The sequence below is a fragment of the Colletotrichum godetiae genome (assembly GCF_030913485.1).
Source record: "Colletotrichum godetiae strain CBS 193.32 chromosome Unknown BDP55scaffold_12, whole genome shotgun sequence".
In the NCBI taxonomy this organism is placed as follows: Eukaryota; Fungi; Ascomycota; class Sordariomycetes; order Glomerellales; family Glomerellaceae; genus Colletotrichum; species Colletotrichum godetiae.
In genome coordinates, this window is record NW_026851260.1 from 16358 (window position 1) to 138797 (window position 122440).

General features: G+C 45.1%; 28 protein-coding genes and 1 non-coding gene across 29 annotated transcripts; 13 read left to right on the plus strand and 16 right to left on the minus strand.

Moving 5' to 3' along the window:
• Window positions 1-31118: 31118 nt before the first annotated feature.
• On the plus strand, window positions 31119-33518 carry BDP55DRAFT_548350 (ATPase; the record flags this gene model as incomplete). Its single annotated transcript, XM_060568829.1, has 4 exons — window positions 31119-31535; window positions 31590-32029; window positions 32092-32723; window positions 32779-33518. 4 exons carry the CDS (start codon window positions 31119-31121, stop codon window positions 33516-33518), a joined length of 2229 nt encoding a protein of 742 aa, XP_060431831.1.
• Window positions 33519-33642: 124 nt separating this feature from the next.
• Window positions 33643-35097, minus strand: BDP55DRAFT_692297 (pre-mRNA-splicing factor prp46; the record flags this gene model as incomplete). The annotated part of the gene is made up of 1 exon (XM_060577097.1): window positions 33643-35097. The coding sequence occupies one exon, from the start codon at window positions 35095-35097 to the stop codon at window positions 33643-33645; it is 1455 nt and encodes a 484-aa protein (XP_060431832.1).
• Window positions 35098-36278: 1181 nt separating this feature from the next.
• Window positions 36279-37578, plus strand: BDP55DRAFT_656797 (ankyrin repeat-containing domain protein). The gene is made up of 6 exons (XM_060574388.1): window positions 36279-36413; window positions 36471-36599; window positions 36697-36799; window positions 36873-36886; window positions 36954-37345; window positions 37420-37578. Exons 1-5 carry the CDS (start codon window positions 36366-36368, stop codon window positions 37272-37274), a joined length of 615 nt encoding a protein of 204 aa, XP_060431833.1. The 5' UTR covers window positions 36279-36365; the 3' UTR covers window positions 37275-37345; window positions 37420-37578.
• Window positions 37579-37617: 39 nt separating this feature from the next.
• On the minus strand, window positions 37618-40351 carry BDP55DRAFT_692299 (M protein repeat protein; the record flags this gene model as incomplete). The annotated part of the gene is made up of 3 exons (XM_060577098.1): window positions 37618-38574; window positions 38652-40096; window positions 40177-40351. 3 exons carry the CDS (start codon window positions 40349-40351, stop codon window positions 37618-37620), a joined length of 2577 nt encoding a protein of 858 aa, XP_060431834.1.
• A 2137-nt stretch (window positions 40352-42488) lies between these two features.
• On the plus strand, window positions 42489-43934 carry BDP55DRAFT_548144 (alkaline phytoceramidase; the record flags this gene model as incomplete). The annotated part of the gene is made up of 8 exons (XM_060568814.1): window positions 42489-42593; window positions 42676-42714; window positions 42781-42928; window positions 43014-43153; window positions 43231-43296; window positions 43360-43474; window positions 43536-43682; window positions 43798-43934. 8 exons carry the CDS (start codon window positions 42489-42491, stop codon window positions 43932-43934), a joined length of 897 nt encoding a protein of 298 aa, XP_060431835.1.
• Window positions 43935-44686: 752 nt separating this feature from the next.
• On the plus strand, window positions 44687-45244 carry BDP55DRAFT_692301 (prefoldin subunit; the record flags this gene model as incomplete). Its single annotated transcript, XM_060577100.1, has 3 exons — window positions 44687-44716; window positions 44803-44969; window positions 45082-45244. 3 exons carry the CDS (start codon window positions 44687-44689, stop codon window positions 45242-45244), a joined length of 360 nt encoding a protein of 119 aa, XP_060431836.1.
• A 1612-nt stretch (window positions 45245-46856) lies between these two features.
• Window positions 46857-48202, plus strand: BDP55DRAFT_57551 (uncharacterized protein). Its single transcript, XM_060570774.1, has 6 exons — window positions 46857-46961; window positions 47042-47333; window positions 47516-47734; window positions 47880-47961; window positions 48043-48136; window positions 48199-48202. Exons 1-5 carry the CDS (start codon window positions 46922-46924, stop codon window positions 48055-48057), a joined length of 648 nt encoding a protein of 215 aa, XP_060431837.1. The 5' UTR covers window positions 46857-46921; the 3' UTR covers window positions 48058-48136; window positions 48199-48202.
• Window positions 48203-48291: 89 nt separating this feature from the next.
• BDP55DRAFT_529263 (uncharacterized protein) lies at window positions 48292-49653 on the plus strand (the record flags this gene model as incomplete). Its single annotated transcript, XM_060567829.1, has 2 exons — window positions 48292-49365; window positions 49420-49653. Coding segments are annotated over 2 exons (1308 nt in total), but the record flags the coding sequence as incomplete, so codon positions are not given.
• Window positions 49654-49800: 147 nt separating this feature from the next.
• BDP55DRAFT_57481 (mitochondrial carrier domain-containing protein) lies at window positions 49801-51222 on the minus strand. The gene is made up of 2 exons (XM_060570762.1): window positions 51031-51222; window positions 49801-50889 (listed from the first exon to the last, which is right to left on the minus strand). Exons 1-2 carry the CDS (start codon window positions 51065-51067, stop codon window positions 49949-49951), a joined length of 978 nt encoding a protein of 325 aa, XP_060431839.1. The 5' UTR covers window positions 51068-51222; the 3' UTR covers window positions 49801-49948.
• Window positions 51223-51878: 656 nt separating this feature from the next.
• BDP55DRAFT_548313 (Dor1-like family protein) lies at window positions 51879-53213 on the minus strand (the record flags this gene model as incomplete). Its single annotated transcript, XM_060568824.1, has 1 exon — window positions 51879-53213. One exon carries the CDS (start codon window positions 53211-53213, stop codon window positions 51879-51881), a length of 1335 nt encoding a protein of 444 aa, XP_060431840.1.
• Window positions 53214-54441: 1228 nt separating this feature from the next.
• BDP55DRAFT_548306 (TLC domain-containing protein) lies at window positions 54442-55508 on the plus strand (the record flags this gene model as incomplete). The annotated part of the gene is made up of 2 exons (XM_060568823.1): window positions 54442-54924; window positions 54990-55508. 2 exons carry the CDS (start codon window positions 54442-54444, stop codon window positions 55506-55508), a joined length of 1002 nt encoding a protein of 333 aa, XP_060431841.1.
• A 554-nt stretch (window positions 55509-56062) lies between these two features.
• Window positions 56063-59656, minus strand: BDP55DRAFT_692305 (uncharacterized protein; the record flags this gene model as incomplete). Its single annotated transcript, XM_060577101.1, has 4 exons — window positions 56063-56088; window positions 56150-57955; window positions 58018-59386; window positions 59459-59656. 4 exons carry the CDS (start codon window positions 59654-59656, stop codon window positions 56063-56065), a joined length of 3399 nt encoding a protein of 1132 aa, XP_060431842.1.
• Window positions 59657-61527: 1871 nt separating this feature from the next.
• Window positions 61528-64466, minus strand: BDP55DRAFT_548088 (AMP deaminase; the record flags this gene model as incomplete). The annotated part of the gene is made up of 3 exons (XM_060568808.1): window positions 61528-61858; window positions 61918-63038; window positions 63108-64466. The coding sequence occupies 3 exons, from the start codon at window positions 64464-64466 to the stop codon at window positions 61528-61530; spliced, it is 2811 nt and encodes a 936-aa protein (XP_060431843.1).
• Window positions 64467-64999: 533 nt separating this feature from the next.
• On the minus strand, window positions 65000-66428 carry BDP55DRAFT_57688 (UAA transporter). Its single transcript, XM_060570788.1, has 2 exons — window positions 66156-66428; window positions 65000-66095 (listed from the first exon to the last, which is right to left on the minus strand). Exons 1-2 carry the CDS (start codon window positions 66264-66266, stop codon window positions 65499-65501), a joined length of 708 nt encoding a protein of 235 aa, XP_060431844.1. The 5' UTR covers window positions 66267-66428; the 3' UTR covers window positions 65000-65498.
• A 3674-nt stretch (window positions 66429-70102) lies between these two features.
• Window positions 70103-72289, minus strand: BDP55DRAFT_57816 (protein phosphatase PP2A regulatory subunit B). The gene is made up of 5 exons (XM_060570797.1): window positions 72019-72289; window positions 71883-71923; window positions 71707-71804; window positions 70981-71635; window positions 70103-70909 (listed from the first exon to the last, which is right to left on the minus strand). Exons 1-5 carry the CDS (start codon window positions 72060-72062, stop codon window positions 70242-70244), a joined length of 1506 nt encoding a protein of 501 aa, XP_060431845.1. The 5' UTR covers window positions 72063-72289; the 3' UTR covers window positions 70103-70241.
• A 1132-nt stretch (window positions 72290-73421) lies between these two features.
• On the minus strand, window positions 73422-73520 carry BDP55DRAFT_t116. Its single transcript has one exon. It is a non-coding gene; the product is annotated as a tRNA-Ser (tRNA).
• A 629-nt stretch (window positions 73521-74149) lies between these two features.
• BDP55DRAFT_547921 (uncharacterized protein) lies at window positions 74150-75184 on the plus strand (the record flags this gene model as incomplete). The annotated part of the gene is made up of 1 exon (XM_060568793.1): window positions 74150-75184. One exon carries the CDS (start codon window positions 74150-74152, stop codon window positions 75182-75184), a length of 1035 nt encoding a protein of 344 aa, XP_060431846.1.
• A 675-nt stretch (window positions 75185-75859) lies between these two features.
• BDP55DRAFT_629769 (uncharacterized protein) lies at window positions 75860-76656 on the plus strand (the record flags this gene model as incomplete). The annotated part of the gene is made up of 2 exons (XM_060572061.1): window positions 75860-76143; window positions 76215-76656. 2 exons carry the CDS (start codon window positions 75860-75862, stop codon window positions 76654-76656), a joined length of 726 nt encoding a protein of 241 aa, XP_060431847.1.
• Window positions 76657-76865: 209 nt separating this feature from the next.
• On the minus strand, window positions 76866-78805 carry BDP55DRAFT_547985 (uncharacterized protein; the record flags this gene model as incomplete). Its single annotated transcript, XM_060568798.1, has 6 exons — window positions 76866-77201; window positions 77269-77411; window positions 77655-78020; window positions 78076-78122; window positions 78249-78523; window positions 78575-78805. The coding sequence occupies 6 exons, from the start codon at window positions 78803-78805 to the stop codon at window positions 76866-76868; spliced, it is 1398 nt and encodes a 465-aa protein (XP_060431848.1).
• Window positions 78806-79647: 842 nt separating this feature from the next.
• Window positions 79648-82334, minus strand: BDP55DRAFT_726553 (muts domain V; the record flags this gene model as incomplete). Its single annotated transcript, XM_060579162.1, has 5 exons — window positions 79648-80753; window positions 80807-81233; window positions 81288-81887; window positions 81943-82172; window positions 82232-82334. The coding sequence occupies 5 exons, from the start codon at window positions 82332-82334 to the stop codon at window positions 79648-79650; spliced, it is 2466 nt and encodes an 821-aa protein (XP_060431849.1).
• Window positions 82335-83593: 1259 nt separating this feature from the next.
• On the minus strand, window positions 83594-84703 carry BDP55DRAFT_656876 (transmembrane protein 32). Its single transcript, XM_060574389.1, has 3 exons — window positions 84492-84703; window positions 84301-84413; window positions 83594-84226 (listed from the first exon to the last, which is right to left on the minus strand). The coding sequence occupies exons 2-3, from the start codon at window positions 84354-84356 to the stop codon at window positions 83839-83841; spliced, it is 444 nt and encodes a 147-aa protein (XP_060431850.1). The 5' UTR covers window positions 84357-84413; window positions 84492-84703; the 3' UTR covers window positions 83594-83838.
• A 593-nt stretch (window positions 84704-85296) lies between these two features.
• On the minus strand, window positions 85297-86793 carry BDP55DRAFT_692314 (HMG box protein; the record flags this gene model as incomplete). The annotated part of the gene is made up of 3 exons (XM_060577102.1): window positions 85297-86541; window positions 86600-86671; window positions 86740-86793. 3 exons carry the CDS (start codon window positions 86791-86793, stop codon window positions 85297-85299), a joined length of 1371 nt encoding a protein of 456 aa, XP_060431851.1.
• A 6947-nt stretch (window positions 86794-93740) lies between these two features.
• On the minus strand, window positions 93741-96206 carry BDP55DRAFT_726556 (uncharacterized protein; the record flags this gene model as incomplete). The annotated part of the gene is made up of 5 exons (XM_060579163.1): window positions 93741-95486; window positions 95542-95640; window positions 95694-95811; window positions 95878-95972; window positions 96042-96206. 5 exons carry the CDS (start codon window positions 96204-96206, stop codon window positions 93741-93743), a joined length of 2223 nt encoding a protein of 740 aa, XP_060431852.1.
• Window positions 96207-98680: 2474 nt separating this feature from the next.
• BDP55DRAFT_58181 (ion transporter) lies at window positions 98681-104660 on the plus strand. The gene is made up of 3 exons (XM_060570829.1): window positions 98681-100308; window positions 100361-102745; window positions 102798-104660. Exons 1-3 carry the CDS (start codon window positions 98773-98775, stop codon window positions 104571-104573), a joined length of 5697 nt encoding a protein of 1898 aa, XP_060431853.1. The 5' UTR covers window positions 98681-98772; the 3' UTR covers window positions 104574-104660.
• BDP55DRAFT_656893 (uncharacterized protein) lies at window positions 104547-105555 on the plus strand. The gene has a single exon (XM_060574390.1). It carries the CDS (start codon window positions 104806-104808, stop codon window positions 105268-105270), a length of 465 nt encoding a protein of 154 aa, XP_060431854.1. The 5' UTR covers window positions 104547-104805; the 3' UTR covers window positions 105271-105555.
• Window positions 105556-110446: 4891 nt separating this feature from the next.
• BDP55DRAFT_713484 (uncharacterized protein) lies at window positions 110447-111400 on the plus strand. The gene has a single exon (XM_060578241.1). It carries the CDS (start codon window positions 110924-110926, stop codon window positions 111302-111304), a length of 381 nt encoding a protein of 126 aa, XP_060431855.1. The 5' UTR covers window positions 110447-110923; the 3' UTR covers window positions 111305-111400.
• Window position 111401: 1 nt separating this feature from the next.
• On the minus strand, window positions 111402-113196 carry BDP55DRAFT_656898 (ribosomal protein L2). The gene is made up of 3 exons (XM_060574391.1): window positions 111910-113196; window positions 111780-111853; window positions 111402-111720 (listed from the first exon to the last, which is right to left on the minus strand). Exons 1-3 carry the CDS (start codon window positions 112889-112891, stop codon window positions 111619-111621), a joined length of 1158 nt encoding a protein of 385 aa, XP_060431856.1. The 5' UTR covers window positions 112892-113196; the 3' UTR covers window positions 111402-111618.
• A 1617-nt stretch (window positions 113197-114813) lies between these two features.
• Window positions 114814-116490, plus strand: BDP55DRAFT_726560 (cyclin domain-containing protein; the record flags this gene model as incomplete). The annotated part of the gene is made up of 4 exons (XM_060579164.1): window positions 114814-114819; window positions 114904-116106; window positions 116160-116298; window positions 116351-116490. 4 exons carry the CDS (start codon window positions 114814-114816, stop codon window positions 116488-116490), a joined length of 1488 nt encoding a protein of 495 aa, XP_060431857.1.
• A 1064-nt stretch (window positions 116491-117554) lies between these two features.
• BDP55DRAFT_629779 (uncharacterized protein) lies at window positions 117555-119360 on the minus strand (the record flags this gene model as incomplete). The annotated part of the gene is made up of 6 exons (XM_060572062.1): window positions 117555-117900; window positions 117973-118064; window positions 118128-118185; window positions 118253-118568; window positions 118626-118645; window positions 118699-119360. 6 exons carry the CDS (start codon window positions 119358-119360, stop codon window positions 117555-117557), a joined length of 1494 nt encoding a protein of 497 aa, XP_060431858.1.
• Window positions 119361-122440: the final 3080 nt, after the last annotated feature.

The window sequence follows — 122440 nt, forward strand, 5'->3', positions numbered from 1 at the left end:
AAAATAATAATTAATAATAATAACGAGGCCGTCACTTAATAAATATAATTATTAAAATAAAGCTTTAATAAGATCTATTATTTATCTCTACTTACTTATTTATAAATATCTATATTATAATAAAAGAACATAGAAATAAAACAAATAATATAAAATAAAGTTAATTATATAGAATATATTTAAAATAGACTTTATAAAGGATATAAAGGCTTAAAAACCTGTTTGATTAAAACTTAAATATAGAATACCGTACTATTAAAATACTAGCTAATAGTTTCTTAATAAAGAGTTTTAAATACAGTAGGGGTTTTTATATAAGAAATAGAAATTAAAAATAGGTATAATATAATCTAATAAAAGAATTTTTATATAAGTTTATTAAAATAATAATATATTAATAAGAGAGCATTTACCGCTTTTTAGATAAAGTATTTATAATTTATATATATTTTTAGGCCAATAATAGTACATAGCTATTATATTTATATAAGAGTTATGCCTGTATATTAATTCTTTATGCCCGTGTATTGATTCCTTCCTTAATATGTATAATAAATAATATAAATAAGTAATATATTTAGGATAAGGACTTATATATAACATAAACTTAAGCTAGGCTTAAAAATGTACTTTCTATAGCTTATTTAATTCTTGACTTTATATTAGATCTTATAATTAGTTTCAACTATTTTTTATTAAGAACCTTTTAATAAAAACTTTAATTAATTACTCAAACTTTACTTTATAATTTATAATTATAGCTTCTTTTAATCCCTTGGTAAAGGCATCCACCGGGGCATTAATATATACGATATATTATATAACAGGAAAACTAGGTATATTACATTATATATATTACATTCTATACCTAATTACTAATAGTTAACTAAATTTTAACTATTACTCCTTTTCATCAACTTCCGCCCGACCTTCCGCCGTATAATTCTAGCCCTATACTTAAATAATTAACTTTATTTATTTTAATATATGTTATAGGATTTTGCATTGCTTCTACGTACTGTCTCTTCTACTTATCTCATCGCGCATGCGCTTACATAATACTAGTGGATTTCTAGAATTACAGGTCCCTAATTAACCTAATATATAGTTCTTTTTTTATTATATAATTACCTTATATTTATATCCAGGTAAAATTATTTAAAATAACCGGTTCGGCCTACCTATTTATCTAATTATAATAACTAATTATATTATTAATCTGGTTATATATATTTTATATAGCCTAATAATAGGTCATATAATATACCTATAAAGCTAGTATATAATATAGAATTTATAATATATATATATAATAATAATAAATTAATATTATTTAATTAGCCGTATATAGCCGCCCCTTATTAAGGGGTTATAGGGTATATATTTCCATATTTACATAATCGCTAATTACATAAGCGTAAAAAAAGTTGGCTGCGGGCGGATTTAAATTGCCTCCTTTAGAATTATATTAAAAATTAGCTAAGACGCTCGGGTACTTTTAGGTTTATATTACTAAGCTACGATGCTATTTATTTTAATATATATAAAACCTTTTAATACTGGTTTATATAAATATTTAAATAAGTTTTATTAAGGGGGCTATAGTAGTTAACTAGGGGGGCTGTGTCTTACTTTTATTAGATTAATATAACTAATAAAAGGCCAGGGATAATTCTAACTGATTTTTACTATTATTAATTACTTTTTCTACTTCTATTTTTATTTACTTATTTTAACTTTATTATTATTATTTATAAAATAAAGTTATTATAATTTTTTAATAAAGTACCGGTAAATAAGTTTAAAGTTTAATATCGTAATTAAGTAGGTAGAGTATATACCGTAATTATTTAGCGTTTAAATATAAGATAATATTAAATTAGCTTTATAAAGTATATAATTAATAGTAATAATAAACGAAAATTAAATAGTAAAAATAGAAAAAGCTTAATAACCAATAATAAAAAATTAATAAAAAATTTAAATTCTTTTTATTTTGACGGGATTAATAGAACTATAATTTTAGTAGTTTAATGCGTTAATCATAGGCTATAATTAAGGAAATTTATTTAAAATTAATAAAATTCGAGATTCGTTAATATTGTTTAGTTATTATAGTAAATTATATAAATTTATATAAACTTAGTAATAATAAAAGACTAGAATTAATTATTTACCGTAATTAACTAAGAAAATTACGATTATCCTATTGGTTAGAAAAGGTGGGATATAGCCCTCCTAGCTAACTAATATAGCCCCTCTAATAGAACCTAATTAAATTCAATATAATAGGTTTTTTTATATAAATTAAAACCCGTTTTTAATAACGCCCCTTAATTTATAATAAAATACTTTTTTATATTAAAAGCTCTTTTAAATATAATTTTAAACCCGGTATTAACTTACTAGACATTTTTATTTATATTAGCCCGGTTATTTATTATATTAATAGTTTTATTTAGGTGGATTTTATATTATTAAAAGGCTCTATAGGAGTCCTTAGGCTTATTTTTACTAATTACGATTACTTTAGTATTAAACTGGCCGAAAAGGGCGCCTAGCCCGAGAGGGGCCGACTTATTAATAAACGTTATTAAATAAGAGTATTTTAACCTACTGAGTATTAACTATATATTACTTAAGTAGGTACATATCGAAATAGTTATCTAATTAGTCTATTATTAAACTGGTTATTTGATAATTTATTTAGCTAGTATATACTATAATGTTTATTTAATAATATTTATTTATAAATAATAAAGTTTTTATATTTATATATAGTATAAAATATAATAAAGATAGAAAGAATTATTACGAGCTTTAATATAATAGAAAAAGTAGTAAAATACTAGCTATATTAGCTTTTATTTTAAGAGCCTTTATAAATTTTGAATATCTTTAGTTATTCTTAACTTTTATAGCCGACCTTAATCATCAATCTCTATTATCGGCCTTAATAGCTTATATTACTATATTTTAAATAACCTATTTATCTATATTATATTATATTTTTTATTTTAAATTGTTATATTAAATTAAATATATATAGGGTATATTATAGCGACGTAGCTTAATAGTATAAGCCTGGAAGTGCCCGAGCATCTTGGCTAATTTCTAACGTAATTCTAAAGGAGGCGGATTAAATCCGCTTATAGCTAACGTTTTTCTATATTTATATAATTAATAATTATAAAAATATAAAAATATATACCTTATAATCCTTTAATATAGGGCGGCTATATAGCTAATTAAATAACGTTAATTTATTACTTTATATATATATATATATATATATCGTAAATTTTATATTATATACCGGCCTTATAGGTAGGTTATATAGCCTACTATATAATATATACATAACCGGATTAATAATATAATTAATTATTATAGTTAGATAAATAGGTCAGCTAAATCGGTTATTTTAAATAATATTACCCGGACGTAGGTATAAAGTAATTATATAATAAAAAAAAGAATTAAATATTAGGTTAACTAAAGACCTATGATTCCGGAAATCCACTAGTATTATATAAACGTATACGTAATTAAATAAATAAATGAGATAGTATATAAAAGTGATATAAAATCCTATAATATATAGGGTATATTATATATATTAAATAACTACGTTATATATTATATTATATAATTTCCCTTAAAAGCTAACTCCATTAAGGTTAATTTCTTATACCTATAAAGTTAAAAAAAAGCATTATATATTAAGATATTAAAATCTTTAAATATAAATTATATAGATAATTGTAACTATGATCATTATTTATTTATTTATCTGAAAAATTTAATTTACATTTCGTTATTAAATCACTATTAAATACCCGGGATGATGAGATAGAATATAAAAATATCTTACCTCTCGGTAGAAGTATCCGCTAGGGCACTAATATATATAATACATTATATAATAGGAAAGCTAAGTATATTATATTATATACTTAACTATTAATAATTAAGTGAATTTTAATTATTACCCCCATTTATTAACTTCTACCCGACCTCTTACCGCCTTGATATTTAAATAGCTAATTTTACCTTATTTAATATATATATAAGACTTTATAATACTAACTTTTATAAATAATTAGATTTAATACAATAACTTTTTTTCTATGTGAATTAACAAACCTTTTCGTAATCTTTTTTAATTTATAACCAAATGTCCTTTTATATTAAAAACTCTTTTAAATATAATTTAAACTTAATATTAATTTATCATATCTTTTAATCTATAGTTATTGACATAAGTATTTTATTATTAATAATATTAATTAATGAGATTTTATATTATTTAAAAGCTTTATATTAGTCCTTAGGTTTATTTTTATTAATTATAATTATTTTAATATTAAGCTAGCTAAAGGCATCTAGCTCGAGAAGGACCGACTTATTTATTAATATAATTAAGTATATAGAGTAATATATTTTATAGGAGTTTTATTAAGGGGGCTATGTCCTACCTTTACTAAACTAATTTGACGAATAAGAAGCTAGGGATTATTCTAACTAATTTCTCATACTACTAACTACTTATTTCTACTTTTATTTTCAGTTCATTTTATTTCCTTTATTCATTTTACCGTTATTATCTATAAAAAGTAAAGTTATAATACTTTTTTAATAAAACGTTTATCACTTAATTTAATTACTTCTATATAACTAAAAAAAATATAATATATTTAACCTACCGTATTTATATTAAATATATTAATTAAAAAGCTTTCAAAGTATTTATCAACTTATACATACGAATATGGCTTTATTATAACTTAATATTATTAATATTATCAATAACAATTAATAAAATCGAGATTTATTGAAATCTTTTAATTAATATAATAAAAATAAAAATAGTTTTTTAATTTTATTTAATTATATAAACCGGGTTAAGAACAAAGCTAAGAGTTTTATTATTAGGGTAGTACTATTTAGCTGTTAAGGCAGTAACTTACTTTTCGAGCTAATTAGTGCTTGCTGCCCTAACTTTGAATTTCGAAGCCCTACCGTACCTACTTATAGGTTACTTAATATATTTATTTCCCGGTTAGTACTATATTTATAATCGTAATTACCTATAGTTATAATTACCTGCGGTCGCGATTCTTTATTTCCGATCGTAATTACTTATTTTTCATTATTTAATCATTTATTATTATATCAATTTAAATAATAGTTATAATAATAAGTTATTATAATAGTAAAAGACTATAATCAATTATTTATTAGCTGAAGAATCGCCCATATTTTATTAATTAAAAAGTGGGACATATCCCCCCTAAGCAACTAATATAGCCCCTCTAATCGAACTCTATTATAATATTTACTTAGTAGTATTTATTTAATAGTTTTATTTATAGATTATAAAGTAATATCAATATTTATATATAATATAAAATATAATAAAAATAAAAAGAATCCTTATAAGCTCTAATTAAAATAGTAAAATATTAGCTATATTAGCCCTTTTTTTTAAGGGAATTAATATATAGGTATAAAGAATTGATATACGGGCATGACTTTTATACGGGTATAATAGCTATATATTATTATTAGCCTAAAATATATATAGATTATGAATATTTTATTTTAAAGGTGGTAAAAGCCCTTTTATTAATATATTCTTATTTTAATATATTCACGTAAACTAGATTTTTATTCAATTATATTATATTTATTTTTAGTTTTTATTTTCTATATAAAAACCCCTATTTTTATTTAAAGCTCTTTATTAATAACCTATTAATGAATATCTTAATAATATAGTATTCTATATTTAGGTTTTAACTACAAATTTCTTTTTAAGCCTTTATATCTCTTATTAAGCCTATTTTAAATATATTTATATATAATTAACTTTATTTATATATTATTTACTTTATTTTTTATATCTTTTTGTTATAGTATAGATATTTATAAACAAATAAGTAGTAAATAAATAATAAATCTTACTAAAGCCCTATTTAAATAATTATGTCCGTTAAGGGACGGCCTTGTTATTATTATTAATTAATATCTTTTATTTATATATATTTTTAAAATGCTTATTTATAATACTTATTTATTAGTTTATATTTTTATAAATCTTTTTATACCGAATTTATTAGATTAAGTTTTAATATATAGATATAATAAGGCTATAAATTAATTTCTTTTATTACTTTCTCTTTTATATAAGCTTTATAATAATCACTTCATTATAACTTCTTAATAAATAGCCTTATTAAATTATCTTTAAAGCTATGAATAGTATTTTCTTATATTAATCCCCTAGATTATTATCCTTTTATATAATAAATTAAGTAAGGATAGGCTATGTTATATTCTTCGGTCTATTATTAAAAAAGGTAATAATTTTAAGGTCTAAAATCCGATAATACGGATCTTTAAAAAATATTTCCTTTAATTTTTAATAAGAATAGACGTCCTATTTCGTAAAAAACGTCCTAATTATAAGCCTTATATAAATAATATAATAATAAAAAATACTTAATTTTATTAAAATAAAATAATTATTTATATAATTTCTAATAAGAAGGGGCCGTAGATAATTATCGGTCGGTAATACTATCCTTACTATTTAATATTATTTTATAATTAACTTTAAGTATTTTAAAGAAAATATACCTTAAAGTTAATCTAAATATTTTAAGTTAACTTTAATATATTAACGGGTAATTAATATCTTATCTTTTATATAAGACTATATAGTGGTTTTTTCCTAGCTTTATAGGCGCAAAAGATCAACCTCAACGGGATCAACTTTCAAGGGAAATCATATTATACAGTACATAACATAATTATATAATATATACAATATGCCCCATATACGCGCTCAACTCAATATAGTGATTTTAATTTAAAAAATATAATATAATACGGGTAGTTAGGTTACTTACCGTACGGCGGTACGGGCCGTTAAGGTCGATAGTAGAGGTCGATCGTCAAGGTCGGCCATAAAGGTCGAAGGCGGAACTCACCGGAGATGTTCTGAACTTTAACGTCGACGTAGAGGCTTCTAGAGAAAGGGCCAATATGGCCAGTATCTTGCTGCTCGTACCAGAGCTCGTAAGGATTCATATAAGACTATATAAACCGTAATTTTTAATTTCGAATTATATTTTATATAATAATAACGAATCAATATAAGTAGCTTAGGTTATTAAAAAGATAGCCTTCAATATTATTATTATTAAACTCGGTCTTTAAAGTAATATAAATATTAAGATTTTGATATTTTTTAAAATATAATAACGAACTTATTAAGCTTTAATAGGAAAGTATATCTTATAAAAATAATATAATATTAGCCGTTAATTACTAAACTCCTTATAAAGACTATCCTATATTTTCTTATATATTACCTTGGTTTTTATAAAAATAATAAGCTTTTATATTATCAATAGTCCGTAATATATTTAAAGGATTAATTACTAATAGATATATAGATATATACCTAGTCCTCGTCGCTTAATTCCGTTCTTAATATTCTTAAGGGCTTATTATAGTTTTTATAGTCTAAGTTATTACCGGTACTTTCTACCTATTTTCCCTTTATTTATTTCTATTTAACTTTAAATATAACGTTAAAGTTAATATAATAAATATAAAGCCATTACTATATATTAATAAACTTATAAATTAAGGCGGCCTTTATTTATTTATTAAAATTAGTAATAATAATATTTAATAAATAGATCGAATATTAATTAAGTAGTTAACGGATACTCTTTATAAAAAATTAGAACCTTTTTAATTCTTCGTTATTAACAAGACCAAATATTATATTAAAAATAGATATAATATACATTTAGTTAATAGCTTAAAATGATAGAAATTTAAAGCGATTTATATTATATATGTTATGAAAGTTAATTATCTCTAGGAAATGCCTTTATATTAAGAAATAAAATAGGAATATTTATATTAAGCCGATAAGCCGGTCCGGCTTATTATTAGCTTATTTTATAATATAGGGTACTTTTTACTTTTTCAAGAGCTTTATTCAAGCGATTATTAATAAATAGCCGTCTAATTTCTCCCTATTTATAAAGGCTTTAGTATTATAAATATTTTATTAAATAAATATAGAATCTAGGAACTATTTTTAAACGATAAAATGAATATTACGGGCCTTAATATTAACCTAGCGGCTAGTAGCTTTAATAGTATTCTTAATTAATAATATAAGCCCCTAATATAAAGGATATATTAAAGAACTAAAGCTTAGCCAATAATTATATTAGGTATATTTAGTTTTAATATAATACTATAAAAGTTAAGCGCCCCCTTTCTTTATTTTAATAATAATTATCTATTTATAACTATATTTTTACAATTTTTATTAATATAACTCTATATTTTTAATAAACTATAGTTTATTAAAATAGTTATATTAAAATATATATCTTATCCTTTTACTTTTATATATATATCTATATTAACATATAATATTAAACCCGTTTTTTTTTTTAATAAATACGTTAATTTAGTCGAATAGAGCGTTAATTATAAGTTCCGAGTTATTAAGAATTTATAGGTCTAGGATTAGGTTAGGTAGAGGTAAAGATAAATATTAATTTAAAAAATAAGAACTTCATAAAAATAAACTTAATAAGTTTATTTAAGAATTAATAAAAAGATACTCTATATAGTTAAAAAGGAAATATAGCGGTAGGGATAATAATATAAATATATTAAATAAATATAATAAATAACTATATCTTTATTATTATTATCGAACTTATTTAAAAGAATTAAATAGTTTTACAATTAATTATCGGCCTTCTTTTATTATTTCTTTTATTAAATATAATATAAATATAAATTTTATAAAGAGGCTATTTATATAGGCCGATATTTTTTGTTTCATAAAATGAATTTATAAGTAGAATATGATAAAAGTAAGCTATATCTTAGGTTAGATATTGGCATAATTACTTGATAACTTTAATTAATATTTATTAAAAACGATTAATATAAAAAGATTTTATAATTATTTTATATTTTTATAGATATTATATTATTCTTATATAAGTTATAAGGGTAAATAACTTAATAAAACCGGTCTAGATAAAAAATAAAGATATTTTTAAAAGTATTATCGTTATTAAGGCTATAATAATTACTAATATTAATATCCGGATTATTAATAATAAAAGGTTATAAAATAAAAAAAACCCCGTTATATTATTATTTTAAATCGGGCTCGTTATTTAAGGTCGAGCTTTTAATTTAACGTTATAGATTATACCTTAATAGCGATAAAATAAACTTAAATATAATAAATATTAATATAAATAATATAGTAATAGCGGCTTAACCGGATAGATACGTTATAATAATAAATTCCGAAAATTAATTTCTAGATATTTTAAGTAGAACCGCTAAAATTAAAACGAGTTAATAATAGTTTTTAGGCTAATAATAATATATAGCTGTTATGCCCATATATCAATTCTTTATGCCTATATATTAATTCTTTATGCCTATATATTAGTTCCCTTTTTTAGAGGCCTTTATATTAATATTAGAATTTAAAATATCTCTATTTACTTTTAACTTTTATAGCCGACCTTAATAATTAACCTTTATTATCGACCTTAATAGGTTATATTACTATATAATAGATAACCTATTCATTTCTATATAGTGGTTTCTTTCTAGCCTTATAAGTATAAAAGATTAAATTGAACGGGATTAACTTTTAAGAGAAATTATATAATATAATATGTAATTTAATTACATAATATACGTAATATACTCTACATATATGCCTAATTTAATATAGTGCTTTTGATTTGAAAAATACGATATAATATAGGTAGGTAAGTTATTAAAGATATATAAAACAATATATTCTTATAGCGGTATATACTATTAAGGCTAATAGTAAAGGTTAACTATCAAAGTCGGCTATAAAGGTTAAAGACCGCTAGAGATATTCTAAACGTTAATATTGAAATAAAGGCTCCTAGAGGAAGGACTAATATAGTTAATATCTTACTATTTAGAGCTCGTTAGGATTCTTTTAGATATAACTATTAAATAAACCTACTAAATAATAATATCTATTACCATAAACATATCTACCCCTCTTAGGCTTATTAATTTAGCCTATTCGATATTTTAATTATTATAGCCTATAAAGATATATTAATAAAATTATATAATATTCTTTAAAAATATAATTATTAATAAAAAAATTATAAGTATGATGAATAACTATATCGAGTATAATATTAAGTCTAATCATTTAATACTACTTTTAAAATTATACTTTTTGAAGTTAATTTTATAAAGATATTATATATTATGAAAAAGAGAGATTATTTAAAAGATCTATAGACTTTAATAAGAAAAACCATTATATTAAATTTAGTTAATCATATAGGCTAGTATTTAAAGGCCTTATATATAATAAAATAGGTAAAGTAAGCTATTTAGATATAGGGCTAGAAGCGATAAAAGGTCGGGTAAAAGTTATTAATAAAGGGGGGCAATAATCGGAGTTCGACTAACTATTTATAATAAATTTTACTATCTAGGTAATATTATCTAGCTATCCGGGTAATAACCTACTTTTTTAACTTATTAAAGCTTACCACCCTAAGTTTAAATTTCTGAACCCTATTATACTTACTTATAAATTACCTAGCGCACCTACCTCCTACTTGATACCGTACTTATATAAAGTAGCTATATATAATAATTACTTTTAATTATAATTACCTATAGTCATAATTACTTAACTATTTATTACTATATTAACTCGAATTCTAATTAATAACTATACTAATAAGTAATTACGACCGTAGGTAATTATAACTATAGATAATTACGATTATAGGTCATTACTATATATAGCTACTTTATATAAATATACCATTCAAGTATAGATATAGGGTATAATTTAAGTTTCTATATAGAAGGCTTTAATTAGCTAAAAAAGTAGGTTACTATACGGATAGCCAAATAATACTACCCGGATAGTAAAACTCTTTATAATTAAGTATATAGTACAATATACCTACTTTTCCCGTTATATAATATATTATATATATTAGTACCCCGGCGGATACCTCCGCTAAGGGGTTATTATTTATTTATATTATATTATATTTTTTTAAATTAAAATTACTAAATTAAGTTAAATATATAAATCGGGTAATGTATATGATAAGCGAGTGGGCCAGACAAGCGAGTGGGCCACCTAACTACGACTATATGATATGAAGGTGCAAATATTAATAACCGCCTTATTTATTTAATTTAAACTATTTAGAGTCCTCTTTTTTAGATATTTCCTTATTAAATTGATATGTTTGTGTATTATGACTAGTGTTTTTATAGACGTTATATCGTCATTAGCCCGTCTTAGTCCTTAATTAGCGATTATTATTCCGGTATATTTCCTTTTTTACCTAGGCTATAGCCTTTTTCTATAATTAAAGGTCCTTTTTTTTAGTTATAGTAAGATTTTCTTTTTATTAAAGACGGTTTTTTTTAGCTCTTTAATATCGATTAAATAGGTTATTTTCCTTTTAAAGGATCTAGTTTTTAGATCTTAATAAGGCGATCTAATATATAAACCTATAAGCCCCTTTAAATAGATATTTTATAGCTTTAATAATTAAAGTTAAGGAGCTATTTTGATAATAAGCGATTTTATTTTTGATAAGTTATAATTATAAAGACGCTTTAATTAGGTTATTTAGTATTTAAGAAGTTTATATTAAGGGTATTATTAGGAGGGATTATAGAGGCGTCGGAATATATAACTTTACGTTAAGCTTTAAAAGTATACTTTTTATATTTAAAGGTATACGCTCTACCTTTTTGAATTTTTTTTAGATATTTTTTTTTATAATTGCTTATATAAAAGCCCTATAAAATGCTAAGAAGAAGTCCTTTTTAATAATATATATATTATCCTAATATATCTTATCCTCGATTTCTCGATTATATACCGTTTATAAAGGCCTAAAATATCTAATATTTAAAGGCTAAAGTAGATAAAACGAACAAGCCGGTATATATAAGGTAATAATATTGTTTTTTTTATAAAAAAGCTTAAAATCTATAAAGTAATAATTTTTATATTTATCGATAATAAGGAGGCGATATTAACCTTTTTTATACGGTCTTATATACTATTTAAAATACCGAGCCTAATTTAGGCCTTTTTTATTTATTGTTTATTTATTTTTAAACGTTATAATAATTTAATCGTATAAGAGACTAGATTTTATATATTAGATAGAGAGGTAATATTAGCCTGTAACGATAATATATAGCGGAATATTATAACCTAATAAGTTAATAGCCTGAATAACTATAACCTATTTATAATTATTAGGCTATATTATTTTTATATTTAAATACCTTTTAGTATTAGTTATAATTATATTAATTAAGATCTGGTTTATTATAAAGTTAATTTTATTAAAGTTATAGATGTTTAAGTTTACGATATTATATTTTATAATTATATTTATTATAAATAAGAACTATATATTTATTATATTTAGATCTTTATATTAGGCCCTTTTATAATCATATTTATAAAAACGATACGTTTATAATTATAGTTATTGCTTTATAAAGTTAAAAGCTTATTATTTTTTAATATAGGGCGCGTTATAATTAGTAAATAATTAATTTATTATTTTTTTAATATTATAAAGATAGGGAGGAAAAGATCTAGTATTTAGGTTAAGAATATATTTAATTTTTTTTTTTTTTTTAGTAATGTTAAATTCCGTAAATTAGGTATATTATTATGTTATAATAATGTTCCTTTTAATCTACGGCTTAAGGTAACGTAACTGATATTATAGATCTTTACTACGGCCTAAATATTAAGGTTTCGGTCTTTTTAAATAGCCTGAACTACTAAGTTTAATTGAGTATTTTTGATATATATTGTTATCGTTTTTAATGGAGAAATGCGTGTTATGATGATGTAGGTGGCATTATGGCGGTTAGGTGGCCTATTTGCTTGTCTGGCTTACTCGCTTATTATGTACGTTATATAATATATATTATATAGTTATATTATATACCGTACTATATAATTTCCTTTAAAATTTATCCCGTTAAGGTTAATCTTTTATACCTATAAAGCTATAAAAAAACCACTATAAAATAGTATTTTAATTATTATTTATAAAATAACGAAGTTTATTTTATATTAAAGATCTTTATATAGTAGTTTTTTTCCAGCTTTATAGGCATAAAAGATCAACCTTAACGGGATTAGCTTTTAAAGGAAATCATATAGTTAATATAATTTTCAATTTAACTATATAATATATATAATATACCTTATATATATACCTAACTTAATATAGTAATTTTAATTTAAAAAAATAATATAATATAAATAAGTAGGTTATTTATACGGCGGTATAGGCCGTTAAGGTTAATAATAGAGGTTAATTATTAAGATCGGCCTTAAAAGTTAAAGGCCGCATATAAAGATATTCTTGACTTTAACGTTAAAGTAGAGGCTTTTAAAAAAAGGGCTAATATATCCAATATTTTCCCCTCAACGGAGGCATCCGCTAGGGCACTAATGTATACGATATATTATATGACGGGAAAACTAGGTATATTATACTACATTCCTAACTACTAACTAACCGAACTCCGATTATTACCCCCCTTTATCGACAGCTTCCGCCCGACCTTCCGCCACTTCTAGCCCTACGCCCAAACGGCCAACTTTACCCACTCTAATATATATAAGACCTCTTAATACTAGCCTATATAGGTAGCTAGATCTAGTATAATAACTTCCTTCTCTACTAGGGTCTATAGACCTTTTAAGTAGTCTTTTTTTTTTATAATATAGAACGTCTTTATAAAATTAACTTTATAAAATATAATTTCGAGGCTAGTATTAAATTACTGGATTTTAATATCGTACTTAATATAACTATTTATAATATTCGTAATCTTATTTAATTAAATACCGTACTTTTAAAAGATATTATATTATTTTACCGATGTACCCTTATAGGCTATAATAACTAGGGCATTAAATAGGCCAATTTAATTAAGCCCGAGAGGAGTAGACGTATCTAGAGCGATAAACATTATTAAAATCTCAGCCCGCTAAGTAACGACTATATATTACGTAACTAATAAATATTATTATTTAGGGAATTGATATACGGGCATGAAGAATTAATATACGGGCATGACTCTTATACGGGTATGATAGCTATACACTATTATTGGCCTAAAAATATACATAGATTATAAATACTTCGTCTTAAAGGCGGTAAAGGCTCCCTTATTAATATGTTCTTATCTTAACGAATTTACGTAAAATAGATTTTTATTAGATTATATTATGCTTATCTTTAGCTTTTATTTTTTATATAAAAAACCCTATTTTTATTTAAAGCTCTTTATTAATAAGCTATTAACTAGTATTTTAATAGTATGGTATTTTATATCTAGGTTTTAGTTAGATATTTCTTCCCGAGCCCTTGTATTTTTTATTAAGCCTATTTTAAATATATCTCTATATAATTAACTTTATTTATATATTATTTACTTTGCTTTTTATATCCTTTTATTATAATATAGATATTTGTAAATAAATAAATAGCGGATAAATAATAGATCCTATTAAAGCCTTATTTGGATAATTGCGTCCGTTAAGGGACGGCCTCGTTATTATTATTAATTAATATCTCCTATTCGTACCTTTTTTTTTAAATACTTATTTATAATACCCGTCTATTAGCTCGTACTTTTATAAATCTCCCTATACCGAGTTTGCTAGATTAACTTCTAGTATATAGGTATAATAAAGTTATAAATTAGCTACTTTTTTATTACCCTCCTTTTTATATAAGCTTTATAATAATCGCTTTATTATAACTTCTTAATAGACGGCCTTATTAAGTTATTTTTAAGGCTATTAGTAGCGTTTTCCTATATTAGTCCCCTAGACTATTATCCTTTTATATAATAAATTAAGTAGGGATAGGTTATATTATATTTTTTAGCTTATTATAGAAGGAGGTAATAATTTTAAAGTCTAGAATCCGATAGTACGGATCTTTAGAGGATATTTCTTTTAGTTTTTAATAAAGATAGACGTCCTATTTTATAAAAAACGTCCTAGCTATAAGCCTTATATAGATTATATAATAGTAAAGAATATTTAACTTTATTGAGGTAGAATAGTCGTTTATATAATCTTTAATAGGAGGGGGCCGTAGATAATTACTGGTCGGTAATATTATCTTTATTATCCGGTATTGTTTTATAATTAACCTTAAATACTTTAAAAAAAAAATATTTCGAAGTTTATTTAGATATTCCGAATTAGTTTTAGTATATTAGTAAGTAATTAGTATTTTATCCTCTATATAGGACTGTATAAACCGTAACTTTTAGTCTCGAATTATATCCTATATAATATTAATAAGTTAGTATAAATGATTTAGGTTATTAAGAAGATAGCTTTTAATATTATTATTATTAAATTCGGTCCTTAAAGTAATATAAATATTAAAATTCTAATATTTTTGGATATAGTACCGAGCCTATTAAGCTCTAATGGGAAGGTATATTTTATAAAAATAATGTAATATTGGCTATTAGTTATTAAACTTTTTATAAAGATTAGCCTATATTTTTTTATAAGTTACCTCGGTTTCCGTAAAGATAATAAGCTTCTATATTGTAAATAGTCCGTAATATATATGAGGGATTAAATTGCTAGTGGGCGTATAGATATATACCTGGTCCTCGTCGTTTAATTCCGTTTTTAATATTTTCAAGGGTTTATTATTGTCTTTATGGTTTAAGTTATTACCGGTACCCTTTACCCGTTTTCTTTTTATTTATTTCTATTTAGCCTTAAATATAACGTTAAAGTTAATATAGTAGATATAGAGCTATTATTATATATTAGTAAATTTGTAAATTAAAGCGGCCTTTATCTGCTTATTAAAGTCGGTAATAATAATATTTAACAAGCAAATTAAATATTAATTAAGTAATTAACGGATATTCTCCGTAAGGAACTAGAACTTTTTTAATTTTTTATTATTAATAAAGCCGAATGCTATATTAAAGATAGATCTAATATATATTTAGTTAATAGTTTAAAATAGCGAAAACTTAAAGCGATTTATATTATATATATTATTAAAGCTAATTACCTCCGGGAAGCGCCTCTATATTAAGAGATAAAATAGGAATATCTATATTAAGTTAATAAGCCGGTCCGGCTTATTATTAGCCTATTTTATAATATAGGGTACTTCTTGCTCGTTAAAGAGCTTTATTAGAACGGCTATTAACGAGTAGCCGTCTAGTTTTTTTCTATTTATAAGGGTTTTAGTATTATAAATATCCTATTAAATAAATATAGAATCTAGGAATTATTTTTAAACGATAGTACGAACGTTGTAGGCCTTAATATTAACCCGGTAGTTAGTAGTTTTAATAGTATTTTTGGTTAGTAGTATAAGCCCCCGATATAAAGGATATATTAAAGAATTAAGGCTTGGCCCGTAGTTATATTAGGTATACTCGGCTTTAATATAGTATCGTAAAAGTTAAGCGCCCCCTTCCTTCGTCTTAATAATAATTATCTATTTATATTTATATTTTTGTAATTTTTATTAATATAACCCTGTACCCTTAGTAGGCCGTAGTTTATTAAAACGGTTGTATTAAAATATATATTTTATTTTTTTACTTTTATATATATATCTATGTCGATGTATGATATTAAACCCGTTTTTTTTAGTAAATATGTTAATTTGGTCGAATAGGGTATTGATTATAGGTTCTGGGTTATTAGGAATTTATAAATCTAGGATTAGGTCGAGTAAAGGTAAAGATAAGCGTTAATTTAGGGAGTAAGAACCTTGTAATAATAAAATTAATAAGTTTATTTGAGAATCGATAGAAGGATGCCTTATATAGTAAGGAAGGGAATATAGCGGTAAGGGTAGTAATGTAGATATATTAGATAGGTATAGTAAATAACCCTATCTTTATCGTTATTGTTAAATTTGTTTAAAAAAATTAAGTAGTTTTATAGTTAATTATCGGCCTTCTTTTATTATTTCTTTTATTAAGTATAATATAGATATAAAATCTTATATAGAGGTTATTTATTTAGGTCGATACTCTTTGTTTTATAAAGTAGATTTGTAAGTAAGATATAATAAGAGTAAGCCGTATTTTAGGTTAAGTATTAGTATAATTATTTGATAATTTTAAATAATATTTATTAAGAACGACCGATATAAAAAGATTTTATAATTATTTTATATTTTTATAGGTACTATATTATTCTTACGCGAGCTATAAGGGTAAATAATTTAATAAAACTGGTTTAAGTAAGAAGTAAAAATATTCTTAAAAATATTATTGTTGTTAAGGTTATAATAATTACCGATATTAATATCCGGATTATTAATAGTAAAAGATTGCGAGATAAAAAAAGACCCGTTATGTTATTGCTTTAAGTCGGGCTTGTTATTTAAGATCGAGCTTTTAGTTCGATATTATAGGTTGTACTTTAATAGTAGTAAAGCGGACTCGGATATAATAAATATTAATATAAATAATATAATAATAGTAGCTTAACTAGATAAATACGTCGTAATAGTAAATTCTGAAAATTAGTTCCCGGATACTTTAGGTAGAACTAGTAGAATTAGGATAAGTTAATAGTAGTTTTTAGGCTAATAATAGTGTGTAGCTGTTATGCCCGTGTAAGAGTTATGCCCGTATATTAATTCTTTATGCCCGTGTATTAATTCCCATTATTTAATAGGTTTATTTAGTAGTTATATTTATAAATAATAAAGTAGTATCTATATTTATATATATAATATAGAATATAATAAAAATAAAAAGAATCCTTACGAGTTTTAAGTAGTAAAATATTAGCTATATTGGCCCTTTCTCTAGAAGCCTCTACTTCAATATTAGAGTTTAGAATATCTCTATAGGCGGCCTTTAACCTTTAAGGCCGACCTTAACGGTCGACCTTTACTATCGACCTTAACAGCCTATACCGCCGTAAAACCCGAGAGGAGTAGACGTATTTAAGGCGATAAACATTATTAACTAGTGGATATTATTATTTAGTGGGTTTATTTAGTAGTTATATTTTAGTATTTATACTTATATATATAACATAAAATATAATAAGAATGAAAAGAATCTTTACGAGCTTTAAGCAGTAAAATATTAGCTATATTAGCCCTTTCTTTAAAAGCCTCTACTTTAATATTAAAGTTTAAAATATTTCTAGCGGCCTTTAACCTTTAAGGTCGACCTTAATAGTCGACCTTTATTATTAACCTTAATAGCCTATACTACTATATAACCTACTTACTTATATTATATTATATTTTCAAAATTAAAATTATTATATTAAGTTAAGTATATATATAGGGCATATTGCGTATATTATATAGTTAAATTACGTACTATATTATATAATTTCCCTTAAAAGCTAATCCCGTTAAAGTTAATCTTTTATACTTATAAAGCTAGAAAAAAACCACTATATAAAGTATATTATATATATTATATAGTTAAATTATATATTATTTAATGGGTTTTTTCTAACTTTATAAGCATAAAAAGTCAACCTTAATAAAATTAGCTTTTAAAGGATATTTATATAATATAATTAATATATAATATAATATAAATAATTAAATTATTTATTATGTATATAATAGTATAAGCTATTAAGGTTAATAATGAAGGTCGATCCTTAAGGTTAGTTATAAAGGTTAAAGGCGGATAGAGGTATTTTAAACTTTAACAATAATAGAAAAGCTTTTCAAAAAAAAGGGCTAATATAGCTAGTTTTCTACTACTTTTTTTTCTAGAGCTTATAAAAATTCTTTTTATTTTTATTATATTCTATATTATATATGAATATAAATAAAATACAACTATTAAGTAAATATTACTAAATAAATATTATAATATACCTTACTTAAATAAATTATTAAACAACTAGTTAAATAGTAGGCCAGTTAAATAACTATTTTAATATATACTTATTTTATTACTAATATTAATTAATAAGTTAGCCCTTTTTAAACTAGGCGCTTATAAAAGGTATAGCTAAGTGCTATAGCTAGGAAAGATATAAAAGGTAGGTCTAGTATATTATATAAACTTAAGCTTAATATTCTTATAAAGCTATTATAAAAATTAGCTTTTCTCCTTAAGCTAGGCTTTATTAAAGATTTATTAAGCCTTAATTATAACCTTATAGTTAGGCTATATCGAGCCTTTGCTATAACTTTATAGCTAAGTTAGGCCTAGTTAGGTACCTGTATATTAAGTACCTCTATAATTACCTCTTTTTTCCTAAATTTTAGCCTTTAAAATAGCCATTTATTATATAACCCGTTATTAATAAGTAGCCTTACTTTATTAATAAGCCTAGTATTATAAATCTAATAGCTATTAATAAGTCTTTATAATCTTTTTATTTTTAAAGTTAGCCCTTTTTATTTATAATAAAAATAATAGCTTTATATATTATTTTTAGCGGTTCTAGCAACGTAGGCTTTATTATATTAATTTAACTTTTTTATATTCCCTTTTTATTACTAATTTATTATAGTAATTACTTTATTATTACTTATTACCAATATTTAGCAACCGACCGCCGTTATATAAGGGTCGTTAATAACCGTTCTAATATTATATATTTCTCTAGGCAATACCGTTACCCTAGCGTTCTTATTTTCTTATCTTTTTAACTTTTTATCTCTTTACTATTCGATTATTATATTAGATTTTCCTTTATTAATAACGTACTTTTATGCCTTTTTATAATAATTTCTTTTTTCTATCGTATTCCCTTTATTTAATTAGTCGCTACTTATTTGTTATAAATATTATTTTTTAAATGGCGTCGTTTATTAATTATAAATATTTACTAGAGAAAGGCTTTATCGGCCTTACTAAAAGCGCCCCCTACTTAAGCTATTTTACTTAAATTTATTATAATATTACTAAATTCGTTTATTATACGGGCGAGTATATTAATATCTATATTATATACTCGACTTTAAAAAAGAAATATATTACTATAAGTTTTATAATAGCTTACTAAATTATCTCTTATTAATTTATATTTATAGATTCCTATCAAGCTTTATAGTACCGCTTAGGTATATTAAAATACCTTTATTATTTTTTACTAAATTATTATCTATAATAACTATATTCTATATTCTCGAAGTATTATCCTTAATACCTTTAGCTATATTAATATTATTTAGGTAGATATAAATAAATTTATTATTAATTTTTAATAGGCTAAGGGTATAAAAAGTACCCTTGACTAGATCTAAATATAGAAATTTACTATAATCTATAAATACTTTTATTTTTAGATTCTAGTTTTTATATATTCGCTCTTTCTTTTTTATATATTTTTCTATTAATTTTTTCCTTTTAAGTTCGTTTTATTATAGATTCTTTTAATATTACCGATTATTTAATTAACTTCGAGCCTCTATATTTCTATAACGATAGTCCTTTTATCTATTTTTATAATATTAATAATTAATTATTCCGTAATAATATAGCAAGTTAGGTCCCTAAATTAAAAAAAGGTAAAATTATTAACTTTTAAATATTCCTTAAATAAGTAGTTTTTTACTATAACGTTACTAAGTATTTTAATAATCCCGTCCTTTAATATATAATTAATTTTACTAGCTCCGCACTTATTAAATAGTCGGCCCTATTATCGACCCTTATTAAGCAGAACTTTAAAGCCTTAGCTAACCGTAATATTAAGGGTAATATAAAGAATAAGGAGGAGGGTAGCTTTATTATATTTAATAAAGAAAATAGTATTACCGAGGGCTTAATAATTAAGGGGTCTAATAATAACGAGCTTACTAACGATAATAACGAACCTATTAACGATAATAACGAACCCGTTAGCAATAATAATAACCCTATTAACAATAATGACGAACCTATTAGCGATAATAATAACCCTATTAGTAACGAGTCCGTTTTTAAAGTTTTTATTACTATATAGTCGGTTATTATATTTAAAGCTATTATTATTAATTTTAAGGATATTAACAATAATAGCGAGCGTCCTATAAAACGTCGCTATCTTACCTCCCTTATTTAAAATTCTATTACCGATTTAAGTACGATAATTACTATATTACCTATTTTAGGTTCCTTAGCGACTAGTTTTTTATAAGTAATTTCTAATAATATTATTACCGACCGGCTATATATTATTTTAAAGGATATTTATAATCTACTTATTCCCGGTTTATCGGTTACTAATCTTCTCCTTTAGTTTTTTATCTTTTATAGTTCTCTAATTATATTTAATACGAGTTTTAGTATTTTTAGCTCCTAAAGTGACCTAAAGTATATTTACTAATCTATTATTTAGCCCCTTAATACTAGTTCCTTCGATCCCTTAAATAGCCTTATTATTAAATTACTAAGCGTTTTTCTTATTAATATTCCTAGCTTAATTATTATTTTTATCCTTTTTTTCTATAACGGTTTACTAATTAACTAGTAGCTATTTCTTTTAGTTTTTAATCCCTTTTTTTTATAAAAGGAAATTAAAAAAGAAAGGCGTAAAAGAAAAAAAGAAAGATATAAAAATTAAGAAGAAAGAAGTAAGTCTAGTAAGGGTAACTTATAAAAATATTACTATTATTATAAAAATAAGCTATAATTCGGAGCTAATAGCGAAGTTATATAAAAGGCCTTTATAATTTTTAGCCCTATTATTAATATTTTAGTAACCCTTTATTCTATTAATCTTATCTTTTTTTTTATTAGATACCGTTTATTTACTAAACCGAACTTTTTAAAGACATCCCTAATAAAACTTATATTTAAATTATTTATAATATTATTTACTAAGTCGTTACTTTAATTTTTTATAATAATATAACTACGTTCTTTATTTATCCTATTTCTAGCTGTATTATAAAAAATTTCTATAATCTTCCTATATATATTCTTTTTATTTATTATTATATTTATAACAAGGTTAATAGCCGTTTTTTTATTAAAAATTAGGATAGTAAATATACCTCTATCTTAATTACGTCTTTTATTATTAAGCTCTTATTAACCGATTTTTATTTAATTACTCTTTATTTTTTAATATTTAACGATATATTTATCTAGGCCTATAAAGAGGATCTTAATTTTTTAAAGGTCGTAAATTATTAAAATAAGGTATTTATATAGATAAAATAATAATTATTTTTTATTTCCGCTTTATAGTAGCCGGCCTTTTTTTAATTAATTATTTTATTTTTTATAGGATTTTTTTAATTATATTTTAAATTTTTTAACTTTATTTTATATATTTTATAAATATTTTATTAATTCTTATATATTATATTTTATTAGCTAGCTTACTTACTTTATTAAATAATATAGCTATTTACTATCCTCTTACTATATAACAATCTCCTTTTTTTTATTTATTTAGCTCGTTTTTTAGGTTAAGTAATAAGGCCGATCTTTTATTATTATTATTTTTTAGGTTCTAAAACTTAATTAGTATTATTAAGAAGACGTTATATATCCTATAATATTATTCCGGTAGATAGACCTAATATATTTAAAATCTTATTTTATTTATAATAGTTACTTTAATAAACCTAAATATTAACTTTTTATTTTTAAATTTAAAGTTCTTTATTAATAGACCGATGACTTATTCCCGACGGTATTTTTTTATTTAATATCTTTTATTATATCTCTTAATTTAGGCCTTAATAGCTTTTTATTATTACTTTTATACTCTCTTTTTTAAAGCGGTAATATAGTCTATATACTCTTATATCTTTTAAACTAAAACCCTCGACGTTATAGGTATATATTTAATATATTTAAAATAATATCTATATATTATTTTTATTAATAATATACTTATTATAAAATATTTATTATTATTATATACGAACTCTACCTCTATAAACTATATTACTTATTGATTTACTAAGCCTTTAATATATATTTAAAGGTATTTTTTAAAAATTTAATACGTCCTTTTTATTTATCCGTCCGTTTATAAATAATATATAGTAGATATTCGGTACTAGATCGCCCTTTCTTTTATAAATTCTTTTTAAAAGAAGCTAATAATAAACTTATTTTTATTATTTACGATATTTTTAAGCATTCCGAACTTATATTTAATTTATTTATATAAATACCTAGTTAATTTACTGTTATAAAGTTCTTTTTTATTAATTAAAATAAAATAAACTTCGTTATTTTATAAATAACGATTAAGATATTATTATATTTTATTTTAGCGTTCTATATATTTAGCGATAATTTAATAATAAAGTCTAAATTAATTTTCTAAAATAAATATACGGGTAATAATAGTAGTTATAATTATTTATATAGCTTATATCTCGGGACTTTAATACCTTAATATATATTATAATTATTTATATAGTCCTATATGTCTATTAAAAGGTTTAGCTAATAGAACTTCTTTATTATTAATTTTATTATTTTATTTACCCCTATATATCCTGACCTTAAATTATCGTAATAGTAATAAAAGATTTTTTTTATAGTACTGTCTTTTTAAAGATTATTAATTGTTTTTTATAAAAAAAGGTACCTTTATTGGTTTAATAATATTTTCTCTATTTAGCTATAACTCCTTAATATTTTTTTAATTAAATCCGGTATTCTTTATTAAGGTTTTAAAGTTCCTTAACGAAGGACTTAAGTACGTCCGAGGGCCTTTATAAAAATACCGTTTTTCTTTTAAATAATTCTTTTATAATTTTTTTTAAAATACGTTCTTTCTAAGTTTTTATTTATCCGCCCTAAGTTATTAATTTTTTTTTTTTTGATTTTTATATTATTATTATAAAGACGTTCGTAATAAGGGCTTTATTTATAGCCTTTTTCATTATAGCTATATAAACTTTTAAGATTTTTGTTTTTTTTAAAGGATATTATACTTTATTATACTTTTATTAAGAGTTTATTAATTAAGTTAAGTTTATTTATTAATATAGGGAGTATATTTTTATAATTTATTTCCTTTTTTATATAATCTAGCTTTTTAAATAGCTTATTAGTTAGGTTTATAGATCCGGGCCGATATTAAATATTAAAATCGAATATTAATAATTTATATACCTAATATAAAAGACGCCCCCTTAAGTCCTTTACTAATATATTAATAACCCTCTTAAATACTTAATAATCTATAAAAATTATCAATTATTTTAAAGTTTTTTAAAAGTATCTTATTTAATAATCTAGGTTTTTTATAATAGTTAGGAGTTCTTATTATCCTATAACCTACCTTTACTTTATTTTAATAAGTTTTTAATTAAAATAGGCTATAGGGCGTTATTTAATATTTATAAATTAGGATAGGATATTTAAAATTACTTTTTAAAAGGCGTCCGTTTTTATTTTAATATCTTTTATAGGGTCTTAATAGTATAATATTATTACCGATATAAAGGCCTTTTTTAATTTATTAAATACGGCCTAGGCTTTATTAAGCTAAATAAACTTATTACTCTTTCTTTTTAACTTATTCCCCTTTAAAAGGCTTATTATCGGTAATATTATACTTAAATATTTTGATATAAATTTATAAAAAAGTTATAAAATCTTAAAAATATTTATATTTTTTAAAATATAGATAGCAGCTCCTATTTAGTAACAGACCGTACTTAGTCCTTATTTATTAAGACTTTTTTTAAGGTAATTATATATTTTAGGAATTCTACTTTTTATTAATAAAAGCTATATTTATTTAATTTAATATATAGGTAAAATATTTTTAACCTTTTAAGGACCCTTTTTAAGTCCTTTATATATTAGTCCCTATTTTTAAAGTAAACTAGGATATTATTTATATATACTATATAATACGTATTTAATAAGTTAATAAGTACTTAATAGATATATATTTAAAATAATATAAATATATTTATAAAGCTAAACGGTACTACTATATATTTAAAATAATTGTATTTCGTTTTAAATATTATCTTTTATTTATTTACTAGTTAGATCATAATATAATAATATACGTTTTTAATATCGACCTTTAAGATCTATTAAGCCTTTTTAAATCTCTTTAGAAGTTTATTAATTAAAAGGAGGGGATATTTATTTTTTAATATAATTTTATTTAGCCCTTTATAGTTTATATATAGTTTAAAGGATCTGTTCTTTTTAAGGACGAATATTATTAGGGCTTTTATTTTACTTACCGAGGGGACGATCTTCCCGTTTTTAAAGTTTTTAATAATATATTTTTTTAATTTATTAAATTATTATTTATTTAAGGGGTATATCGGCCTATATAGTAGTTTTAATTTTTTTTAAAGGTTAATTTTATATTCGGCTCCTTTTAAAACCGGCGGATTTATTATTATACTTTTATTAAATATAACCGCTTTATTTTATAGTTTTTAAAGGATAGTTATTACTAGACCTTTATCTTTTTTTTAAACGATATTATTAGGGGCTCTATATCCGCTACAATCCTATAAATATAAAATATATATACTTTTTCCTTATTTTTAATAATCTTTTATATAAATATAGCCGGCTTAGTGATAAAAATTCGATTATAATATTAAGTATTTGTTTTTATATTAATTATTATACCTTCCTATTTTATAGAATATTAAAATAGGAGTAGGTCCCTCGTATTTTCTAAATATAGGGCTTTAATAAATAATTACCGGATCTTCTTTAAGCGTCTTTTTAAATTTAATAAAAAGAACGTTAATTAAAAGGCCGGTTTTATTTTTATTTTTTTATTAAATCCGTATAAAAAAGGGACTTTAATATATATTAATTAAAGGCCTAGTTTTTTTATTAGCCTTATATTAATTAAGTCTATTTAAAAGTAATTGTTTATATTTATAAGGACCTCTTTTTTAATAAGTCCTCGGATTATTAAGGTATACTCTTTAATAATAGCCCTAATATATATTGATTTTTTAAAGAGTATAAGTAATACTAGTAGTATATTTATACCTCCTCGTTTTCTAAACTATTTATTTTTATTATTTAACTTCTTTAAACTATATTTATAAATACCTTTAATACGTTTAACTTTAATCCTATTAATACGTTATTTAGTAAGCTATAATATTACCGGGCTATATATCTTATCTTCTTATAAAAGTAATATATTATAGAGCTTTTATTTAGCCGGACCCCTATTAATAGCCGTTCGGTATTATAGTTTTTTAATTATAATAACCTCTATATCGTTAAATATAGTCAAACTATAATAATAATTATAATAGGTCTTAAAGGCGCTAACTTTTTTTATAGAGTTTTGCTATCCGGGCAGTACCATTTGGCTATCCGGGCAGTAACCCACTTTTCTAGCCAATCAGTGCCTGCCGCCTTAACTTTAAATTTCGAAGCCCCACAGTAACCACTCACAGGCCACCTAGCGCACCTACCCCCTACCCAGCGCCACACTTACGTAAGGCAGGCAGCCACACATAATAATTACCCACGGTCGCAATTACCCACGGTCGCGATTCCTTATTTCCGATCGTAATTGCCTATTTTCAATTACTTGACTGCTTATTACCGTATTAACTCGAGTTGTAGTCGGTAATTGCGATAATAGGTAATTGCGACCGTGGGCAATTGCTATGTGTGGCTGCCTTACGTAAGTGCAGCGTCTGGGTGTGAGTGTGGGGTATGGTCTAAGCTTCTAAACGGAAGGCTCTGATTGGCTGGAAAAGTGGGTTACTGCCCGGATAGCCAAATGGTACTGCCCGGATAGCAAAACTCTTTTTATATTATTAATTTAATACCGGATCGCTTCCTATTCTCGATATAATTATAATTACTTTAATAATTTAAATAAAATATATAAAAGTATTTTACTTTTTAAGTTATACTCTTTAGCTTATTAATAACGATTTAATATTGGATTATTTTTTCTTATAGTTTTATTAATAAACTAAAAAAATAATTATAGGCCTTTTCTTTATTATCTTTAAAAAACAACCCTAAATTATTATAGATTGCACTTTATTTAATAAAGAACTATAAGGGAGTTAGCTTTTTCTTTTTTTTTTCTTTTTTAAAATACTTTTTAATGTTATTTTTTTTATATTTTAAGGTCGATATATTTTCGGTAAATAAACAAGAAAAAAACCTCTTAATCTATTCTACTATTAAGACTTACTTTATAGTTTCTTTATTATATTTAAATTAATAAAGCTATTTTAAAAAGGGCCTATTTAATTTAATATCTATTTAAGGCCTTTAGGTAGAGGTTATTTACTTTTTTAACCGCCTTAATCTAATCGTTTATTTAGGCTATTACTATATTATCGTTTAATATTTAATAATTATAATTTAAAAGTTTTTTATATTCCCGTACTTTCTTTAGCCTTACTAACCTTTTAATAAGAAAATAAATAATTTCTTTTTAATATTTTAGTTATTTTAAATAAAGTAATTTAATAAGGTTATTAAAAATAGCTATTATTACGGGGCTAGGCTTTTTATTTATAGTATCCTATTAATTACTTCCCCTATATAATAATAATATATATACCCTTTTACTCTCTTTATTTCCCTTTTATTTTTCTTCCTATATCTAAATCGGCAAGTTCTTAATTATTATTAGCCGTTATCGTTATTTAATATTAGAATTTAGTCTTATTTTTTATTTTAACTTAAATATAATATAGGGTACGGTATACCCTTAGCGGGTAGAACTAAAGCCCTAATTGTCTTAATATTAATTAAAGATCGGCAAGCTTTATATTTATAATTAATAAAAAACACTTAACGTATATAATAAGCGAGTGAAATATAGAACCGCAACTACATTACTTTAATATAATCGGGCACTTTTTTTCTATAACTCACTATAACGCACTAAAATAAAGAATCTAATACTTAACTTACCCTCTAGGCTATTTAAAATTACCTAAAACTAAGCACTCGGGCTATAGCTAAAATCTATTTAATTAGTTATATTATATTAACCCGGTAATTAAAAGGAATACCGTTACGATATAATATTATACCGAACTTGTATAATTTAACAATTCTTAAAAAAAAAAAAGCTATTTAAATATATCCTTAACCTAAATTCCTAATTATTTCCTCCCTAGCTTTATAATATTAAAAAAATAATAAATCGATTACTTATTAACCATAACGTACTCTTTATTAAAAAGTAATAAACTTTAAACTTTATTAAATAATAATTATAATTATAAATATATTATTTTTATAAATATAATTATAAAAGGGCCTAATATAAAGATTTAATTATAATAAATATATAGTTCTTACTTAAAATAAATATAATTATAAAATATAATATTGTAAACTTAAATATTTATAATTTTAATAAGACTAACTTTATAATAAGCTAGATCTTAACCGGTATAATTATAATTAATACTAAAAGGCGTTTAAATATAAAATTAATATAGTTTAATAATCGTAAATAGGTTATAGTTATTTAGGCTATTAGTTCGTTAGATTATAGTATCCTACCGTATATTATCGTTATGGGCTAATATTACCTCTCTATTTAATATATAAAATCTAATCTCCTATACGATTAAGTTATTATAATGTTTAAAAATAAATAAATAATAAATAAAAAAGGCCTAAATTAAGCTTAATATTTTAAATAATATATAAAACCGTATAAAAAAGGTTAATATCGCCTCTTTATTATTAATAAATATAAAAATTATTACTTTATAAATTTTAAGCTTTTTTATAAAAAAAATAATATTATTACCCTATATATACTAGTTTATTTATCTTATCTACTCTAACCTTTAAATATTAAATATTTTAGGCCTTTTAAAACGATATATAGTTAAGAAATTAAGGATAAAATACGTCGAGGTAATATATATATTATTAAAAATGACTTCTTCCCGGTATTTTATAAAGTTTTTATATAAATAATTATAGAAAAAAATATTTAAAAAGGATTTAAAAAGGTAAGGCTTATATTTTTAAATATAGAAAATATACTTTTAAAGTTTAATATAAAATTATATATTTTAATGCCTCTAAAATCCCTCCCGATAATACCCCCGGTATAGACTTTTTAAATATTAAATAACCTAATCGAAGTATCTTTATAATTATAACTTATTAAAAATAAAATCGCTTATTATTAAAATAGCTCTTTAACTTTAATTATTAAAGTTATAAAATATTTATTTAAAGGGACTTATAAATTTATATACTAGATTATCTTATTAAGATTTGAGAACTAGATCCTTTAAAAAAAATAACCTATTTAATTAATACTAAAAAGCTAAAAAAACATATCTTAAATAAAAAAAAAGCTTAATTATAATTAAAAAAAAGGACCTTTAAATATAGAGAAAGGTTATAGCCTAAGTTAAAAAGAAAACGTACCGGAATAATAATCGCTAATTAAAGATTAAAATAAGTTAATAGTATTATAGTATCTATAAGAATATTAAACATAATATATAAACGTATTAATTTAATAAAGAAATATTTAAAAATAAGGATCCTAAATAGTTTTATTAAATCAATAAAGTAAACATTAAGGTTTATTATTTATATAATATAATCGCGGTTCTATATTTTACTCGCTTATCTATTTTACTGGTTTATTATATACGTTATAGCTTATCTATATTAATATTTATTACTTTAAAAAATATTAATATATTATTAATATACTCTCCTTTATTTTAATCGCTTATATTATATTAATCCTGTATTTTTATTCTATATTAGTTATACTAATTTATAAAAACTTAAACATTATAAAAAATATAATTAAGTATTATAATTAAGAAAAATATTAAAAGTAGGTCTAATATATTATATAAACTTAAATTTAATATTCTTATAAAGCTATCGTAAAAATTAGTTTTTTTTTTAAGCTAGGCTTTACTAAAGATTTACTAAGCCTTAGCCGTAGCCTCGTGGCTGGGCCACGTCGAGCCTTAGCTATAGCCTTATGGCTGAGCTAGGCCTGGTTAGGTGCCCGTGCACTAGGCAACCTTATAGCGCTCTTTTTAACTAACTTAATGCCGAAATAATTATAGTTAATAAAAATAAATTTTAATATTAATATAGAGCTTTTTAATAATATAAAATCTATTTGAATAAAATTATTAATATTATAAATAGCTAGGTCGGTATAAATTAAAAAAATTCAATAAATTAATACCGGGTTTAAAATTATATTTAAAAGAGTTTTTAATATAAAAAAGTACTTTATTATAAATTAAAGGGTATTATTAAGAGGTTTATTAATCTATATAGAGAAAAAAACTATTATATTAAATTTGACTATTTATATAGCCTAGTATTAAAAGGTCTGATATATATTAAAACAGGTAAAGTTAGCTATTTAAGTATAGGGTTATATAATAGAAGGTTAGACGGAAGCTATTAATAGTTCAGAATATAGTATAATATATCTAGTCTTCTCGTTATATAATATATCGTATATATTAGTGCCCCGGCGGATGCCTCTACTGAGGGGAAATTATATATTATATTATATAATTTCCCTTAAAAGTTAATCCCCTTAAGGTTAATTTTTTATGCCTATAAAGCTTAAAAAACTATTATAAAATATATTATATATATTAATACCTTAATAAATGCTGTTAATAAAGAGATACTTCGTTTTATAAAAGCCTAATTTCATTAAAATTAAACTTCAATATTTATAATTCTTTTTAAAAAACCACTATTATATAATTAAAATAATTTAGGCTATATTATTTTCTTTATAGTCTACTCTATAGCTAATTGAGCCGGGTCTATATAAAAAATTAATAACCCCCTCTTTCTAGGTAAGTAGTTGTACTAGACAATGACCTAGACTAAGCCTGTACTGGGAACGTAGCCACCCTTGCTTTTATATGGAGCATGGAGTACGTACCCGTGTATGCGCGAAGCTCGACCTCACTTTAAACGACTTGTCCTTTGTCTCGGACACAACAGCTCATCGGTTGTCTAACAGATAAGTCGGAGACCCTCTACATCGCGTTATCTCATCATATCTCCCAATGAGTGTTTTCGCGCCGCAAGCAGCTCATCGAGGGCGTCGTCAGTCAAAGAAGTCTACCGGCGTTGCCAGAGACGATTCAGACGATGAGCTCGGCATAGATGATCTTCCGTGGGAATGGATCCTTAAGTCCAATGACGCGGATGCCTCACAGGACCATGGCGACGATGCGCAAATCTCTCGAAAGCGAAGGAGAGCCAACCCTGAGACGCAGATTGTGGGGGCCCGAATGGGTCAATTTGAGTGCCACGTTGGCGACTGTGTTCTTCTGAAGGCGGAAGGGTCCAACGAAGCCTGGGTTGCCATAGTCTGCGAGTTCTTAGAGGAGGAAGATGGTGAAAAGGCAGCCAACTTCATGTGGTTCTCGACAGAGAAAGAAATCCGCAACAAGGAGAGGAAACGCTCGGATTTTCTGCCTGTACGTCGTCCGGACCAGGCTGACTGTGCGAACGCTTACCATCGAGTTACCTAGAATGAACTATACATCTCACCTTCGTGGGATGTAAATCCGTTGGCCGCTGTCAACGGCACAGCCGTTGTGATATCTCACCAAGCCTTCCGTCAAAGGTATCCGTCGGGTAAAATACCTCGATCCTCACCCGATTTTGGTAAGACCTTCATCTGCCGTCGCGCATGCAACACAAGAACAGCAACCTACACAGATGAGTTTGTTTGGGAAGAAGTATATCATGCAAGTGAGCAGAGCGTTTCTGAACTGATCGGGTTCGTCAAATCACAAACAAAGTCGTCGCGACATGGCCTGGCAGCGAGGCAATCAACGCCGGAGCAGTCTTACAAGATGACATCAGATCGTTTGGGGGGGCCGTCTACACCAAAACGAACCCCGAGGGCCGAACATCCAACGCCCAAAGGAGAAACCCGAATAACGACGACACCCGGGTCTCGCAAACGGTATGTGCCTGCGTCATATCTAAATCACTCGGCGCCTCGCCTAACCAGCTGTATTCATGCAGGGTAATGGTGAAGAAAACGCTAGAATTCACGCCTTTAGGTACGAGGAAACTGTCACTAGAGCGTTTGCAGTCTTCGCCCTTCCAGCTGGCTCGTTCCCAACTTCACGTTGCCTCAGTACCGAGAAGCTTGCCTTGCCGAGAAAGCGAATTCAACCTGGTGTATTCACACCTAGAGGCAGCCATTGCGGATGGTTCAGGAAGCTGTATCTACATCGCCGGCACTCCGGGGACGGGGAAGACAGCCACTGTTCGAGAAGTCATATCTCGCCTAGAGGATAGCGTGAAGGCTGATGAACTTGACGATTTCATCTTCGTGGAGATCAATGGCATGAAGATTACCGACCCCCACCAGTCCTACACCCTCCTATGGGAGGCACTCAAGGGCGAGAGAGTTAGTCCTACACAAGCCATCGACCTCTTAGAGAGAGAGTTCAACAATCCAAGTCCTCGCCGGACTCCGTGCGTTGTCCTGATGGATGAGCTTGACCAGCTGGTGACGAAGAACCAGAGCGTCATGTACAACTTTTTCAACTGGCCCGGACTTCGACATAGCAGGCTCATTGTCCTAGCCGTCGCCAATACCATGGACCTTCCGGAAAGAACTCTGAGTAACAAAATCAGCAGTCGCATAGGTGAGCGTTGGACTTGCATACTGCGGAAGTTCTGCAAGCTGATGTGAAAATTTAGGCTTGACAAGAATTACCTTCCCAGGTTATAACCATGAGCAGCTCATGAAGATCATTCAGTCTAGGCTAGAGTGTGTACCCGGAAGCATCGTCGAGGCAGACGCTATACAATTTGCCAGCCGGAAAGTGGCTGCAGTAAGCGGCGATGCAAGAAGAGCCCTGGACATCTGCAGACGAGCTGTAGAGCTCGCTGAAGGTGACAGCCGTGTCGAGACACATGCAGGTGACCCCGAGGCACGACGATCAACCCCGAGCAAAGGCAAAACAGCAGATGCACCAGTCAAAGTGACCATCGCCACGATTAAACGTGCCATCAACGAGGCCACGACCAATCCTGTGCAACAGTACCTTCGATCTCTGCCTTTTGGACCCAAGCTACTCCTAAGCTCATTATTAGTCAGAATACAAAGAAACGGCACTGGCGAGACGACTTTTGGCGACGTAGTGGACGAACTACGCCGTATCATTAAGCTGGACACGGCAACTCTTGAATCAAGTGTTCTCTCGGCTTTGTCGACGGGGCCATCAGGAGGTGATGTCGGTCAAGGTAATGATAGTATCCGGATAGTCCAGTCTCTGGCGCTTCCTCAGGCGGCGCTTGAACTTGTGGGTGCTGGCATCATTGTACTAGAAGCGCACAAGCCGGAACGACCAAGCAAGGTGCGTCTTGCTGTGGGTGACGAGGAGGTCAAGATGGCGTTTCGAGACGATGGAGAAGTAAAGGCCTTGGGCTTGTTTTGAATTAGACCACTGTCTGTACTGTAGGTCCCATAAGGAGGCAGGCTTGGGGGTCGGGTATCTATTCGTGACAAGTCAGGCAGGGTATTCCGAGCCAATCCTATCCTATACTGGTCCTATGCTAGTTCTAATATTTGCGCCTGGCCAGTGTTGGCTGCCAAACAATGGGATGTGACTCAGGTGTCGCCTTCTCATCCTGCTTCCATATCTTGATCGTCTTGTCGGCCTCTCCGCAAATCAAACGCAGCCCGGAGCGATCAAATGTAGAGCTCATAATGCCCGCCTCGGCATCCAACGACCCCGGCTGTGCCGTAGTATCCAGAGCCTGGAAGCGGTGGCCTGTCTTCCAGTCCCAGAAACTCATGGAGCCGTTGTCGCCACCCGAAAACAGAACGTTTTCCTGGTTGACGCTGAGCGTATTGATGATGGCATTGTGGCCGTCAAAGTTTTGCATGAAGGCTCCTTCAGGACATTTCCACTGCTTGATGCTTCCCGTGCTACCACTGGCAAATGTAAACTCTGCGGGATGCGTGGCCAAGGCTCTGACGCCCTTTTTGTGATGTGTTAAGACGCCCATTGTCTTCCCGGCAGCTAAATCCCATAGTCTTACTGTCGCATCTAACGAGCCAGTCATGACCTGAGGATCAGCCTCTTGACACTTGACGTCCGATACAGTCCCGGTGTGGCCGGATAACACGTGAATATTGCTTCGGGTTCGCATATCCCAGACTCTTGCGACACCGTCTCGACCGCCAGTGACCAGTACATCCAAGGTTGGATGTAGAGCGAGTGTGTAGACGCCGCTTAGATGTCCGTGGTAGTGGCGGATAACCTTGTTTGTCTCGAGATCCCAGCATTTGACCATCTTGTCTTCGCCGCATGAGAACAAATAAGGGTGGCGCGGGCTCACGGCAAGGCCACGTACGGTTGATATATGCCCGGTCAGAGTCAGGCGTAAGGAGCCGGTGGCCAAATCCCAAATCTTTATAGTCCTGTCGCCAGCACCACTTGCAAACCACTTGTTTCCTGGCTCGACCGCCAAGCTCCGAACCCATCCCAAGTGGCCAGAAATGACCCTCATGAGCTTCCATGGTGGATGCCACTCAGGTCTGGCGCCATGAGGAGTTGACGCGGTGGCCCGTGTCAGACCCGTGGGCTGGGAAAGCTGGGAATTGTTGTTGTTGTTGTTGTTGTTGTTGTTGTCGTCTTTAGCACCAGGAGCGCCAGGGCCGGGTCCATTGGGGCCCTCGAGAAGCTTTTGCGCAGATTTCTGCCTGACAAGAGCCTGGTCTGGCTTGGAGTGCGCCTTGATCCGCCGTGCCTTGGTGGGAGCGGGCTGCTTAGCAGCAAGAGCTGGTGGAAGCTGTTGAACACCGAGGTATTCGAGTCTGAAGCGGCGATCGGCACTCGTCTCGTCGTCGCTGGGCTTCTCGGCCGATGAGTCGCTAGGCTCAGTCCTTTGTCGCTTCCTGGCGGGGAGCCCTGGAGCCTGGGAGTAAAGGGTTCGGGTTGTCTTTTGATTGACGTCTAGGAGGGACCCTAAAGGGGTGGTGTCGGACGAGGGCGCCGTCAATTCAGCCATAGCGGCTCCCATGGCAGTGGCAGCCTGACTGGGTCGATGGAGCAGAATTATCGTAGGAGTGTGTTCTCTTCGAAGTTGAGTTGGTTGGATGGCCTTGTCCCTGCTCCGAGTGCTGAAGAGTTATTGTGGTGCGTCGCGGTGCGGCGGGTTCTGACATGAGATATATTGGAAAAAGACTGACGCGCCAGAGTCTTGAATTGGATGCCTACCTGCAGCGTTGGTCTGGGTGGGTACGTACCTGCATCACCGCGTGCCACCGTGCGTTCCTAGGTACCTTCCATCATTCCATGGCTGTTCAGTGACGTGGTCGGTGTAGTATCCGTACCTTGAAGTGACTCGGCACCTTGAGCTATACGCTTTAGTAGCACTACATTCATCGAGAGTTTCATAGGTAGCTATGTTCCTGGACGAAGTCTTGCCCGTAGTCTGCAGATGAACGTCAGGCATCTGGGGACCTTGAGCTTGAGGTAAGTGGTAAGTAAGATAAGGTACCTTGGTCATCTCTGCATCTACCAACTACAAGGCTGTACTACAAAAGAGGGAAGATCTCACCTACCTAATATATTCCTTCCCTCGCTGGGTGAGCGCCTCCAAACATCTTTTCACGTCACTTCCATAGCTGAATGATTTTGCTGCGTACCTTACCCTCCTAACCTATGTGAGGTGAAGATGATGACCACATTGCCCACTGCGTACTGCCTACCTAAACTATACACTTCTTGGTTCCGAGCTTTGGAGCTCACTATGAAGACAAGGTGCCAGTGACCATTAGGTACCTACCTCACTTGAGGGGCCACTCAGCTCACGTCTCCTCCCTCAATAACGTGCCCTCTTCACCTTTCACCAATTCATTTCGGGCAAGCGAGGCGCGAAACTTCGAGAGAGAATCCTCTCTGCAGTCGGCTCACTCATATAATACATATCCGTCGGGGCTACTATCGACTTCACTTTTGTCCCAACTTCGGTCTAACTCTGCCTACAACTTCAAGCCCATCTCTCACCGAGCTTGGCTTTCCCCGATCTAACCGTCAACGCCATCGGCTTCACTTCACCCAACGATATTTCTCTTCGTACCACGGCACGCCACAGATCATTTGTCATCATCGGAAGAAATTCGGAACTCACAACAAGAAGGCGATAATAACCAGGATGGCAGAGACTCAGGACAAGTTTCCCCTTCACACTGCAGCCCGCGAGGGCAAAGGTACTTATTTGGCGAGGAAAGCTGCGGCCGTCGCTTTGCTTCTCAAACCCGCTAGGTCGTAGGAATGTGGCTAACCGGTCTTGCAGTCTCCGTCGCAGAAACTATTCTCAAGGTGGCTCGCATTTTGAGGCTACATCAGATTTACACATTTACTAACATCGTGTTGTAGACGGAACCTAAGCTCGCTGTACGAGAAGACGATGATGGCAGGCTTCCCATACACTGGGCCGCGTCCTCCAACTGCATCGACATTATCATTCTACTTGCGCAGATTCGTAGCTTTGACCCTGATGTCCAAGTAAGTGAGGTTCCCGGGAGGCTGTGCTCTCACAATGTTTCATGACCATATTCACCCGAATCTAGTTCACGTACTAAGATCAACCCTCGACACTTAGGATGGCAGCGGCTGGACGCCGCTAATGATCTCTGCAAGCCTCAAAGATGGCGAGGATCTTGTCAATTTACTTCTCCAAAAGGGCGCCGATGTCAACCTGAAGAGTAAGATACTCTCACCATACTTATTACGCCCCCCTGAATCCTGGACCTTCTAACAATCACTTACATGTTCCAGACCATAACGGACAGGTGAGTAGGAGGAGGTTCACAATACTATCTTCTCTCTGATTCGGGGTCTGATTCGGTTTGACTTCAGGGTGTTCTGCACTTTGTGGCATCCAAAAACAACTTAGACGTCGCAAAGAAGCTTCTCAACCACGACCCGCCCGCGTCTACCAAGATCCGCGACAAACGCAGTCAGTATGCCATACACAGGGCTGCCGCCATAGGCTCAGTTCCGATGGTGACACTTCTGATCAAACATGGGAGTCCTCTCAATGCCACCGACGCCTCTGGCTACACTGCCCTGCATCACGCTGTTGCTGAGGGCCACGGTGCGCCCAACTACAGGCCTCGGCTACATGATATGGAAGCAACTGACACTTCGTATCAGGCGACACAGCAGTGGCTTTGCTAAAAGCTGGTGCCGTGATCAACAGAAAGGACAATGATGGGTGTCTACCTTTAGATTTGGCTCCGGACAAGGAGGTACGTGATGCTATCAGCCCGACAACCTCGTGCTTCACAAATCATCTTGGCTAATGGTTTGAGCGCCTTTGTAGGTTCGCCGCTTCATTGAACGCGCTGCCGAGGAGGAGGGCATAGAGCTATGAATAAGCTGAGCTAGCCACAGGTATAGCACGTGGTATTTCGCCTCCCTGGCTCCGGCGGTGGTAAGAATACACTTTCATGTTGACTCGCACCAAATTACAACCGCGTGAAGAATGCGTTGCTCTATGTGCTCAGCACTCATTATTCCTTTATCTGATTGTGCGCTCTACCAAGTCGCGATACATGGCCTTGACATCCTGCACGTCAGCCCGCAACTCTTCTACTAGCTCGCTCTTCTCCCCGAGTAATTCTAGTGTTGTCTGGTATCTTGAGTTCAAATCCTCAACCTGTCCTTCCAACTCGGTCACCCGTTTTGAAGCCGTCTTGCTCGACTCCAGCTCTTTCATTAACGAGACAATCTCGGCTCTGGCCTCGTCTCTTTGTCCCGATATGCGCGCCAATTCTTCCCGGGACGTGACCTTCTCCGCTTCCAATCGCCGGATGGCCGCACTCATTCTTTCTACCAGCTGTACCGAAGGTCCTGCGCCAACCGTCGACACGGAAACCATATCCTGCATCATTTGGCGAGGCGACGATGACGTTTCCACGCCGTCAAACAAATCGTCTTTGTCGCCTGCGTACGATGTGGGCGTAGGCAGCGAGTCTGGAGGCAACTCAAACGAAGTGATGGAAGGTGCCACCGGCAGATTCGAGCCGCTGGTTAGCATGGGCGGTCTAGCTGGTGGCTGGCTTGATAGTCTTCGCCCTAGCTGTGAACCCTCCTGGAAACCGTCCGTTCCACTAGTCGGGGTCGATATCTTGCGACCCTTGCCAGATACACTGTGTAGTAGAAGTAGATCGTTGCTCATCGTACGCGTGGGTACGGAGAGTAAGGGCGAGTCTGGACGACTCTGAATCCTAGATCCAGGGCCGGACAAGTGGTCTTCTAGCCAAGGCCGACGGTCGAGTTCAATCGTTTCAGTCTTCCATGCTGCCTGCTGCTTTTCAAGGTCAAGTCGGGCCTGTGACAGCGCTGCCTCGGCGTTCTCTGCTCTTTTTTGAAGCGTCTCATTACGAGCTTGAAAACTGTCGATATCCCTTTGATAGCTGGGAAACCTGTTCGTGAGCTCTTGGAGCTCTTCGTCCTGGCGTTTGCATCGGGTTGCCTGTAACCGCTTAGAATAATGACACACAATGACGGAAGCTCCAGCATATGATCTGGAGGAATAGCAATGTGCCTTACAGTCTCTCTAGCCTTTTTCCTCATGTCCGACTCACGTCGCAGAGCATCATCTCTCTCGCGCTCAAGGTTGGCCACTCGTGCGATCAGACTGGCCTCGATACCCTGCCAGTTTTCCGCAGCAATGGCATGCTGCGTCTGCAGTGTTTCCACTTGACGCAAAAGTTTGACTTGGGAGTCACCCACGGCGCCAGAGGATGCCTCTTCCGCTAGCGCACGCATGGCCTCCAGCTTCCCCTCCATTGCTTGAAGCTCTACCTTCATCTCGAGTTCCTTGGCGCGGGCGCGCTCGGCGGCGCGCGCTACTTTTTCTTCCGCCTCTGCTGCACTCTCCTTTGCCCGACCAGCGATCAGGTTCCGCTCCAGCTGCAATGCGGCGACAGTATCTTCAAGGTCTTTGACGCGGCGTTTCTCAGCGGCCAGTGCCTCCTCGTTCACCTTACCTACAGTGGAACTGGCCTGGTCGGAAGCTCTCCGGAGATCATCCCGTAGCCTTTGCATTGTAGATTTGTTGGTTGACACCTCATCACGCAATGCGCTCAATTCGTCTTGCATTCCGTTGGATTTGATCTGTAGTTCTTGATTTGACTGTTCCAGTTCCTCAACGCGGCTGGCTCGGGGGCGTAGAGTTTCTATATCAGCAGTCAGCTTCTCTTGACGAGCACGTAGCTCTCCCAAGGTCTTCTCGTCGCTTGCAATCTGTGTCCTGAGTTTCCTGATGATGGCCCGATGTTTCTGCTCCGTGGCGGCCAAATTGCGGCCTTCGTCCATAAGGGCCGTAATCTTGACGTCTCTTTCAGCAAGTACTCGCTCATGACTTCCCGTAGGTGCCGCCGCTGCAGACATGCGTGCGGCATCTGTAGCATCCCGCGCCAGGAATTGCAGTTTTGCTTGCATGGACTCAAACTGTTCGACATAGCGATGCATCTCCTCCTGTTGCTCCTTTGTCGACTGTTCCGCCCTAGCTTCCAGGGCCTCGACCTGTGCATGAAGTGCCGTACACTGATTACATTCGATCCGGTTGCCACTTGACGTGGTGGCTGTTTCGAGTTCCAGTCGTTGATCTGGGGTGGCAGAGTTACCCTCTTGTTGAGCCTCCGAGGCTCGGCTACTCTCCATTGAATTCGGAACTCGGTGGCTACTAGAGGGATCTTCTTTGGACGTTTCAATGATCTCATCCTCGTCCTGGATAGTATTGTTGGGTATGGCGGCCTCAGTCGTGACTACTACCGGCGCTGGAGTGTTCGCCGGACTAGGAGCATCGGTACCCCTTTTTGGAAGCGTACCAGCTCCTGGACGACCGCCATCGGCACTTGGTCGAGTACTCTGGGAGTCTGATGTTACGCTGCGAGCGTCGGACGGCTGGGTGTTCTTGGCCGCAATGGCCTTGGCAAGGCGCTCTTGTAGGCGATCGTTGGTACGGCTGCTGGTTGAGGATCGAGGCTGGCCTGTGATAGATAGAGTCAGTACCACTATTGTAGGATCGCGCCATGCTAGTCCGAGTCACATGAGGGGGATGGGTATGTACTTATTTGCTGGTCCTTGGAAGGGACAGTGGTAGAAGCCGCGGTAGACTGGGAAGCTTGCGGCGGGATAGCTCCATTCTCTCCCTCAGCAAGCATGTTATCGAGACGGGCCTCGACGCCGGCTACAGCCTGCTGGAGGAAAGAACCCCAACGTGTCGACTTTGCGGGAGCTGCCATGATGACGGTCGGCTGTTATATCGGTCTTGGACAGAGGCGGAGACGGCTGTGCTATGCCTCGTAGCTGTTGTGTATTTCAGAGGTCATGAACATCTCGAGTATGCCTCCAAAGACCGTAATACAATGGGATTAAATCGTGCTATCGTGCTACCTCGCGAAAGGGGGAGTTGACTGCCTTTCCCGTGCTCAGCAGGAAGTGTGGTGGTTGCGCGTTCGGTGACGACTAACGGGGAGAAGCTTTGGGATTCGTGGTGCTGAAGCAAGTGGGCCGGTTGCGATGAAGAAGAGCAGTGCAGTGCGCGGTGGGTAATGCTTGGGTTGGGCGTCGGTCGGCTGAGAAGTGGAAGAATGGATATGTTGGGTTTCTGTGCCAGGTGTCTAGACAAAGGATGCTCGTATGTAGTGGAAGGACAACCAACGTGGCATGTAAGGGAGCTGGAGTAATACCTGTCGTTTATTTAGGTTGGGCAAGGTGCAGTTGCGGTTCCGTGTCGGGTTGCGGCAAGGCAGGGAAGCAAGGTACATCGTATAGAGTACGCGGCACTAATACTTGGGTAGAAGGAGAAAATCACAGCTCTTACAGATACTCTGTACAGCGCGAAGATCTGGCTGGAGGATGGGTGACCGTTCCACGCAGGGTACCTCACGTACCTACCTACCTCGGTGGGCGTGCAGCTCAGATATTCCAGTGTAATTTGTCTATGACTCGAGTGAGGTAGGTACCTTAGATAGCTTAAGCCTCCAAGGTGACCAGAATGGGCACTTCTCTAGCCTAACATCGTGATACTCATGCATAACGTGCAATGATCTTCCCGGCCACTCGGTATTCAACTCCATGGTGCGGACACTTCAAGGCGACATCATGGGCACATAATTAGTGCCTCTTTCGCAAGGGGCCCCTGCTCAGATGGCAAATGGCGCTTTAGAGACCAAGGTAATACTCCATAGGTACAAAGAGCTTCATGTTAGGTACCTACTTCTTGCGGCTTGCAAGGTAAAAGGCGCTTGCTTAATGGAGGGTTACCTTTTAAGGAAAATTGCCGCAAATAGTGAATTGACGCGAACTTGAGACTCTTTGAATCATCTGGATCGCAATGCTTTGCTCAAATATGGCTGGTGCGTTCTAGATGCTAGCAAAACAATTCTCAAGTACTAAATTCTACTCCGTACATCCTGAGGTACCTTCTCCCAGTGAACATGAAAGTAAGCAGAAACATGACCTTAGAGGAGCTTTCAAACCAGTCAATTAGTTATTACCCACCCAAATACGTGCATAAGTGCATCCACCGCACGCCGGTATGAGCGAACTGCAAAAGGTACGTCATCCTCCACTGGGGCCTCGGAACGTCCACCGGAGCTGAACCGAGTCGTGTCTGCAACGTGGAACCAACGAGGTGCTACGCATTGTCGTTGCCATCTTCTTCGTCGGTTTCTGTAAACTTGTTCTTAAGCACAAGGTGTTAGTCCGTAGTCACTTACGTGGATCGCAGTGTCTTCTTTCCTCTTCCGCAAACTTGTATACCAGGCCAGGCCAGTTGTGCTTTCATACCGAATACAGCCAAACTTCGGACAACCGGCAGGGCCACAGATTAGTCCAAGACAACCCTCCTCAACTTGCAACCTGCAATACCTCCAATTTCTTAGAATACCAACCAATGTGTTCTATTGCTCGCCATATAGTGCAATTGGAAGTTAACCGGCCGAATCTGACCCAGCCTGCCGCAAGATACTGATTCAACTTTCCTCCGAGCGACCCGGCACTTCTTACGAGTCTAGTACGACTCCCCCTCCTCCTACCCCCTCCTCTTTTTCTCTTTCTCTTATTCTCTCTCTCCCTCTCTCTCTCATTGTCTATCGGGCGTGCGCCTTGCTATTCTATTCCCCTACCTTTGCGTCTCCGGCGCCGCTCGGAACACGTAGACGGAAAGTTTAAACGACCTTTTGGGACATTCGGAGTCTTCCAGCGGCATTCTCTGCAACCGTGGTAAAACACCATTGCCCCCCTTGTCTATCTCTCTCTCTCTCTCTTACCCTACGTCGAGCCAGAGCCCGTTGAAGCTGAGGAAACAGCGATTTCTGTTGCGCTGCTTCTTGGCTTGCTGGCCCGGTTTTGCCTGGTCAAGACTGTCCGCCACCAATGGCTTCATCTCCATTGTTTCAGGCCCTGCGCGTGGCGTACAATGATGATCTCCCAGACGGCTACTGGGGAGAAAAGACTTCAACTCTGAATTTTTGCGAAGAGGTGAGAAACACATCTCCCACTGATATGAGAACTTCTCAACATCCTTGCTACTGCTGACCTCTGCTTGCCTTTGTTGACGTAGGACTATGTAGTCTCTTATTACTGTGCTGAAGTTTGCAATGTTAGTGATCACCGACTTCTCCTGCTCCAGTCAGCTCGCACCCATACTAATTCGGTCGCCTGAAAGACATTGACGAATCTCCTATTCCTATGGCTTGGCTTTAAGGGCGTCTATAATTGTGTATCTCAGGGTCATCCACGGATATTCCTCATAGCATATCTCGGATACGTTATAGTTGGACTAGGCTCCACGGCCTTCCATACATCCTTGAAATGTTCGTCCTCGCTTCTCGCCCCGAGCTCAGTATATTTTCTGCTACCTACACTTGGAGTACTGGACTGACAAAGCCACCTGCCTAGACCCCATGCAGCTCATCGACGAGCTGTCTATGATATACACCACATGTCTCATGGTCTTTGCAACGTTTTCATTCTCGAAGTCTAGCAGATTTTCAGTTCTTTTAGGGAGTGGTCTCGTTATGTTAGCTGGCTTTATTACGGTGCGTGGTTTCTAACCGAGTAAACATGCAAAGCATGGTAATTGTGAAAGCCCAGAGTTCTTACCATAACACAATAGTCATACTACCACATCACTAAAGATCCGGCTTTTCACCAAGCCTGCTATGCGGCGTTAACGGCAACGGTAATATGCTGAACTCACTCGGCGCTCAATTACCTCAACAGAAAGCTGACTGACGCTGCGCAGGTTGTTTTACGCAGCTTGTATGTCATGGAGACGCAACTACGGCCAGTCCTGTCACGAAGAAACAAGGACAAGGCCAATCTCATTCTCAATACCATGTGGATCATGGTTGGAACAGGTCTCTTGGAACACCACCAAGCTAAATGTGTTTGTTCTGCTTTGCTGACAGGAATCCTTAGGACTCGGTGTCTTCCTCATGGGGTTTCTCATTTGGAATATTGACAATGCTTTCTGTAGCAAGATAAGGCAATGGCGACGACAGCTTGGCCTGCCCTGGGGCGCCTTGCTTGAGGGTCATGCTTGGTGGCACTTAATGACAGGTGTTGGTACGTATTTTCCGGAGCGGTACTGCCTTTCTATCAAGGTCGTTGCTAACGTGATGCATAGGAGGTATGGGACAGAGAAAAGGCGGTGCTCTCATCTTTGACGTGCGCTAACAAGTTACAGCCTACTACTACATCACCTGGGGAATATGGCTACGTAGATGTCTCGAGGGCCGCGAAGACGAATACAGACTCGTCTGGCCAAGGTCGCTTTCGTCGATACCGTTGGTGGTCAAAGCGAAGAAGGCGGATTGAGGAATAAGGACCTCAATGATGGACAGGCAATCAGTAGCCGTTCAGGGTGATATTGCATAGGTACACCAGTCGAGGGCTTGGGGGCAGCAGCTCTGTATTCCAAAGGCAAAAGAGACACAACCATTTTTAAAGGCCTTCTATAGAACCACGAGCAGATAGAACTACCCAGCAGCAAGCACTGCTAGGCGCAGGTGACAGGGTATTGTATGTCCGCAACCTACGTATACTACAGATACCCCATCAATTGTAATTCAACGGAGCCAAGCACAATGTCCAGATTGGACAGGAACTTCTGCAAAGGTACAAGAAGGGATTCACTATCGAGTATCTGGAGGTGAAGCAGCGATATATGCATAATTCGTTAAGACATCCTTACTTTCCACATATTCCTATAGACGTTTGTGGATAGGTAGGTATCTCAGGTATGGAGCACATATATATGCGACAAAACGGCATAACCAAACCATTGCCACACCACAGCCACTACATACTTACCTTCAGGCGGCCCCTCTAGCTTTGATGAGCCCGCCCCCACCTTGCTGTGAGCTTCTGTCAAACGAAAGCCCCCTTCTCCCAGTTGCGATCTCACACCTCAGCCTGCCCACAATATCATTGTCAACGACACTGAAGTTATTGCGAATCTCAGCTCCCTCCGCGGCAGCTTCACCATTTGAGCTAGCAAGAGTGACTTGGTAGAGGCACCGATCCAACGCGGCTTCCCAGAAACCGTCTCATCACCACATCGAGTCAACATGTCTATTCCGAACCAAGCGCTTGAAAAGGTGAGAGAACAACAGCAGTGGCACCCTGTTCTTTTGGCCCCTTTTTGTACTTCAGCTGTGACCTACTCACATATGTTCTCTCCTAGCTGATTCGAGAAATCGAAAGCCAAGCCATTGTGGCCCAACAGCAGATTGGCCAGGCGCGCACACAAATGACGGCAAAGCAACGTGAAATGCGTATGGTCCGTCTGACGCTGGATGAGGTTTCCACCTTGCCCTCAAACTTGAACGTCTACGAAGGTGTCGGCAAGATGTACGTAAACCCCCTGCTGACCCATGTCCTCATTGTGCGTGCTGCAGCCGACAGTAATAGGACCAGAATCCATGGATGACATTGCTGACGCCGAGCCTCTGGGGCGGGAAAGGTTCGTCGCGTTGCCCACTCCGCAGCTTACGCAGAAACTGGAGGGCCAAATCAAGGATAGGGAAGGCGAGGTTGAAAAGCTGAGCCAGAAGCTGCACTACTTGGAGACAACATACAAGAATAGCCGGCAGCACATTGACCAAATGCTCAAGGCACAGTCATGATGGCAAATGCTGTAAGAGGAAAGAGAGGAGGGGAGCTAAATCATGGGGCCAGGAGCTTCTTCCACCATGGATAACGGGAGGAGGATATGGAGGTGGAATATGTCTCCTTATGCAATCAGCGTCGAGCATCGAGATGGAACGCCAAGGGCGCCCGACTCGACAAGCGCTTCTTCGGCTACGAGCAAGGGTAGCACAGCATCTGAAAATGTCTTTCTCCAAGGGACCGCTGGCAATACGGCGCGAACAGATAAAGTGCTTGTACGTGTTAGTGGTCACTTGATGCCAGCCTCGTCTGGGAACTTTCTCGGGCATTGACTTGACCCTGGTTGGAACTGGCTTAAGACCTAGGGGCGCAATTGATGGTGGTGTAATGGACGAACCAGAGCATTGTTTGCGGTTCAAACTTGAAATAATGCATGTCAGCATAGAAAAACGTCTCACATGAGTGATGACTCTATGGGTGACTGAAGATCGAGACGAGGCACTCGTACCTACTGGCAAGACGTGCAAGTTGGGGGCCGAATCTGCAGTGCCCGAAGCCTGAAGTTTATTATTGTCTAGGCGCATCCGTGCTGTCTCTACGACGTGTGCCAACGATTTAGGCGCCGCGCCTCTGTCCCACGTCGGCAAAGATCCATGTCAACTGTCTCGGGTGCATGTTCGTCTGGGGCAAATGGGGTTTCCTCAGGCGGGAGAATGAGACTGAGATGGCCCCAGACTCTGGTGGGATATCTTGACAACTGCCGCAGTCTTAGGTACGCTCGAGCGTGGTACGACGTCCATGTTATCTGTCCACTGTTTTTCGTCCATTGCCGATGAAACCTAATGACTACCTAATGATTTTGGGCATGCAGAAGAGTCTAAATGCAATGTCGTCAAGTATGGCAACATTATAGATGTCTAGCAGATCACGCGACTGGTGCAAGTTTGCCGCCGGGGTGACTAGAGCGTTCAAAGACAAGTAGACATGGACTCCCGTCACGACTATAGACGGCGCAGAAGAGGTACACTGCCCGCCTACAGTAGGTAGTACCATCCACTAGGTATTTCTTTTCCAAATTACCGGCGGTCAGCCCTCTTGTGGTACTGTGTATGTCTAAGACCCGGCGGCTGAGGTTCAGCTGTGGTGGCCTGGACCTGACCCGTTGGTACTTGAGGATACACGAGCTGATTCGGCCTGCTATAATTACCTGGGTACGCAGGCAGCCGTGAAAAGAGCGCTTGTGCTGTGTTGGTCCACGTTCGTTTATCCGCAGATGACCGGGGCGAGGCATCGATGGCCTGAGCGAAATGTTTCACTGCACCAGACGGACTTTTCTCGCAGCAATGCAACGACTGGGCCAGAAAACGGCTGCCTGATAAGGTGGGTGATGGTTTGCTGGAGACATGAGGACTCCTGGTCGCCGCTTGTCGCTCGAGGAGTCCAGTGAGGGGGTGGCCGGGGTGCCGGGGTCCGGGGGGTTGGAGACTAAGGTCCCCACATCGGGTTTGTAGTGCCATCCACAACATACTTCGTAGATGCATCTGGTTACCCATCCCATGGTGTCTTATGGTTATCTGGCAAGGCAAACGGTACAATACCTAATAGGATCACCCATCTTAGTCCCATTCGTATCAAGAAACACCTCACGATATGAGACGAAGGGGTCCACGCAGTAATGCCATTTAGAGGCTTTCATGCCCAAATGTGTATCCGTACCTAAGGTATGGACACTCCGTACGTGCTCCGTACAGACCGGATGACCCCACTCTGTCAGCAATCGCGCAGCCCTACGACATCAAGCTAAGCCGTTCTAGGCCTCGAACGAGAGGATATCTGCGTACCTCCCCTGCTACCCTGCCACACTGCACCGAACTGCGAAGGACTACTACGTAAGGAGGCAGTGACACCCAGTACCTATTCAAAAACTAGGTATCCGTATCCGTACACACCTGGGATGGCAGCCATTGTGCGGATGAACCGACGAATGAACGGCCTGCCCCGTGCTTTGGCGATGCTGACTGCCCCCATTCCCTCCCGATACACCGATAGATGGAAGAGGCAGGCGTCACAAGAGTGTGTCCCTACCCAAGGTATGTTGGTGCCTAGGTATGCTGATGCCTTCTTGCCTTCCATGTGTTCCATACACCTCCGGCGGGTAAAGCATCTTGAGGTGAGTGTTTCTGGTCCTGCGTCCTCTTCCAAGATGCCATGCTCCGCGTTGCTATGCTTGCACCCTTGGTACTCATTGACTAAGGTGGTAGTACGCAGTAATGATGGCGGCGGTTTAGGAGCCGAGACAAAGCAGTCCATCGAGTCTGGGCTCATGTGGACACGGAGACTAGGCAGGTTAAAGCAGAGAGCTGGCGATATCGTCTCGACCCTGTGGCGTTGGCGCCCACCTATCCAGACCGTTTTTCTCCCCATCTCAAACTACCCACGTTAGCGATCCCCCTCGACGCCGCTCCTACATCACAGCCTTTCCATTCACAGCAATTTCATGAGGTAAGGTTGGTAGGTACCTACCCTACTTCACCTTACCTTAAATTCCCTCTTCGGGCGGTGTTGGAACTTGGGACCCCAGGCCCTGCCATCCTGTACATACATGATAAACCCCTCTCTTGACCTGGTCGCTTATGTTCCCTCATCTACAAGGTGGGCCATCCATCCCCTCCACTTCGCTCGACCCTCGCACTATGGCCAATCCAACCACTGGCTCCCCTTTCTAACATGTAAGGTAAGCCGACCGACCGACGGCCACCACCTCATGTCACGTATCTCGTCGTCGCCCCCTCAGCTCTTACCTTAATACCCTAAGCCAGAAAAAGCATAAATGACCATCGAGTCTTACTCTCCCGCCACCAACATCTCTTAAACCAGTTGGCTCCCCCCTCCTATTGCTCGCCACTGTTGTATTTTCTCTCATAGCACTCCCTGTTCCTGCCTCATATTGTTGACTCATAGAGGTATTTAGTGGTTGAGCCCTTGAATTTCCCTCCCCGCTTCTGTCCACACCAATCTCACTTCAAAGATAATCGAGGCATTCGGCACTATAGGCACGATGAGTAACAGTTACTACTCCGACTCGGACGACCTTGACATACGAGTCTCGAGGCGACGAGCACCGTCGCCTTCACAGGTTCACTATGTCGAAGCGAGACCAAGACCCCCTGCTAGGAACTACTACCCGTCAGCAGGCCAACAGCCTAGCTTCTTGGCTCCGGAGCGCACAGTCATCACCACCCGCACCCGATCAAGAGAGCGTTCCCGTGAGCGCCATTCTACTCCACCAGGTGGCCCCGCTCCGGCTCCGATTCCGGCCCCGGCCCCGGCTCCTGTGATAATCAACAACCGTATCTACAACGAACACTCGTCCGATGATGAGGACGACCGCCATATGCAGGTCTACCGCAATCGTCACCGGTCTCACTCCCGTGGCCACTCGTCTCATTCTCGGTCACCTTCGTCCTCTTACATGACCCGGGAGGATTATGAGGCAGAACGGGCTCGGCAGGAGCTAGCAGAACTCCGAATCTGTCAGGCTCGCGAGAAAGAAGAACGCCGGGTCCAAAAAGAGTTCCGGGAGGAAGCCGAACTCCAGCGCGCCAAGCGCGATCTCGAAGATATCCGAACTCGTGAGGCTCGCGCTGCCGAAGAACAGCGCTTCAAAACCAAGATCGAGTTGGAAAAGTACCAAGAGGACATGCGCAAGTCAGACTTAACCAAGAAGCGAGAAAAGGAGGCTGCCGATGCTGTGGAACGCTACAAGAGAAAGGAGGCAGACCGCATTGCGCAAGAGAAGAGGGAGAAGGAGCAGCGTGAGAAGGAGTTCCAGCAGAGGCTCAAGGAAGAACGTCAAAAGGAGCTGGACAAGCTGGCCAAGGAAAAGAAGGAGAAGGAGGAGCGTGAGAAGGAGTACCAGAGACGCCTCCAGGAGGACCTACGTAAATCAGGTCTCGATGACAAGGCCATTGCCGCCATCCTCAAGAAGGAGAAGATTCCGGAGCCACCGAGGCAAAGGCCGGCCCAACATGATCACGCGCTCGTTCCCGCCAATCGCCCAACCTACACGCGCATGGCACGGAAACATCTATCGATCGAAACCTTGAGGACATACCAGGTCGAATGGGAAATGGATGTTGTAAGCAGAATCAGAACGCGACTATTCCCTGTTGCAATTACTGACTTATCTCAGGACCCCGACTACGTGCTCATCAGACGATGGGTCCCGGAATGGGAGCAAGACACCCTTTGGAGACACACCAGGTCGGTTCGCGAGAAGCGTTCATCCAAGCTCGTACTCGAGATCGAAGACAAAAAGCCGCACCGCCTCGAACCAGAGTTCGAGTGGGTCAGGAAGAAGAGTGACCGGAAGAGAAGCAAGTCGCCCGCACTCCTCATGTATCTTGCAGGGGCGAAACCGGCTTGATCTGAGAAGGCGAATTTCGGGTCGGCGTCGGGACCGAGGACGACAGCCATCGAACGCGACGATGGTGTTTCTATATAAGACAAGATCTTATGCCCACACCAATTCAAGGGGCGGGGTGGTCACACAAGGTACCTCATATACCCGAGATGAACGACACCCAAACATGGCTACCTATATTATTTGTTTTTGGGGGGGATATATACCATCAGCTACTAGTACAAGTCTTCTTTGCAGAACGTTGGGCTTCTTTAAGTGATACAAGGTGCCCGGGAATATGTGTTGGAGTGCGTAATCGCTATGGCTCCGCCGTCGTTGTTGTTGCCAAGTTTGAGGACCAAGTACGTTCAGCTCTTCTCATCAGTTCTTCGTACACAGTCCAGGCCAAAGCTGAACTCATTGCTTTTCTGCTCATGCGGAGTGCAACCCCATCCATAAGGGACCGTATGCCCTCTTCCGAAACCATCTTGCGGCAAGCCTGGTACATGTTTCTGTACACGGCCGGCTGCAGTTGAATTCTGGTTTTGATAGCATCGAAAGGATTCGAGATAACGGAGCACGCTCCACCGGCCATGACGGCAGAGCTGAAATTGACGAGCGTTGCATGCGATGTTGGAATGGCGAAGGGGCGATTTGAGTTGTTGCCGTCCTTTGGAGTAGACAGACTGCTGAGCTGCTTCTTGAGCAGCTCATAGAATAATACATACATGCCTGCATACGGTGCATCACGGACCGCGGTGGCACCGAAGCCAGCAAAGAAGCCTCGTGGACCATGTGTTCTGTAAATGTCGGAAGAAGCGCCGAGCAAGGATTTGTAGGAATACAAATTGGATTCATAGCGAACCTTGATGACGGTCAAGGGCATGAGTACAAAGCCGGCAAACGTTCTGGCGACGGCGCCGGCGACCAGGTTCGCCGATGGGGTTAGCGTCGGTAGTGAGGACGAGTGTGTTGCTCTATTGCCGGCGGCTTGGCCCAGTAAGCGCGACTGAGCCACATGCTGGCGGATGGAGTTGAGAGATGTGAAGTAGAGGGCCGAACCGAAGCCGGTTCTAAGGGCTGATGGGATTGTGCCGCGCCAGAGCGTCTGGATCTTATTTGGGGCAGCGGCAACCTCCCTGAGATACGACCTCAGTGACCGGTGGCCAGATTGTTGAACACGGGTCTTGAGTAGGTCAAGCGGTTGCAGCAGCACCGCCGATGCAATACCGGAACCCAGTCCAGCAACAAAATGCCGAGCTGTGAGAGGAGAGGGATAGGTCAGCGCAGACTCGATCAAAGGTGCGTATCGAGAGGAGTGTCAAAGGGGTAAGTAGCGCGCAGAAAACACGCGTATGATTCAACAAAGATGCGTAGATAAGTATTTCTGTCTTTTCTTACATGATTTTGTACGGACTGGGGCCGCCTGTTGAGACATGGAGACTTGTGAGAGAACTGATGTTGTGTCTTTTAGACGAGGAGATGATACTAGGCGGATTGCGGTGCAATATCGGGTGGTGCGGTGGTGACTTTCTTTTATGTGCGAAAATGAATTTGAGAAGCAAATGCCATAGAGTTACCAAGCAAACTTTTTCGTAAATGTACAGAGTGCTCAATGAGATGTGACGATATTGAAGGTAGAATGAGAACGGAAAGACGATCATAAATTGTGATGACTTTTCAAGAGTGGCTGGCAGGGTAGATAGATATCTTCATAAGCACATGAGGTAGCTAAGTTGAGGTAAAGGTATGGTCGTGGAGGAAGGTCGGTGCTTCTTACCCGCTAGCCATATCGGGCAACGCTCAGCGGAAGATCGGGGCGCCGTCATCGGTGTAATGACGGCTATATACATAATAATCCCTATGGGTCCGACCGGGTCTTTCCGATCAGACAGCCTCCGGCAGGGCCGGCGTTCCTTGCCCAATTTTCGACGTTTGCTTACACAACTTTGGAGAAACGTAAACCTTCGGTTGTACCCGGTGACCTCCTCGAGAACTCGACATTCTAGGCTGTCGGTAGATTGCTATTCGAGCGCAGCGAGAAAAACAATGCCCATTGCTTGCGATGGCTAACAGGCCGTCGAACGTCCGTCTCATGAGGTGCTGATGAGTCGGCGCTGTATGACCTTGTCTTCCATCTTGCCTCCCTTCTTGACTGGCTTTCTTGCCTCCCATCTTGCCCCCTTTGTAGTCATCTTCCACCAAACGTGCCCAGAGAGCGATACTGCGACTCGTAGCACCCCAAAGACTCATGCCTCTTTGGCCCCTGTCGCCTTGAAGTCACCAATAACCGATTCAAGGCGCCCAGACAGTAGCCGGTGCCTTTTGACTATGTCGACCCATTCAGACTGTCTTGTTACTTCGTAATCGTCTCCTAATGTCGCCAAAAGCATTCCAAAATCACCTCCGAGCCTACCCAAACTCCCTGAACAGTACAAAACCTGCGTGAGGATACTATCCCTTGCTGCTTGGTCTTTCACAACTGGGAGGTACTTTTTCAAGGTTTCGAGGAGCATCTCCACAAGATGAAGCGGGAATGTTGATAGTGTCGATGGCATGGGTTTAAAAGGATTCTCGTCGTCGCTCGTAGTCCCAGTCTGGGGTCCAGTGCCAGAAAATATGCTCTTGAACATGGAGACAACGCTGAAGCTTTGCTCACGGAAGATCTCAACATAGCGTTTGAGATACTTTTCTGTCTGCTGCCCGCCCGACCAGGCCTGATGATTGGCGTTCTGTTGCCTCTGCCTCTCGTCATCAGCCAGCTCACGAAGAGGTTGTAAAGCCCCCAGGGTAGCGTCCAAGGTGGCTACGCGGCAGCAGAGAAAAAGTAGCGAGAGGGTGTGTTCCTGAGAACCACGGCTCGTGGAACTCATAGAAGACATGTCCGGAAGTACCCTCCTGAGCCAGCTGATCGTTCGCAATGATGCAGCCAGCTTGAGTCCAGGGGACTTGAGGGCAGCGATGAGATCGGCCGTCATCTTCACGATGGCCTCATCAGCTTGGTGGGACACAAGGTCGACAAGTGGTGAAGATGAGTACAAGCCGTGAAGTCTCCGAATATGGGCGTTGAGATCAAGGGCGGATGCGTAATTAGCAGGAACGGTGTTGATGGCGGAAGAGAGTAGGGTTGGAAGTTCTAGCACGTCGACGAGACGTTCGACATTGCGAAGTAGCAGTAAGGCGCGTTTCCTCTCCGCCAAGTCCTCATTGTCCCGAGATTTGCTGTAGGTGGCGGAAAAGCGCAGGGCCTCTGCTTCAAGCTTCGGAATGGCATTCCGTAGGTCTGCCGTGTCGGCGACAAGAGTGGGCAACGCGCGGGTTAGGCTTGTGTGATTTGAGGCCGAGTCGATGATGGACTTGTGAGAGCGCTTTGAGACGCCTTGAAGCGAGAGGAGAAGTGAATGTGATGTCTGGGCCAGGGATTGAGGCTCAGTCGAGGCTAATGCTTCCGGACTCTGATCGGCGAGATGGGACAGATATGTGAGCCTGGTTGACCTCGTTGTCGGATTGAACAGGTTGTTGGCGTCGGCATCGAGGCTCGTAGACTGCCGAGAATCGAGTAGGTCAAGGAGAATGTCGGCCATATTGACGAGATGCTCACATTGGAAAGTTGTTGTCGATAGCTACCTTGGGCAGTAGGCAAGGTAGATGCCGTCGTCGAATACCAGACCAAGGGGTTATCTGTCACTCTCAGGGCAGTTGCTGAGGTGGGAGCAAGTGGTGGCACCTGCAGGCTAGCTTAGGTAGCTTAAGGTAGCTGCACACCGAAGAACCATACCTCAAGCTAAGGTACCCTGTCATCTAGGTAAGCCATATCGATGAATTTAAGCAGAACATGACTAAAACCGAGGGCTGCAGCTTCGGGGCCGTTGGTTCTCACCTGCCACTTCGTCTATGCAGCTGAGGTACCCATTATCATCTACCTACCTTGCTCCATACCTTGAGATAGTAATCAAGACCAGACCCAAGTACATAGCACGAACGGCCGAGGGTGCAGAAACGTTTGAGCTTTCCAGGCGACCGGGATGCTGACTACTTGATATTAAACTATGTACGGTCACCATACCGAAGCAGTGCACCTTCCTTACCTACTACTTACAGTTCACAGCACCGCCTCACTCAAGTATACCGTGTTGCGGTCCTTCTGTTACAGGGCGTGTGATGCCATCATGAGGCGGATAGCTAGCTCTGGCCCTAGCATCCCACGACCCCCGACCACAGTGCAGCTGACACGCAGCCATTTCGTGCCACAATGTAGAGCTTGGGTTCACAGGCGGAATAGCCTCGAAAATAACTGCCTGAGAAACACTTCATGTCTGTGAACTGGAGCTCACGGCCGCCCCACCTCTGTGCCCAGTGCTCGACCAAGGGTACCTCACAAGGTCACGACACAGCTGGCGGGCGGCCAGGTGCTACAAGTCTTCAAGGGTCCTCCTCCATCAAGCTTAGCTTCCCCCAACAATCCGTCAGCTCCCCGCGCGCCGACCCCTGCTTTGCCTTCGCCTACCTCATAGCCACGCGAGACCTTGGGCCACTCACTTACTGCTCACGTTTGTTTCTGCTTGTCTCGACCGCCTCTAGCATCTGACAGACTGACGAACCGATCTGGTGACAGAGCCTTCCTCTCCGACTCTCCGAGAACACTTTGAAAAGGAAGACATCCCCAACGTCCTGTGTCGCAAGCAAGCTGCACCGCCCACCTTCGACCCTCTCCCCAGCGTACCGCCGTCCTCTGGTACTCCCGAACCGAAGCAAGATCCCTCTCCAGCAGAAGCGGACAGCCGAACTCGCGTCGAGAGATCAACACGGAGAATGAAAGATCCCTTCTTCCTCGAGCCGCTGCCATGGCTCGTCAAGGCGACTCAGCCCTTTGCTGACTACTTCTCATTACCAACACTACCGATCCACGTTCACGAAGTCTTCGCCTCGGCCCTCCTCTACTCGGTCATCTACTACCCTGTGTCTCCTTTGCTGTCGCGATTGATCGTCGGCCGCAAATACACCGATCTACCTCGTAAGAGACGCATAAACTGGGACGCTCATGTTGTCTCTTTTGTCCAGAGCGTTCTCATCAACGGCTTGGCCCTCTGGGTCATGTTCGTTGACGAAGAGCGCAGCACGATGGATTGGCAAGCTCGCATGTGGGGATACACAGGTGCTGCCGGCATGATCCAAGGCCTTGCTGCCGGCTACTTTCTCTGGGATTTGGTTGTCACGAGCCTCAACTTCGACGTCTTTGGAATCGGCACCTTGGCTCATGCTGTCAGCGCCCTCTTTGTCTTCTCTCTTGGATTCGTGAGTCTGCCCTTGACGATACATCTCACAACCGAATCTTTCTTGCTGACCTCTAAATCAATCAGCGACCCTTTCTCAACTACTACGGCTGCATCTTCATCCTATGGGAGCTATCTACGCCCTTCCTCAACATCCACTGGTTTTTTGACAAGCTGGGAATGACTGGGTCCCGCGCGCAACTCTACAACGGCCTCATGCTCTTGTTCACTTTCTTCTCCTGTCGCCTCGTATACGGAACGTACCAGTCCGTCAAGGTCTTTTCGGACATCTACGCTGCAATCAATGCCCATCCCGTCCTGCCCAAAGAGATTTCCCCGGAAACAGGCGCAGTGCTCGCCCCGATCGGTGTCATGAGGTTTGCGACAGGGTCGTCCACTGTGCCAACGTGGCTAGCCGTGACGTACCTAATGAGCAACATCACTCTCAACAGCTTAAACTTTTACTGGTTCATCATGATGATTCGTGCGGTTCGAAAGAGATTCCAGCCGGCAAAGTCAAGAGAAAAGCAAGCTGCTATCGAGCCCTCTTCTGCCAAGGCCACAGCGCCATCTGTCGGGGTTCAAGCTCGTCGGCGCAAGGCATAGAGCTTTTCAAGAAGGAGAGGATGGGCATTCGCATGTAGGTCTGTCATTCCCACCTTTGGCAGCGTGTGTGGTGTGGGAAGGCTGGATGATGAGGGCACTGGGCAGAGCGAAGAACTGTATAAATACATGGTGGGATGTTGCCTGATCTTTGAACTTGGGTGGCTTATTGCTTATTGTTTCACGTAATCGATAGATTAGTATTTCATTTGACTTGCGTTGAGAAGCTACGCTAGTTTGAGAGACGCAGCCTATTACTGTCTCATTCTCGACACCATACACGTGCCTCCTGTCTGCTGCTTGTTTATGCAATGCCCTTGAGGGCCAAGACTACCAGACTGATGGCTAAATAAATCATTGATTTCACCTCTATCCGGGAAGCAAGGTCAAAGGAGTAGTATTAAGTACATCTATGCACGTACACTGGTATGACGGTGGTAAGCACACATGGTACCTATGCTATGCAGGGTGTGTCCAGGAAAGGGAAAATACGGCCAGTTGATTCGCTCGCTCCGATCCGGAAGATGAGGCCATCAAGGACGGGAATGCATGTGCATTTAGAAACCGAAGGGATTGTTGGGAGCTACATAATCCGGTTAGCAAGATCCTGAAAAGGCCCTCTAGATAAAACCGAGTGTACTGACTTGCTTGGGAGAGATTGGCCCGCCGGCCTGTAGCCTGCGGCATCAACTTCTTTGCGTCTCCTGTAACACCGAAGCGAACCGGCGGAGGAGGTCCTGTCTTCTGAGGCTGTAAAGGCTGCACCGGTGCTTGAAGCCCGGCACCGCCCATATTGTTGAATCCTCCCATGCCAGTTTGCTGCGGCTGGAAGCCCGGCATGCCGGTTCTTTGCGGCTCCATGGCAGGGGGTAAGAATGAGTTGATACTTCCGGTGGGTTGCGCATTGAAGCCCTGAAGCTGACCGAACTGACCAGGGAAGCCAGTAGGTTGCGCCTGCATCGGAGAGAACTGGCTTTGCCTTTGCGGATCCGCGAAAGGGCTTTGAGCAGGCGCACCTGTCATCATAGGCTGCTGCATCGACTGCATAAACTGTCCACCAGTCTGCTGCATGCCGGAGTTGAAGCCCATCACACCTGGTACTGGTTGCTGCTGAGGCACGGGATAGGCGTTCATCTGCTGTTGTGGCATTTGCTGCTGCTGCTGCTGCTGCATGGTATATTGCTGCTGCAAACGTGCTTGATTTATGTCATTCATGCTTTGCCCTGGCGGTGCCACCTGAGTCTGGAAGCCGGTCATCTGGGGCATCAACGGCGGCGGCGCAAAGGCGCTCTGCTGAGCAGACTGAGGTGCTGACAGCGGTCTCGACGGCGGTGGAAGCATCAGCGAGCCAGTGGTCGCCATGGACGGAGGCGGAACCGGCCTTTGCCGTTGTGCAGCTTGCTGGGGCAAGCCTGTAGAGTTTGGCCTGATGGTATCAAAGAATGAAGGCGTAGCTCCAGTGGGTTGAGGTGCCTGCGCCGGTGCCGGTGGCTGGATGACGACCGGGCTCGGTGCCGGCGGCTGGGCTGTCCGTTGCGGCTCCAGAGGCTTCGATAGCATTGATAAATCCTGCATTGATCCTGTGAGAGCAGGCACTTGCTGAGGCGGTGTTGGTTGCTCCGGTGGTTGAGTTGGAGCCGGAGTAGGAGCCGCAGCAGGTTGAGGGGGCTCTTGTGATTGCTTTGCGGGCTTCACGTCCCATGCATCATCATCAAAACCACTGGCCGGTTTGGTCGTCGATGTTGACGCAGAGGCAGGCGACTTAGACTCGGCATCTTCGCTCGAGCCAGCCCCCTTTGCAGCGAATGCCTTGGGGTCCACAACATCACTCGTCTGAACTGCCGGTGCTGGTCTGCCTTTCCTGGTGTTGTTCCGAAGAGCTCCACCAGGACCGGAGAAGAGGCCGCCAGAAGCTCCGTCGCCTTCTCCATTTGCCTTGTCAGCGCCGTTCTTCACTCGGCCAAACTTCTGGTCCAGTGTGCGCATGACTTTCAGTATATCTCCTTCACGTAGACCCAAATTGCGAAGCACCGCGGCGTCAACGTCTGGGAGTACACTTTCGTCCATCGAGTCCTTGGCGAAGGCCTGCGCATATCGCTCGCACAAGCCTACGGCAACGTCGCAAGTGAGGAAGAACTGGAACCAATCGTACTCGGGCTTCTGCGGTTGTCCAACTGAGGCACCGATTCCGATTGGGGGCGAATTTCTGGCTTGTGAGGCCCTGGCTTTCTTGACATTCGACAGTGGCTTGTCTTCGTCCAGTGAAATGCCAGTAGCGCGTTCGACGTATTCGAGGTCCTCGACTGACATTTTTGCCACAGGGACTGCGATCTTGACGCCATTCATCTTGTGCAGATTAATTTTGCCGTCCTTAAGTCCAAGAAATTGCGCGTCGACGCTGAACGACTTCGATCGATCCGTCCACGTCCGAACTTTGGCGGGATCCGGCTCTGTGATGATGGTATTAGCAAACAGTGTACTCCAGAAGCTGATACTCGGTGTCGTTGCTTACTAGACTTGCCAGATCGGCCTGAACTGCCGCCTTCGCCACGTCCGTTTTCGCGTTTACTCCTCTGCCCATAGTTATTACCATTTTCTCTTGCCATAAGACTACTGCCTCGCTTTGGTAGAGGCATTCCTGGCCCTACCTGCTGTGAGCTGTCCCTCTGAGCCGCTTTGACAGCCTCCTTTGTCAACCTGATTTCTTCCAAGCGATTCTGTTCGACGGTTGACTTCGCCGCGTTCAATCCGGTATTGCTGGTGGGCGCGGCGATGGAGCCCGTGATCTCGATGTAGCTACTCGGAACGACGCCCTCCTTGCCGTTTTTAACACGCCGCACTTGCCACCATTCTTCGCTCTTGGTGTCGTCGATTATGATGACGTCGTCGCCGATGGCAACAGTGACCTCGTCGTCGCCTTGGGCCATGAAGTCGTATAGCACTTGACCTTTCTTCTGAGCCTTTCCCGAGCCGGCCAGAATAACCTCCCGAAGCCCCTCTGCTCTAACGGCACCTGCTAGTTCGCCTAGAGCGCCCACGATCTCTTCAGCTGTATCTTTGGCTCCGGCATGGAAGTCCACGCTTTTGCTCGGCCTGACAAGCTCCAAAAATACGTGCTTTCCCTCGCGAGAGTAGTGCGTCATCTTCTCGGCTGTCCATTCTTGAGAGGGACCATCCTGGGCACGCTCTGGGGCAATCAATATGTTCCCAGTTGCTAGGTTGATACCCAGAGTGGTGGGCATCTTTTTCCGCTTGCCCATCACGGATACCATCTCGTTGATATTGTACATGTGGAACCCACCAGGCGCACGGTAGGGTGGTTCTTCGACTTCGGGTTCTTGGTCGTACAGGCGGGTATCTATCGACCGTTGAGATTGGATTCGTGCGGGCGCGGGTGCGGGTGCCGGTGCGGCCTGTGAGATTGGACGGGCGGGCAGAGCCGGGCTTCTGACCGGCTCCTCATCCGATGGCTCTGATGCCGGAGACTGCGGTGACATTGGGGGAGTAGCAGCGCGTGGTGGGGGGGCAGAACGACCCGCCATCACACCTGCCAGAGCCGCTGCGGGATTGTTGTCACTGGAGTTGGCAGACATGTAGGCAGACTCCGGCCTCTCCGAATAGCTTTCCGTAACTGCGTTAGCAGAACTTGTTCGTGCCGGTAGCGTTGGAGGCGGCGAAGGTTGGGCCGCCGTGTCTTCTGCTTCGCCGACTTCAATGTAATTGGCTGGTACGAAGCCATAATCGTCATCTAGACCGACCAGAATCCAGTCAGGGTCTGACGTGTCGTAGACGTCGAGAACAGCGTCCTCGGGGAAAGAGAGTTCCTCGTCTGTTTGCCTAGTGTATTCAAACAAAGCGCGCGCCTTTGCGACAGGTTGTGCCTAAGATGCATTTAAGATCAGCACTGCGACACAGAATGAAGCTTCGATGGGAGCGGTTTCGAGTGCGCCTACCTCTTCTACATAATTATTCGGAACGAGACCTTCGGGCTCTTCTTCGTCGTCGGCACTAGCCTTCTTCTTTGCTTTCCACCAATCATCCTCGGCATTCTTTTCGAGCACGTAGAGAATATCCCCGTCGTTGATGGAAAGCTCGCCTTCAGCCTGGGGCACATAGTCATAGACGGCCCTGTAGACTCCTAAAAAACCCATGTTTGCGGGGTTTCTTGGGCTTCAATGCGCCGGAATGTTCTCGACAAGGATAAATGATCGCGTGGACGTTTATGTGCGGGGAAAACCGCGTATCATGAGATAGAATGGCAGCGGTTTAGGGGTGGTGGTCGAGGGTGCCGTACTTCTGGCTGGAGGACAGTATAGGGAGGAGTCGCTGCTCGTTGCCGGCGTCCCCGCGGATGGGCAATGGTGGAAAACTCGCAGAGATCGGGAGATCGGGCGTTAAGAGGTTCCTAGAGGCACAATCGGTCATGGTCAACTTCAGGGCCGCCACATAGCTGGAAATCCAAACGCTCAAGAGGGTGATCGCCGAATCAGTGAATGTATGTCGGTCAGAGTGGAACGTATAGGCGATGCGGTACGATGACATTTCCCATAGACTAAGGTAGCTAGGTGTCTTGGGCAGAAGAGGGAAGGCAAGTACAGACAGCAAGGACGGGGGTAAACACAGCGCGAGATAATGGTTATACGAGATGCTCTAGGGACAACTTACAAGTCATGAGGTGGCAGTTTAGTACGCACTCGGTAAGTGTGTCCGGTATCGCGATTCGCATCAGTTCGTGGGTTCGTGAGTACGGATGATGGTTGACGTTGAGTTGAGCTGCTTGGAACTGGCGGCAACTGCGGCTGGGGCGATTTGGCAGCTTGTGCAGTACCGCGGGAATTGAGAGTTGATGTAGTGTGTTAGACAGGATGGTGGCTGGAGGAATATCTAGACCGAGCAAAGGCGTGACGGTGGGAAGTAGGTGGTAGAATGGGAGATGGAGACGTGATTATCGTAGCGTAGCGGGTGCTCAGGTAGTTGCGGTTATCCGTTAGGCATTATTATTGCCATATGCGATGATGGTGGAGGTGTCGTGGCCGTGATAGGCACTAGGGAACCGGAGGAGCTGGGCTGGGGGCCGGTACGCTGAGTGAGACTGACCCGGTGTGGAGAAAGACAATTCTTGCGCACTGGTGATGAGCTGGGCACACTGGCGTGACTGGGCATAAGGTAAGCAGCAGGTAGGTACCTTCCAGGTTGTGTTAGGTGGGGGCCTCCGTTATCCGTCACTGCCGTCATTGTTAGAAACCTGGAAGGAAAGGTGCTCAGCTGTCAACCCATGCCTGAAGACTTAGGAACACGGATAAATACATATATATATATATATATATACAGCATACATACTTACACATGCGTCATGTCGCAGGTTGGTGCCAAATACCTTACCCCCTATCCTGGTCCGTCTTCGCTCGGGAAAAGTAAAGAACTTATTTGTCTCTTATTCCCCCGCATATGACTTTGTAAGTAGGTGAGTTCATACAATATTGAACCATTGAGTTAAAAGTGTTTGTCTCTTATGATACCCCTCCTTTCCGCAATTGATGTTGCAAGTGACCTGAAAGACAGGCACCCTAAGCTCAAATGCCTCATGTCTGCAGCCCAAGTGGCCCTCCCCCATGATTCGCTGCTCAACAGGGGAGCATCGTCATGTCACAGAGAGCGGTTCATGAGTTGGACATTTGTCCAATGGCCTTGTCAGAGAGGCCGTCGTGATTCATGCGCAGCCAGGCCCTTTTCTTACGATTTCTACGTAATGCAATATCATGGACAGGTACCATTAATTGCGGGCCAAAGATCGCGAAACACTCTCCAGCATGAAGCTCTCCGGCTCACCGTGTTTGAACAAGTGTCAAACTGCCCAGTATCGCACACATGAATGGATTCGTGAAGAGGAATGTCTTTTATCCAGGTATCTTAATGCATTAGCCAATGCTATCCCTTAACCTTGTCTCCGATCTGCAATCCGCCATGATGGATTCAGATTATTTTCCCCATCCTGTTCACCATGCCAGCCCAACCAGCTACCTTACTGGCTGTTCCCTGTTCTGCCCCGGCTGAAAACCCCGGGAAACAATTTGGGGTCCTGTCCCGAGGTGTGGCCGTCAGTTGACCACGATGCCTCTCCCGAAGGTGCGAGACTGGCAGGAGAAGCAACTACCTCCTTTTCAAACACAGTAGCACTGTTGGACCCTCCCACAGCAGCTGTCTGCTTACCGCCTCCGCTACCCGCGCTGGCCGGCTCGCGTTGCACCGCAGGTTGGTGTCCACCGATGATACTTTGAGCCACACTCTGCTGGTCAGCTGTGACGGTTGAGTCGGAGGTTTCATTGGAACCATAGGTGATGTACTTGTGAAGCCTATAACTCGTTAGCATGCTCCTGGGCCCAAGTCAGAGTTGTGCCGCCATGATGCTTACATGTCGTGTTCCTCTCTCAGGGTCTGGTATCTGAATTCTTCTCTGCGATCAGGCACATTGGTTTTCACCATGGCATTGCCTGCCTTGCCCGGGAGTTTGAACTTTGGCCCAAGCCACTGCTCCTTGATCGCACTTTCGAAGCCACTTTGCGTGACTGAGTTCTTTGCGAGTTCACACATGTCGACAGGGCTCAATTTGTAGATCTGAGCGGCCACAGCGTACTCCTCCATCAGCGGCTCCTTTGTAAAAGCGAATTGAAGCGGATCGTCTGTCGACAGCGACACGTTGAGGCCTCGGCGGAAGTACTGGTAAAACGGGTTCCTCTCGTAGGCGAGGAATAGGGCGTTGTTACTCAGCGGCGACATGGCGATGCCAATCTGTTCAAGGTAGAAGATGTACTGCAAGAGCGGAACTTTGCGTAGTAGCAGACCATGGCTAATGCTGTGGCAACAGAGCAGAGCCACAGCCAGATGCTCGCTGTCACCAGCTTCACCACAGTGTGGTCGCAGCACAAACGTGTTGAATCCCCGACGCTGACGCAGTGCGTTGAGCGATGACATGTTAGAGAACAGGTAGTAGAGCCAGTAACTGTAAGGAGGGTTTTGCTTCGAGTCCCAGACCTTAGGCACTGGGAACTTCTTGAAAAGGCGCCGTTCGATTTTGCTCTCGTCGTCGACACTATCGAACCCAATCACTCTCTGCAAGAAGACATGCAGCTTCGGATGGCTTGAGGGATCTCTTGAGACCTCGAATAGGGGTTCGAAGACATTCTTGACCACCTGCTCGAAATTGTCCATGAGCCCGCTAGCCTTGTACACATCGTACAAACGAGGGATCTGGATGAGCCATCGAACGTTGTGGGAGAAAAGCTTGTTGTCGACAACCCAGGCGGCCAGCTTGTCCCATTCGTCCAGGGACTTGCCGTAAATGGAAATGCGCCATTCGACCATTTGGTACTTGCTCGATTCCAGATCAGCAATGACCTCCTTGGTAATTTCTGCCAGGTAGCGGCCATTGATGAAGTTGTCCGTCTTGAGGAAGATTGTGCGGAGCCGGGATTCGCCAATTGGGTTGTACTTGAGATTGAACTTGTCAAATCTGTGGAACGAATCTGTGTGCGCCTTTTGATAGGATTAGTTACGACGTTCAGGGGCATGGGAAGAAATACACGCTTCGGGACAAGAACTTACATGCATGTCCAGGGTGTCAATGGAAAGGTCGTATGCGGTAAGGTTGATGCTCTGGAACACCTCTGCTAGTGTTAGGTGCCTATCGTCGCGGAAAAGCACAACCTCGTCAGGGCACTTCTTCATCTTGCTCTTGATGAAACGCAGTAGATGTTTCTGGTTCATACAAGCAGAGTGGTGAACATGGGTGTCGACCTTGCGCACATTGTAGAAGTCTCTATGGGGAACTTTCTTGCTGTCCGCAGTCTCCTGATACTCGTTGAGGAGGGCGTATAGATTGAATTTGCCTTCGAGATACTGGAGCCGACGGAATGCAAAACTCTTGCTTGGACCGTCCGAGGAAATGCTCAGGATTTGGTCCAGATCCATGTAGAACTCTCGAAGGGTAGGGACCCGAATGACTGGGGTTCCTCTAGCCTCAGCCTCTGCGTCGTCGAATACTTGGTAGACACCACTGTCGTCAAGCTTGAAAGTCATCTTGTCGGCGGAGGGGACTGGGAGCACATCCTGCATATCAAAGTCTTCTCCAATATCTTGACCAGGCTTCCGCTTCTTCGATGTGGGCTTAGTCTCGGAACCCTGTACCCGACGGCTTGTGTGGTCATCTGCTGTTGTGGCAGATGATGGCAGAACCATGCTGCCATTCAGGCTATTGGCATTGCTGGTGGTTTGCTCGGCGGAAGCCACAGCCCTTGCGTGCTCGGCTCCCCAAGCTGGCTGGGGAGGGGGTGGATAGATCGACCAAGTAGGATCATCCCTGGGATTGTCATCAGGTCCTTGGAGAGAAAGCCCGATGTACCTCTCTCGTAGGTCCATGATGCTCTGAATGTTCTTCGAGATAGCACTGAGCTCGGCCGTGATGTGCGGATCGGTGTCTGAGAAGGCAGCCACGCCCAGGGCAGCATGCTGGTTCGTGACGCCAACACTCGGGCCAGGTTCATGGCCCAGGCCCAGATTGTTTGATTCGCTGTTCAAAAGCCTAGGGTCGGTCTCTTGTGAAAGGTGGTTCCGAGGAGGTGAGAAGTGCTCTGCGCTGGCAGCTTGCTGCTGCGTCGGTTCCGGCAGCATCATGTCTTCGTGTGCCGAAGCTTTCCCTCTGACGTGACTATGTCCTTTGCCTAGGGGAGAAGAGTCCATTGGATGATCGAAATTACGAGTGCCGGCAGCATCACGATGCTCGGAGCCGACAATGACGGGGCTGCCATGGGGTGTGGCATGGCCTTGAGACCACACACCACTCCCCGTCTTCAGCTGACCAACCTGGCTACGCTGGTAGAAGAGTTTGGCGTCCGTCTGGCTCATCTGGCGGTCCGCGACAGGATCGTAAAAGGCAGTCCTTGTGGGAAGATCGCGGGGAAGCATGCCGTCTTGCAAGCTTGCTCCCTCGTGGTCCTGGCCATGGGATGACAAAGGGTCTGCAACTGACGCGGGTGCATCGCTGGGAGTTAGCCCTTCTGACCCCTCAGAGCTACTGTCGCCTCGCGAGTCCAGCGCTCCCAATTCGACATCAGAGTCGGTGTCACCATCGTGAAGCGAGAACGTGGGGCCTCTTTTGGGGGAGGTCGAGGCGGAGGTTGGGTCTTTTTTGGTTCAATAAGGCTTGTGTCTGGAAAGGGCAAACTGTCAGCACAACACGAAGCACGAAGCTATACGCTGCAGGATAGGAGAAGAACTCGGCCGTCCACGAGGAATGGGGGGTAGCTTACCAGCGTGAATCAAAATTACCACATCCATTTGGGGGAAGAGGCTTCGAAGAGTACATACCAGCCATATCGAGAAGCGTTTTGAACCCTACTGAGGAGTGTTGTAGAGCCCTTCCCCCAAGAAAAGAAAACCGAAGACAAAGATCCAGTGATTCTCCAGAGGCGATGGCAGAATTATGATGGAGGAGCTATCGCAGTATCGGGTAATCGCATGCACTAGCACTCCATGTGGGATAAGGACCAGAGGACAATGGATACGCTGAGAAGACGAGGGGGGGTGGAGGGGTAGCGGTTGGCTCCGACCTCCGACCCGCGACCACGGCGGGGTCCTAAGCTGCCACTGCCACCGCGACTACAATGATAGCCTATCACACTGCCTGTGTGACTATGTCTTGGGTCCCCTGGGTATCGTTATGGAACTGGTTTTTGACTGCTCTCTGACTGTTCGATAGATTAATACCATTCAATAGTGCATAGGCAATTCAAGAAGGTCGCCGGATGAGTCAATGATTACAGTCACAACGTAGGTCCTATCGAGAGGCTCAAGCATTATCCATGATGGATCGCCAAACCGACACCATTTGTGTAACTCAAGTTCTCAATTGGAAATGTGTCTGAAAGTTTCTAAGAAGGGTTTCCTGCCGCTGGATCAGATACGTGAGTTCGTCCAGTCTGTCTAAGATTCCTGGCTCTATTTCGCACCCACATTCTTCTGCGCCCTTGAAGTCTTGGCTCTAGAATCCAACGAGTATAGCCCTCCAGCTCCAAATACAATGATTGCCCCGATCAGGGTCCCCGCGGCTAAGCGATTCCCGAAAAGCCATATGCTCAATAGCAGACTGACTAGCTTGCGAATGTTCAGAACAATGGTGACTGTTAATGCCGAGGACACGGCAGCGAGCAAGTTTACACCCCGGATACAAGCGTACTGGGTAACGACGTTTGTCACAAGATAAGCAAGTTGGCTCGGAATTTGGAGTTGGAAGAGCCCATCTCCAACATCCCCACTGAGGCCAAAGCCGGGAAGTTGCGCCATCGGCAGCGACAGAGGCGGACTGTTTGCTAGTTTTCGAAATTGGCGGATCAATGATGGCGCAAATGGTAAGAAGAGTGGCAGTGACAGAAGGTGTGAATAGAAGAGATTCTCTCGCCAATGAGGGCCGTATTGTTTGTACGTCTCTTCAGTGTAGAGACCCATGATGGCGGAGAGGACCTGCGCCACGAACAGCACAACGAGGCCGGTCCCAAAAGCGGGCTTGCCACTCCCCTCGGTCGCTTTTGAAGCGGACTAACTTGAGATTAGAACGAGGAAATTCGCCAGGTTTGGGATGGGACATCGTTTACGTACCTTGGACTGCGAATCCGACCAAGCTGCGGTGATGACACCGAATGTCAGGAGAATGACGGCCACGATCTGTATGCGCGAGTACTTTTTCCCATAAAGAGACCCGGCAACCATGGTTGTAATGCTTCCACCGGACCGAAGAATGATGTGCACAGGGACGGAGATATCGTAGCTGAACGCATGGTTGTTCAACACATTGATGCTGAAGAACAGGACAATATTGACGATCCAGCGGCGTAGAGGGACCTTGTTCTGCTGTAAGAAGAAGGGTGGTCTCGATCGATCGAATTGGGAAAAGTATCCGGTGACAGCCACGAAGAGGAATTGGACAAACGTCAAGAGGGTTCCTGTACACGAGCTTGTCAGAAGGAAGGACAGATTGCGAGGGCCATGATGACATACCACTTGCAGGTTCAACTCTGAAGGAAGAGGGCGCGATTAGCAACGGCAAATATGAAGAGGGTTGGCTTCAAAGGGCGGCAACGCCGGAGTATAGAAGCAGTGCTTACTTGATGATGGCTTCCAAGGCATAGACCTATACACAGCGAGGTTAGCATGTATGTAGCTTTGATACGGCGGATTAAGTATAGGATCACCAACATTGGAGCAGCAGCCGCCAAAGATTAGGCCAAGCATAACACCAACGGTGATCCATTGAGAAAAGAGACCGGCGACTATACGACCAGCAGTCTGCATAGACTTCTCGCTAGATGCGTGCCCATTCATGGCCAAACCGTTAGCGGCTTGATCGACCGTCTTCTCGTTCTCGTCATCGTAACCCCGGGCAGGAGAATCCATCTTCTCCAAGGGGGGCGATGAGATGCCTTTCGGCTGTCCGCGTCGTCGAGTGGCCGCCGGAGAGGACATTGAGGCTGTTCGGAGCCTGCGTGCGGATAGTTGGAAGGATTGAGCTAGACTTTTTGGGGTTCAAAGTATAATTGCAGAGGTGCGGCGCGCAGCGTGCAGCGTGTCCGAGACACTGGGACGCTCTTACGGCTGGGGAGCAGGCACGCAAGTACGAGGTACGGAGGCCAGATCAGGGCGATTGCGGGCCAATGACAATGGCGCAATTGGGATCTGAGCTGTCTAGGCTGTGTCGGGACTCCGCTCGCGCCCCCAAAGACCACGTCTGTCCTCAAGTCTTTCGGTCTCGAATTGTTCCTGGTCGGAGACTGTCAGTCATCAGGCGAGTTCGAGCGCTTTGAATACCGGGAAGTCATTGTTCCTCAAGGTGAGGCAGGTCGTTGTCAGAGTTGTACGACTAGTCATTCATTCCTACAATGGAATCAAGCCACAGTACAGACCAGAGTGGCAACCTCCACTTGCTCTTGCCTGCTTCTACTTCGTTAAAACGTTGCTTACTTCTGTCACGGCTATGTATGCGTACCTTCCATTGCCTGTCTTGCCTAGGTAAGGTAAGGTAGGTTGGTTGGTAGGTACCTAATGTACGGAGGTGCGTCTCAATAGTCCTTGCAGTTGCTGCCAAGACCAACCCCTGCCATAGACAGGGGAGTCGACAAGGGGCTGGCTAGGGTGTGTACAAGCGGCAGAATTCGGCCACTTCCACCCACTGTAATTATCGTCAATTCAGCGGTAAAAAGTCGTCAATTGAGGTCAATTAGTGGTCGTTTGACGGTATAATCCAGCCCGACGACCCTCTTTGTATTCATTGCCGCCCTCTAGGGCAATTATCTGTTGGATGTGGTGAGGTACCCTTTCTATCCATTTCTGGATCTCCTCTTGCGGTAATGCTTTCCAGCACTCTTGCCAGCGACGTACTGCTTCGGCCCGTGACGAAGGCGCCCCCTTCCTGGTGGTCCATCTCTTCATCCACGGCCAGCAAGGTTCAATGGGATTGAGGTCGGGCGAATTACCCGGCCAGAGAAGCTTCGTAATCTCGAAAAGGCTGTACGTATAGTGGGTGAAGTGATGGTCGTGAGCGGGTGCCTTGTCCTCTTGTACGATTGGATTACCAGGTAATCCTTTGATATAAGGGAATAATTTGGGTAATAGGATCTCTTTGCGGTATCTGTACCAGTCAATTCCGCCCTTGCCGTTCCGTATTAACTTGCCCGACTTCGCATTCCAATTGAATTGGGGCTTACGGCCCGGTTGGTTCCGTAAGCCCATTCGCTCCATACCACTCTCGAGCTCCCACTGTTGACGTCGAACGGGCTCGAGCTCTGCGTTAAGCTCGGTAATCACTGCGTCGGCAGCCTTCCTCTCAGCAGCAGTCTCGGGAATCCAACAGTGGCACGGCCCTTTCGAATCGTATGAGAAAGACCCCCAAAACATGAATTCGGAATAACCCTTCCACCTCTCTCGTATGTACTGCCTAGAGTAGGCCTCGTCTGGGCGACGCCAGAGCTTATAGCTACCGCGGCGGTGGTTGAGGGCAACCGCGGTCTCGTCTGACCATATAACCCGCTTCCAATCGTCGAGGGTCCAGTATTGGTGGTCGAGGCACCACTTAAGTCGCTCTTGCCGCATCCTTTTCGTTAAGCCTGGCTTGCGGGTTGGTTTAGTCTTGTGGAAGCCATAGCGACGAAGGATTCGCCAAACAGTCATTACAGATACGTCAACGCCCTCGTCCCTTAATAGGTCCCCAGCAATATCAATACAGTTCTTTTCACGCCCATACCGGTCGCGGCAGACCTTGCGGATGACGGCATCGTTGACCTCTTTCGTCTATTTGGTTGGACGGCCACTTCGGGGGGCATCTTCGTAATAGGCGGGCTCAATCGAGAAGGTAGGAGCAGTTGGGTCGAATCCGTTCTTTTTTGCGCGGGCAAGAACGTCGTAAACAGTTCGAACTGGAATTTCTAGAGCCTGAGAGACCTGTTCAGCAGTCCACCCAACAAGTCGACTTCGTAGAGCAAGAATCACTGCCCTGACGCCTGGATCTAGCTTCTTCTTTGTCGGCATCTCAGGATCCATACTGAGGAAAAAAGAGCAGCGTAGTAAGTAGCGATTTGGCGGTTTTGATATTATCGTAGGATTAGTGGTAGTATCGTAATGGCGGTGTATGGGGTAAAATCGTTGCTATGGGCAGTGCTGGGGGGAAAGTAAGTAAAGTGGGTCAAGATCAATCCCTAGGCTCTTATTGGTTCAGATGGGCAGTAATTGTGGGTCTGGGGCTTGGCAGCGACTGCAAGGACTATTGAGACGCACCTCCGTAGCTTTGGACGGCTTTAGCGTGACAGGCGGTTCCCTCGGGAGGTTCCGTACCTTGCGCTTTTCCCCATCCTAGGCTTGGGACCTGACGGCATCTTCGAGGTCCTTTGAGAACCAATCTAGGCCACCCGATCCAGACCTTCACCTACCTACATGGATAGGTAGACGCCTTTCTGTTAGTACGAAGGTAGTTGTCCTAGGTTAATTTCGTGTGAACAAGCTGAGAAGGCCAAGATCTTGCACCACGGACTCTGTCGAATGGCATGCTGCATGCATCGTCCTATCATCATCAAATTGTAGAAGGAACCTTGATTAGCTCTTTACTACACTGGGCAGGTCAAATAGCCATGACCTGGGATAGCTAAATGCAAAGGATATGGCGACGACCTGAGCGGTGCACACACTCGACACTTGGATACTCTATCTCGTGTACTTGGGCTTGCCATCACACATCATCCTATGACCAAAACAGGCGAGAATCTCGTTACCTCCAGTTCTACTATAGAAATCAGGGAGGCATTGGCAACCGTGGCGACGTGACACGATGGTCGGGCCCATCTATTCCTAGTGCTTCTTTCATATCTTCCACGTGTTCCTCCACCTCTGTCTTCTCCCCAAGCACTTTTCGATGGTCCTGAGTACCCAGCAACCTCTTTCCTGCTGGTCGAGTTGGCCTCCCAATTCTAAAGTCTAGCTAAGACGACGATTGTATCACGAGGCCACAGCCGTAACGCAGACCCCAGACATCTCCCCCTTGTCAACCAAATTCCACAGGTTGTAGGAGACGATAGCCTCGATACGCATCGACCGGCTGTGTTGCTGTGGTTGATCCGAACATGAGTGTCCTCACCCGGCATAGCCCTCGAGGGCTCCGGTTGTTCGTCATTCTTATAGTGCAGAGAAGACAAATAGCTGTTACGGAGTTAGCCCACTCAACCCCCGCATTCTAGGTATGGAAGAAGAATTATGGTGCTGCCAAGAACTTACATTGTTCGTTGCCGCAATCGCAATGCTATCCTCAAATGGATGCCAGCTCATATGGAGGATCTTCTTGTTGAAGTCAATCTGGTCGGCATCAGTTTCCTTGCGCATCCTTTGGCCCTGGCCACCGGCTCCAGCAGCAGGACTACCGGCACGGGAGCCTCCCTTCTTGCCACCGTTGGTTGCGGTTGGGCTGGTAGACGAGTTGATGGGTGTCGGTACGCCAACCTTCTTAGCCTTGAAGGCAGACTTGTCGGCCTGCAGCACCACCTCGACTTCCTTATCGGGGTCTGAAGGATAAATCATGAAATTGTTGTTGTAGCTGCCAGTCATGACATTCTTGGCATCCCCTGAGAAGACAACCTCAAACTTGTCAAAGATGCTGTCATTCTCATATGTATCGCATAACCGAGGACGCAGGTGCTCGTGGATGGGAATCGTCTTAACGGGCTGTCGCTCCATGTTGATATCCCAAATCTTCACCGTCAGGTAGTCGCGAGAGAGAATGTAACGACCGTCATAGGAGAACCGAACGTCTGAGATCGAGGAGATGATTTCCGAGAAAAACGACCTTGAGGACGGATCTTCCTCTTGCTCGAAGACTGAGTCGATGGCAAAAGGTTAGCATCAAAGCAGGCCACACAGGGTTTAGACGGAGAAGCACGGTACGTACGCTTAGCATGGCTATCACAGAGGGCACTCTGGCGCATGTCGGCAAGCTTGATGGTGCCCTTGGAGCTTGCATACATGAACCAATTGCAGCTCAGAGGGTGGAACTCGGCAGCTGTGATGACCTCGGTCAGCTCCTCCATGTTTGCAGGTTTGATGTCAACGATGTTGAAGCTCTGGTCCTGGATATTCAGGTTCCAGAGGTTGATGCGGAGATCGTCTGAGCTGATGAATGTCTCGCCATCGCTGTTGACGGATATGCTGTTGATGTGATAGGCGTGGGCATTTGCGTACGTTCGGCGAGGTACGGCGGCAACAACGGTGTCATGATGGGTCAGGCGGGGCATGATGAGGTCTTCAGAGTTCTTGAAGCGATGCGCAGGCGACTGCTTGGGGGCACCACCGCCGCCACCAGCGATGTTTGCGGGAGTCAAGTCATCGGATAGATTGTTCTCGGCGACGACCTTAAGCGACTTTTCGAACACCTTCCAAAGCTTGATCGTCTTGTCGTTTGTTGAGAGCAGGTAGTGTGATGCATTCTGTCGACGACACCACTTAATCTTATTGATCTTTTCCTCAATTTCCAGCGACTTCAGATAGTCGAACTCGGGCTCATGGGACTGGAATTCGGTATGGAACTTGTACTCGCATGTCTTTTTCTGTTCAAGGGCATCAGCATAAGGTCAAGAACAGAGAGTCCGCCCTCCATTTCGGTGCCAGCTAGGCTCACCGTTTCATTCCGTTCGAACAATACGACCCGGCCGCCTTTGTCTCCCGTCGCAAGGTAGTTACCCGTGTGATCGAACTCGACCGTCGAGATGATATCAGCTGAGAGAAAAGGTTAGATCTACAGACGATAGAGTGGACGGAAGCTGTCATGGCGGCGGATTGCGGACTGCATCTTACCTTCAGTGATGTCCTCCACATCGCCCTTGTCTCCAAAGCACCTATTGCGTAGCGTAAGCAATTATGCCAGTAAGGGCAGGGCAGTCGAGATGAGGTTGAAAAGGAAGACACGGAGCAAAGGAGCGAGAGCACGTACTGGGTGAACTTCCACGTGGGGGAGTTCGTGTCACTGTCCACCATGTTTGCAGACCAGTTCTGTACGGGCTAAGAAATGGACTCGTAGATGTTGATATGGACGAACAGAAGAGGCGAGGTGGCGGGGTATGTCGAAGACGGACGGAGGGGCGAGCTCTAGTCGTGCGGTAGGAGAGAGAGGCTGTCTCTCGGCGCTGGGAATACGGACAGGGCTGAGATGAGCCACAGGAGAGTCGCAGCTGGATAGCGCGAAGAGTGTGGGGTGGTGTTGAGGGTAACTGCGATGATGTGCGCGGGAGAGGAACCCAAAAACACGCAGGCAATGTGGAGGAGAGCGAGAGGCAATTGCGGACGAAGAGTGACCGAGTGGTTTCTATCTGGTTGGGATGAGGCAGAGATAGATCGGGCGGGTCGTAGTTGACGAGGGGTTGAAAAGGGAGGCCCGTAGCTCGAAGGCTCTGCGGTAAGGAAGGGTAGGTGCGTGAGGTGGTGTTTGGCGTATGCGGGCGTGGGCGTGGGAGTGGGAATGCTCCTGGGATTTGCAAAAAGGCGTATTTCGTCGGATGCAGGGACGGTTGAGTGTTCTGATGACGGCGAAGACCAGAAGGTCAGGTCGGTTGGTCGAGGGCTTGCACGTTGATCGTTTGGAGGGGGGGTATCGCGGCGCAGGTTGCGGGCAGGCGAGAGCAGGGTGCGGCAGAGAGCGCAAGGTCGAGGTTGGGGTGAGAAGGTAAGGTAGGTAGGTGGGAGTGGTGGAGTGGTGATGGATGGGATAGAAAGAGGTGACGCTAAGGTAGAGAGAGGGTCGATGGATGTTGCGTGGGCTTGATTTGCTTCCAGGTCTTTCAGATTTGCTAAGGTATCCGTACTGTATTCGTACCCCAGCTGACTGACGACTGGCACTGGTAGCAGGACTGGATGGGAGGCGTAAGGTACGAATGCTGCCCTGCCTGGTATGCTGCCCGCCCTGCGCTGGGTTACCTTAGGTAAGGTACACCTACCTACCCTAGGTCAATAGGTACCTTAGAGTATTGCAACCAACCTAAGGGCCTCCAACTTGGGGCTGCCCTGGAAGCGGGTAAGAGGGTCAGCACGGGAGTTCATGGGAATTGGACGACAATGGGGGACACCTGTGACCTAAGGTCAACCTGGAACTCAGTGGACAGGTGTTGATGGCCGGGGAGGGGCAGACCTGGAGCAGATTGGCACGATTGGGTTGAAGGCACGGACTCGCCCAGCGAATTAAGGTACCTTTTACCTTCGCGTCTGAGATACTAGCTTACATAAGGTTGACAAAAGTGTCAACACAACTTTGACTTACTGGCAACTTCAATGTGCTGCTGCCTTAAATAGAGGCACTCGGCGAAGAAAGGCGCAGATGTAAGGGGTTGGAATTCAAAAAGTCGACAACAGCAGGGTTCGAACCTGCGCATCCGAAGATAATAGATATGTGAATGATAAACAATTCAAGTCTATCGCCTTGGACCACTCGGCCATGTTGCCTCATTAGTGTATAGGAGTAGAATACCCAAATCGCCCCTCTTGAAGGCGGCTCTGAATCCCCGCCCTGAATCTCCCCCACTTGAGTCCCACCAAGCGGAATGGTGAACAATAGGCGGGAGCTTGAAGCTGTCAGCTGCGTACGGATACCTAGGTACCTTACGTGCTTACTAACGGAGTACTGAACAACTTTTGAACGGGGCTGACATGTGCAGCCAAGTAGTCCGGCCAGATGGAGATTACCGAAGAGACATGAACTGCTTCCGGTCTATTGGCATGCTAAATGCACGTCTCTGTCTACCCTGTGCCTTCCGCTGAGTAGGTACCGTTTATCGCCTAGAAGGCAAGGAATGTATCCGCTCTTCAAGCTCAAGGTACGGGGCACCTAACCTTAAGCTTAGATAGGTACCTAGGTAGGTAAGGTAGCTCATTCCCGGCACACCAACGATACAAGAAGCCGACAGAAAAGGCAGGCATGAACCTCGGTCTATGTCACTCTGTGTCCTGCCATTTCATCCCCTTCGCACTTGCTTGATCATGTCAACGGGGGCGGCCTTTTGTCTTGCTGATTCCAAGTTGCCTTTCTAAACCCTCAAGCGCCTATCTCACACTTCTTCTTCACTACTCTCAGCATGGTCGAGCAGAATAACCGCGATACCACCCCCGATCCCAAAGGCAAGGGCAAGGGCAAAGAAGCCTCCGCAGCCCCTCCCTCCGATGCCCAAACGGCTCCCGAGGACGAAAGAGCTCTACATCAGCAAAGTGACCGAGATGCACCCCCCAGTTCCTCATTTGCTTCACGCCTCACGGCATCTGCAGCCAACCTTTCTCGCACCGCTCTAACACCTTCGTCTGCGACCGAAAACATTCGCAATGGAGCTACGAGAGGGAAACTTTCACCTGGAACCACCTCCACCTCTGCTCAGGGCTCGGGAAGCTATAGTGATACTGCAATGTATCGTAGCTCAAACAGCGTGAACCCCGGCACCGCCATGGGCTTCAATTCGGCAACGGGTACATCCACCGTCGGTGGACAGCAGTACGACGACTTCATGGACGCTCAAGCTCAAGCGGTCTTCGATGAACCCTCTCGGCCTCAGATCTCAGCTGAGGCTCCGGAGAGCAACTCAGGGGCGGTCCTCGTCAGCGAATACAATCAGCACATGCCTTCGTCATCAGGCATCAAGTCCGACCTCCAACACCAAGAGGCCAGAGACGGCCAAGCTGTTGTTGAACTACTTAATTCTCTCGATCCGGACGATTTTGACGCAATCCACGATGACCTGCAAACATATATATCCCCACAAGAAGAATTATCGCTAAAAAGGGCCCTTTTCGACGATAATCATGGAAGACCTACCTCCAATTTGACCCGTCTTCTCGACTTCGAGCCTCAATTCCTCGGCGGAGGCGATCCCACTGAGTTATTGCAGTATTTTGGCGTGGCCGATGTGCAGCAAGCCAGAGCCATGTGGATGGAAAGTTGGAACGATGTGCTTACCAGCTACACGGACGAAGTTTGGGGTGACCTCGGGTCCCTCGCCCGAGAAGCGCACCAAGAAATTGAAGAGGCGCGCGAACATGGGACAGGAGCCACGACAGGCCCCGGCGGGATGCAGGCGCTTCAACGACTCAGACAGATTCTAGCCCATGTTCGAGCCCATTAATCGAAGCGACGAGGGTGTTGTACTCCGTACAAAAGCTCGCTCTGTGCGTCAAGACCGGGGGCTCGATGGTTTGAGGGCCGGGGTTGCTCTGCCAACTGTCTTTCGCCCAATGACATCATGCGATTGCAACGCTCTTTGGCGTCTTCCCTGCGAAGCCTAGATAGATGCCCAGCCACCTCACCTACCCTGGCGGTCCTTTTGGCCTGGGTAGTTCGAGGGAATTCGCATGCATGCAACCCACCTCACCAGAACGACGGCGGGGCCGGACAGCTCACCTTATGTTCTCGCAGTAGTTCGGGTGCAGCGACGAGGAACTGGGCAAAAGCCTTGGCTGTGGCTGGCAACCAGCAGATTGACAGCGGGCAGGCTTTGACACTCGTGTAATCATCCTGTTGGAGCAGCTTGAGAGCGACATACAAGTACCACCGTTTTAGCTCTCTAGCCCATCCTTCCCTCTTCCCACATCCACACCGAATTTGTGGCCAGCCTGTGAGACAACCGCTTGATGCCATCCGGAACAGATACCTGATTATTCATTTCTGGATCGAGGAGGCACCGGCTTCTCCAAGACAAAGTCAACAACAGGCATTCTTCCACCTACGTGCGGCTTGGGCTAGGGAATAGGGACGCTAGGCCAACCACTAACCGGGCCTGGCCCGCTATATCCGCGAAATCATGAGGTTATCACGATGGACAACACGACTGGCAGCACTGGCGACAACAGAGACGGCTTTCGCCTTGAGCCCAACTCCGACTTCAACCGGCACCAAGACCATGGTCCCCACCGCCGCTTACGTGCCCGGCGGTGCGCAATTACAACTATTCAGACGTCAGGATTGCCCGGCTGGCACTTCCAAATGTTCGGATTCGCTAGGGACGTCGTTTGATGGAATTTGTTGCGCCACGGGACAGGTGTGCGAACTAGACGACAACAACCGGCCAGCTTGCTGTCCATCTGGGTATGAATGAACCTAAAGCGTGATTTTTAGAATGAGAAACCGCTTGGCTAACGTGGAGTCGCACATTGCAGGGCTGTTTGTACCGGCTCAGCTCCGACGACGGCACCGACTGTCACGGCAGTTTCATATGTCCCTAATGCTTACTTTCCATTCCCATACATAGCGACATCACTCGACCGCGGCGAGTGCTCATCAGCCCTTAGCCAATGTTCCCGGAATTACCAGAGTTGCGTCACTCAATTGGACGGCAACGCGGGCTTTGGTGTTACTGTGATAGTTCCCGGCGGGGGTGGCACCACTGTCGCCGCAACCCAGCCGGACGTTGGAACATCGGCGACCCCCATTTGTTCCAGTCTTAGCTCCCAGGCATGCTACGGCTTGTCTAATGACCAGTGTGCTCAATCGACAACGGTGAACGGCGTCGTCATTAACGTCGCAGCACGTCCAACAGCGGCCTGTGTGGCTAAACTCGCTGCGGGCTTGGGAATCGCTGTCTTCGGTGCCATGCGATGAACGGCAAGTCAGACGACTATTGTTGCAAACAGTTGAATCAACGTCGGGAAATGGTCGTTTACGCAGGCAAAACGGACTTCTGGAATTTCGATTCACATCACGTTCTTTGTGGTTTTGGGTACTATATGCCTGACTGAGATGGACAGGGTGTACCCCCATTCGCCGCCAAAGGTCACCTGGTTATTGAATGGGGCGTCCCGACATCTTTATTAGTGCTCTTCTCTATCGTCCTGTACACTGAGTCCAACAGAGCGCCGGATGTTTTGTATTTTGGTGTGGGCCCAAGCCTCGAGGACGTCGCTGAGGACTTCAATCATGCGACTGAAGAAGAAGAGGCTAATAAAGGAAATTCCGGCAATCACAGCAAAACAGACCCAGTACATCTTGGGTGTGTAGTGTTCCACCAGATCGGGTATCTCTACGGAGAAATAGCTGGTCATGAAAGTTATGGGGAGGAAAAAGACGCTCAGCTTGGCTAATACGGTAGCGCTCCTGCTCAGGCGGGCAGTTGCTTGCGAGTCCCTTTGGGCCGTTAGGTTGAAATACTTTTCAGCAACATCGTAAGCAAAACAATCAATACAATCGGCTCAGGAATGCTTCCCGGAAACCTACCGTGTTTGAAAGCGCATTCTGCTCGTCCAGGTACTCCTGGATTGTGTTGAGCATCAACAGTTGAAGTCTGTCTCCAAGGCGCTCGAAGCGACTTCTTGCTGACAATGAGATGTTCACCTCATCGAAGATACTGCTAGGTAACTCTAGGTGTCCGTATTGACCCTCGTGATAGGCATCCAGCGACCGAGGCCGGCAGATACGCTTGATGAGGGCTTTGTAGCCCTCAAACAGATGTTGGAGCTGGCTGAGCTCCTTTCTTAACTTATGCAGTGATTCAATAATCTCTCCCGTCTTCACCTTGGTTCTTTTGTTCTTGCTCGTAAGTTAGCCTTCTGCTCCTGGTACGGCATCAGTGACCTACCGGCTTCAAAATTGAATCGCTCTACGGCATTCAATGGTATCAGCAGATATTCCATCCTTGGTTGAAAGCTCATGGTTGCTGAGAAGTCTGTCCTCGTTACTTACCAATCGACCCAGCTCATTCTTGGAAGTTTTTAAAACGGGCAGAGCCGACGAATAGTCCTCGAAGAGATAATAGAAGAGATTGCTCGAGCCCTCGCGGGCAGCGTTGCCGTCGAGTTCCGAGCGAGACATGGCTTGCCGGACCGGTTTCAGCGAGAGAAGCCTTCGTTCGAAATCTTCTACGCCGTGCTTGGAGAGTTGACACAATACGCTGGTTGTGTTGGATCTCATGTTGACAAGTTCTTTCTCGTCTTCGGATGATGGCGTCTCGTGGAAAGACACCACGACGGCTGTCGTCGGTTGATGAGCATGACAACAATAATTTCGCAAGAAAGAAAAATGTACAGTCGGAGCAGAGGGCAAGCCATGACCAGTGTCTGGGCGGCAGTAGACTTGGTTTCTGGTCGGTGATTTGGGACCGTGGACGGGTGTGCAGCCAGTTGGCACCGATACAAAGGACTAGTTCTGTAATCAGCCTGCCTTCTAGCAGTCCTATGGAGTTGTAGCTTGCCGAGAACTCACAGTGCTTCCCTTGATCAATGGAAGTGTAGTTGACCGTTTCCTTCACAAGTTGATAGATCTCAAGCTCCTCCAGCACTTGCGCCTGCGTCTGTCCCGGCGGTGGAGGTCCAAGGCCATCGGACGACGACCCTTTCTCAACATCTCCTCCTCCTTCTCCTCCTCCTCGTGGTAACGCCATCGGGGTCGTATTAGCCTCCTTGAGAGACGACAAGGCCAGAGCCGTCATTATGGCGAGCAGTCTTTTAGAGAACTTGTACTGGACGCCGATGCGCTCCACGGCTGGTTTTTGCATGCTCGGCGACCAAATATTAATCCAACGCACCATCCCCTCTTTGCGCTCTCTGGTAACAAGTTGACTAAAATCATCAGAGGTTAGATTGAAAGCGATCAAGGCTTCATGATGATTAAACTCAACGACAAAGTTGAGAGCCTTGTCGTTGGCAGCCTCGGCTTTGACGTGAGCGTACACGGCCTCATCGTCCAGATTCTGGAACTTGTCATCCAAGGTGGTAGTGGTAGCAGCGGCGGCGCCGGCGGTGGTTGGTATCGCCATGACTTCTAGCCCAACTAAATGTTTTTTGCAGAGTCGGATTAGTTAGACATAAGAGACTGTGAGAAACATATGCGATGATGAGGCTCGCAGTGATGGCTTTGAGCTGCCAGCATCGGCCACCAGAGTGCTGTACGGATACCTCAGCCCCCTTCGCAGTATGTCGTTGCTGACCCATGTAATAGAAAGAGTGGCAGGGGCAGAACGCTCACGATTGTCTCACTTGATTCGCTGCAAAGGATCCGCCTATGTTGGTTCACGGCGGCTATCTGCACATGCGTCGGCGCCTATTTGAGGTTGCAATAATATCTAGGCCTGGAATTATGCAACAGGGGTATCGGGGGCTGCGCAACGGTTGTTGAGGCGACTTATTGCGTTCATAAGGAGACATGGACTTGGAAGAGTGTATGTGTGAAATATTTCTGAAAATTTGTCAGCTGCCTCTGCCTGCAATTGTGTTCCTTAATGCGGGAGTAGGAGTTTAAAATAGCATCGCCAAGTTGGACGGTCGGTGCATTGGCATTCATTCTTCAAGCTGCAGCATCACATTAACGCCCTAGGGTTCTCTGCAAGGTCACTGATGAAATATCAAAGGAATAAAATTTGCGTGTATCTGCTCTTTTTGTTACTTCGGTCCGCTGATATATAATGAGGGGCATTACCGAAGGACTCCTAAAGTGCTAGTTGCTCGTATCAACCACAAAACGACATAGTGGTACATTTCTGCACATCTCTTCAACGTCACATTAACTCTCTCCATCTGCGCGCTATCTGAGGCAACGATCACCTGAAACCGCGCCAGATATCTCACTACTTTTCACAACGCCCGGGTTCTCGCGGATATTTCACTCAACGACGGCCGATGTCAGGAGGTTCCGCAACATGTCCATTGTAGACGCACTGCCTCGCCGTCTAGAATGAGAGTCTCCAGGCCCCTTTAGGCAGACTTGAAGAAAGTTTCGGGCGACATTCTCAGCCTCCTCAAGTCGAGCTTCGTCTTCGGCATCTAACCTAGCACACGCTGCCCCAAGGTCTTCATTTCGTGCTAGGAGCAGAACAATCGCCTCGGCTCGCTCAACGACCGCGGTATCAATGCCATTCAGCGCCGCACATCTGCTCCCAAAGCTTGATGTGCTCCTTCCGGAAACTAGGCGGTGAAGAAAAATAACTTGGTCTTCCATCTGACCCGCGTCGATGTCAAGACGGACCTCCATGTGCGCAAGCGATAGCCCTGGTCGCTCCTGAAGATAACCGCCTTCGAATATCTCATGGTAGTGCGTTGTGACCAGAACTTTGGGAGACTGTGAACCGAGGTTGCTGAAATGGTCAATGAGGGCAGTCATCAGCCCGGCTCCATCATCAGCTGCCGTTCCTTTGCCAAATTCGTCGATTGCCACGAGCGTACGACGAGTGGCACAATTCAGCAGAAATGCTACTTGCCTCAAATCGGTACCGAAGGCACTCTCCGCTTGCGATACACTTTCCCGCGTCGAAATTCGGGTTAATATTTGGTCCGTGAGACCAACCGTAGCGCCAGTAGCAGGCACGAAGCTGCCTATATGGGCAAGGTAGACAACGAGTGCAACTTGTTTGACATATACGCTCTTTCCCGAATGATTTGGCCCTGTTATAATGAGCGTGCTGGCGTTCATGTCGTTCTCTGGAGGCAATGCCCGTCTTCTGCTTGAGTCATCGCCTGAGCCACCGATGAGATCGCAGTCGTTGGAGATGAAAGCAGGTACTGCCAGCTCTTGAAGAGGGTGGCGTCCTTCGTAGATTGAGACAATGTTGTCTTCTGTCATAGTTGGACATGCCCAGCCATATTTGAGTGCTCCGCTTGCAAGGGCCACAAGGCAGTCGAGCTCACCACAAACCTCAGATACACGACTGAGGATAGCCTCGTGTTCGAGGATATTGCAGGCTAAGCCATGTAAGATATCAACCTCGAGGTCTAGAGAAAGTTCAGTAAGGCGGGTATATTGCCAGTGATACTAGGCCACAAACCAACAATCCTGCTGTAAGTGTCACCGAAGTGACCATCCAACTCCAGCATGAGGTTGTTTTTGAAGTAGACATTGTCATTCGCGGTGAATCTTTGCTCCCAATGATCGTTAGACAGTCCTTGGCCTTCGTAGCCTGCCTTGTTGCCCTCGAGCAAAGGGACGACAGTGAGGAAGCCCAGTTGCGGCCAAAAGACACAGCCGGTGACAAATTTGCGAGCCCACGTCGGGAGCTCCAGGGACAACGCTGTGCTAACCTCATTCAACAGGGATTCCAACCCTTGGTATGTCTGCTTCAAGTCATCGAGCTCAGCGTTGACGTGCAATCTCACAGCAATGCGTGAGTTTGCTTTGGTTTCTTCGAAATCGACAACATTTCCTATCAGATCAATAATTGCCGTTAGTGCGTCTACAGCGAAGGCCTGCACCGTCTGTTAGATAGAATTAGCTTGAGCTTCGGCAGATGAGTTGTTACCATGGCTGACCTTTCGTATGATGACAAGGCCGTTGGCATTTCGCAGTTGAAGTATGGCGTCTCTGAGCCGCAGCACATGGAGTGAAAAACGAGTCAATGTCCACCAGACACCACGCTCAATTGAAGCACAGCCAGCCGGAGATTCCGCTGCGCCTCTTTGCAACCGAGCCAGAGTTTTCTTGATGTCGGTGACCTTTCGCAATCTCTGGGATATGCTCGTAAATGCCTCTTGATTTCCCGGCTGCAAGAATACTGCTATGGTTTCTTGCCTCTCCCGGATCATGTCGATGTTGACCAGCGGCCGCAAGAAGAGTTGTCTAAGCCTCGCCTTGCCCTGAGGGGTACCAGCGAGCGGATGGAAGAGTCCGAACAGAGATAGGCTCTCTTTTGAACCGGAGGCTGTCTTTCCCGTGCCTGATATCAGGTTGCTCGGGTGTAATTCTGACTGGAATACCTGAAGGGAGGAGAGCGTGTCAGCGTTGACGAACATGAAGTCCGCCAAAGCAAATTTCTGCAGTGACAACCCGATATTTCTCTCTGTATCTTCTGGCGCTCGTCCGACATTCTGGATTCGCATAGTCTCGCATAGCACGGCACCGGCACAGCCAATCTAGCGCGTGTTAGAAACACATACACCATTAATGGCATTCTTCATCATAGCTTACTGATATAACGCTCTCTAGGTCTACAAAAGACCCGAGACGTATCGTCTTGAATTCTTGACTTTCCTCCCGTGCATCTTGTAAGCCATGATTGGAGAAACCGAAGCCGGCATTCGTCACCAGGGCATGTTCTGATGTGGCGATCGGTAGATTCGCTAACCTATCCATGGCAGCAGCGTGGCTGAATTCAGTTGAGCCGAGATGCCGTAGAATGTAGTTGTCCCTTTCAGATCCTTTGAGAAAAATTCATCAACGCTCAAAAACATTGCCCCTATTCCAAGAGGTGACTTACCTCGGTCCACAATACTTTGATGCTCCTCGAAGAACTGAAGCACTACGTCTGGTACTTTCAGTGGCAACAAAACGGTCGTTGGTTGAATGTGTAGCATGAGCATTTCGACAAACTGCAACGGTTCGGTACAGGACATATCTTGCAGAAGAAACAGACTGTTCTCCTCTGTGCTGTAATAGGCACATCCAAGGACACCTTTCACTTGAACGGAAATGGCCATAATAACCTCGTTTCCCCGCTCGGCTTGACCTGGTGCTACTCTACCAAGGAGTGACAGACCCGCGTACTCGCTGGCTGACGGTGGGAAAGGGGTGGGACCATTGCCGGATCCGACTTCAGGGGCAATCGAGGGCAAGAAGCGATTGTTGACCGCTAGCGTCAGTCGACTTCCGGGATCCACGGGGTGGTTTTGGGATTCTGCATCTTCAATGTATCGTACAGCAGATGGCGAATATTCCTCGAGCGATGGCACACGGGTACCGCGAGGGCTGGAGAAGATAGGCGAGGTGTGATGCGGACCAACCACACTGGAAGTACCTCGAGATCCTCGAGATGCACGGGCAGGAGATCCTCTCGAACGACGAGGTGTATATGAGCTCCCCCTTGAGCTGACGTCCGAGTCAGCTCTTGAGTCACCTCGTGGGCCTCCCCGCGAACCACTTCTTGAGCCGCCTCTTGAGCTCCCACGGGCGAATCCTCTGCTAGATCGACCACGCCAGGGACTGGACTTGACGCTGCCTCGTCCCGGCATCGTTGGGTAGAGGAGTAAATGGGCGACAACAATAAGACTCCTTAAATTTAGCACGGCGAGGGAGAAAAGGGAGCAATTTGTGTCTTCGAAGGGAAGAACTGATTGACAAGCTAAGCGTGATGTATTGTATGGGGAAATCGAAGAACGAGACGAAGAGAAGTCCCGGAAATTCAAATTGAGGTAGTTTCGAACATACGCAAGTCTAGATATGCATGGCACGAGTTTGCTCGCGGCAGGTTCGGATCATACGTAGCTCCCAATTCCAGGAATCCGGGCTCACCTTGAATCGTGCTTGCCTCGGAGACGCCTGGTAAAGTACCTACCTGCCTCAATCATCTTGTGTCCAAGGCGCACTTGACGCACATTAGTTGGCTCGGCCGAGCTTTTCGATTGTCCCGTAGAAAGCATGACTGAACCGCGGAAGGAGCACCTGCCTTTGCTGACACCTTCAATAAATTTCCCGTATGCGCAAAGCTTCACGCATGGAATACCTCAGGACACTCAAAGGTAGGCCATGAACCTTGCTAAGACCAGGTTGTCGTCTACTGTAGTCTTAAAGGGCACTTCTCTGGTGTGTTGGGGAGCCAGAGATGCGGAAGCCTTCCTTACTCTCGGTTCCTTCTTGGTTTATTTCTCTTTTGATTTTCATTCAGGGTCGACAGACTCACGAGATCTAGACACCTGGCCTACTTCATGAGGAAGGGTATTAACCCATCGTGAACCTAGGTAGGGAGCTGCCTGCGCAGGCCCTCGTGATGGGGACATTGACCTGGAAATGCATAGCCACGACGGAAACGCGTTGCAGGCATGCTGTTGGATTGACTATATTCATTGGTATCGTTCGCTATCCCACAACTCAACCAGACTTGGCCGCAATTGCAGTCTTGTCCCCAGCCTTGACCCAGTTTGTAAAGTCTCGCTTCTGTTTCCGAATGTCGGCAAAGCCGGGCCGGCTCTCGAGGATGCGGAACGGGTTGCCGACGTAGTCCTTCTCCACCTCCCCGCTGCCCGTCAGGAATCCCATCTCGCCCTCTCTCTCAATCTTGCCCGCCCATACGCGCCACTCGATCGGCCGGAGGTTGGGTGCGCCTAGAACCATGCCGAGGACGACGACGAGAGTCGCCACGGCCGCTTCGATCGTTATGTCCGCCGGTAGCGAAGTGGTAGCTGCTGAGGCGGATGTTGCCAGGGGCGAGGCTGCTCGGAAAGATTGCAGCGCGGAGTGCTCTTGGGCAGAGTAGCAGCTGTTGAGCAAAACATGTGTTAAATGATTCTGTGGCTAGTTTGAGAGAGCGGAAGCGGGAGAGGAGAAACTGACGCATGGCCGAGGAGGAGGAGGCCAATGGCTGTGATCGAGCGCGAGATCCAGGTCATGATGTGGAAGGATATTCGACGCGAGCCCGTTGATAGAATGATGCAAACACTTGTCAGCTGCCGCAGGGTTAACAACTTGGTCTCATAAAAGGATGTGGAAGAGAATGGCTCTCTTCGAGACAGTCCCGGGCTTACCTTATCAAGCTCAATAGCTCAGTAGATGGGATGGGCAAAGGGCGGCGTGCGGGATGAGGCAGCTAAGATGGATTCGACGTTGAACTCAATGGCGCCGGGAGCTCTGGCTGTCTGTGTACGTTACTGTGACCTCGTTAAAGTGATTGGATGTTACTGTGTGGGTAAGATATTGCAAATACGAGGCTCTCGATAACGTGGTAAGACATCGCAATGGCGGTATATGGTTTAGTTGCATATGCCCTGAATCAACCCCCCAGGCTTGTCACTCGTGCATCCATACCTTCCCTCAGGAAACATATCAACGCCAGGATAGGATTGTCATGGCATGAAATCTGCTACTCACCAAAGAGCTCGAATCTCTCTTCGCTCGCAAGCTGCCAGCTATCCTCAGGATCGGGCCCGAGAAACCGGGAATCGGAACCACAGGGTTTCACCATGAAGCACGATCGTCACCTCTCCTGGTCAACACCGGTTCGGCTCTGGAGAACGCCGAATTATCGGGAAAGCACTTAAAGCCGGGAACATTGAGTAGGTACTTGTATTTGGAGAGCCTTCAGCTTCGGTGTGGACGCCCTCAATGGGACAAGTTCCGGGCCTCTCTCTCCTCGCCGTATCTCTTATTCTCTCTGCATGTTCGTTTCCCTAAGGATAACACATTTATCTCCAGTCTCAACAAAACCAAACAGAAATGAGATTTCCGCCTACGTTCTAAGATACCCAATACTCCTGACGCCCTTCCTTGTCTCGGACAATGTACAAACAACAGAAGCGGTTAGCGAGCCGCCCTCTTCAAGTCTCCTTCCGCTCACTCTGGTTCTATCCAGCTGTTGGTGAAGTGACTGCTGTCAAGTTCCTCCACTCTCCAGCTACTTTCTGGTCCTCTTAGGATCTGAAGTTGGGGGTCTTGCAGAAGACTTTCTTCGTATCCCATACCGTCAATTAGTTCTTGTCTTCCGTCGCCGAAGTTAAGCGGGTTCGTCCATCGCGGTACAGGTAGCATGTGATTGCCGTACACGTCACCATACGGATGACCTCCATGGCCCATTAGACCCGGATCAATTATCGGATCGATGCCATCAGGATGCGACATTGGACCGTACTGATCCATACCGTCGTAGCGGTGGTCAATTGATGGTGCTGCGTAGCCCATCGCTGGTGACGGTGTCTTCCTGATAAGCACGTCTTCAACGAAGCCGGTGGCGTCCTGACGCTGATGGACGCTCTGCTGGTAATACTGGCCACCGCCAAGCGCATTCTGACTGTATGGTGCCGGGAGAGGTTTTCCCGGGTTGCTGTAATGGTACATGGACTGTGTCTGCACGCCGAGACCCATTGGACTCGTCTGCAGTGGGGGGTAGTTGTGGAAGATGGACGGCGGTGCTTCATTCCTGCCGTGTCCTTGTTTCCTTACTTGTCTGCTCCTGGAGCTCGCGCGGCTACCTCTCCATTCCATGTCGTCCATGTCGCCTTGATCCGACTCCTCTTCTTCTCTCGCCTTGGGTCTCGGTTTCGACGGTGTAAACTTGTAGCCCGGATGAGCAAGCTGATGGTTCGCACGTTCTTCTTTCGCCCATTCATTAAACTGGTCCCGGATGTGATCCGGCTCCAAAGGCCAGCCGGCACCGCAGACCTGAGATACAAGCTGATGGTTATTTTGTGTACAGAGGCTTTTGGCGAGATTCTGATACGCCTTTCGGTACAACATGAAGGCGTTCATCGGTCGCTTGATCCGGCCTGGCGTCTTGCTCTCTTCGACCTCCTTCATCCGCACTTCTGAAGAACGTTGGACATAGGCACCAATATCCGCTACTGGAATATGCGGTTGCTCCTTCGCCAATTCGCTCAGTGGATTCTTGACGACATCGACCTTTTTGGCCGACTTTGCCCGCTCCTTCTTCTTCTTGGGCGTTGACTTTTCGACTCGTGAAGCTCTCGCTGCGAGCGGCTTGATGGTTGTCGACCCCTTGTGGATGTTGAGACCGCTGCGGGTGGTCAACACCTCTTGTGGCCTTGACGGCGTGGGTGGCGATGTGTCAGGGGTGCTGTATGGCTGCACGAAAGCATGTGAGTGTCTGTTTTTTTTTGTCGAGAGCAGTAAAGTTGCTTACCTGGTGGCTCAGCTCCCCGGACATTGGGGCATATATGGAGCTGACGCTTGTATCATATCCGTGGTTATATGACTGTCGAGACTTGTTAGCAAATTCTATAGTGGCGCATGTGAAGCTGAGCTCGGGACGGGCTTGCTTACCATCTGACCATCATGTGGGCGATGGGAGTATGGAGAGTGGTGATCGTATTGCATATCTTGTTGTGGACCAGGTGTACCGTATCGAGAGGGGGTTTGCATGCCACCCATATCACCCGGGTGCAAGTGCTCTCGAGGGTAGGATGTGGCTCCTTCCGGGCGTATCAAGTGATGCAGTCCGTTTGGGTAGATATCATCGTTTGAGGGAGCAGGGGACGGGGGACCGTTTTGTTCCATTCCTCAAGGCTGGAAGCAGTGAGGAGGGCTGTTGGGATCGTCTGTTGTCGGTTTCTGACCAGTGTTGGCTTACTGGGTAACCAGAAGAGGGCGAAGACGGCGGTTTGGGCCGAAAGACGAAGAAGCAGGCCAAATGGATTCTGTCAATGTTGTTGTCTGAATCCTAAGTGTTGCAGATCCGCGGGGGTTTTCTGCTTCTTTTCCCAAATCTAGTAGTTTTGTTTTTGTTTTCACTGGCGGCTGTCTCGGCACTTGTGTATGGGTAATAGACACAAGGCGAGGCCTGGGTCAGGTGACGGATGTGTATGGCAGCAGACGCAGGCTTCCAGTTGAGTAAAGGCGAGAGGGAAGAAGACAAGTAACGGCAACAGTGGAGCAGATTGCTTGAAAGAGGCAGCTGCACCCACAGATTATCTACGTTCAGTAGATGTCGAGGAGCCGATGGTAGTGTTGGTCAGGGGGTGGTGTGTGCATGAGAAAGAGGAAGAGGGCGAGCAAGGTAGGATGGGTCGGACGGGGGGAGTAAGTAATAGTCCCCGGTGACAAGAGAATGGAAGTAGGGCTACAGAGAGATTCAAAGATACGGCTCGTTCCTGAGGGGGTCGGTCTTGTGCTGGTGGCTGTTCAGGAAGTACCTGGAGTCTCTGTCTGTGTATTTGTCTCTGATCCGTATGCCTATTGCAGACGCAGCTGCAGCTGCAAGTATGCAGTGAGGTGCGATGCGGTGTTGCAGGGACCAGGGATGGCCAAGATGGAGGGTGGGTGAACGAGGTTGCAAGCAGCCGAGAAGCAGGGATCAGTGGTGATCTGGAACCGTTCCCCTGGGATATGGGATGCAACCACAATGTCCAACTGACGAAGGCCTGGTGGGCTGGTCAGGGCTGGTCAGGGTCAGGCTTATGAGGGTTGGCAGTATGACGAGAGGCCAAGCGTAGGAAGCTCCATGAATAGCCTGTCTTCTTTCTCTTTGATGATAAGCGGGAGAGAGAGAGGCGGTAGAGTGCCGATGGTCTCGGGTGGTATCGTCGGGCTTTCTCTTATCTGCTTTGAGAGTTCTCGTCGTTGTTCAGGCGGTTGTTCGTCTCGTTGTTCCTCGGGGCTTCTCTTGTCTTTCTCTTTTGGTCTTTGGCGCACATTGGCTATTCTTCTGATCTCCACTCCTCTGGTCCCAAGATAGTAATGTTGGGTGAAGATGGTGATGAGTTGCCGCCCCGCGTCTCCTTGCCAGTACAGTTTCTTTCTCCTTCTTTCTTGATCCTTCTGTGGGTGATGGCCCTGGTCATGCACAAGCTGGACGGGAGTACGGCGGTGCTGCAGAGGGGTAGGTGGATAGTCGAAATGGGAATAGAAGGCAAGGATGAGCTGAGTTGAGCTGAGCTGAGATGGTGTATGTGTGTATGTGAGTGTATGTGTGTAAGAGAGAGTGCGTGCCAGATGGATATCTGAGGGTCTCAATCCAAATCTGATTCTGAATCTGAATCTCAAGCGAATAAGAGATCCTGGTCGTGTTCAAAGAAACCCGGAGGCATATGAAAAAAGCCAAGGGAAGTCGGTCTTTGTCAGAGGGGAGAACCGATGAGAGGATTCATTCATTCAACCCTTTGCAAGAGGGGAGGGGCGAGATGGGGAGTGAAAGAAAAGCGTTCGGCCGGGCTGGGTGGTTTTATGTCTACATGTTACGCATGTGCATCTACGCAAGTTGGGCCTCTGCTTCTTTTGCTCTAGCCTCCCTTCTATGCCGTCGCTGGCTTCTCTGTGTCCGAAAGAGCATCTAGCTGATTGCCGCATTCGGACATGGTAAGGCTGGTACGGCCGCCCGGCGCCGCTTTCAACCCCAAGCCCTCACCACCAAATGGCAACCCATGCGTTGGTGCTGCTGTTCTGTTTGGCCGTCTTCGGTTAAAGCGAGTGAGATGGACCCCCGCCCCTGCTGATGCCGGGGGACGCTGGTGTCCGGTATCCTGGTGTTTGGTTGAGTATCCATATCGCGAGCTCGGTCATATCGTCTACTGCCATCATAATTACTCGTGTTGGGTTGTCCCAAGTGGCTAACGCGGCACGGCACCAGTGCCATGCCATGTTCCTGCCATGTTTCTGCAATGTCTGGGTATTGGACATGTATGCGAAACTGGTCGACGTTGACGGGGGCGGTAAAGGACGGAAAGACACCAACATAGCGGCAGAGACGATGTGAGAAGCGCGGCGCGGCACAACATTGCTCACCAACAAGCAGCAGGGGATATAAAGACAGGGCGGGCATCTCTGAGGTAGAGAGACTCCTCCCTCCATATGAATTCTGAAGATGCTTTCCTGCCACAATTGCCTGGGCGGTGCTGCATCTGGTGCATTTGCTTCGTCTGATGTTGGTACCACCGCGGACGTTCAAAAGAAGACGAGACGCACCGCTTCTTCTTGAACTGACAGCATGGCTCCCATCTGAACAAGGATTCATGTCTCGCTCTCTCTCCCCTAAGTCTCCGTCATCTCATCACATCTTCCCCCACCGGTTCACGCTGATAGCCGGTCAATTCAAGACCATCATCCATCTCCTAGCAAAATCAAATGCGAGGGAACTCACTCAAGCTCCACCCTGACTGATGGCCTGGTCACTTCTCCTCTTAACCTTGCCTGTATCCTTGTCTCTCCCCCTTCCTTCTATTTTGTCGTGCCTATTCATACATCATTGAGGTTCCGACAATGTTGACTTGACAGTGCTTCCTCTTCAACACCCCCCCCCCCCCCCCCTCCCCTTGGCCAAGCCACGCCTCCCCGGATGTCTGTGCACGTGTTCGTCTCTCTCTTCACGGCTGAACATGCCTATTTTTTTATTTTATTTTTTTAGCAGGAACAATCCATGATGGAAGGCAGGGCAGGTAACATGGCGCAGTAGGTCAGAACACATCGCAAGAGAGGCCGAAGCAAGAGAGTCCATGCCACAGCTGGTATCGGGTGAGGCAGAAGTTGGGAACAGGACGAGGTGTTGATACAGAACCGCAAGTGACCAGGGTTGAAAGATGCAATGCAGATACCTAGGGTTGGACTGCAAAAAATCAGCAGGATAAACAGGTTGAAGAGCGGCTAGATCTTGCTCCTAGCATCAAGAGTAAAGTAAAATGATCGGCAACGTGGTGCCCTGGCCCGGAGGAAGAAAAAGCAATGAGAGGATAAAAAGTTGGGAGTGGGAGTGTGGGAGTGTGGGACGCACTGCCCTCCCCTTCCCTCCGGGCCTCCACCAAGTTGGCACTTGGCAAGTACCTTACCAACGCAGCACGCAACCACGCAACACGGTTTTGGTAGACGAGGCAGGCAGGACCGGCAGGGAATTGGAATGTCTGTTTGCTCCTGCTGCTGCCGGAAGTGTTGGTGGCGTCACTTCTGATTGGTCTTGTCCAGAAACAGAAATCGTGGCGTGCATTCCACATCGCTCATTCTTTGACTCTTGCTCGTCGGTCCTTCCTTCCTGGCACGGTGCGTGAGGATCGGTGCATGTCCGTCTCTCTCAGGTCTTTCCCATCCCGTTGCGGGCAAGTACTTACCTATGGTAAGTAGGTGCTTGCCTTACCTTACCTACCTTACCCTAAGGTACTTTACCTTACGACATTTGTTGGTGTTCGTCCCCTCTTTCCGGCTCATTTCGTCTCTTATGCCTTGGGTTGGCCGTCGTTCATCCGAAGCAGAACTGATGGAACTCTCTGCCTCTTTCTCCTCATCCTACTCTCGAAAGTACCATATCTCGTAGCTCGAGCCAGAGCCAACGTTCATACCGCTATCCTCCAGGGACTAACATTCTCACTCTGTTCGTTCGCTTCATCACAAACATGCAGCCTCGGTATCTGCATCGTCAACCGTGCCCTTGCATCAGAACCAGGCCTCACCATTTCGGGCCAGACCAGCAGACAATCACAACCGTCCAGCTGGTAAATGAGGATTACTTTCCAACAGACAACACATGCCCCCTTACCCCACCGACGTCGGAAGCCTGGCCTAGGTCAATTAGGCACCGTGAGCACTTGCCATTGCGCAGCAATTTGTGTCTCGTTGTTTCCCATTCAAACCCACATCAATAGGAAACCGTCGCAAATCATCCCCACAGTGTCCAGGGTCCGCCAGACATCCATGGCACCCAACGCGCGCAGCAGAGACCGGCATCTGAATCCCATCTTCAACTATCATGCATGGCTCTGTTCAATACCTTACCTTACATAGCGCATCGTTCCAGGTCATCCCTATCGACATACCTCCACTCAGCAGATATTGTTTGGATTCTTCCCAATTGTGCTACGATATCCGCCGGCCTTACTCGGCCTAGGCCAGCCTAGCGACATTCAAAAACATCAGGACATTCTGGTCTTGGACCCAAGACTGAGGTCAGGCATACATACCCAAGGTACCTACGGTGCTATGTTCAACCGGACAGAGGAGAAATGCCGGTTCATAAGCTTCATATCTTTCGGCTAGCCCGTTGTCTTCCGAAGGATGCCGCCTTCTGCAGTGTGCGGGAGAGCTACCGCGCTGTCTCTCAGTCAGCCTCTGACCTAAGGTGGTGCTACCTGCTAAGGTCGCCGACCTTTTCTGGCCTGTGGACTCTAGTTCAGCTTCTCCATCATCGTCGACCTTAGCCATGCCACCATGCTTCCGGACGCCGCAAGAGACTCTGCCCGGTCGTCTGTCATCCGAGCTACTCGCCCGTCATCCTGCGCTTGCGGCTTACGCCTGCAAGCTACTTTGCGCCATGTCTTCGTCTGTGCCTCTTGGCGCCAGATCTGGCCCTAGAGTTGGCTCAGAAAATCCCCTAGTCTGCGTCTTAGTGTCACGTCCTGACTCTTGACGGCGGCCCATCTCGCCTCTTTTTCGCTCTCTTCTCCACATGCGCAGGCACTGGCCGGCCGAACTGCAGGCACACAGGAACGGCACCGACGGAGGCACGGTGGGATGGCATGGCAGACTGCTGCATCCTCAGGCTCCACGTCGATCCGAACGGAACGCATCCAATGACATCCGACGATTCCAGCCTCTAGCCTCCTCCTGGTCAAATCCACAAAGTTACACACTTCACCAACACACACACCAACTCCCAGACTCCCGTTGGCCCCTGCTCTATGGACCTCATCTCCAGACTCTCACAGGCTACCGGATGCCGCCGCATGCATCTGCGCATTCACTCGTTTTCCATTCATGCAAGGCACCTGTTCTTGCAGGAGCCATGCATCACTAGGCTGCTGTAACGGCCCCCCGGCCGGTCTTCAACTCCTCGTCAGTATCCATAGGATTAGGAGTTGAGAATCAGACACTTTGGCACGTTTGGTAAGAGATGCCTGGGCCCTGGACACATGTCGCCGCCGCCGCCGCCGTCACCTCCGCCATGCCCGCTAGTTGATATCCGTATCAGCGTTTACCTCAGGTCCAACGCGACTCGCGCTCATCTTGGCATCAAGTTGACTCGCCGCTCGTGTCTCCGGGCCCCAATGTAGCCGGCGGCCGTCTCCATTCGCCTCCCCACCTTTCCGCATGTGCATGCATGGTAGCATGGGCACGCATATGGCAGACGTGCAGCCCTCCTCTCGTCCTTTTCTCTAAATCTGCTTGCTCATATGAGCCTGCTCAGATCGTGCAGCCGAAAGCCACGCGGTGAGGTTGCGTCGAGATGCAAATCCGCTTTCGACTGCCTCCCTTGAACATAATGTCAAGAACGTCGTTGCTCTGCTACCCGAGAATGGCAACGCGCCATCTCCGGTGACAACATATGGCGACGGCCAGATATGGCCCGTCGTGATCCTGTAGGCATGGGGGAAGATACGCCGGTGATGGTAGTATGGTATTGGCCATCACAGGTCAACAGTCATCTGCAATCTCAACAGTCCGAGACATCCCTCGAGACCAACGGGAACAGGACGTCAAGGATTTGTGCCAGTTCGGACCAGGCAAATACAACCGAGATCCACCCTGGCTCTGTGTGTCCTCGTATGCTCGTCTTCCCCGTCTCCCCCGTGCAAGACATGAGCGAATCGCTATATAAGTTGCCGCTCAAACCATCGCCCGAGCCTGTCTTGGAGCTGAGGCCATCGGTTCGTTGATTGTGCGGCTGGATGTGGTTGCTTACTTTGACTTTTCACCTCTTGTGTTTCGGGCACGGGGCTGGCTGGTGGGACATACAGTGCAGGCATTCTAGATACGGCAATATGAGAAAATTATCGCGGACTGCCTCTGGTACTGTGGACCTGTTCTCTCTGCAGAGACGGTCATCTCTGAGACATACGGTGGCATACCCAGACCGTATGGGCCTAAGATACATACAATCAGATCTCACGAATAGTTGTCATGTGCCGCGCTCGCAGAGCCTCTGACCTAAAACACGATCAGTTTCCTGTATCAAGCACTCATTGCCATACACTTATTGCCATGCGCACATCCTGGAAGGAGCCCAGATAACGTACCTAAATCTGAGATTTGATCTCATGCACAGCAATAGCAAAGCTTCCCGTCATTCTGTCGCCAGTGTAAATGGCCTAGACCATCTTCATATGACGGCGTGTTTGGAAATCTTCTACTCGTTACTACCTAAGGTATTCTATGAAGTCGTTCGTCATACAAGTGTTATCCATACACATCCAAACAGCTAACTCATGTCCATTCTATGGAAAGGCCATAACAGTTCAACCAACAGGCAGAGTCCGTGACACAGCTCCTGTAATTCTTACAAAGGAGTAGTTCCGCGTATCCATTGAAACGGCCGTGTCATATGACTGCTTCGGACTCCTCGTCTCGTTTCAAAGCGCACTTGGGCTTGCACCTGGAGGCTGTGGCCGTCGAATAGGCTCCACAGGCTTGATAGGAGGCGTCAAAATCTGCTGACGTGGAGACGGCGACAGCGTCGCCACAGGCGGCAAGACGGAAGGGAGGGCAGGCGTTTTGATGCTTGGGGGTTGCGGACGGGGCATGGGTGGAGAATGCTTGGTCGGAGAGAGTCCGCCTTCAGGGGCGGGCAGTGTGAATGATGAATGTGCTGAGCCCGGGATTCCATGCTCACGACTGATAATGGGCGTGGCTAGCAGACTGGAGTTTCCATGTCTAGGCGATGAGACATCCCGCGGAGCTGGCGTTGTTCTAGCTCGCGGTGGGCTTGCAGACAAACGGTCGCTACCGTTCGCCAATGATTTGCCAGCACCCTCGCAGTGAGTTCGGCCATCATCAGCTTCATCATTCTCAGCCTTGGGTGTTTTTGGTTCCGGGCTGTTCTCCTTGGCTCCATCTGTCCCACGAGGTTGGGTCGGTGATACAGAGCGGCGGCTAATGAACGCAGACTTTGATGGTGCCTCAATCGCTTGTCCGAGCAACGTTTCCTTCTCCAATAGAAGCGACTCATCATGCCCTGTCGATGAGATATCATTCGTCTTCGACACGTCTGAAGTGTCTCCCACTGCTTGCCCTGTCGAGCTTGGCTCGTGGTTGCTCTCTTTGGACGGCTGCTTGGCGGGCGAGGAAGATGCATCAGCTGGGCGGTTGACCTTGAGCTTGATAGTCGTCTTTGGTTTTGCCGCGGCTTCCTCCTCACGCCGTTTGCACGACTGGCAGATGAAATGAAACTCAGGCTTCTCAGCTTCAGTCTCACTGATGCCGAGGCATTTGCTGTGCTGCCAGACATTGCACTTTTCGCACGCCACACTGTGTGTACCATCGTCAACCTGACCATAGACACCGCAGATGCAATCGAAGATCCAGTCTTCCTCCTCGTCTTCAAGCTCCTCCAGTGCTCGCTTGCTCTTCTCTATCTCGGCTTGCAGCCGTCGCTCTGAGATACGACCCGAGCCACTGCGATTGTCCTCTGAGAGTTGGGAGAGTTCCCGTTCATGTTGTAAGCGGCGAACCTCCCGTTCCTTCAGCCGGTTTTCTCGAGATACCAGTCTCAGGTCCCGCTCTTTCTCGATCTGGAGTTGTTGTTGTTCTTGTTTCTTTGCTGCAGCTCGTTGGACTTGCATCGCCTTGGCTTCTTCCTGGGCCTTCTCATCTTGCTTCTGCTGCTCTGCCTTATTTGCGATACGGCTGGAGCGCTTCGCATTTGCCATTTTAGCAAGATTCAACAACTCTCTCTCTCGCTGCTGCTCTTTGCGTTTCCTCGACTCTTCTTGCTTCTCCAGGATAGGAAGTAAATGCTCTTGCAATTGATCTCTCAAGATCTTCTCGTTGTCGTCCTTGGTTTTGCGGAAAGACGCAATGATGTCCTGTACATCTGCCAGGCTGACGGCAAGGCATTCCCATTTCATGTTGCCGAGGCCGGTGTCCTCGATTGTATCAGCAGAAGTATCGGCCGGTTCATTTACAGACTGGTCCGCATCGCCTGCACCGTTTGGTGCAGAGAGGCGTCGTCTCTTGTTTGAGCGGGATCCGTATTTCACAGCTTTGGGCTTCTTCTTGGGGGTAGGTGGGCTTGGCGGTTCAGTCATTCGATAGACTCTGTTGTCGTCAAGAACAAAATACGTCCGGTCGTCTTTATCCCAGCCAATAGGCTCTATCCGCTGCCCGAACCTGTTAGAATGCCACAGCATAATAGAAGGATACCCGAGTACTCACCCAACTAGCTTGATCAATGTCCTTTTGTTCTTCCATCTTCTCCCTGACGCGCTCGGGGCGAGCCATGACCCATTGTGTCATTTGTTGAAGAACTTGTACCTGCGTTTGGGTTAGACAAACTACACTGAACTATAGATGAAGCATGCATTTACCTTAGTCAAGACGTCGAAGTCTGTGAACTTGGCTGCGGTTTCTTCTGTGCCAAAGGGATTCTTCTCGGGCGACCTTGCCAAGTATTGCCTTCGCGTGTACTCGTCAAAGAGCTCGTGTCTATGACACATTAGCATCGGAAACCCCCCATGCGACAAATGACATTAACAAGGATGGATAACATACGTGAGGCCACGATGCGACGAAACGAACTTGAGTAGGGAGAGCCCGATATCCTGGAGGACAGGAGCATTCGGCTTCAGGCATTCGGTCTCGATATCCTAGAAGCGAGCAGTCAGTGGACGGTAGCTCCCGTGGATTATCGTGAATTAGGGCAAAGAGTCGCATACCTCTGTATCTAGGCTGTCATCAATCTTGACGACCTTGCCAAAGAGATAGATCCACTGGCACAGGTTTGCGAAGTGCCATTGATTCCGCAAGCGAAGGAGCAGAGAGTCTTCTTCTCTCGAGCCATTCTCGGCCTCTTGCAGTGTCCTTTTACGAGACGATACCATGGTTGTGCTTGCGTCCTGCGTTGATGCGCCAAGGTAGTCAAAAGGGGAATCGATGCCGCAAAATTGTGGTGAAACAGCCCGGCCTGGTGTTGCTCAGAAAGCTTGCTGGAAACGTCGTAGGTATAGCTCAAGACTGTCGCGTCATTGATACGATGTCGACGCGCGGTGAAGCGCCGATGGAGTGAAGGTCTCGCAGGTATGTTCGGATTGGAGGGAGCAGGTCGGCCGTCGATCAGTCGAGATAGGTCTGCGGGTCAACTGTATGGAAGGGATCGTGAGACGATGACGAGGGGTTGATAGTATAGGTCAACAGTAGAACTAAACGAGGAAGAAAAAAATCGACGTGGAAATTTGACTGAGACGAAACGGAAGTTGAATGCTGGGGGAGTCGTTCAGCACCTAAGGGAAAATAACGGTAAGGCGAGGCAAAAGACACGGGATGAAGTCGAGTGGATGCAATCAAATTACCTTACTTTCTGGCGTGGATGGTCTGTGGCTCCAAACGTCAGTCCTACTCGATCTTGTCTGGTCTGGACGCGTTTGGGCCGCGGCATATCTATGGTACAGGCGCGTGTAGGCGCCTGCCCGGCGGGTGGCATAGAAAATGGGTCCAAGCTTATGGGTGTTGACGGGCAGGGGCCAGTGCTGAATGGAACCTTGCCCACGCTTGCTTAGCCTTACCTAAGGCACAGTTACATAATACACCCTCGGAGGGCGTAACGGGGTAGGACGGAGGGGCAGGACGGAGGTAGAAGACGAGCCGGCCGGTGATGTTCCGGAGGGAGTGGATCAACCGGGAGCACAACCCTTTTGGTCTTCCCTCTTCTCTAGACTTTCCTTCCAGGCTCCCCGGACAATCCTTGAGGTTCCCTCGGGTCTTGGCAATCATCCCTGCTGTACTCGAATATCTACGTTGGGCGCGAGAAAGAATAAAATTATACCGCTCCACGGTCATTCGTGTACTTGCGTCCTGTGACTGTATCACAATATTTACAAACGGTGTCTTCTGGTATTGATATTCATTGCTTGCACTCAGATCAAGGCTGATGGCGATGGAGATATTTGGGACCTTACCACGAAATTACGTAGGCATACTCCACAGCGTCGGCTGGACGTAGCCGACACGAGCTGGGCACTGGGCACCTTGCCGTGTTTGCCAGCGAGGACCTGGCTCTAAGAAAGGAAGTAGAATTTGAGTACCCGTATTCGTACAAACTTTCCCCAGCACCATAGTGGTCATTGACTGGCTCTGTCACAAAGGGCTGGAGTGTGCAGTTTAATGGCCTATGTGCCTACCGCACAAAGGCACTTACCTACAGTACGACTACATAGTAAGGTAGAGAGGGCAAATTCCTATGAGCTTGCAGCCGTTCATAACTTCATGCGCGTGCCGTTCTTCCACAGGCTGCCGTCTCATCCCCGTCCCATCGTCTCAGTCGGAAGTCTACGTAGGAAGAGCCGGATGCCGCATTAGACCCTAGGTAGGAATAGGAAGTAGGGAGCCCAGTAGGGCTTCGTATCCTCTGCATGAACTCTGCAGCAAGTAAGGTTCCAGGGGCTCATCTCACCAACCTGGCAGTTTCGAGACGGACTGAATGAGGACGGTGAAACACGCCCACATATGAACACACACTGTGTCGGTACTTTCTCGGCCCCTGACGGCGCTCCGTGTTCTCGGAACCCGAATCAACCTGGAAGACTCTGCCATTGCCCACCTCCTTACCCTGCCAAGTGCTTAGGTACTGCTAGTGCCTGCGAATCTCAACGGTCAGATAGGTATCTACCATTCCAGCTGGCTAGTGGGGGTAGGTCCCTGCCGCGCCAGCCGTCTTGGGGAACACGACGAGCTGAGAATAGGTAGAAATCCCATTCCCCGTCTCCAGCTTCCCGCCTTGTGGGGGCCATCAATGATAAGTATCCTTACAGTGCTTTCGACTCTAGCCACTGAATCTGCCGTGGACAAGGTGCCTTAGTCAGCATATGCCTCTTTCTCCTTCACTCCATCATCTCATCGGGGACTTCAATACGAAGAAACAATTGACAGCTTTGGTATGATTCCGTCCCTCCTCTCCTCCCTCATACAACGACCGCGGACCATAGGACGAAATCGCAAACGCATTGCCCCGCCCACGACGGAAACACAGAGTCCACAATACCGGATTGGTGGCGTTCGAAAACACGACACCAAACCCTCTTTACAGGCACCTAAACTTCAACTCTACGACCGACGCTCTGGCTGTTGCTTACGGGGGGGTTATTCATATTCCCACACAACGGGGCTACGAGACTTTCGAGAATTACAATTCAATCCGTTTCGATCCGATACACGGCCGAAAGAACTGTCGTGCGCGACGCTTTTTTGTACTACGACATGTTCGTGATTTTGCACCGGCAATAGTTCTGGACATGCGATCTGTGGGCTTGGCTACCCTTCGACCGGCACACAGAGACAGCCACGCATGCTTCTCGCGCACAACGGCATTAGCTGTTTGTCAACCAGCGGGCACACTTCATTGATAGGACCAAGATCAGCGATCCAGGCGCAACCCGAAGCCATCTACTTTCGATGCAAAGCAACAACCCGTACTCCTACGAGATGAGCTCGCGACAAGACGAGTCCTCGGGCTCCGGCAGGGAGGGTCTGCAGGCAGACTCCCAAGCCGAATCCCAGCGCGGCCGTCAGGGCCAACCGCAAATGTCTGCAAATGGCCTTGGTCTTTCAACATACTGGGAACAGCCCTATGCTCAGTCCAATAGCTCCGGAGGCCCTGACTCCCCCATCGACGCTTCAGCACTGCAATTCGCCCTACCGCCTGACATCAATCAGCCTCCCCCATTTCCCCGACTAAACTCGCCATCTCTCGACTCCCTGGACCGGCCGTCGCCGTACTTCGATGAGGCTACAAACCCCGATTACTATGAGGATAGGGTCCCTCTTACATCCAGGGCACAGCCCATTTCCGGCTCATTAAGCGCAAATATGGGGGATGCTCAGCCGAGAGATAGTTTTCAGACAGTATCTGACATCGACAATGCGCCACCAAGGACACGGGATGCAAGATCGCTCGGATACGACTTGGAACCTGGTGGCAGACGACCGAGTTATGGAGCGACACTCAGTCCGGGAGGGGAGCAACGGCGCTCTCGTTCGCCCTCTACTACCGGTGCCCTCCTCAGAGCGGGCTCCATCATGAGGGCCATGTCTCAGCGCGTTGTCAATATCAGTGGTGAAGGTGAACTCGTGGACCATAGAACGTCTCGAAGTCGATCTCCGTCACCGGCTCCGGACCGCCGCCAGCAGCTACACAACTCTGCTCAGATGTTCACAGATACCTCCTACCATTCCCAGGTACCTGAGAAGGGTCCCGAAGCGGAAAATGTCTTCGCTGACCCTCCTCCGCCCATGCCACAACGAATTCCAATGCAGAATCCTTTAAAAGGAAAGTCATTGGGCATCTTCCCTCCCACCCACCCAATCAGGATGAAGCTATGCGATCTGCTGGTGCACCCGTTTACTGAGCCCTTTATTCTCATTCTCATCGTCCTTCAAGCTACTCTCCTGACCGTGGAATCGGCTCCAGATGTCTTCACAAACCCGCGGCCTGCTGCATGGGGAGTCACTTGGATTGATTGGGCGATACTGGTGCTGTTCATCATCTTCACGCTCGAGTTGATTGCGCGTATTTTGGTATCTGGCTTCCTTCTAAATGCTTCCGAATACAGCACCATCGATCGCCAAAAAGGAGTTCGAGCCGCAGTTGTCGATCAGTACAGAAATTTGTTCCAGCCTCAGCGTCAAAAATCTGTCAAGGGCCCGCGACAACAAATCCACCTCGGCCCCTCAGCCTTCCAGCGATCCTTCACAATCATGCAGGGTCAGACACTACCACAAACTGTCGAGGAACAGCAGAGGTATCAACTTGCCCGACGAGCATTCTTGCGGCACTCATTCAACCGGCTTGACTTCCTCGCTGTTGTCGCCTACTGGATCTCTTTTGCGCTTAGAATCACTGGCGTCGAAAGTGAGAAGCATCTCTACGTGTTCAGGATGATTTCATGTTTACGTATCTTGAGACTGCTCGCTTTGACGAACGGCACAGCGGTTAGTAATCCTGCCATACCCCTGATAAGTCCGCCACTAACAACATATCTAGATTATCCTCCGAAGTCTGAAAAAAGCTGCGCCGCTGCTTGTGCGAGTTGCCTTCCTGATTTCATTCTTCTGGGTATTGTTTGCCATCATTGGAGTGCAAAGCTTCAAGGCTAGCCTGAGTCGGCAATGTGTCTGGCTTGACCCAACGGACCCAACTAACAAGGAGAAATCTTTCACAAACGATATGCAGTTCTGTGGAGGATTCCTCAATAACGTTACTGGGGAAAGCATGCCCTGGGTCATGATGGAAGATGATGGTATTCTGGACAAGTTCAGAAACGGCAGCAAGGCCGGGAAAGGCTTCCTTTGCCCTCGTGGCTCGATCTGTCTTCAGCAAGACAACCCATACAACGGCACAGTCAGCTTCGACAACATTGCTCAATCACTAGAAATGGTGTTTGTTATCATCAGTTCCAACACCTTCTCCGACGTCATGTATTACACAACCAACTCCGATTACCTTCCCGCGGCACTCTTCTTCGGCGCCGGCATTATGATCCTTATGCTGTGGCTCGTCAATTTGCTTATTGCGGTCATCACCTCTTCTTTCCAGGTCATCCGAGAGGAAAGCAGGGCGAGTGCATTCACAGCACCCGAAGAGCCACCGGCTCCGGAGCCGATGGACGAGTTGACTCAGAAGGTGCCTGCTCTGCAACGAATCTACGACAAGACCTTCCTGCTTTGGATTGCAGTCATTGCTTTCGGCCTCATGGCTCAGTGCTTCAGAAGTTCCAAGATGTCTCCGGAACGTGGGCGATTTATTAATTCTGTTGAGGTTGCTGTCACCATCCTGTTGGACATTGAAATCATCATTCGTTGTGCCGCAGGCTGGCGCTCTTTCTACAAGAGCAAGCGTAACCTCATTGATGCAGGCCTCGCTATTATCACAACCATCATCCTGATACCGCCAATCCGGAATTCTGGAGAAACTTATGCCTGGCTGACGGTCTTCCAAATTGTACGAGTCTATCGACTTGTCTTGGCTGTGCCAATGACCCGAAAACTCATTGTTATGGTTCTCGGAAACTCGAATGGTATCGCCAACCTGATGTTGTTCGTCTTCTTAATCACCTTTCTCATGGCCATTTTGGCAGCTCAGCTGTTCAGAGGCGAGATACCAAGTCACAGCGATAGTGGTGACCTCAACGAGGTCTCCTTCTTCACTGTTTACAACTCCTTCCTCGGCATGTACCAGATCTTGTCGAGTGAAAACTGGACCTCCATGCTGTACAATGTCACGTCTTACTTGAATGAGCACGATACGGGCTGGATCGGCGCGGTTTTCCTGATTGGCTGGTTTATCCTATCCTTCTTGATTCTCGTCAATATGTTCATCGCTGTCATTCAAGAGAATTTTGACGTTTCTGAGGATGAGAAGCGCCTCGAGCAGGTCAAGGCCTTTCTCCAAAGAAAAGAATTGGGCAAATCAGCTGGCAACCTCACGCTGTCGAACATTTTCACTTTCGGCAAGGCCAGACGGAGAAAGGATCCTCTGGACTACGGCCCAGCCATGATGGAAATGCTTCTCAAAGACGCCGTAGTGCACGAATTCCTCGACGATGCCGCAGAAGTGCCACAGGACACACCCAATGAAGAACGTTCGCCTACAAGAGCTCAAACGCACCACGTTGGTGAGGTCCGGCCTGGTTTTCTATCTTCCATGTGGGGGAAGTTCAAGTCTTCATTCAGCAGCAAAGACCCGAATCCGTTCTACTCGAACCTACGGTTTGATGGTCCCAATGACACTCTTGATCCACGACAAATGGCACGGCAGGCAGTTTCTGCCACTTCAGCACGCAAGAAAGCCCAGCGCGACTATCTTGCGAGACACCCCAACTACAATAACTCCCTATTCGTTTTTACGCCCAACAACCCTATCCGGCGCTTCTGTCAAAGAATCGTTGGCCCTGGCCGAGGAAATGAAAGATTCGAAGGTGTCGAGCCCAATAAGATTGCTTGGTATACTTCTTCAGCTTTCATATACGCATGTATCGTTGCAATGGTCGTAATTGCTTGCGTCACGACACCGCTATACCAGAAGCAGTATCAAGCAGAGCACCCCGAGTTCAGCATAACTTTTTGGTATGTCTGGACGGACTTGGCATTTGCCACAGTCTTTTCGGTTGAGGCTGTAATCAAAGTCGTTGCGGATGGCTTTTTCTTCACGCCGAACGCCTACTACCGGAGTTCTTGGGGATTCATCGATGGCATAGTGCTCATCACTCTGCTCATCAACGTCGGTACACTTCTAGCCAACGATGGCGCCGTTTCCAGAGCCATTGGTGCCTTTAAGGCTCTTCGTGCTCTGCGTCTACTCAACGTCAGCGACAGTGCTAGGGATACCTTCCACTCACTCATTGTGGTTGGCGGCTGGAAGATTCTAAGTGTAAGCTTGACCTCCATACCCATAAGCAATCATTTTCTCACTAATCGAACAGGCTGCATTTGTGTCCATCTCCCTGCTAATCCCCTTCGCCATTTATGGACTCAATATCTTCAACGGCCAGATGGTCAAATGCAATGACGGAGATGACTCGATCATGCTCATTTCCGATTGTTTTGGCGAATTCAACAATACACCATTCAATGACGATTGGCCCATGTTGGCGCCACGTGTTCCCTCTAATGACTATTTCAGCTTTGATGACTTTGCAGCGTCATTGTTTGTCCTCTTCCAAATCGTCAGTCAGGAGGGTTGGACCGATGTCATGTTCGCGGCACAGGCAGTCACTGGGCTCGGTAACCAGCCCAAGGACCTCAACCGTCAGGGCAATGCCATGTTCTTTGTTGTCTTCAACCTGCTGGCCACAGTCTTCGTTCTCACGCTGTTCATCTCAGTGTTCATGCGCAACTACACGGAACAGACCGGAGTTGCGTTCTTGACAGCTGAGCAGCGGTCTTGGCTTGAACTGCGAAAGCTGTTGCGTCAGATTTCTCCGTCCAAGAGCTCTTACAATGAATCAGAGAAAACTTGGAAGAAGTGGTGTCACAAACGCGCCATAGAGAAAAGGGGCAAATGGTATACAGCCGTCACCTACGTCCTAATCTGCCATCTCCTGCTGCTTCTTCTCGAGTATCATGGCGAACCACAATGGTGGACAGACTCTCGCGATGGGTTGTTTTTGGCGTTTACGCTAGTCTACATGGCCAACATTGCCATACGGATCATTGGTCTTGGCTGGGCTCGGTTTCGGAGGAGCTCGTGGGACTTATACTCGCTAGTGGTTGTCACCGGCGCGTTTGTCTCTACATCTGTGCTCATCATCAGCAGAAACAGCGATACTTATGTGCAGCTCCACAAGTTCTTCCTTGTGGCCATCCTCCTACTCCTTATTCCGCGGAACGATGCTCTCGACCAGCTCTTCAAGACAGCTGCTGCAAGTTTAACAACAATCGGAAACTTACTCGCTACCTGGCTTGTGTTCTTCCTGGTTTTCGCCATTGCTCTAACACAGGCATTCAGTCTGACGCGCTTTGGCGAGAATGAAGAAGCCAACATCAACTTCCGCAGTGTCCCCAACGCCCTGATTCTTCTTTTCCGAATGAGTTGTGGTGAAGGCTGGAATCAGGTCATGGAAGATTATGCAACTATCGAGCCGCCGCTTTGCGTTGACAACGCCGACTTCTTTGACAGTGATTGCGGCAGCAAACCCTGGGCTCGTTTCCTCTTCGTTGCATGGAACATCTTGAGCATGTACATCTTCGTCAACCTTTTTGTTTCTCTCATTTATGAGAGCTTCAGTTACGTATACCAACGGTCTAGCGGATTGGCTGCGGTAGACCGTGATGAGATCCGGCGCTTCAAGGAGGCGTGGCGGAGCGTCGATCCCGCCGGTACCGGCTTCATCAGCAAGGATGCCTTCCCTCGACTTCTTGGAGAGCTCTCTGGAGTGTTCGAGATGCGCATTTACGATGCCGACGACTCGGTCAGACAGATCCTGGAGGATGTTCGCAACGATGCTGCAACATCTGGAGCACGCCACATGTCTATTGCTTCTGCGAGCAACTACAGTGCGGGCGTCGACATCCACCGACTCAATGAGAGACTGGCGCAGATTGACGTTGTCAAGGTTCGCGAGCGTCGTCGTCGGTTCAACATCTTTTTCGAGGAAGTCATGGTTTCCGCGGATCCTGACAAGGGCATTTCGTTTACTTCTGTGCTCATGATCCTGGCCCACTACAACATCATAAATGACAGCAAGAGTTTGAAGTAGGTTTCCCCACACTAAGCCTGGCCACCGATCATACTAAAACATTCTGCAGACTGGAAGAATTCTTGCGAAGGCGTGCTCGATTACAGAGAGTGGAGGAGGAGGTGCGCCGCCGGGTCGTACTTGGCTTCTTTGACACCTTGTGAGTATCTCTAGTATTCGCTGACTATGGAGTCCCATAACTAACGGCGTCATATTCAGGTACTGGACTCGCAAGTTTAAGAAGCACATTGACATGAGAAAGTCGGCGAGGATGACTGCTATTCCCCAACTCGACATTCCCCATATCCTTGTTGACGATGATGACACACGACACAAGTCCTCGCCGGTGGCAGGAACCGGACAAACGAGGTCAGCGTTGCTGACAGTGGAAGACGCCCATAAATCGGCACACAATAGCTGGTCCGGATCGGGGCCGACAGACACGTCTGACGGCGACTATCAACACCCGCTCAGCTTCCCGCGGTCTGGGCCTACAACGCCAAGTCACCAGTCGACGCATTCCGCATTCAGCTTTGAATTACAAGAAGGTGGTCAGACTTCAGCTCAGAGCAGTCGAAGGGGAAGTGCTGTCACCCCACAGAGCCCCGTCAGCCCCGCACAAGTTAGCAACATGCTGGACGATTCTATTTGGCTCGAGAGTATTCGGAGAACTGCAACAGTCCGGAAATCGGTTCGAAAATCCGATTGGAGTAGATAGGTGCACCAGAAGGTGGTGCGTAGTGGATTTTATTTCTTGAGCGGTGGCGTTTAGGTTTGAGATGAAGACGTGTCATCGATTCTGGGCATAGCTCCTAGACCATGTTTTGAGCCACGAGAGGCATGAGCACCATGACCCTTTCGTTTTTCATGTTAGATAGAAAGATAGACGAAGCAACTTGCTCACGGCTTTGGTTGGTACTTGTGGCATGATGATGGCTATCATCAAGGCAGGGGCTTCGTAGACTGCACGTAGGGTAGTGTCTAATGCAGAAGATTTCATGAACATAATGATCCGTGTGAAGGAAGTAAGCACCCCGTGCTGTGAATCTCCCTGTCTCGATGTCATGCACAAATCCCACGACCAGTACCAATGACTAGAACGGTTGTTGCACTCAGATCAAAATGTCTCATGCCCCGCTTGGACATTGCGATCGGACATTGAGGCTTAGAAAGAAGAGACCAGTTTCTCGTTCATCTGAAAACGAAGATTACAGAGCCCATTGCTATGTCGAGTTATTCCCAGAGACAACCACGATGGTGCCGGCATGTCGTGAACGGAAAGCTCAAGTTTACATACTTATGCCATATCCTGTCATCGTAGTATTATAATCCCCTAACAAGTCGAAAGCTCCACTTGCATTAAAAGATCTGTTACCGTTCGTACGCTCTCTCATATTTCTTTTCGTCTCGGGTTCAGACATCAATACAGCAACGTTTGCTTGGCAGGCGTCAAAGAGAGGTTGAACTTCTTTACGCATGAACCCGAGGATCAGAACAATGTGAATTTCCTTCTATGGAAATCTGAAACCTTGCTTAATTTGTTCCCCCGAACGAAGACTCCGAGTGTTGAAGCTATGTTGTGTGCTGGAGCATCTGCAAGAAGGATTCTAGAAGATTTTTATCATTAAGATCCATCCCCCCTGACCCAAGACTCACTGAGCAAACGAGTGCACTCACTAGTGAGAAAACTTATTCATGAATACTTGGTGAGTGGGAAGAAATATCACGTAAATATCAGTCCTTCATCACGAGCTGTCGTCGGCGAATAAACCTGGGCTCTTGGCGGAGTGACGAAGAGACCAAGTTGCAACAGCGCCAAGAGCACAGCTTCTGAGATTGGGAATTGCCTCTGGGCTTCATGACCTACGTGCTACCCTAACTCCCGTATCTAAAGCCCAAGACCTTGTCCCAGAGGTCTGCAGTAGAAAGATCAGACGGGATGAAGTAGAAAAGAAGCTTCATCGACAGTCATCTATCGGGGTCGAACATGGTTCCGGGGATAGGCCTCGGGGAATTGACAAAGTCCTAGTCTAACGACGGGTCTGAGTCTCGTATTTTGTGACTTTCATGTCTCGTCTCGTCGAGTGTAGGGCCCTGGTCTGGTCTGGTCTCGTCTTGTCCGTGTCTCGTCGTCGCTTGGCACTTGCTCGTTTCATTTTCGCGAATGTTTCAATGTGCCCCTCCTCTCCTACTTTGGCCGTCATACGCGCACAACTACGGTCTACCTACCTGAGTGACGTGAGGATCGGAGGCCATCGAAGAGATAAGAGCTGATCTTCAAGTTCTGCACTCCTTTTGCCTCCGTATAGGAATATCCAAACTCTCACTCGATGCTCGTCTACCCGAACCTGAACACAATTGCAACAGTGGTCAATGGAGAGGACAGGGGTACGGTGAGGGGATACCCGGGGGTGGCCTTGTTTCCAGACTCAGTGAGCCCATGTCCCATCACATTATTCTTCCCCTTTCCTGGCTCTCAACCATGAGATCGACGGATGCTCACTGAAAGAGAAGACACTTGGACCTCTGTCTTGCCGGGGGATCAGTTGGGGGATGCGACAGTAAAGCGACTAGGAGAACGAAGACCCCGGATTTGGAGAGTTTGATGCGTGTGATGGTGTTTGTGATTCGGGTGCAACTTGAAAGGAACGGACGAGCTTCCTATTTAGTATGCAGAACAACAACACGAGATTTGGGATGAAGAGGTGAAAGAACATCGCATGGTGAAAGTTACGTGTCCGAAGTACACTGCCCTGACGGGACTTTATTTCGGAGTTCAGCTTCGAGACGACGCCCACTACGGGATTCGGCAGTCCATTTTTTACCTCGACTTTGCCATTTACAGCGTAATGGGGAGATGATATAGATAGACCGCCACAGTCTCTGCTAGATTGATATGCCCTTTTTTAGCACACTATATCATGGGCTCATACGAGTATTAAGTCTTTCGGCAGGCCCAGGAATATTCCTGGCAGAGCATTGCCACAGTGGCTCAGAGAGTTCTTCCAGAAGGCTTCGACACCCACATCACGGGCTTTCCGCCGCGTTGGCAGTGGCCATCCTCGTCAAGGGAAAACTCTGGTGCGAACGAGTGGCACGAACGCCGCGCTATGGCGATGAGCACGTTATGCGGCTGCGGTCAACCGTCCAGCGGCAGCCCATCCACCCAATAGCGCACATGCCTGTCCATAGCTTGCCATTCGCCTCCCCCAAGAGCTGAGGCTTGGGTAATGCTTTAGTTCTTTTTTTTAGGAGATACATAGTTGAGAGCTGCAGTATTCGAGGTAAAGTAGCAGCGGGTTACCTATGGAGACACAAGCTAAGGCTGAGGAGAGTGAGGTGTTTGTACGTAATCGTGGACACTCACCAACTTGTAAGTCCCAGGCCCGTCGTCAGGGTCGGCGTCAGCGTCAGCGTCAGCCATGAAGCACGCATGACATCGGCAATTTCGTTGGCGCGCGCCCCTGAAACAGCCGTGCGTTCTTTGTCTGCATCGCTGGGCTGTCTGGCTGTCACTCTGCTTGTCTTCCGTGGCGGTGACCGACCCCTGACACGCCTTACCCAACTGCCCGTATCATCACTTAGCTTATCGGGCTCTGCTCTCCGAAGTTATTGATCCGATGTATTCTCTTGGCCTCCGTGTCAGTAGAATCGTAGCCATGATGCGTGGGGAGGTACATTGAGGGATGGACGCTCGCCGCCTGTGCGTGAACAGACTTTTTTGGCAGTACGGGCACCGATGAAGTCGGTGGGAAGCCAAGACAAGCCAAGCCGAGGTGGCCGCTCCGTACCCGCCCGTACCCTTTCCATACTTTTCCCACAGGAATGGTACCTCCAGAGGTTCGAAAAACCCAAGGTGCCCCAGGGGAAACTCATCCCTTGCTCCTGGCCCCCCTGACGACGATCACACAATGCAGCCAGTTGGGACTAACGGAGCAGGAGGCTGCTACATACCTCAGACTGCCTTGCACCGGCTCCTGGGGCATCTCTTGCACGTTACAGAGCACTAGTTGCCTCTTGCCATCGCGTGCTGCTCCCATAAACTGATGGTTCTTGCTCTGGATCCGTATGTGAATCCCGATAAGCCAGCATCTACAGATACTGAACGCATCTCTTGCTGGTAAGGTGGTGCGCAAGTATGGCATATGCGGCACGCCATCTCACATCTCATATGGTTTCCCACCGGCCCCTCTGTCTTCCATCGATAGACAGACGTCCATAAACAAGTTTATCATGCCAGAGAAAGATATTGCCTTATCATCACAGTAGGACGCAGTGGGAAGACAAGTCAACTACCGAATGCCTCGACGTAAGTTCATCCGCCAAGGAATGAACGGGCTCAACGCAGGCTCGGTGTCCTCGTCCAAGTTGGACCGGTCCATCGCTCCCGTCTCATAGACTCAGTCTCAGAGCCACTCAAGTTACCTAAGACTACTCCCAAAGCATGCCGTTGCCTACGTACTCACATGCTGCCGTGCAGACAGAAAGAGGCACATCTGCGTCCGTCGTCTGAACAATATGTCTTCCGCCATCCAGCTCCGGTGGCATCCATGCATCTCGTCTTCCCAAGTTCCAACCGCATTGCTCATTGCCAAAAGAGGCAGCGTCCTGATGCCACACCTCGCATTGATGCCGTCTGCATCACACCCCTGAACCTCAAGCCCGCTTCTCCATACTATGTATGCATCCTTGGTATTTGAACCCTTCTTACACTTCTTAATCCTCCGCATATCCTCACTCCCCTGTCACCCTCTTAGTTCCCTGCCCATCCTTTCCACCTCCCGCGGCCCCTTGTTCCCTCTCTGCCACTTCGCTTCGTCTGCGATTGATTCCCTGCCAGGGGCAATTCGCTCGTCTCAGCCGGACTACTACTGCTGCCGAACCTAGCATACCTGTTCTACTACTAGCCTACTATTAGCCTCACGTTTTTCTCCCTTCCGAGTGTTCACATCTTCCGACACTTGATATAATCCATCCCGTTTCCGCTGTCTACGTTCCTCTTTTTGAACTCAGTCTACTCACAAATTCCACCCATTCAATTCTCGCCGTTCACTCGTTCATTTACCATACAGGCTGAGCCTCCAAATATCAAACATCTTCACCCACATTCCTAGACGTGTTGTCATCGAACTTGACCACCTTCGCCTCCCACTATCTCGCCATCATCCATATTCACCAGAGCTTAAGAAGTAGCAAAGTGTCGGAAACGCCTTACTCCTGTCCAAAATGCAGTCCTCTTCCCGCTTCCAGTCTATCACCTCCCGCTTCTCTCCGAGCACCCTCCGCACAACCTTCCGCCGCTCATCCTCAGCGTCCTCTCGTGCGAGCAGCGACCGAGGCTCCTTTGCCACCGCGGCGTCATCACCCGTTAGCACAATCAACAGCATCGTCTTCCGCCAGCCCTCGATGCTCGACCTCGAGGAAGAGCGCAAGAGCTTCGGCAGCGAGCTCAGCATCCTTGAGCCACGCCCTGTCATCTACTTTGGCAGTGTCGAGGAGCGCATCGGATCACTATAAGCGCCAACAATATAGTTTGGTCACATGTTTTTACGAACGGCGGAGACGATGGAATTTCGACACGCCATTATGTTTATGAGCCTCGGAGCTCTCGGGTCTGAATCGGATTAGACTGGGATCTGATTTCAATGGGGAAGCTTGGAAACACAACAAGCCGGCGTTCAAGGAGTTTCGATCTCAAGGGAATGAGCCTAGAAAAGGCATTCCGGGAGACACTCATGGTTTCTTTAAGTAGCTGGGGGCGAGGCTACCACTGTTGAGACATCGCCATGTTGCGATTAGGATAGAGCAGCGGCTTGAAAAGCAACGCAATATGTTATCCGTCTTTTTTCCACCCCTTCATACCAAGATACACCACACGCACAGTGGTCTGGCTTTAGCGAATGAGTGATGTCGACGACAGTCTTCAAACTGAGAACCCATTGCCGTTGACGCCGTCTGATTCACCGTTGGGGATGAATGAGGCCACACATATTCGCCATTGTAGACAAAGCTCCGATGTCACCCCTTTAACGGGCCACCAACCCAAAGGTGTACTTACTGGCAGTGCCTACAGCACCCCAAGATAGAGGACCGATTGATTAGTTTGGTTTATCAAACAAAGGAAAGGCCAAGGAGACAGTTCCTTCGCCTCACCGTCAGCAAAGTAGCGCAAGTCAGCAGACGCCTGCGGGTACTCAATCAAAACGGGCCGCCGCCCATCCTAGCATCAATTCGAAACAGGCTATTTCGATACACTTTTACGCTTGTAAGAAGATCTTGAGCTATACAAAACTAAAGGCACTCAGACGAGCAAAGTCAAGCACGCAAGAAATATCCTTGCCAGAAAAAGAAGAAGACGAAGAAGAAAAATAATGTCCCAGCATTCACCCTCGGGAGACGACCCCGTTCCAAAGATGTGGTGGATCATGGTCGGCGGGAACAGCCTTGCGTCGTCCCCGACGTGGAACCGCCTCCTGTCTATGGCGGACGAACGCAACAAGGTAAGGCGGGACGCAGAGAAGGAGAAGATGGATTTTCAAGAGGCTCAGAAGACTGCGAAAGAGGAGCTTGAAAGGGCGAAGAAGACGTACAAGGAGACGTTTGGCGGCGGGGTGGCGGCTTGGAGGGAACGAAACCGCGGAGCGGCAGCTAATGGGGACGGAGCCGGGACCGGGACCGGGACTGGCCCAGATCACGAGCACCGCACGGGAGAAACGACCACCCCTGAGGACGGGCCCCAGGCAGATAGGTGAGCATCCTGCGGCTTTCTCCGAGCTTGAGCTTGATACCATGGCTAGATGAACACGGAGCGCCGCTGCCATTGCATGGGATATGATAAGGAATAGGGGATCCGGGTGCGGAACATGACGCAACAATACAGCTGCGGTATTTTGGGAGAATGTGCCGGAGGTCGGCAGCTCAACATCAATAGCTCTATGATACAAATACTATGGCATACATTTACAACAGGGGCGTCGAGCTTCGTTTCAGGCCCGGTAAATGTCTGATCGTGTCCGTCTACAGTAGGATCTCGTCGATGGACTAGCATGACTTATACTAGCATGACTTATGAGGCCTTGCTTCTTCTCTTGCCCATGTTGCGTACTCTGGGCTCGACAACCCACTTGTTGAAGTTGTGCTTGCGGCGGGTCTTGAAACCGCCCTTGGCCTGTAGGATATATGTCTTAGTAACTATGAGGGAAGGAAGAACAGCAGAAAGAAACTTACCGGAGTGCCCCAAGGACTGGTAGGGTGGCGGTTACCCTTGGACTTACCACGACCACCACCGTGAGGGTGGTCGACTGTCAGCTGATTGTTAGCATTTCCAACCCATATAGTCAAGCTTGGATACACGTACCGGAGTTCATGGCAAGACCACGGACAGTGGGGCGAATGTTGAGCCATCTGCTTCGTCCGGCCTTGCCCAACTGTCTGTACTGGTGGTGGGGGTTGCTGGCGACTCCGATCGTTGCGCAAGCGTCTTTGCTGACTCTGCGGATCTCGCCGCTCTGAAGACGGACGTTGATGTACTTGCCCGTGACAACCTTGGTACCATCGTCCCTGGTCTCTTCCTCCTTGGATACCACGATTGCGTAGGTACCAGCACTGCGACAGAACACAGCGCCGCCCTTGGCTCTCGAGCCAACGTTGAAGACGACAGTGCCGACAGGAATCATGTGCATGGGAAGGCAGTTGCCTCTCCAGGCGGTCTTGGCTGCCAAAATACCGGGATCGACGACGCCACCCATGCTGTCGAGAAGATCTTTGGGGATACCGGAACGGTAGCTGTGGACGACGTCACCGGCGCGCATGCCCTCGGCGGCGACGATGTAGCTTTTGCGCCCAGTGGACTTGTTGGAAAGCAGCGCAATGTGAGCACTTCGACCCGGATCGTACTCGATGCGATCGACCAAATGCGGACCAGCCTGCCAGCGATCAAAGTCAACGGTGCGTATCCTCCTCTTCGCGCCGCCTCCGTGATGTCTGACGGTGATTCTTCCAGAGTTGTTACGACCTCCCTTGCCGTGGCCCTTCTTGGGATAGGTCAGTGGCAAGAAGGGTCGCCCCTTCCACAGGTGATCATTGATCGGACGCCTCAGATGACGGACACCGGGTGTTCGCGGCTTGTAGGTGCGCATAATGGCGGAATCATTGCTTGCTTTCGCGATGGTCGGAATAGGAGGGGCGGGCTCGGTGGTGGATTTTGCGGCGGGCTTCTCGACAGACTTCTTCCTCGTTGCGGTAGCATATTGTCGAAGCGCAAGCCCACGAAAGGCGGTCGAACCGAGAAGACTTGCGCAGCTCCTCTGAGCCGACAAGAGCATCATAGGGCGCGACATGTTGGCATTGATATGCGTTTGAGAGTCGAAGTGTAGGTTCCCTCTTCTCGAGTCGGTTAATTGTGTTCAGGAGAAGCTGCTCAGCGCAGCATATCGCGTAAAAGGACGGGTTCGGTCGGGGTGCAGCGGCAGCAGGAAGGCGAAGACAATCCTAAGATAGGTCTCAATTGCTCAATTGAGCTCAGAACTATCCAGATCCGACCCCAATTGCCGTTGGGATACTCGTTGGGTGGGAATACGGTCCCTGTTGTCGTGATTGCTGGAGCGACTCTCCAAGGTACGCTTGAGGCCAGTGCAGATTTCGAGCTTTAGGAAATAATTATTCTGCCGGCGCCGATGAACTGACGTCCAGGAATGGAAGCCCGGCCATTGGCGGTACGTACTGCTACAAGAAAGCTTCAGCCACACTTTAGTGGGTATATGTGGCTCAATTCTCGAGTTAAGCCTCAGACGCCTCGACACGACCCGGCCAGGCCGCCTCTGGAAGCGTGACGGGACGTGGTTGGGAAGGCAGCCAATTATGTTCTGGTTGCTCCGCGGTTGCTGCTGTTGATTGCTATTGTGACCGGGGTAACTCCCCATTTTCCACGTCTTTTTTTTTTTTTTTTGCAGTCTTCTCCATCAGCCAGCAGACCTTCTTTCGCGTGCAGCCGGGGCAATCGCGTATCCACCCTCAGACTGCTCCCACTCTCGCTTGGCTACAACCACGACCCTCGAACTTCCTCATAAGCCTACGATTATCTCCGGGTCTAAGGCACTTTGATATTCCTGCTGCTCTTTTCGAGGTATCTTCAATTTCGCCCCAGGCAACCGACAACAGAAACACATTCTCATCACTGTCGCCTCTCGAGCTTCTCTTTCATCCATAAGAGAGCTTCTTATTCTCATACTCACTTCACAAAAACCAAAACCATCACCACGGCATCATCCTTCTTGTCGCATACCGCACACACCCACCTTCTCACCTTGCCAGCATTCCATCCGACCTGTTCGTCACTGTCTGCACCGCCAGGTCCTCTACGGTACCTACCTGAATCACACACTGGTGAATTTATTCGATTCACTACCTCCATACGCCCAGAGCTAGATATATATCTTGCTCTTGCCCGGCCTTCACCTCACCTTCCTCACCTGTTGCACGCTGCACACAAAGAAAGCTCGAATTCCCTTATGAGATTTCATTGAGTCGCGACTACATCCTCAGCCATCGTTCACGACAAAGACACCCCCGACGCGACTTTCCCTTTTAGCGAGAGTCAAGAAGCCACTCCCTGTCCGCCGTTCGCGTGTGCACCAACTGCACGCCTGTCTGCTTCAGATACGCTACTGTGGTGACCAAACCAGGGCCACCGCGAGCCGCGACTTGAAAAAATCGGTACGTACCTCCCAAAGCTGGCGGCTCTGGTCCCATTCACAATAACGTACCCACTGCATACCACATCACGTCCATCCGTTCCCACTACCTCAGCAAAACACATCACACACTGATTGTCCTTCCACCTCCTCCCACATAAACAACCTCAGTTTTGCCCAAAGCCCAAAGCCCAATTCCCTAATTACTCTACCTCTACCTTTGTATTGCCATTTTCTCCTCTGTCCCAGCATCTTTGCATCTTTGTCAATTGGCACCCGGGACGCGACTGATCCCGCCCATCAAGTGTTTGGCGTCAAACCAGAGCAAGCGTTTTGCCCGCGTTCGAGTCGCCCGTCATCATCATTCCCCAAGGTATGCATGTCTCGACCTTGCTCACCTCGTCCCATTGCCGCGCTCTTCCTCTTTCTCTCTTCTCAAGCACAAGCTGCCACAACCTACACTGTCTCTGCTGGCGACCTGACCAGCATCTTGACGCGTCCCAATGCTAACCTTGTCTTTATAGAGTCCTCCACCTCAGATACTCAACTTGACATAATCAGTTGACAAGATGCCCGTAAGTCTACTCGTAAATGCGTGTGCCTGCAATACGCGCAGTATGCTCTCGTCATGTCGACATCATGCTCACCTTTTCTTTCAGGTTACACGTCCGGCGCGTACAACACGCCTCGTTTCAAACGAGAACGATGAGAACAGCGGAACCACGCGCATGACGCGTGCCAAAGCAGCCGCGCTGAGCGTTGATGAGCTCGCTGTCCCAGGAAAGGCCCTTGCCACGAAGAAGTCTGCAACCAACGCGATCCCCGCAGCTCAACGAACCAAACGCGCCGCCCTCGGCGATGTCAGCAACGTCAACAAGCCAGAGGCTGGCGCAGGCAAAAAGCCCGTTGGCAAGGTCGGCCTCGTCTCCAAGGCTGAGAAGCCTACTGGAATTACCAAGAAGTCTACCAGCACCACCAGATCAGTAGCACCCAGAGAGAAGAAGGACAAGGCACCCGGCTCAGGATCCGGCGCGATCTCGAAGAGAAAGGTCATCACGACAAAAGTCGTCAAGGAGGAGAAGGAGATCTCTCTGGAGGACAGCGAACCCATGCGGAAGAAGCCCTCTACCGAGACTCGTCGAACTAAGCCCGACCAAGAAAACGTCAAGAGCCAGACTCCAGTCGAATCTGAGCCTGTCAATGCCCAAAAGCCTGTCGTATACCCCCCCGGCGTTAGCAACCTGGACGAGGAGGATCTGGACGACCCGTTGATGGTGGCTGAGTATGCCAATGAGATCTTTGAATATCTCAAGGACCTGGAGTGCAACTCCATTCCCAACCCCAACTACATGGAGCACCAGGACGATTTGGAGTGGAAGACGCGTGGAATTCTGGTCGATTGGCTGATTGAGGTGCACACGCGCTTCCACCTTCTCCCCGAGACTCTCTTCCTGGCTATCAACGTCATTGACCGCTTCCTCTCTGAGAAGGTCGTGCAGCTCGATCGCCTGCAGCTTGTCGGTATTACCGCCATGTTCATCGCCTCAAAGTACGAGGAAGTTTTGTCGCCTCACGTCGCCAACTTCCGCCATGTCGCCGATGATGGATTCAGCGAGGCTGAGATCCTCAGCGCGGAGCGATTCGTTCTGGGAACCCTGAACTATGATCTGAGCTACCCCAACCCCATGAACTTCCTCCGTCGTATCAGCAAGGCCGACAACTATGACATCCAGTGCCGTACCATCGGCAAGTACCTCATGGAGATCAGCCTTCTCGACCATCGTTTCATGGCCTACCGCCCCAGCCATGTCGCAGCCGGCGCTATGTACCTGGCCCGCCTCATCCTGGACCGTGGTGACTGGGTATGTAACATTGATTACAACAAAGTAAGCTAGTTGACTGACTATTGCAACAGGACGAGACCATCGCATTCTATGCTGGCTACAACGAAGAGGAGATTGAGCCTGTCGTTCGCCTCATGGTGGATTATCTTGCTCGTCCCGTCGTCCACGAAGCCTTCTTCAAGAAGTATGCAAGCAAGAAGTTCCTCAAGGGTAAGCGCCTTCTCGGCCCCGCGCCTCATTTGCCTCGCTAACATTTGTGTAGCTTCCATTCTCACCCGCCAGTGGGCGAAGAAGAGTGCTCCTCACTTCGGCATTGTCGATGTTCACCTCTCCCTGGACCAGATCTCAAACAAAGAAGACGAGCAATACCCCGAGGAAGAGGAGGAGGAAGCCAACTATTAGCGAACCTGCGCCGAGTAGTTGGATGATCTTCAGCGTTTACGGCCACTTTTACGAATGCATACATCGGCGGCGCGCACCTCTTTGAGTGCAGCAGTTGCCTTGCCGCGTAACCCCTGGTTCTCAACTGTAGCCCTCGCGGGCTTGTAGGGGGAAGGCGACTAGGCTTATTACTTTTCTCTGGGTTAGATCGTGTCCAGACTCATCTGTCAGATATGGGCAGCTGTTTTGTGTTGCTTTATTTTTTGTGGGTTTACATTTTCCATCGCATTGGGACTTCGTTGCTCTTGTCTCATGAACGGCGCATGGAGTCAGAGGACAAGGATATCACGAAAGCGGACGGTTTGGCTGGAGTTCGTTGACTCTGTCTTCCACTTGGCTGGCAAGACATGGAATTCACTTATTTTGTGTGTTAAGGCATGGCTGGCCTACAAGTGAGGGTGTCTTGTCGTCTAATCGTTGCTCCCGTTTGGAGTGTTTTGATGATGCGCAATGAGGGAAAGCAAACATACCATACATCGGGGGGCGGGGGCAGGGGTTAGCTTATAGCCAACAGCACCGTGAAAAAACTTGTACATACATCTGTTCGGAGAATTGGGTTCAGGGAGGGCTGAATAAATTGCATTGCGTTTTTCTGTTCGAAACGACGGGAGCTAACATGAGTTCATGTGCCTGTCTCTCAATCACCAGAAGTAAACCCTTGGACAAGGAGTATGTCTTCGGCGGAGGACTCAACACACTCATCCTGCCACCCGTGAGATGAAGTTGCCTTTGTATTCAAGGTAGGATGATTGAGTCGGGTGGTCCATTACTCTAGGGGAGCTGTGATGTTGAGCATCACATGGTATGAGAGCTGAAACCTCTTTGGGGTGTATAACAAGATTATTTGACAAGAACTATGTGACACTATATAATATACACTATATTACGATTTGGTAGAATTCCAGACATGGCAATTATTCGGTGGGCGTAAACATCATCGAGCAGCTTAGTCTGCAGAGGGCAACAGACTTTGCTCTCCTCCGAATCTAGCGACAATTTGGAAGAGGCTAGGCCTAGGCCTAGCTTTAACCAAGGGTTGTGCGCGCATCTGTTCGGTACCAGTTGGCCTTGGGGTCGCCGAGGCACTCGCCGATGGTGACCATGTTCTTGCCCTTGAACTTCTGGAGCGTGAACTCGGTGAGGTTGTAGACGGTCTGGTAGTGGATGTCGTGGCCAATGAAGAGGAAGTTGTCGCTGGCGGCGGGCTTGGCGGCGATAGCCTGGGTGACGATGTCCTTGGACTGCTGGATCTCTGTGGCGCTGTCGTGCAGGTAGTCGGCGCTGTCGAGGTCGAAGTAGATGATGGAGTAGCCGAGCGCCTTCATGTCCTTTTCGCAGCCGCAGGCGGCGGTGCAGGAGGAATAAGGGGGTCTTTTTTGAGTGTTAGAATAGAATATTTGGAAGTTCCACGCAGGGTTGATTGGAGGGCTTTGCTGGAATTACCTCATGTAAGTAGGGAAGACACCGATGATGTTGCGGAGAGCCATTTCCAGCTTGTACATCTCATCCTTGCGCTGCGCCGAGGTGATGCTGCACTAGTTTCTCAGGTCAGCATACTCATCGGCGAGAGGACAGGCCGTTATGGCAAGTAGACATACCAGATCAGCGTGGGACCAGGTGTGGCTGGCAATCTGGTGACCTTCAGCATACATCCGCCTATCGCTCAACGTTAGCCAAGGTAACCCTACAGGTCTTGCTGGAGGGGGGCTGAAGTGGTTCATACTTGATGGTGTTAACCCAGGGGAAGGTAGCATTGTCGATTTCACCCTTGCCGTTGTTGTTGCCGGTGATCATGAAGCTGGCCGAGGCATTATACTTCTTCAAGAGATCCAACAGGTCGTTCGTGTACGCGGCCGGGCCGTCGTCGAACGTCAGGGCAACGTCGCCAGGCTTGATGCAGCTGTAAACACCGGGGCCGCCGTACTCGACCGAGCCGAGCTTGGGGCGGGCGATGCTCGAGGTGTTCTGACCAGGAGGAATCTTGTTGGCATCGCAGGCCGGGCCGTACTGGAACAAGCAGTCCGGAGCCTTGCAGTGCTCTACATTCATGTTAGGGTTTACTACTTCCAAACCAACATGGCTCGAGTTTCAATTACCTGTAGTGGTTCCGCAGAATCTGTTATGATGTTAGCGAGACTGGCACGGTACGACATTGGAGGAATCACTTACCCTGCCGCAGAGCAGCATTCGTTCGCGGCGCACTTGGCATTTCCGTTGTCGGGGCCACAGACCCCCGACCCGGAGTCGCCGCCATCGCCACCGGTTGCCGGCGGGCTACCGTTGTTGTTACACGTACCGAACGCGGTCTGGCAGCCGTTGGTCGCCAGACAGTAATCATCGGTCGAACCGCACCAGCCATTGACAGAGCAGCAGGCCAGATCCGTGGGGCAAGTGTATCCCGCCGCGCTACCACCGTTACCAGTTTTTCCGCAAGAGTTGTCGGGAGACACGTTGACTGCTACTGCGGTGCTGCTTGGGCTGCTGACAGGTGCCTTGCTGCTGCTCGCCGGCGCCTTGCTAGCGCTCGCTGATGCTCTGCTGCTGCTGCTCGCTACTACCGGTGCCTTGCTGCTGCTGCTGCTCGTCGTCCCCTTGCACGTACCAAAGCCGGTCTGGCAACCGTTGGCGGGCAAGCAGTAGGCGTCAGTAGAACCGCACCAGCCATTGACCGAACAGCATGGCAAATTGGTAGGGCAGGTGTACGCCTTGGAGCTACCTCCGTTTCCAGTCTTTCCGCATGAGTTGTCTGGGGAAACGGCCCGGATGCCGAGAGGAGGCGAGGCCACAGCCGTTCCGGCGAGGGCGAGCACGAGAAGCTCGAGAATAGACATGGTGAACTGTTAGTCGATGAGTCACAGGGCACAGTCCCAAAGAGCCAAGAAAGAACGAGCGTGGTGTGGAGAAGAGCGAGTGAATGTCAACCAGATCAAGCCAAGAAGTGCGGCGAAAGGAGACGACTTAAGAACATCGAGCCTATGCCCCTAAAGGCCCCTAAAAGAAAGTTGTGAAAAACGCGAATCACCAAAACGGTGAGCCGCAAGATCCTTCTAGGAATCTAGAGGCTCGAGATGGGACTATCTTTGTCATGGCGCGGTAGTAAAGGGGCCCCGCTGCTGTGTTTGAGAATCAGTTCAATGTCAGGGTCAACTGCTTTGGGGTCGTCAAACTACCATCGGTTGCTACATCGTATGAGATGGTGGCGTTTTCAGAGTTGTGGATGGCTCTAGTTCCACAGAGACTCCTGGTGCCGTTGCAGAGAGATGGAATACCAAAGTGGGCATAGCGATGGGCGGGCGAGAATAGGGGGCTTTGACCGAAACAAGCTGCTCTTACGATGTAGGATGCGGCTAGCGGATGCTCCCTCGAGGACCGTGTGTCGACGAGGTCAGAGTTCCTCGGAAACAACCTAATGCTACCCTAGCTGCGTGTGGTAGAATGGAGCTGAGAAGCGACACTGAGGCATTGCTGAGACAAAGTCGAGAAGCATCATGGTAGATGTTGTGCGCTAGCTGAATGTCAACATCGCGGACCGAAGACTTGGCGATGAGAATCGGTAAACGTGACCACGGGCGGTTGACGATATCTGATGGCGAAAAGCCATCGACCCTTTTTGGAACACAATGCTTGATCGCAAATCCAAGCCAACTGAGCGGATGACCACTTGGATCCGAACCTCGGTGGCGGTGGCCGTTCAAAAGCTAGCTTGCATTGCGGCAGGTGAATAATAGAGCCCGTGTACGGCAGCTGAGATTTGTTTTGGTGTTTTGATTCCTCCATGCTGGAGGCAAATCCGGGGTGAGGGTCTCCGTGAAGACAACGGAGCCGAAATATATCGAAACAATGGCCCGGCCGATCCACGGCGGAAGCGGGACCGCAAGTATTACATATACCCCGAAAATCTTTTTTGCTGCTGCGACTTGATGAATAGATATGGTTAATCGTTAATCCGCAATCTTGTTCCAAGTGCACATTAGTCGACAGTGAGGGTGAGGCCGTCTGTTGTTTAGGTTAGCTAACTACTGGCGAATCACGACGCCCTAATGCCATCTCAGAGAATCGGAGAATTAATTGCCCTCAACCGCAGCTTGACCCTGTCTCCGACGGGATGTTGGCTGAACACGTTTCCATCTTCAGGGGTTGCAGCCATTTGGAAACGTGAGCGAACTCCAGGTCATTCATTAGGCATGGCTCGGGATCTACAGAGCCAATGAAGCACCCCAAACGGTGTGGGACAGGGGGTTGATTTGGCATTCCCGGTCCAGAGGTAAAAATGGGGGTTCGCAGGAGCTGAAAACACTGGATCGTACTAACTTCGCGAGGAGTGCCGTGGCGACTCTGTGGTTCTGATAAAGTTCTGTTTTAATTTGAACAAATGAATAAAGTAACTATCACCTGGGTATCTGTTTCCGCCGTACATTACGTTGCTGTAGCGACGATCTGCAAGCAAGTGATCAATGGGAATTGAACACATCCTTTGCATCGGCGCCCGAGAAGACCGCGGAGCATTTATTGGCTGTCACAGCGCAGTGGAGGAAAAAGATGATGGCAGCGTCGCCGGTTCCATATGAGTTTGTCGTGGTTGACCAGAGGCTCCCAGTAGTAACTTAGGCTCGAGATCCACAATCTATGAAAGGACCAGAAGGTATATTCGTATTTCGATTCCTGTCAGCGATATTTTCTGAAATGTCTCTTCGGCCCACCCTGGCTGAGTTGTGGCATTGGGCAAAGGCCACGCGTTAACAAAATTGACGAAGATGTCGACGTGCCGGTCTTCCGATGATCCCGGGCCAAGGTATGGTGCAAGACGGAAGAGGCGAACAAACAAGTCCGGTGTGCGACGAGAAGCGACTGTCGTGATGGCTGGCTGATCAAGACGATGTTGGGAAATAAGTTGGAATGGAGACGAACTAGCCTGGAATCTCCAGACATGGCTAGGTGTAGGCAAAGATGAGGGCTGTAAAGGTTTCTCTGTCAGTTAGACGCTGTGACGCTCAACTTGATGGAACTGCCGACTGGTCACGGATACAAGTGTCTGCCGTAGTTGTGTGTGTGTGTGTGTGTGTGTGTGTGGCAGTTAGCGAAGATCGAGTGACGGCGTCTGCTTGGCATATTTGTGGCATAGAGCAACGAATTTGGTGCGCAATCTTCTATCCTTGGTTTGTAAAGTGGTTCACAGAATCCTAGACCCAAGACAGTCAATGATCAGAGCAAAAGAGCGCGATGCGACGGGCAAGTAATAGTGACAGGTTGATGAAAGTGAAGCTGACAAGACTCTTGGCAGAGTCAGAAGTGATAGGATTGAGTCGATTGACTGCTGTGATCCACAGTGCCGAGACCCAAGCCACCCTCGCCGGTGCATCGTGCGTCCTGCGGTACGTACTGCCTTAGGTAAGGCAAGGTAAGTGAAAGGGGCTCCTTTCGCAACGGGAGCACGGCACCACGGGAGGAAGGCGCGCAGGTCTGGTATGAGGTCTCAGATGGGGCCTTCTCACCTCCGTAACGGGGATGGAAATCAGAGGTACCTTGCAAGTATCCGCCAGGCATAGCCTTACCAAGTACCTTCCTTTCCTTCCCTTTTTTTTTTTTCTTTCCTCCTTCGGCGATGAAAGAAGTCGCACAGGACACAAGACGGGCCAAATGGGCTCCCTCAGGCGCCCTCTCAAACACTTGGGAGACTCGGGATTGGTCCTTTGACTCTAGTGAAAGAAAATGGCTGGGGCTGCCAGCCAGTGACCCCTTCACATTTTCAAATTTTCCTTCTTCTTTCGGCTCTGCGCGCAACGCGCAACGTATGTATGGATACGTGATGCCTTACCTATTCTCTGCTGCCAGCTAATAAGGTGTATCGCCCCTCGGGTTCCGTTCAATGCTGGTGATGAAATGGCAGGGCTGTGGCAACGTACCCGCGGGA

Excerpts from the sequence above, each read along its gene's own strand:
- BDP55DRAFT_656797 (XM_060574388.1), top strand. The coding sequence starts at position 36,366 with ATGTGGCTAACCGGTCTTGCAGTCTCCGTCGCAGAAACTATTCTCAAG. Across the intron at positions 36,414-36,470 it reads TCGCAGAAACTATTCTCAAG|ACGGAACCTAAGCTCGCTGT; the intron begins GTGGCTCGCATT and ends ATCGTGTTGTAG. Across the intron at positions 36,600-36,696 it reads GCTTTGACCCTGATGTCCAA|GATGGCAGCGGCTGGACGCC; the intron begins GTAAGTGAGGTT and ends CTCGACACTTAG.
- BDP55DRAFT_57816 (XM_060570797.1), bottom strand. The coding sequence starts at position 72,062 with ATGGTGGACAGTGACACGAACTCCCCCACGTGGAAGTTCACCCA. Across the intron at positions 71,924-72,018 it reads CCCACGTGGAAGTTCACCCA|GTGCTTTGGAGACAAGGGCG; the intron begins GTACGTGCTCTC and ends GCTACGCAATAG. Across the intron at positions 71,636-71,706 it reads TGTTCGAACGGAATGAAACG|AAAAAGACATGCGAGTACAA; the intron begins GTGAGCCTAGCT and ends GCCCTTGAACAG.
- BDP55DRAFT_656898 (XM_060574391.1), bottom strand. The coding sequence starts at position 112,891 with ATGTCGCGCCCTATGATGCTCTTGTCGGCTCAGAGGAGCTGCGCAAGT. Across the intron at positions 111,854-111,909 it reads TGGTCTTGCCATGAACTCCG|TCGACCACCCTCACGGTGGT; the intron begins GTACGTGTATCC and ends ATCAGCTGACAG. Across the intron at positions 111,721-111,779 it reads CCAGTCCTTGGGGCACTCCG|GCCAAGGGCGGTTTCAAGAC; the intron begins GTAAGTTTCTTT and ends TATATCCTACAG.
- BDP55DRAFT_656876 (XM_060574389.1), bottom strand. The coding sequence starts at position 84,356 with ATGACCTGGATCTCGCGCTCGATCACAGCCATTGGCCTCCTCCTCCTC. Across the intron at positions 84,227-84,300 it reads CTCCTCCTCCTCGGCCATGC|CTGCTACTCTGCCCAAGAGC; the intron begins GTCAGTTTCTCC and ends TTTGCTCAACAG.
- BDP55DRAFT_713484 (XM_060578241.1), top strand. The coding sequence starts at position 110,924 with ATGTCCCAGCATTCACCCTCGGGAGACGACCCCGTTCCAAAGATGTGG.
- BDP55DRAFT_57551 (XM_060570774.1), top strand. The coding sequence starts at position 46,922 with ATGCCCAAATGTGTATCCGTACCTAAGGTATGGACACTCC. Across the intron at positions 46,962-47,041 it reads ACCTAAGGTATGGACACTCC|GCCTCGAACGAGAGGATATC; the intron begins GTACGTGCTCCG and ends AAGCCGTTCTAG. Across the intron at positions 47,735-47,879 it reads CAGCAATTTCATGAGGTAAG|GTGGGCCATCCATCCCCTCC; the intron begins GTTGGTAGGTAC and ends CTCATCTACAAG.
- BDP55DRAFT_57481 (XM_060570762.1), bottom strand. The coding sequence starts at position 51,067 with ATGTCTCAACAGGCGGCCCCAGTCCGTACAAAATCAT. Across the intron at positions 50,890-51,030 it reads CCCAGTCCGTACAAAATCAT|CTCGGCATTTTGTTGCTGGA; the intron begins GTAAGAAAAGAC and ends CTCCTCTCACAG.
- BDP55DRAFT_656893 (XM_060574390.1), top strand. The coding sequence starts at position 104,806 with ATGAGAAAGTCGGCGAGGATGACTGCTATTCCCCAACTCGACATTCCC.
- BDP55DRAFT_57688 (XM_060570788.1), bottom strand. The coding sequence starts at position 66,266 with ATGGTTGCCGGGTCTCTTTATGGGAAAAAGTACTCGCGCATACAGATC. Across the intron at positions 66,096-66,155 it reads GGTCGGATTCGCAGTCCAAG|TCCGCTTCAAAAGCGACCGA; the intron begins GTACGTAAACGA and ends ATCTCAAGTTAG.
- BDP55DRAFT_58181 (XM_060570829.1), top strand. The coding sequence starts at position 98,773 with ATGCAAAGCAACAACCCGTACTCCTACGAGATGAGCTCGCGACAAGAC. Across the intron at positions 100,309-100,360 it reads CTTTGACGAACGGCACAGCG|ATTATCCTCCGAAGTCTGAA; the intron begins GTTAGTAATCCT and ends CAACATATCTAG. Across the intron at positions 102,746-102,797 it reads GCGGCTGGAAGATTCTAAGT|GCTGCATTTGTGTCCATCTC; the intron begins GTAAGCTTGACC and ends CTAATCGAACAG.